The 144179-nt window shown below is 40.4% G+C and overlaps 2 protein-coding genes and 1 long non-coding RNA gene across 3 annotated transcripts; 2 read left to right on the plus strand and 1 right to left on the minus strand.

Moving 5' to 3' along the window:
* Positions 1-2476: 2476 nt before the first annotated feature.
* Positions 2477-32686, minus strand: oprd1a (opioid receptor, delta 1a). Its single transcript, XM_026156587.1, has 3 exons — positions 32186-32686; positions 13995-14350; positions 2477-7928 (listed from the first exon to the last, which is right to left on the minus strand). The coding sequence occupies exons 1-3, from the start codon at positions 32434-32436 to the stop codon at positions 7399-7401; spliced, it is 1137 nt and encodes a 378-aa protein (XP_026012372.1). The 5' UTR covers positions 32437-32686; the 3' UTR covers positions 2477-7398.
* Positions 32687-40095: 7409 nt separating this feature from the next.
* Positions 40096-41899, plus strand: LOC113014098 (uncharacterized). Its single transcript, XR_003270927.1, has 3 exons — positions 40096-40250; positions 40637-40757; positions 41062-41899. It is a non-coding gene; the product is annotated as an uncharacterized LOC113014098 (long non-coding RNA).
* A 48025-nt stretch (positions 41900-89924) lies between these two features.
* Positions 89925-93368, plus strand: LOC113015266 (uncharacterized). Its single transcript, XM_026157214.1, has 2 exons — positions 89925-92505; positions 93132-93368. Exon 1 carries the CDS (start codon positions 89925-89927, stop codon positions 92235-92237), a length of 2313 nt encoding a protein of 770 aa, XP_026012999.1. The 3' UTR covers positions 92238-92505; positions 93132-93368.
* The last annotated feature ends 50811 nt before the right edge of the window (positions 93369-144179 follow it).

The raw sequence follows: 144179 nt of genomic DNA on the forward strand, positions 1-144179 counted from the left end.
GCAGCAACAGATACAGAGACGGAGACTAGACAACACACAGGGAAGGCAGGGAAACACAAATACCCCAAGCAGAACATGAACTGGACATAGACATTTAATAAAACTCGAGGACTAGATTACCATTAAAAACCTACCAGCAGCACATAACCAAAACATAATTACAACAACACTGAAAAATCTGTTAAAAAATCTTTTAAGCAAGAACAAAGAACAAAAAAACTTCATACCCAGGAACCACGACAGTTTAAATATGCCTTAGTATTCAATCAATACATTTCCTGGGGATGAGATTCACTACAGCAAAAAAAAAAGACAAAAAAAAGACAAAAACAGAAAAGAAATAAGATACTCGGAGCGTCAGATTTGAAAGACAGACCAGGAATTTGTTGATTTTGTAGTGAATGAAGAAAAATAAATATAATAAAATATATAATGTGTTCTTCCAACATGAACCTGGCTTAAAAAGGATGGACACACCATGTCCAACCAGGCTCAACAGTCTGAGCACTCTGCCTTCTATTGTAGTTTTGGAAGCGCCATCAGGATAATAGGGTACTTTGAGGCAGCCTTTTTGAGATACAATAGGGATAGATCATTCAGGATTTTGGATGAGGGGAGAGGGCTTTGAAATTAAATTCTGGGGGGCAATATAGAGTAGCCAATATATTAAAGTTGTGATCTTTTTTTTCCCTCACTCTCATCTCGTTATACCACACCCATCAGTTTTACACTTTTTAGTGGAAAACTATGAATTCTTCACATATCTTTAGTCTTGTATAGCACCAATTTAAAACTCACTTTTACACTACATTGAGGGACAAGGTATGTGAGGTAGTGAATCTTTGATATCTCAAGTGAAAATTTCACAGTGTACACAGCCTTATATTAGCTTACAGAATTGCTACTACGCTGTTGACTTTGAGGTTTTATATTGATAAAATAAATATTACTGTTGGTAAAATGAGTCATTTATCACTCTTCCTAATTCAAAGGAAACTATTATACATCTCTAAACATAACCATTACAAATGTAAATGATGATCTAGTTGAGTTAGAGTGTATATTGTAGAGAAAAGATCCTTTATGTCCTCATGGACACACTTTTTAAAAAGGTCCCAGTTTATTATGTTATTATTTAAATAATAATTACTTATTTTAGCTGCCTAATATATTTCTCTCAAAACACAGTTACAGTGGTAATCATAAATAAACAGGATTGTTCATCAAGTTCAGGAGTCTTTATTCTGACAGTAGAATGGCAGAAGGCTATCCTGCATGTCAGAATACTCTTTTGAATACTTAGGTCAGGGATTTGAGCCGTCCCCTTGCTTGTTACAGCGGTCAGCCCTTGGCTAATCACCAGGGAGGTGTCGCTGTTGTTGTGGGTAATTGATGAGTGGCTGCTACAGAAGGAAAAAGTCATCATTAAATTGAAACTCTTCAGCTCTTTCACTAGAGTATTCTTTGGCTGAGGTGACTGTCAGTCTCCATGGCAACTGCAAGCTGCTGACATGTATTTGCAAAGTTGGGTGTTTAATTTCCTGCTGGCGGTGAGCAGCACACTCGGGGACTCAGAAGAGCCTTGGGTCACCTCTTGCGTGTTTATCCATGCACCCGTGGAAATGCACTTTGCCACGACTGACCAAAGAGAAGCACTCTTAGCTGTTAACCTCAATCATGTTCATGCAAGATGGATTGTTCCATTATGAAACAAATCAGTTTAAAGGAAATATTATGCCCTCTCTTTTCCTCATTACCAGGAAACCAAAACAAAAAACAAACAAACAAAAAAAACCCCAAAAGCTCACAAAGTTCACTGAAAGCTTTATTTTGTTTTCTTCACTTTTGCCTACAATTGAAGTTACGCTAGAAACACATTAGCTGCACGATAAATGTTTTAAACAACATTTGCACCAAAAAGCCAAGAAATATGTTAACACTGCAAAAGAAGCAGTATAGTGTTAAATATGATTAGCCTTGCATTTGATATTGCAGTCAGTGGTTATCAACAGATTAGCATATAACACAAATCTACATCTATTAAATTCACAAAGGCTGCTTTAATATTCTGTTTACAGTGTTAAGCTGTAGTGTATCAATGTCAAAAGTGTCAAAGTAGCTAACAATACTGATACAATGTAAATGACAGGCGTGCAAAAAATTTATAGAACCTGACAGAAGAGTAAGAAATGAATCAGATGAACTGTTCTGAACAATAAATCAGTAATAGCATTTACTAATATTTCACATCTTACAAGGCTCCCTATTGATTATCTTCTGTATCAGGAGTGAACTGCTAATGCATTTAATTATGAGTTATTATTAATCTCTGGCTCTCTTCCACAGCGCATCTTTTATCCTGTCTTCCTCTCATCTCCCTCTCCCTCATCCTGCTTCTGCCAGAGGTTTCTTCCTGGTAAAAGGGAGTTTTTCTTTCCCACTGTTGCCAAATGCTTGCTCAAACGACGTTGTTTATTGTTTGTACAATATAAAGTGCCTTTAGGCTACTGTTGTTGTGATTTGGTGAATTGAACTGATCATTGCAATTTAACCAGTTAAGCTGGAATTATTAAATTGCTCATGATAAATTACTATGACAACATAGATCGTACTACCGAAAGTCACAGAAATATCCGTGAAGCTTAAAAGCTTTAGATTGCTGCATAGCCGTGATCATCATAGTATATTTATGTATATATGTCTGTATCTCCTTAACACGGTGCCAATCTGAGCGAATCTTTGCATGGACTTTATCACACATACTGCGATCATTAACAGCAATATAATTTTACAAAAGACTGAAGATTAAATGGTGATTTAGATTGCATGTATTATGTTAATTTCATATTCCAACAGTGAAAGCACACTGCGTCACATTCTCAGTTTGCTTTAGTTTCATGTGTCACAACACTGTATGTAACTTAATGATTACTAAAATTTGTATTTGCAAGGGAATTTTGTTCGAGAATCAAACTTTAAAAAAAAAAATGTTGGAGATGTGGAAATATCCATATGTAATGGGCATTTCCACGCAGTTTCCGTATAATACCAAAGTAAACCAATGGATCAAAGACAGTGCACTGAACATAAAAGTCTGACAAGTCTGTTTTCTGTGGTTAAAGTTCTGAAAGTTGATTAATCAATGTAAAAATACTCTTAGTGTAGTCTTTTTTTGCTGAATTTAATCAGTAGCCCAGCAGGTTATATGAGAATAACTTAGAGGCAGGGATCGCTTACCCTTTTGTCATCTTTGAAATTACATCTTTGGCCACACAGCTTTTCTGTATTAAAATTTACATTTGGGAATACCAAATTCCACATACCAAAGAAGCTGTGTACCCAACCCTATTTCATCTAACACAGGACACACTTCTGTGTAATTCCTCTCTGGAGAATTTAGGCTTCCTTTTGACTATTAACAGGATATTGTTTCAGTGCCTTCCATTACAAAAAAGACTCATAATTTTCTGGAATCATAGCCCGGCACGACCTATCATGTTCAAGTTTTGGAGTCCTGAAGCTCCAGGAGGCGTGGTTTAGGACAGAAATGTTTCTTTTTGTGCCAAAATAAGGATTTAATGTTTCTGACTTAATCTTCCAAAAATAAAAGTAGTATTTATTCTGAAAGGCAACAAATAATAAATATTGCTTTGCACCTAAAATAGACTAAGTTGATTGGTTTACAGGGCTAATGGCAAAGAGATTAATGGGTTAGCAAACCGTGTGGAGCTTGAGGTCAGTGTTTTCTGTGTTACAATGTTCCTATTATTCACAGCATATTGCTAGTGTTATATAGCTATACGATTCCAGCTGTAGCAATATGGTTTATATTTGTAACTTCTTGTATATATGCAGCTAAAACCCCTGAATGAAACCCTGCTGTTCCTCTTATTTTGCACATATTCTTCTTGTTTGTTATTTATTCCTGTTGTGTCACTACTTATATGTCCTGCACAGTTGATGTGGAGCACCCACAGTGCCATTGTACATGTACAATGACAATTCTATTCTATTCAAGATACAAACTGTGTCGTATTGTCAGTTGGTGATGCAAAAACTCTACAAAGGTTTTTATCCTTGGCTCTAATCTGCTGCTGTTTTATTTGACTTTTACACTGCTGGAGTTGTAGCTACTAAAACACAGATTAGAACATTAAAAAGAGCTTTTGTTATAACTAAGATGACCTATTAAATCAACAAAAGTAAATACTGTGAACTAAACCAAAGTAATTTCCATGTCTACTTATAGTAGGCTATGGAACAGTAACATTTAATGTTCAGATGCATCGATTTTAAAGAGCTCTAATGTGCAGTTGTGACATTAGAAATTACCTGCAGTGTAAACATAATTAACAAATACGCTACTACTCTTGAGCTAAACCCCAATATTTTTAATAATTTTAATAATTTTCAGCTGCATTAGAACTTGAGTTATATTTGGACTTGGGTTGCATTGTGCTGTTATATTTTGTATACTAATTAAGGAGTTTTATCACCATTTTATCATCATTATTTAATAATGTCTCTTACTGGAGTAAGTTGGGACTTTGTGCAGAAAAACAGTCACATGTTCTGTGATGGCCCTTTCACATAGAAAGCGCCATGCACTGCAGTGACTGTTGGTTGAGCGAATGACCCCAAATTTGCTCAGTAGACACAGGTCTCTGCGAATACCACGTCATTTTTTGCGACTGTGTATGCTTATGTGTACTATATGCTCCCAGTCTCTGTCATTCCACAATTCTACTGGTATGCCCTTGACACGCCCCTTTTTATGAGAGTGTGCACAGACCCTGAAGGTTGGCTTATCAAAGAAAGTTGATAGCCGCTTTTGTGATAGCCGGTATTTTAAGCTTTTAAAGGTATTTTTTCAGGCCAGCTAAGACAAAAAAAGCCTGGCTCTATGCCTTCATGGTTTATCAAAGTGGTCAGATGTTCAGCTCAACTGCCTGAGCACCATCTCCCTGGTAAAGCTTTAAGCCTCCACATCCATTGAAGCAATATTAGATGACTAGAATGGACAAATAAAGATGGTGGTAGTATATTACTTATTTTTCAGGTTTGGACTCACACAGAGAAAATACAATTCCTTTTGTAGCTCTCTGTATCGAGCTATGGAAAGTATCTGAGTGTAAAAGAATGACAAAGCCTCATAAGCAGGGCTAATCCTGGTTGTACAGTGTAAATCATGCACATACATTTTACTTATTCATACCCTGAATTCACATGATTCATGCTTTGCTTTTTGTAGTAATTGCTAATTTAGTCAAAAAAGAAATTTACACACTCTTGTCATCCTTTGGGATAGCTACGTCTGTACATTCCAGCCAGATATCGTTTGATTTTGCAAAGATAACACCAGCTCAGATGTATTCTGCACACCTGACAGATTTGGCACTTAGAGCTAAGCAGAGCAGGTATATACACCACATTACACTTTATATCACACATTATCACTGTAAGAAAACATACACTACAAAAAGTATCAATATCCTGCTGCAAACAGATTTTTTGTTTGTATGTTTGTTTTTCTCTTCTGACCATATCTCTGTGGGGAAGTCCACAGCCAGTCCAAAGGGAAATTGCTGAATCTGTAAACGGAACACAAACTCATATCCAAACAAACTGTAAACACTTATTTTGCTTCTCTTTCTTTTTTGCTTTTTTTTCTTAAATATTTTAGAGCCACATAGATCAAAAGCAAGGTGATGAAATATCAAGAATTATCAAATGTCAATATAAGCAAAGCGTAAAGGAAAAATACAGAACCACAGACGTACCTTGTGGTCATTTTATCTGTGACTGAAGCCAAATGTGTTGTAATGTAAAAGCTAAACATTATGTACAAATTTACATTTTTGATTAATTTTCTACCATCTTTTCATTCACAGTCTGCTCCGATGTGTTTTTACTGCTACATTAACCTCATTTAGTCAACTATGCATTTCAGCACTCACCAGTGTGACCGTGACTGTCTCGGAAATATTTCCACATGAGAGCAAATTCATATAAACTCAGATTATTATCTCTAACACAACTCTTTGTGTATGCAAAGCTGAAATGATCATTACCTTCACACTGACGGAGTTTGATTCATGTCGAGTCCCGTCATAGCACATAAATCACCACGAATGATTTAGCTCTGGCTAATGCCATCTTACTTGTCTTAAATGTGCTACAGATATTCAGTGTAACAGTTTTCTAATTTAAAAATGATCAATAATCTTAATAACCCTTGGAGCAGTTAGTTTGACATCAGGATGGAAGTCTAGAAAATGAGATAAAGCCAGTCTCAGTCAGAACAATAGACCAATACAATGAGTGAGGTGTTGTGGCTGCCGACAGTGTTCTTCCACTGGCAGGTTTATCCTCCTTTAGTGATTCTGCTCAGAGGCTTTCTGTGCGCTTGACACCACTACAGAAAGTCAAGTAGGTAAGCAGAGAAGAAGCCCATGGAAATCCAAACACAAGTGGTTTGATGCTATTCTGTCTTTTTCTAAGCACAAACCCCATAGAGTGGGCTCCATTCTGATTCTACATCTGTAATGACAGACCTTTTTCAAATCCACTGAGTCCAAAATTGTCTTTCAGCACACACCACGTGTCTCTTTTTAAAACAAAGAAAAATACAAAAAAATACCCAAAGGGTGGTTGAATCACACGGAATACCAAACAAGAATTCCCTGCTTCTCCATGTAGAGAGTTGCTGCCATTGTGCAACAAACTACACTGTAATTCATCATCCAGCTGTCGGTGGGCAAGAGTTGTGTGATTCTCCTCTGTAAGGCTCACTTATTATGAGATGATGTTAAATGTACAAATGGAAAGAGTTAATCTCCAAAATTCTTACTTTTCAGTTTTTTAATCCACATCAGATGTCTCTGATGAAATGGCAAAGTCGGATTTGAAAAGGCCATTGTTTTAAACTTTTGGCTTTTTGTACATCAGTCATTCTCTGCTCGATTATAGTACCAAGATAAATGCCATATGAATGACATTTTTTGAGACAGACTCCTTCAGGGATTTCTTTGCCCTTTTTGCGTCATCAGAAAGTTCAGCTTTCGATCCCTAAATTATGAACTGTTTCACTATCTTGATAAAACATTTTAGGCCATCAATATCATTCTACTCTCAGTGCCTCTGTAAGGCATCACTTTGAGGGGGGACAGTAAGAACTTTAATAGAAAGTGGAACTTGTTTTCCATTACCTTTAATTATTCATTTGAATGTCTCGTTTGACAGCCAAATTAGAGAGAATAAAACAAGATTTGCCTATGTCAACTCTTCCTTTGAAAATATCTCTTAAAACTCTGTTGTGGAGATCTGGGTGACTTCTGATTGGAGATCTTGCTGGATCCTCCTTGAACGAGAGCAATGGGGGACCCGGTCCATGCCTAGTCATGCCGGCTTCTTTCCTGCTTCTGTTGGAGCACAGATGGACACTGGCTCCCTGGTGGTGTTGTGGCCTCTGGTCAGACTGTTTTGCTCCACACGGGTCCGACAGGGGAGGCAGAAATCCCTGAAGCATCGCTTGAAATTTTCATCCAAAAATGCATAGAGGACAGGATTGAGGCTACTGTTGGTATACCCCAAAGCGATGCACAGATGCCAGCTAGCTATCACAAAGGGATTCCTGCTGTCAATTTCTATCATGGTCTTCACAATGATGAATATGTGAATGGGGGTCCAGCAGATGATAAAGGCCGCCACCACCACCAGGACCATGCGGGTAATGCGGCGCATGTTGCGGTCTTTCTCCTTGGAGCCTGAGAGCAGACGAACACTCCTCAGACGCAGGATCATCAGACCATAGCATATGGTGATGACCATCACAGGCCCCACAAAAGCAAAGATGAAGACGCAGATCTTTGTCACCGTGTCCCAATACCAGTCAGGCTCAGGAAACTTTAACATGCAAGTGGTTTTACCTGAAAAAAAAAAAGAACAGTTACATTTTGATGGCGTTAGACAAAATAGGGCTGATGTTAATTAACATCTGTGAAAGATCAGAGCAAAAACCACAGGATTCAAATCCAAAAAACTGCAGTGAAGGCTGTGGTACAAGATCAAGAACCTTTCGTGTGTAGTGCAGACTTTTAAATTCAGACAGTCTGTCATGGAAGGTTTCATAATGTTGCACTCAACTGTTCACACAATAAGAGATAAAAAGTCCCCTAAAGTGCTGAAGAAGAGAGAATAAAGCAAAAGCTAATAACTTTTCAAAAGTTATAGAAGCAATTACACATGTAGTGACATGTAATTTACGTGTAACTTTAGGCACACACTTATAGAAAATAAGGTTAGGTAAACTTACAGCTGGATTTTACTTGTGCGGGCAACTCAAACTTTAATATCATCCCAGTACAGACCTGCATCACTGAATTTATACACACATTTTATGCATGTGCACCCAGTTATTTTTATAGTTTGTCTTTTCAACCATCACAATGAATACACTACTGTACAATCCCTTCACTCTTTATATTTTAATTTTTTTGAAAGATTAGTCACTACTTGCACATTTCACGTTTCCTTGCTGTTAGGCTGATCACTGCACTTTTGCATCCCCGGAGAGGGAACAGGACTGAACATATCGATCGACTGACTGATTGAGTTGAACTCTCTGTTCTCTCAGCCTCATGTTCACATTCTGCAGCATCTTCCTCTTTTTGTTCTTTTAACCCGTTTTTGTCTGAACAGAATAGAACATTGCACACACGAGGGAGACTGTGGCCAAAAACTCCTTATGTTTCTGCTCCACTGTTCAACAGTTTTTCAGTTTCTCCCTGGAGCAGGATGGAAAATAATCTGAAAGGGAGTTTAGTTGTAGTCTTGCAATCAGCGACCCTGCAAAGAGCCCCCATCTTTGAGAAATCTAATAAGTTATATCTGAAAACATTGACTGATAATAACATATTGTTTTTAGCTGTAAGAGGGTGGCAGACTTTCGCAATCTTTTCAAAGTTTTCTGGCATGGTAGTCTTCAGTTGATCTTTGTCAAGAGCAGTGTATAGAATAGGTTTTAAGTCAGGATCAACCAAATTTAAGCCTAGACTCAACTATTTCCAGTTTTATTCATTGGCATGCATGTCTGATTTGCAGCAACACTGAATCAAAATAAAAACAAAGGGGAATTTAAATTATATTAAATTATGAAAATCAATAAAGCTGTACCGTCAACACCTTCACGGTCAAGCAGTCTAATTATGTATTAACAAAGTGAAAAGAGGTCTTCAACAAAGCAAAGAAAGGTATTTCTTTGAAAATGAGAGCAATGCTCACGTTGCTAGGTTTTTTGTGAAGATTCAACTACTTTTAAATGATCTCGCCACTCGCGACGCTGACCATGGTAAACACAAACTGTACATCCAATGGCAGCGGTAGACATTTCCTCCTAATCAGAGACAAAATCTCCCAATCAACTCCTCACTGCTGTGTACGCTCAGCTGCTTGCAAAGCGTCTGCTCAATTTAAACCCTTTAAATGACACGAGACGCCGTCTTCAGCGTTAGAAGCTGTACAGGAATGTCCAAGTGAAACGAAGGCTTAAGCTGAAATGGCACAACTTTGTTACAGCTGGTGCATTTGTTACAATGTTTGTCTTTGTGCAGCACTAATAGCTATGTGTTGACTGTCTGCTGCGTGGTTTGAAGGATCAGCAGTGACTTTATATGACTTTAGCACACAACAAGGTGAGCCTTGAGCTGCTAACTCTGTAGCTACAGACTGTGAGAAACCCAATAACACATACAGGAGCCTAAATAAAACAAGATGTGGACCCAAGGATAAAGTCTGGATTTGCTGTAACTCTGTTTCACCCCTCTGAGTCTTTCACAGAAACATCAGCTAGGGTGCAGAGATACAGCAGTTTCTCCAAACTGTCTGATAAAAAGATCACCTCATTATCACTCTATTGCACATCATAGTGGGACATACCTCATAATGGCCAACAGCTATACTCTAACAATACAACTGATTAAGCTGTAATTTTATGTACTGATTTTCAGGCAGCTCGTTGCAAGACTGAGTGTTAGATGAGAGAGGAAGCGTCTCCTCCACCCACATTTTGTATTTACTTTATAGGGCTATAAAATGTGTTATGCTTCATCCCTAATTGTCCTTACTTTTTGGAACTGAGGACAATCTTTGGCAAAGCAGAGACTGATCTTCAGAGAATTCACAGACATTATCATATTGTCTATAAGCCATCAAGAGCGAACTGAACAAATACCAAATTAGCTTCAGACAGAAAAGAAAAATTCCAATTAATACTAGTATAATCAATTTAGCTGATTCTGTGGGAAAATAAACTGTTTTGGTGGTAATTATTAGATATTACAAAATCACAAGTTAGAATCATTGATGATATTTTCTATGCTTTTCTTGCTTTAGTTTGGGTTAGCAAGGTGCATATTTGGAGTAGCTCATTCACTCTATGTAAATGTAACTTCCTCATATGGAAAGTGGAAGTGTTTTATTTTTCAGTGCCAATTCTTAATGCTTGGTCAGGACCAGTGCTCTTCACTTTATATAAAATGGGCTCTGAACACCTCAGGAACACACTATTCGGTCTATAATTGATGAATCCTGCTTCAGGGCCCAAACTACTCTGCATTTAATAAGGCTGTTGTGTTTTTAACATGTTTTAATGATTTGTATCTTGTTCTATTTAATCTCAACAAGCCCCTAAAAACAGGCAGTGATCACTGTCGGCCTCTCTCGGTGTTTATTGTCACTGTTCATTTTAACGCTCAGTTTTTAAAATCTTACGATGTAACTACGGCCCAGCCCATGCAGCAGTATATTAATGACTAACCTCGTATTGTGGATGGATTATCTCAGTTGTTCTCCCACCCTCACGTTAACATTTATTGAGTGGAAAAAAGTTAGCATTCATCCTCCACCTTCACTGTTTATATTAAGCTAACATAGCTATGTCGCTAGCGATCACGTAGCACATCGTTATATATCAGCTAGCCAAACTAAAGTAACCCTACAAACGCCACTGCTGTTTACTTTCCTGTCTTCATTTATGTCGGAAGTGATAGCAGAGCTGTACGTCTTAATTTGTTTTAGAAATTTCTCAGTCAGGACGGGCTATATTATATTTAGATGGAAATTAGTGACCTAACTCCTTGCTAACTTCTAACTCCGTTAAGTTTAATAAATTCCGTTTTCATGGATGTCTGGATGCTAAACTTAATTGTTACATCTGGTAGAGCAGCCACAATGATTATTTTATTACAGATGAAAGAATTTAAACAGTTTTTAACTCTCAGTGATGCCGCAGTGATCGTTTGGCTTATGGACCTGCAGCGGAGTTTGGGCCCAGACACGGCTAATGACGTCACACTTAAAACACCTTAAACTACCTTAAACTTATCACTTCAATGCATCCTGTCAGACACAACTTCTCAGCTGTCACTGCTAAATGTCTGTTAGATTACTTTTTAAAATTTTAATTGCCTTGGGCAGCAGATATGTGATTTTTGGAACACACTGTGAAGTCTCTAGTAGGATTACACAACTGAGGATTACACACTTTGCTAAATAAAGGGCACACTACCTCCTATAGGGCTGCTCAATTAATCGAATTTTAATCACGATTACGATCTGGGCTTTCAACGATCATTAAAAATGACTGAGCCGATTATTAGCCCCTTCCTCATTTATCCGCGACACCTTAAAGGCCGGTCCGTGAAAATATTGTCGGGCATAAACTGGTCCGTGGCGCAAAAAAGGTTGGAGACCGCTGATTAAGAGGACCCGAGGGAAGCTCGGAAAGCTAAGCAGAAGTTATTTGGAGAGTGACTGCCGTTGGTTGAAAAGAGAGTTTAAAAAAAAAAAAAACTTCAGTGGTGTTGCACACTATTTTTATTATTTTTTTTAAAGTCATTGTTAACCCTTTAAAGCCGGTCAGAGCAGCACGCTCCGTTTTGCGTAACTATTTTTAAATCCCTGTAGAACCGGAACCGTGTAAGCTAGCGCAATAATTTGTTTTGCATATGAAACCGGAGGAGTTGTACTTACATCTGATGCCATCAGCTTGTCCTCGGTCACGGTTTCGTTCCACATATAGCTTTGCAAAAATTGCATAAAAAGCGCTTGCAGGAACAAAAACATAATATTCCAGAAACACGCTTTGCCGATCCATCAGCTGTTCGTAACACTTCCCACAGTGAAATGATGCACATGCTGTTTTCTTTGCAAATTTGCATCATAGGATTGTTTTTTGTTTTTCCTGCAGTATATAAAAATTGCTGTATCTCCAAAATAAAACTATGAAGACACTCAAAATAAATTTCCTGTGGTGGGAAACTATTTTTTGCAACTTTATTGTATTTAAAGTTTTGAGGGATAAGCCTCTTAAATTTCTCCAAGTAGAAATATATGTAAACAAAACAAAAGCTAGCATGTGTAAGCTCTTCAATTTCAATTTTTTTTGTAGTTTATTGCACTTTTTTGCAATTTATGTAATTACTATGCACTTAATGCATACATATTATTAAAATATGGGCTATAACAGTTGTATTGATGTATAGCAACTTGAAATGCTCCCACAAATGGCACTGATAGGTTTGTAGCATAAACCTATTCGCTGGAACGTTAAGGACAATCTGCTACGCAGCAAAAAGCAAGACTCAAGGCACCAAAGTTCTCTGGTTACTCATGCATGAGGGAGACCTGGCTGGAGCCAAGCGTCGTTCCACCACTTGACCACTGTCAGACTCTCAGCCAGGTTTCCCCACAGCACTCCTTTTATTGTGGTTACATGAATATGCATAGGGTCATTAACATATAACATCTTACATAGGTATACATGTGAACAAAGAATACTGTGTGTGTGTGTGTGTGTGTGTGTGTGTGTGTGTGTGTGTGTGTGTGTGTGCGCGCTGATCAAAGGGTCAAACATCCTTGGTCAGGAGGAGGGTAGACTAGACCCCCCCCGGTGAGGAAGTCCAGCAGTTCATCTAAACAGAAAAGCACTTAGACTAGAACAGACGTAGCTACGTTAATCCTACCATAAAACAATTAAAACAAGATGCGACCTCTTCCCGTGCTCCCAGGATGTAGGTGTGCATTCTAGTGTGGAATGCACACCAAGCCTCTGTAGCCTGTTAAAGATCACACAACTTATCACTACACAATTGATTATACACCTCTAAGCATCTATGGTTAAATATTTCTAAGCATAAATGACAATCAACAATACAAACTCTAACAGGCACTACAGCATGTAAAAAAAATAATATAAGCTCTGGTGGACTTGGTTCTATAGTAGGTCTTAAAGGGTTAAATAAACATCGTCAAATAATCGTGATCTCAATTTCAGTGAAAATAATCGTGATTATCATTTTTGCCATAATCGAGCAGCCCTAACCTCCTATACCGGCAACTATATTTCGGCAATAGTATTTCAGCGATACATAGTTGTTTTTTTTTCTACATTATGTTCCTTCAAAGATGTGCTAAAGGTTATCAGAGAAGGCTGTGACTTCATTACCAAATACATTTATTTGGAAAAATGAGTAATCCTCATGCAATCTTGTACTTACTTTGTGGCACCAAACAAAAGAAGACATCTGGAAAAGCAGTTCAAAAGGACCTACCCTCAACTACAGAATCTGTCTCCTGGAACATATTACCTTAGGTTTCATTAGACAGTTTTTGTATCAAGTAGTGTAGATGCTTCAGAGGCTCTTCTCCTTGCTCTTAGAATACACAATGGACAGTTCAGAGTATTGATTCAGAATCAGTTGCCGCTATTGTTGCATTTCCTTGTGTACAGTTTCATTTCCAACTAAAGGACCACAAGGTTTGCCTGATAGATGCAAATTATTCAAATGAATGCAGAATTACCTTTGTTCTCCACTACGACAACCAGCACTCAGTAACCATACATATTCAGCCTTATTTTTGAAACAATATAAATTAATTCAGAAATCATCTTAAAATATTACCAAGAGGTAAAGAACATGGACTTGCAGTCTTACCATTGTCTGCCACTTTGGTCACAGCCATGATCATGACAGGCACACCAATTGCCGAGGACAGGACCCAGATGAGTATGTTGATCAACTTGGCCTTGACAGGCGTCCGAAACTCCAGCGCCCTGACTGGGTGGCACACGGCGATGTAGCGATCTACACTCATCATTGTGAGGGTGAAGATACTTGTGAACATGTTGTAGTAGTCGATGGCAATAATGAGCTTGCAGAGGACATCCCCAAATGGCCAGGTGTTCATGAGGTATTTGGCGCTCTGGAAGGGCAGCGTGCTGGTGGCCAAGGCATCGGCAAGAGCTAGATTGAAGATGTAGATATTTGTGGCAGTGTTCATCTTGGTGTATCTGGTTGTGGTCACAAAGTAGACAGAAGGTGTAGTAAAAGTTAAAAAGAAACTGGTATTTTTTAACGATTTTTTCCCCAGTCAAAAACAGGTTATTTCAGATCATCTCACAGTTGCCTCCCTGGTCCAGTCTACTTGCAGCTGCTGTTGAACTGAAAATCATATAGTTATTTGGATATAATTTATTAGCTTGTTGGAGAGAGAAATAGTGTATGTAGAGAATAGATGACATAAAGGCCCATGAATTGAGATTTGAATAGAAAAAAATTGTCATTTGTGTTACTGGTGCATTTTTGTCCTTTCTTAATAATAATAATAATAATAATAATAATAATAATAATGTATACTTTATTCATCCTCGTGGGGAAATTACTTTCTCTGCATTTGACCCATTCACTCAGTGAAGCAGTGGGCAGCCACTAAGCAGGCGCCCGGGGAGCAGTGTGTAGGGACGGTACCTTGCTCAGGGGTACCTCAGGGTAGCTGTTCAGTGGATTTGAACATCCAAACTTCCGATCATGGGGCGACCATTCTACCAACTGAGCTTCATCAGGGAAAACGGATATTTCAATTATTCTGTTACCTACTTTAGATCCATTTTACCTCTAGTCATTTTCATAAAGTTATTATAGAAATAATTAGATATAATTCCATGTTGGAATTGATTACAAACAAAGGCTTAGTTTAATTTATGACTGCACTGCCTTGCTAATTTCCAGATTACCAAATCCCAAAAATAAACTACAAGTTAATTGCTTTTCTCCTCAGATCCAAAGTTAAAATACAGTGGGGCAAAAAAGTATTTAGTCAGCCACCAATTGTGCAAGTTCCCCCACCTAAAATGATGACAGAGGTCAGTAATTTGCACCAAATCAAATTCAAATCAAATTCAAATTTTATTTGTCACGTACACAGTCATACACAGTACGATATGTAGTGAAATGCTTGGACAACAGAGGTACACTTCAACTGTGAGAGACAGAATGTGAAAAAAAAATCCATGAATTCACATGGTAGGATTTGTAAAGAATTTATTCGTAAATCAGGGTGGACAATAAGTATTTGGTCACCTCAAACAAGGAAAATCTCTGGCTCTCACAGACCTGTAACGTCTCCTGTAAGAAGCTTTTCTGTCCCCCACTCGTTACCTGTATGAATGGCACCTGTTTGAACTCATCATCTGTATAAAAGACACCTGTCCACAGCCTCAAACAGTCAGACTCCAAACTCCGCCATGGCCAAGACCAAAGAGCTTTCGAAGGACACCAGGAAAAGTATTGTAGACCTGCACCAGACTGGGAAGAGTGAATCTACAATAGGCAAGCAGCTTGGTGTGAAAAAATCAACTGTGGGAGCAATCATCAGAAAATGGAAGACATACAAGACCACTGATCATCTCCCTCGATCTGGGGCTCCACGCAAGATCTCATCCCGTGGGGTCAAAATGATCATGAGAACGGTGAGCAAAGATCCCAGAACCACACGGGGGGACCTGGTGAATGACCTGCAGAGAGCTGGGACCAAAGTAACAAAGGTCACCATCAGTAACACACTACAACGGCAGGGAATCAAATCCCGCAGTGCCAGACGTGTTCCGCTGCTGAAGCCAGTGCATGTCCAGGCCCGTCTGAAGTTTGCCAGAGAGCACATGGATGATACAGCACAGGATTGGGAGAATGTCATGTGGTCAGATGAAACCAAAGTATAACTTTTTGGTATAAACTCAACTCGTCGTGTTTGGAGGAAGAAGAATACTGAGTTGCATCCCAAGAACACCATACCTACTGTGAAGCATGGGGGTGGAAACATCATGCTATGGGGCTGTTTTTCTGCCAAGGGGACAGGACGACTGATCCGTGTTAAGGACAGAATGAATGGGGCCATGTATTGTGAGATTTTGAGCCAAAACCTCCTTCCATCAGTGAGAACTTTGAAGATGAAACGAGGCTGGGTCTTCCAACATGACAATGATCCAAAACACACCGCCCGGGCAACAAAGGAGTGGCTCCGTAAGAAGCATTTGAAAGTCCTGGAGTGGCCTAGCCAGTCTCCAGACCTCAACCCCATAGAAAATCTGTGGCGGGAGTTGAAAGTCCGTGTTGCTCGGCGACAGCCCCAAAACATCACTGCTCTCGAGAAGATCTGCATGGAGGAATGGGCCAAAATACCAGCTACTGTGTGTGCAAACCTGGTAAAGACCTATAGTAAATGTTTGACCTCTGTTATTGCCAACAAAGGTTATGTTACAAAGTATTGAGTTGTATTTTTGTTATTGACCAAATACTTATTTTCCACCCTGATTTACGAATAAATTCTTTACAAATCCTACCATGTGAATTCATGGATTTTTCTTTCACATTCTGTCTCTCACAGTTGAAGTGTACCTCTGGTGCAAATTACTGACCTCTGTCATCATTTTAGGTGGGGGAACTTGCACAATCGGTGGCTGACTAAATACTTTTTTGCCCCACTGTAAGAACTGAAACCAAGGATTCAAAGCCAACACTAGAACAGCAACTCATTCAAACTCCATAAACCCAAAACAGTCACTGCAACTCAAACACAACAAGTAACAAGTGTCTGGAATATTAATGACATTTAATTAGGGGTCAAAACCTCATCATTAACAATAATTAAAGGCTAGGAGCGTAATTAATAATAATAATAATAATTAATAAGTTATTATTTCAGATCTCATAGAAACTCAAAGGTTTTGGGATTAAAATCCAGGACGGTGACAGTTTTATTAACCCAAATTCACACTGGCGTGCTCATAGTACAAAAGAGATTCAAGTCACATGCTTCATTTGTAGCTCATTTCCAGCATATTTTCTTTGTAGTCTATAATTTTAACAAGAAAAAAATGTTGCTTTCCCCCCCCCCATTTCTATCTTTAACTTTTTAACATTGGAGATATTGACATTTCATTTTATAGCAGAAAAAGATAACAATATTATTGTAAAGCCTAAACCATGCTCAAGCAGAACATCAGCTAGTGGAAGCCAACCTCATTTGTACCTGTCCATGATTCTATAGTGGAATCACTGTGGCTTTTTATTTGTGTTGATATGTAAAAAATGTAAAAATAAATGTATGAGAGGCTAAGCCATAAAAGGTTAACTAGAGACAATGCATCTCAGGACATGTTAAAGTCGTTTAAGTACTTTCTGCAGGGAGTAATTATTGTATTACTTTTTCAAAAGCTTATAGGTAATATGTAACAGATTACTTAATACAGATTACTTAATACACTGTTATTTCTGCATGAGGGGAACCCTCATGCAGAAATAATTGTGTAGGAAATGCAGATCAATAGTGCAAAATATACTGTAGATACATTTAATGTGGGTTTCACTATTTGCACTATTTACAAGCTCCTACAGCTTGTAAATAGACTGCAAACTGCTGTTGTGACCCATTGTAGAGCCAAAGCAGTAGATAGGTCATCATACTCTCAAATGTTTTAGTGAGTCTTTTTTCAAGCCACAACATGTAGTGAGAGCTCAATAAATTAGAGGGGTTTGTATCCAATAACTCAATCACAGTCGTTTATATTTTAAAATCTAATTCTATTGAATCAATAGATCTTTTTTCTGTGTCCTTTTAGATACACTAACAACCATGACTGAATCACTTTGATACAAAAAAAAATCTACTTTAATGCCGGCATTTCATTTTTTTTTTCATTAACTGGTTCTAGATTATTATGAGATAAATCATAATTAGGCCATGTCATTTTTTTAAGTTGTAGAACAGTTGCAGCGTGTCATATTAGGTCAGGCCTTAAGAGTTAAATCATCTTTGGGAGTTTTTCCACTACAAGTATATTAATGAAAGAACTCTGTAGTCTGATAGAAAAGATTTCTTAAAGTAATAAATTAGTCTAAAGCGAATGTCGGCTTAATCAGGAATTTATAATTACAAATGCTGTCAAAACGTCTCAACAGCTGCTCTATTATTCACTCTCAGCATCAGCTTTAGTCTCTAAATGACATCAATGTTTCATTTCAATCTGTTTCTTTTTTTCAGCTGAAGGTAAAACTGACACAGACCATTAACAAATTAGTAATTATTTATAAGAGCAACGGGCTTTATCATAATTCATAAAAGGAAAACTACTGGTGTAATTAATTAGAGGCTGCATTTAATTCTTGTGTTCCATGTCAAAGAAGCTGCTAGTTTTTTTGTTCCATGCAAGTGGCTATCTTATCTTTTACACCTCTTACTAATTATGGAGGGAAAATTGCCATCAAATATGAAATGTTAATCATTCAGGAGGCTATGCAGAGACTGAATAACTAGCAGTAGCACACAGAAGATTTTGCAGAAATTACCTACAGTAATTCAGTGCAGCAACACAGAAAAGTCAAACTTATGATAGAGTTAGTTTTGAATTTCAAAAGGACAATGGTGGAATGGAAAGGCCAGAAATATAATGCATCCAAATGACTTTGCACACATCAGAGACATATTGAACACTGTGGGAGTGCCTGAAAAAACAGTTAGCTGTGAGGTACCACCAGTTAGAGCTACAGCATTCTTCTTCCCTGAATGTCTAATCATTTTGAGATGCAAATGAGGAGACTTCACTCAGGCAAGTCTGCTGGACCAGACGGAGTGAGTCCCCTCGTCCTCAAGACCTGTGCCCCCCAGCTGTGTGGAGTCTTTCATAAACTGTTTATGCTGAGTCTGAGTCTGCAGAGGGTCCCGGTGATGTGGCAGACATCATGCCTCGTCCCTGTACCAAAGACGCCTCGTCCCAGTGGCCCCCAGGATTACAGGCCCGTGGCACTGACCTCCCACATCATGAAGACCCTGGAAAGGCTCATCCTGGACCAGCTGCGACCCATAGTAAGACCACATCTGGATCCCCTTCAGTTCGCTTATCAGCCTCGTCTCGGAACAGAGGACGCCATCATCTACCTGCTCAATCGTGTCTACACCCATCTGGACCAGCCGGCGAGCACTGTGAGGGTCATGTTTTTTGACTTTTCCAGTGCTTTCAACACCATCAGGCCGACCCTCCTGGGTGATAAGTTAGCAGCGATGCAGGTGGATGCTTCTCTGGTGTCCTGGATTGTTGATTACCTGACAGGAAGACCACAATATGTACGTCTCCCACAGTGTGTGTCTGACAAGGTGATTAGCAACACAGGGGCACCACAGGGGACTGTCCTCTCCCCCTTCCTCTTCACCCTCTACACCACAGACTTCAGCCACTGCACAGAGACCTGCCATCTTCAGAAGTTTTCTGATGACTCTGCGGTGGTTGGATGCATCAGCAGGGATGATGAGACAGAGTACCGGGCTGTGGTCGACTCCTTTGTCACGTGGTGTGAGCAGAATCATCTGCAGCTCAACGTGGCAAAGACCAAGGAACTGATCGTGGACTTCAGGAAGACCAGGAAACACTTGACCCCTGTTTCAATCCAGGGGGTCAGTGTTGACATTGTGGAGGACTATAAATACCTTGGAGTACACATTGACAATAAACTGGACTGGGCTAAAAACACCACAGCACTTTACAGGAAGGGCCAGAGTCGTCTCTATTTTTTGAGGCGACTGAGGTCCTTCAACATCTGCCAGAAAATGCTGAGGATTTTCTATGAGTCTGTGGTGGCCAGTGCGATCCTCTATGCTGTTGCATGCTGGGGGAGCAGGCTGAGGGTCGCAGATGCCAACAGACTTAATAAACTGATCCGTAAGGCCAGCAATGTTGTGGGGATGGAGCTGGACTCCCTCAAGGTGGTGTCGGAGAGGCGGATGCTGTCCAAGATAAAGACAATGTTGGATAACACCTCCCACCCACTCCATGACATGTTGGTCAGTCACAGGAGCTCGTTCAGTGAGAGACTGAGATTACCGAAAAGCACCACTGAACGACACAGGAAATCATTCCTGCCTGTGGCCATCTCCCTGTACAACGCATCCACTTAACACACTGTTTGCTGCTACAACTACACATGTTTCTTTTCCAAATATTTATTTATAAGTGACTTATGTATGTATGTATGTATATATATGTATATATTGTACTATTCTTAGTTAGCGTATTGTCTGTCTTAATTTTGGCAAACTTTTCTAAAATGATATAACTGCACCTTGTCATCTATTTTTTTTTCCTGCTGCACCAATTTAATTCTCCTTCCTCATTCCTGCCTTTACCATCCCTCTTTCTCTTTCTTTTTCTTTTTCTTTGGCCATGAAGAGTCAACCAAACACTTATCCGTAGACTTTGCCAATTGCTCTCAGAAGAACTGAAGAAGCTTCTCGGATGAGAAGTGATACATCTTCAAGGAACCTTAAAGAAGTACAGACGCTTGTACTTGGAACTTGTAGGGGATTCTCAGTGATATAACACCCACTCTGATATGACATAATAGTGGAAATAGTGGAAATGACACGGTAGTAGGATTGTTCAAATTTGAGTATATAAATCAGGTTTTGGCTGTAGACTATTTCGCTGACATTTTAGTCCCTCAAACCATGTAATACAACAAGCCTCATTCACTCGTTCATACAAGCAGCTCATCTATACTTAAGTGCTTTTTATCTAGCATTCACACACACATTCCTACTCCGATGGATGCGGTCAGAGAACAACTTGGGGTTAGTTGACCCAAGGATATTTGGCATGCAGACTAGAGCAACCAGGGATTGAAACACCTGGTCAGAACAACCTTCTGATTAAGAGATGCCCTGCTGTAGCTCCTGAGGTATAGCCACTGCCAAGCTGTGTCAGATCCATGCTAGTATGCACTAGCTTGGCTGGATTGTAAGAAATCAAAAAACAAAATGTCACGAAGAAGGGAAAAGCGCCTGCATGGAAGGCTCTGTTTTAGTATTATTGCTTTGGTCTGGACTGCACAGTATGCATGCTCTCAGCAGGCAACAAGCAAAAGACACATTGACATTCAACATAAATTTTACACCAGACACTGACAGGTTGTTATGCAGAAGTATTTTTCTGATAGGCACTAATACAAGTGGTCCTGAGGTTCAGTCACAGTCAGCTTTCAGCATATAAAGGTGACAGGCGGAAAATCTTGTTCCTGTAGTTTAATCACATTTTTGTTTGTTTGCTTGTTTTGGGTTAAAACCACGGGCATCATGCTAAGTGGCTGTCACAGCTATCCAATCATTTCCTCTTCAACAGTAATGAAACACAGAATGAAAAAAGAAGTCTCAGAACAGTGGGCTGCAGCGGGGGTCCCTGACCTTCACTTCTAAGCAAACGATGATGCACACTGAGAGTGTCTTAGTAATGCTATCCATCCTGTTTCCTGGGCTCTGAAGGTAATTTCTGCTTGTTCACCTTGTCAGCACACCAGTGATCCCAACAAGTGATCCCTTAGCTTACCTAGATCCCTTAATCAAATATTGACAGCTCAGAATTATATAAATCCCAACAAACCAGGAAGGATGTAGAAACACAGAGTCAGACACTGATAAAAATTAAAATATCTTTTTTTTTGGATCATGAAGAATCCATTGCACACAGCCTTATACTTTTAACCATTAAAGAAAGACATGTTATGAAATAATTATCATGATTTCTTGGGCTTCTAATTTCTTTTTTTCACTTTTTTAAGATCTTTATACCATTTTTGCCTGCATATATCATTTTTTTTCTCATGCTTAGAAATGTATGATGATGACATCCCTACAAGCATGTACCTGTACAGGTGCCTATACTATGACTCAGTTTCAACATACCCTGGATATATTTACTTAATCTGCCTTCATTTATCTTAATATCAGCAATCAGGCTAAGTGGCATATGAAGGTTGTAATTAAGTTGAAAAGTCAACCCAGGGATTCCCAATCTGGGTACAAGCGTATTCATATGAAATTGGTGGGACTGGCAGCATCTGAACAGTCACAAGCATGGGTAGGTCTGCTTGCAGCAGAGCGAGCGATTTCACGAAGGCACGGTGTGTTGCTATTTGATTTCTTTTAGCCTATTTCACAGATGCTGTTCAAGTAATTTTTTATTCAACAGCTTTGGCAATAATCAGGCCTTGGTGTGGGTAGTGAAATTGAGCTCAGCTTTAATAAAAGATGTGGTTAATCACATTTAATTCATGATTTAACAAGGTGGAAGGACAATTACTTTTTATTACTTTAGGGCCAAGTTGATTCGGATAGTTTTCTTTTTAAAAAAAAAAAATAAAACCCTTAAAAACTTTGTGTTTACTTTGTATTTACTACTTGTTTCTGCACTGTATTGTGATGCATAGAACACTAAAATTGTAGTTGTGGCCAGCTAACAGAAAAATAAGAAAAAAAGAAAATGAAGGAGTACAGTACTATTTTCTATATTCCTTACTGATGTACATCAGGGGATGACAAAGACTTACTAGCCAGTAAAAAACTGTGGAGCCTTGTACTATCTGTGTACTGATATCCTGGCAATCTTCCAGGGATGTTGACACTACAGGGAGTGCAGAATTATTAGGCAAATGAGTAGTTTGTCCACATCATCCTCTTCATGCATGTTGTCTTACTCCAAGCTATATAGGCTCGAAAGCCTACTACCAATTAAGCATATTAGGTGATGTGCATCGCTGTAATGAGAAGGGGTGTGGTCTAATGACATCAACACCCTATATAAGGTGTGCATAATTAATAGGCAATGTCCTTTCCTTTGGCAAAATGGGTCAAAAGAAGGACTTGACAGGCTCAGAAAAGTCAAAAATAGTGAGATATCTTGCAGAGGGATGCAGCAGTCTCAAAATTGCAAAGCTTCTGAAGCGTGATCATCGAACAATCAAGCGTTTCATTCAAAATAGTCAACAGGGTCGCAAGAAGCGTGTGGAAAAACCAAGGCGCAAAATAACTGCCCATGAACTGAGAAAAGTCAAGCGTGCAGCTGCCAAGATGCCACTTGCCACCAGTTTGGCCATATTTCAGAGCTGCAACATCACTGGAGTGCCCAAAAGCACAAGGTGTGCAATACTCAGAGACATGGCCAAGGTAAGAAAGGCTGAAAGACGACCACCACTGAACAAGACACACAAGCTGAAACGTCAAGACTGGGACAAGAAATATCTCAAGACTGGTTTTTCTAAGGTTTTATGGACTGATGAAATGAGAGTGAGTCTTGATGGGCCAGATGGATGGGCCCGTGGCTGGATTGGTAAAGGGCAGAGAGCTCCAGTCCGACTCAGACGCCAGCAAGGTGGAGGTGGAGTACTGGTTTGGGCTGGTATCATCAAAGATGAGCTTGTGGGGCCTTTTCAGGTTGAGGATGGAGTCAAGCTCAACTCCCAGTCCTACTGCTAGTTTGTGGAAGACACCTTCTTCAAGCAGTGGTACAGGAAGAAGTCTGCATCCTTCAAGAAAAACATGATTTTCATGCAGGACAATGCTCCATCACACGTGTCCAAGTACTCCACAGCGTGGCTGGCAAGAAAGGGTATAAAAGAAGAAAAACTAATGACATGGCCTCCTTGTTCACCTGATCTGAACCCCATTGAGAACCTGTGGTCCATCATCAAATGTGAGATTTACAAGGAGGGAAAACAGTACACCTCTCTGAACAGTGTCTGGGAGGCTGTGGTTGCTGCTGCACGCAATGTTGATGGTGAACAGATCAAAACACTGACAGAATCCATGGATGGCAGGCTTTTGAGTGTCCTTGCAAAGAAAGGTGGCTATATTGGTCGCTGATTTGTTTTTGTTTTGTTTTTGAATGTCAGAAATGTATATTTGTGAATGTGGAGATGTTATATTGGTTTCACTGGTAAAAATAAATAATTGTAATGGGTATATATTTGTTTTTTGTTAAGTTGCCTAATAATTATGCACAGTAATAGTCACCTGCACACACAGATATCCCCCTAAAATAGCTAAAACTAAAAACAAACTAAAAACTACTTCCAAAAACATTCAGCTTTGATATTAATGAGTTTTTTGGGTTCATTGAGAACATGGTTGTTGTTCAATAATACAATTATTCCTCAAAAATACAACTTGCCTAATAATTCTGCACTCCCTGTATTTTGTGGAGGACTGGTTGTTTAGTACATCCCATACCTCTTTAATTTGGAACAGAACCTGCTCCAGTGCTGGTTAGGCCTGCAGCATAAGTCACAATGGCAGTGCACCTTGGTACGATGTGAACCACCTTCACATCGTACCAAGGTACAACCTAAATCATATGAATGATGTCAACTGAAAGCACAACAGAACTAAGAAATTATAGTACCATAATTTCTTAGTTAATTTGCTTAAATTAAACTAAGAAATTATGCTTAAACTAAATGCCTGGGGCTCGGTCACTCAGGCACGGCTGGCTGCCGGCGGAGCTCACGGGCGCGTCACTGCAACTCCCCCTGGCTTCTGCTCCGCGGCTGCTGAGTGAGCCCTCATCTGGGACTCTCCTCAGCTCTTTCTGGGACAGTGGCGCGGCTGCCCCTCTGTTGGTCTTCCTTGGTCTCTTGTGTTCTGGGGGCCTCTGGATGTCTGGAGTTTTGATCTCCTCCATACCTGCTTCATGCCCTGGAGGACGGGGCTGATCCAGGTGATCGATATATGCATTTTTTCTTCTCTTTTTTTTTCTGCCCGTTCTGTTGGTTTTTGTCTTTTGCCCTTCTCCCCCGTCCCTCTTCTCAGCTGTTTCTTTCCCTCTTTCTTTCTCCCCTTCTTTCCCCCAGTCAAGTCTGTCCCGTATTCAGCAAGTGAAAATAAAATAAACAATAAAAGGTGAATCAAATGGACCATTATGGCAAGGCTGGGATGGTCAATTTGGTAAAGTAAATCAGTTGGGCATCTTTCTTTGCCTTTAGACAATAATTCTGATGGCAAAAGAGCCAAACGAGACAGGCAAAAAAAAATAAAAAAATTTGACATTCCAGGAAATGATGTTTGCTGTCTACTGAGTTCTACTCACTTTCCTGTGAGATTATTTAAAAAAAACACTAAAGGTTTATTTTAAATTTACCTACAGCGGAGTCTGTGAGATTTCTGAAAGCAAGTAAATTGCAACCCACAGATGTGGTTTTCATTATATCGGAGCGACAAGACCTATCAGAACCAAACCTTAACTCTCTGTCTGCACTTTTCTTCACCTCAGACAGGTGAGGCTTTACATACTGTGAGAGTTTTATAGTGAAAGGATCTGATACTCAGTAGCTGTCCAAAAGTTGAGATTTGAGCTCCATCACAGCTCAGACCTCAAACTTGGGACTAGTGCTGTCAGCGTTAATCTCGTTAAAATGACGAAACGCCATAAGCGCATTAACGCGGCAAATCTTTGTTAGCAAGGTAGCGTGCATGGGGCTGGATGGCGCTAACGTGTTAAAGAGCTAACCGCGCTAACGAGCTAGCCGCGCTAACACGTTGACCCCGTGCAGGCCCGCGCACGCCAACTCGCTAACGGAGATTTGTGTTAATGCAGTTATGTCATTTTAACGAGATTAACACTGGTAGCACTACTTGGGACATTTTTATTTTATTGTTATTAAAGCTTTAATTATTCATCTATATATTATTGTATCGTCATTTTGTCCAAGTACAAAAACATGAAATATGGCACCCAGTTGTATAGTAACAATCAAACCATATGTGCCGCAAGTTGCTGAGAAGATTATTATTAAAACACCAAGGGTTAAACATTATTTTATGAACAACACAAACTCTGGATTTGGGCTCATAATTATTAAAGAAGTAATAAAATGATTATGCTTGTATGTTCCTCATTAGGCACCCGTTCATGTCAGAGTGAATGAATAGTGGCATTGTAAAGCGCTTTGGGTGCCTTGAAAAGTGCTATATAAATCCAATCCATTATTATTATTATTCAATCTTATGGCCCAAAATAACTGCTCGTGTATTTATGCTTGGATAGATACAAATAATGAGTAATTGGTAATCCATTTATCTAACATACTAGTTAAGTTTATTATGATGCAAGAAAATATGGTCTATTACAGCTAAACATCTCTGCTTCTGTCTCATCTTTAAGGTTTTTAAAATTTTGTCCTTAAAGATAAATCTTGGAATTAAAAGCTTACTTTTTTTTTTTTTTACATAATTTCTATATGTAAAAGGGAAAAGGGACCATGTGTTTAAGGCAGCCATTACAAGACTGGTACACTGTTCTTTCAATGATCCTGGGTTTTACCTCAGGATTTTCTCTTTGGGACCTTTCATTTCTGTCTGCTCTGTTTCACATTTTAAGTTTGATCTAATACTATGCTTTGCCTTGGTTGCGCTCTCTTTCATATTTAGTATTTCAAGTTTTATCTGGCAGTGATAATGTGTGCTTTGTTCGCTGTTCTTACTATCATGATTACCTGGTTTATTTTCTTGACTTTCGTTGGCTTGTATTAGTTCCCTTATTTCAGTTATCAGCCCTTCCCTGTGTTCCCTGTTCCTTGTCAAGTCGTCATTGTCCCTGTTTGCGATTCCATAGTTTGGCATAGTTTGGTACTTCCTTTTTTATTTTATCTTCATCCTGTGTTTGCTTCTCGTGTCTAGTCTCCCTTGATTGTTGTCAGCTGTTTTCCCACCTGCTGCCCATCCTCTCGTTATCCTATGCATGTGTATATTGTTTCTGTCTCCCACTGTGCTTTGTTGAGTCATACTGTTTGGTCCTGCTGTGTATTCTCTTTTGGTTTGCTTTCAGTTTCCCTCTGTCATCTGGATTTGCTGGCTCACCTGAATAAGGGCTCATTTTCATTTATTCCAATCTGTTTTTCTAGTCTGCATTTTGGCTCCAAACTCCACACACATCATGACAATTATTAGCACAGGCTGGTGCGGCAATGCTGTGCTGATCCTCAGCTACTACCAATGGACCTAAAGTGTGCAAAGAAAATCTCCTCCACACTACTACATGACCATCAGCAGTTTGAAGTGCTTCTTGATACACTGAGCTACAGAGATTTAAGATTTGCATTTAGATAATTCCTTATCTTTCATCTCAGTGCAGCTTAAAGTTACAATACATTTTGTGACTACATCAGTCCTTTCAGTTTTGACACAAAAGTCAGCTTCGACTCTCCCCTGAAGGGTACACATGGACACAAACACAAGCGCACACTGACATCAATCCCTGCTGTGTGAGATGGAAGACAAGCCATGGGATGCAGTCGCCATGTTGACTCAGCCCAGGAAATGAACAGACTGACTGCCATCTCTCAGACACACACAGTCATGTTCCTACTGGCAACGAGCTACAATATTTCCAAGCAAATTTCAAACCCCAGTAATTAACTTTAAATTTTGTCATTACAAAATATTCCCATTACAGAACGTCCAAAACATAAATTGTAAATGTTTTCAAAACCTACTGTCTCAGTAGAGATTGAACAATAATCCACAAGAAGAAGCTCAGTAAGAGTCTATTTTCACACAAACTGAGCCCAGCTTCCATTACCTGCATATCGATCTGATTTCAAATTTAGCCCACTTGACAGTATATTGCATGAGCACTGAACTGGTTCTTATCTAAACAGTGCAGCAGCAAGAAGGTGGAAAACCTGTGGAAGATAAAAGGATCCTGCCCTGTGTAACTGAATGGACTATCGCTTGAAGCGTGTGTTTGCGTCTGCGTCATGCTCTCCATCAGAAAACAGGCTGTCAGGTCACGTCAGACCGGTGTGACATCCACAATGACGCTAGCATCCAGGGAGACTCTGCTATAAATGTGGAGCATGTTTGCGTGTGTGTGTTTCTATCGAAGGACCTAAGTGGAGGCACAAATTCAAAATTCATTATATTAAAAAAAAAATAGATGGATGCTTTCAAATGGGCTTTTGGTTTATTATTATCAAAGCTGACACGTGGCAGTAAATAAACTAGTTCTAGTTATTGATTTATTCATCCATGCATGCAGGTCACCCCTTGGCAAAACACCCCCAGTACTGTTTGCCATTCTGTTCAGCCTGCATCGATCTCACCCCATGTATGGCAGAAAATTCTCAAATATTTCATTGCAATACTGCTACAGAAGGAACAGAGGCTACTGTTTACTTATTCATAAGAGGTTCTCACAGCCCCTGACACAACCCCAAAGGAAGTTGTGTCTCTTTCTAGTCTGGGACCAGGGACTTTCAGGTATTATGCTGAAACGTCACACGAAATGCTGTAGTAACACTGTACTGCACCACCAAGTCACTTTAACAGTGATGACAATATAACTGTTGAACTTGGCTGTAACTTTCTGCATGGATCATGAAAACAATGCATTCCTCCGAAACAGTCACTGTGCCCATCTTCAATTATCACAGCATTGAGTGTAATGGACACACTGGTTCACCATGTGGATCTCACCCCTTGCATCTTCTTAACCGTGAAATAGACACGCATGCTTAAGTTGTATTACCAGTAGGGGGAGATAATGTAATTAAAGCCAACACTTGGCTAGTGACCAAGGAAGGTATAAAGTACATTGCAGACTCCTTCTATGCCAGAAACAATGAAGCTTCTTGGCTAATATGTATTTACATGTAAATGTGTTCGGAATGTCTCTTTAACCATATTCATGTTGTCTTGTAATAAAATATCGCCCTCTGCTGGTACTGCAACTTAAACCAGCATGTCCAATAAACACTGCTGTGATATTTGGTTGTTCCATCAGAGTTCATCACTATTAAATAAATAAATATCAATTAAGCTCTTTTTCATTTATCTGAGATGGCAAAAAGAAAATCATTATACAGTATTATAAATTAAAAGTGGAATTCTGAATTTATAGCTAGTATTATTAGTATTTTGAGGCGAAAACTTAGAATTTTTGAGAAAAGACAATAAAGTGACATTAACATTAACATGACATTAAAAACCTTTCATATAGTCGAACTGCCCTGCAACAAATTGTCCAGGAAGTATCCCACCTCTCACTCTGTGGTAGCTGGGATAGGCTCCAGCCCCCAGCAACCCTCAATTGGATAATCGGAAGAGGATGGATGGATGTTATCAAATTAGAGTTCCTCAAATGTTTACTTCAATTCTGCATTGTCCTGATTCCTGGGTCCACACCTTTGCAATTTTGGATATAAAAATACAGTTTTCAGCTATATAAACGCACTGGCCCTACATTCGGAAAATACAGCAAAATATATACAACACAAAATCTACTCCAATACACCTTCGATAATAATAAAACAGTACTGTCAGTTATAACAGTTTTTACTCTCTAAATCGCTCCATTACTGTTGTTCTATAAAACAGATGGGATTCAAGCCTAACATTATGGAGAAATCCTACTTTTTCTAAATTTCTGAATTTTTTAGGAAAATTCTCCTGTGGCTTAACATCCGGTTATTATTTGTAGTACAGGTGGCATTAAGGCAGTGTGTGCAGTTATTCTTAACACAGTCAGCAGTCTTAAATCAATCAGGATGTTAGCCTCTTACGAACAGAATTCCTGAAAGAAAAATTAAAGGACATAACTGCCATATTATTAATGCTGTATTTTTTTAATTAAAATGTTGGTTGAATTGCAGCCAATTTATGTCAAATGGAAATTATACAAAATGTATTTGTTCCACAAAACAATGAGGAAAAGCACGCATTGATTGTCTATCAAGTAGAAGTGCACAAAGATGATATTTTGACCAGGGACGATCAGGCTGCAATCTGCCCTCCAGTGGATGGACTTACACAAGGTCCCTTTACTGTTTTCTTCAAGATTGTTTAACCGTATTTTGTGGATCTTTTTTGGGGTTTTTTTTTTTTGAAAATGTAAGAAGAGTGAGATAAATTTAGAAGTCGTGGGTTCTTTACCCGAACATCGTGTTGATAAAAACAGTGCTTTAAAATGCAGCTTTAAAAAAGAAAAAAGGAAAATGTAATCTGTCAAATATTATAGTTCTGGAGACTCCCCTGCTTTTTTGCTATTCATGCCTCCAGTTTTTGCAAACACGAAGGCACTACAAAACAAATTCACCTAAAGCATTTTGTTATTTCATGTATTAATGAGCTCATAAATCCATAGTACAGCTATTACAGAATGCCAAACTTTTCATTTGAAGGCAACTCTAAGATTTTGTTAATAAGATCATTACTTTCAGAGCTTACAGATGTTCCACAGGAGATGATACATTCTCACTGGGTTACTGTGCTCGAGCTTCCCGTCTCATGGAGGTGTGGGTGCTGTCTGAAATATGTGACGTCATTGTAAAGTAAATCGCTTCACAGTGTGACTCACTGACTTTGCTGACTCCTCAGACATCCCCTTTTTGTCTCCCTCCTTCCTCCCTTGCTCCCCTTTGTGTTTAGGTGGCTTATTTTTCCCAATCTTTTCACGCCAACACCTGAATGGAAATACCTCAGAGCTCTGAGTATGGATCAGTTTTGATTGCCACAGCATACATTCCAGATTTTCTGTTATTTCTCTGTTTGGATTCCCCCTGCTGCTGTCTTCTACTGTTCCCTCCATAGGCTGAAATATGACCAGCAGCTAGGATATAGCTAGGATATAGATAGATATATAACTGCATTATTTTTTGCTGATCTTGTCACATTTTTACAGCTGCTTTACCCCAAAGCTGGTGCCTCCTAAATTAATTTTACCTGCTTCTTCAATTTTCCAGCCAAGAGTCGTGATTAATACTTTGGCTGATATTGGGGATAAAGAGAATATCTGAGATTAGGAGGTATAAATGAGGATAAGAAGCAAGCAATATAAGCTCTTTTTTCTTGTCTATTTATTTGTTTATATTTTTTCCTCATCATGCAGGTTAGGGCTGGGAGGCTTTTCAGGGAAATAAGTGCATACAGGGTTTATTTCTTTTTTTTTTTAGAGTCAGACCTTGGACTGACAATAATGCTGTCAACACCCACTAATGGAATGATAATAATAATAATAATAATAATAATAATAATAATAATAATATTATTATTATTATTATTATTATTATTATTATTATTATTATTATTCATTCGAATGAATGTGAGTGCGAATGGTTCTCTGTCCCTGTGTGTTGGCCCTGCGACAGACTGGCGACCTGTCCAGGGTGTACCCTGCCTCTCACCCTATGACAGCTGGGATAGGCTCCAGCGCCCTCCGGGACCCTGAAAAGGATAAGCGGAAGCGAATGGATGGATGGATGGATTATTATTATTATTATTATTATTATTACAATAATAATCTTAAAACTAGGGCATATAACCTACAGTTATATAAAGAGACCAAATGCTGTCTCCGTCGGTCCTTCTAGCTGCAGGATTTCCATTTCTACTCTGCTCCATCACACTCAGTGAAGAGGAGCGTGCAGCTGAAGGTCCACAGATCAGTTTGAGCTCATGAAGACTATTTGAGTAGCCCTCTCTCCCTGAGGCAAGGCTGAGTCAGTCATAACAACCATCTTTAGTATGAAACTGGTGCATGTTGTTGCTTCATGCAGAAATAATAAAAGACCAATCTCATGGTTTATGCAGGGAATCTTAAATCACTTGTTTGGCATGCGCATATTTCACCTACAAATGCAGGTGCAGTGCAAGTACACACTTGTGGCTCAACACAGACACAGACACTAAAAAAGTGCAGGAAAGGAGCAATCGATGGGTAATTAGCAAGCAACTTTCCGGTATATACATCACGTGTATCCTACAAGGGTCTGATTGGGATTTTTTTGTTAATTCGTGTGCATTTCCTCAGAAAACATAAATTTTATTTGTATTTAGAAAAGCTCTTGAGATAACTGAAGAAAACTTAAAGCAACACATTTGAATTGAATTGAATTTGATTTGAAATCAGCGCGTATTTGGGGCCTGAAACCCCCAAATGAAGCTTTGCATTAGGCATAAAGTGGGTTTTGTTGCTCTCATCAACAGCCACAAACTCATTAAAGTAACTGTGCTAATAAAGCATGATAGTGTTTACCTGACCACTCCGTACATGACAAGGACGTTGCCGAGAAGTCCCACCACGCAAATAACGGAGTAGAGCGCCGTGATGGATATGGCTATGATTATACCCCCGGCGCTCCTCGTCGGATTCTGCTGCTCGGTGTAGTTCTGCAGCCTGTCGCTCATTAAGTCGCTCTCATCAGCCGGGAGGGTGACATTGAAGGGGATGACGGAGTAAAGGTCGGACAGGGAGAGCTGAGCTCCGGGGACCGTGTAAGGCTCCATGCTGCAGTGCTGCCCACTCTGTCCTCGGTGATGAAAACTTAACCGCGCAAAACAGTGAGAAGAAAGGCAAAGATTTAAACTGACACAGGAGGAAAAAGAACTAGTCAGACTGGAGGGAAGAAGTGGAAAAGGCGAGCAGGAGAGTTTCCAAAAAACGTGCAGATTAGAGCCTCTGAGTAAGAGTTTTCTATCCAAACGGACGAAGAGTAAGTGCCCCCCCGGAAGCGGGCAGCTGCATCTGTGCGCTCTAGCTGTGTGTACACCTCTTATACTCTCGGAGACCCCCACCTCACAGCCCGGCAGCTCTCTAATACCCGTGCGTCGACGTCAAACCTGCTCATTTATATGAAATCACACTGGAATAAACGGGAATGCAAGGTTTGGGGTTTCCTTCTTTTAAACAGAAATAAAACCTTAAAGTTGCGCAGAAAAGGAAACAGATTCAATCAAATTCCACTTATCTCGAGTAAACTGGGAACAGGGCACGTTAATGATACTGAAACTGCCTTTTAACCGCACTTTCAGTAAAGCCATTATAGAAGACATAAACACACGCTAAAGTTAGCAAGGTTGATGTGTCCACCTACAGGTATGGCGTTATTTTTGTGCCACTATTTTGAGCGCACGTAAAAAAAAAAATTTGAGCGCACGTAAAAAAACAAAAATAACGCCATAAAAGCCAGGGTGGGAACTGTCCTTGTCCTGATGTTTGCTGCTCTGCTGAGGCAGCGGGAGGAATAAATTATGCCTTCGGAAACATGGTACAGATAAAAATTAGAGATCAACTTTCAAATTCCCTGCTTTTTACATTGTAAAATGATACTAAAATTAAAAAGAGGCATCCATCCATTCACTGGGCTAACCAAGTGACTCAAACCCAACATGAAGGTCCTGGGTTTGAATCCCTGCGCCTGTGTGAGTTCTCTTTGGCCAATCTGACTTCTACTTACAGTCCAGAGAGATGCGTGGGTTACATTAGTTGGTGATTCTAAATTGACTGCAGGTGTGAAAGGTTGCCTATTGGCCTTGTGATAGATGCGTGACCTGCCCCTGGTGTAACCTGCCTATTGCTCCCTGACAGCTGTGATTGGCTCTCGCCCTCCCACAAGGTTTTTTCTTAAACCTTGATTTATCCAGAACAACTCTTGAAATTGTCTGTAAATACACTAGTTGTATTTATGCATACCAGTTTAAGACAATTTAAAATAGGCTTGAATTTACTATGCAGTTGATTATGGTGGTGGTTATAGGTTTACTTTGTCATACTGTTTTAAATGTAAATTTACTGGGTTTCCTACTATGCGTCTTCATTTATAACCTCTGTTTAGCTGACACTTTTTTGTCAGTTGAAATGACAGTATGAATGTACGCCCATCTGTCATAGCTTATTTCTTTCATGAAACACCAAAGTAAAGGGGGCCAAATGCCCCTCTGTCAGAGTTGGTTGCCTGTCCAGTCCTTATGCACTGGCGCTGACCCTAGTTTGGCCACTGCAGAGTGGATTTTCAGTCCAAATTCTTCCAGGTGGTGAGATACTTTATGCCAAGAAAAAGATTTGCCCCGTTCAGGAGAGAACTGGCAAGAAATTCAAACTAGAGTGTTCTCAATTACATGACATGTAATGTCTTAGATACTCTAACAATTATCCTCCTACAACTACTTCTCATATTTTCAGATTCTAAGAAATTAAAATGCATCCCTCTGACTGAATCATTTTAAACGGGAATAAATAGTGACTTTAATATTTAGAAAAAAAAATTCTAATTTTGATCTTGAGTGCCGTGTGTCTGGTTGGCAAACTGGAACCAAATGCAGAACCAAGAGACACTCAGAGAAATGTTTACAGTCTTTATTGATTTTGTTACTATGGAGCAAAGGTAAACACTGGGAATGTCAGGAGAAAGCCCTCCAGGTCCAGAAAAGGCAGGAAATACACACGACAAAGAGAAGAGTGTTTGAGCCAGTACAAAGAGCTTTTGGTGACAGAGATTAGTGTGGAGGTATGAACGCGCAGAGCTTACTTGCATTTCTATGAATGGTCCTCAGAGGGGTGAAGTGACAGCAGGGCTGCCTGTAACTCCTGACTTAGTGTTTCTGTCTGGCCGTTGGACTGAGGGTGGTATCATGAGCTGAAGCTTGCCTTGGTCTCCCAAAGCCATACAGAAAGTTTTCCAAACTTGTAAGACCACAATTGGACACAATATCTACAGCTGGAATGTCAGACTCATCTTACATTATGGGGCGATCGTGGCTCAAGAGTTGGGAGTTCGCCTTGTAATTGGAAGGTTGCCGGTTCGAGCCCCGGCTTGGACAGTCTCGGTCGTTGTGTCCTTGGGCAAGACACGTCACCCGTTGCCTACTGGTGGTGGTCAGAGGGCTCGGTGGCGCCAGTGTCTGGCAGCCTCGCCTCTGTCAGTGCGCCCCAGGGTGGCTGTGGCTACAATGTAGCTTGCCATCACCAGTGTGTGAATGGGTGGATGACTGGATATGTAAAGCGCTTTGGGGTCCTTAGGGACTAGTAAAGCACTATATAAATACAGGCCATTTACATCGCAGGCCACACACAATCCATTTAGCCTCTTTTCCACTAGTACCTGCTCAACTTGGCTCAGCTTTTTAGGGTTTTCCATAGAGATGGACCGATCCAATATTATGTATTGGTATCGGTCCAATACTGATCTAAATTACTGGATCGGATATCGGAGAGAAATAAAAAATGTAATCCAATCCAAAGTATCACAGAATCACCTCACAAAACGTGCTACTTGGCGAAACTCAGCTCGGCACATCGGAGCAGTATGTGTCACGTGATAGAGCGGCTGTTGTCTGCGAGACCTGTCGGCGGTCTGTTGGAGCATTTGGAGCCTCGCTGCATGCTTCCTAACCGCGGCATTTCATCTCGGCAAAAACTATCCCAGAGAAGTAAAGCAAGTGTGTAAGTTCATCCCTGAATGTTTGCATAGTATTTCCACGTTAAGCTTAACAACTGATATATTGAGCCACAGCTGGACTGGCCATCGGAGTTCCATATTGAGGTGGAAAGGAAGCGATTTGTCCTGTACTTCAGCTAGAATTAAAAAATAGACACAAAGCTGGCGTTATTCTGTCTTTGCTGCGCAGCTGCATCTACTTCTCTTATTCTCTCCCCCTTCCTCTCCTGTTATTACTTCAAACATGAAACTGATCAATGATCAGCTGATTGGCTTTTCTGTCGCAAGTCCCGTCTTTCTTGTTTGTTTATCGCTCACTTTGCGCTAGAAAGAGGAGACCAGCGGATAAACAACAGCAGCACGTTTAAGCATGATCAGCTGTTGTTAGAATGTATTTAATATTACTTTCTAGTATCAGCTGAGGTTTGCTGGAGGCATAGCTGTAAAAGCTGCTGGTCATGATATCCGTTTGGATATGTGGTGAGAGGGAAACATGAAGATGGAACCAGGAGATGTTCTTACTAAACGTCCTTACTAGAGCTGAGCAGGTGATGGATAAACAGGTTTACCTTTTAGGTGACATTAATGAGTTGAAGGGAAGTTATGAACTGTTTCTGAGAGACAAATAACACCAGGATCCTTTTTTATGTAGCTGACAGCTGGTAACTGTGCAGGGGTGGGTCTAGCAAAGTTTTGTCAGGGGCCAGGTAGGCAATTAACAGGGAGAGGGGGGCACAAAGAAATATTTTTCTTTGTTATGCCATTTAAAAACTTTGAATAAATAATTATCTGAATCTTACAACAACAAAAGTGGTCATCTGATTAAATGTATAGAAATCCATAGTACCTTTTTCCTTTGGGAAGGTACCATCTGTGCAGTCTGCAATTCTGTTGAAGAAAGATGTTGAATCTATTTAATTAGTGTAGAAAAATAATTGATTTCTGTGCATTTGTTTTACATTTGCATGGTTCCCTAATATTTTTGCTGGGAGTTGGCAACCCTATTAGTTAGGTAGGTAAGTACACGGCTGGCCTGGGAACGCCTCGGTGTTCCCCTGGATAAGCTGGAGGAGGTGGCTGGGGAGAGGGAGGTCTGGGCCTCTTTGCTAAGGCTGCTGCACCCGCGACCCGGTCTCGGATGAAGATGGATGAATGGATGGACAGTGTTATATGTTTAAAAGTAACCTAGTCAGTTTTGAAGCTCTAAAGAATGTAGCATCATAGGCAGTGTAGTCCGTGCTGCAGGGAGAATGGACTGCCATACACGTTATGGCTCTGTGAGCGAGGGAGGGAGAAAAAGGAAAAGTACGAGTTGTCATCGAGCAAAAACGGGAGCTGGAAGCATGTAAATATAATAATAACCACTGCAGCCAAGAAGAGTGCCTGACGAGCCCAGTTGTAAGTAAGCTATTAAGACTCGACTGTACACCGTGTTCGTGTTTTCCTCCAAAAACAATAAGTTCCGTTGGAGCAGTCTTTCAAGGCCTCTCTTTGTCTCTCGCAAGCAAAGTTGACCCACACAACAAAGTAAAGCTATTTTTTGGCTACGAGCCTGACACAGAACCCACCGTATTAGTCAGAGGTCCCTTTACTACGGTTCGGAGCCGCGGACCTTCAGTAACAGTAATAAATCACACAGCAATAGTACATTCACATAGTTGTAAACAGCATGATAATATATTAAGTAATCCAAAGTATTCAGAATATGTTACTCTCATTGAGTAACGTAACGGAATACGTTACAGAATACATTTTGGGGCATGTATTCTGTAATCTGTAATGGAATACATTTTAAAACTAACCTTCCCAACACTGATTATATGGCACATAAAAGTGAGTAGAACTCCCAATACAACTGTGCAACAGCCAACATGTGCAGTGGGACATATTGATCATTTTTGATGTTCATTAAAAAAACCCATGATGGATGCACAGGAGTGTAGTTATTGATTCAAAAATAAATGACTGTTGGATTGTATTAGATGGATCTAGGATTCAAGCAGAACTGAAAATGCCATTTAACTTGGAATTAAAAGCTTCCCTGTTGGGTACTCATGTTCCACTTACATTCAGCATTACCCACCAAAAACACTGTGTTTATTGACCTTTTGTCAAACCAAGATCGATGTATCCTGGAGAGATAGTCTGAAAATGTGCAATTATCTCCGCTGTTAAACTATGTTGTCTATCGCCCTCCTTCAGTCTTGATGAATGCTGGCATAAACCCATTAGATCTGATTGAGCTATGTTTCATCATGCTAACATGCAAAGGTAGAATACAATACTGTAGGTATATGTACAAGTCTGTTTACATCTTTATTCATGTATCTGGCAGTAAGTGAGCTGGTAAATTGAATAACAAATCCAAATGAGCTACATCATGCAATTATAGTTGTGTTATTGATGTCTCCAGGCAAGAAGTTAAGATATTTTGAAATACTCCAGCAAAATGAATCTGTGAATCCAGTTTCATTTATGCCTTCTAAAGGAACACAGCAAAATCTCCAGTGTTAAATTAACACTAGAGAGTGTCTATATGGGTCCACACCTCTGAGTGTTAAATACAACACTGTTGAGTGTTAAATTAACACTTTTGACAGTGTTATATGTTTAAAAGTAACCTAGTCAGTTTTGAAGATTAACAAAGACTAACACTGAGCAGTGCTGATTTTCTAACACTGGAATATTTCTAACATTTTGAGTTATTTTCCAGTGTTAAACAATCAGCACTGCTCAGTGTTAGTCTTTGTTAATCTTCAAAACTGACTAGGTTACTTTTAAACATACACAGCAAAAATGCCAGTGTTGATTTTTCAGTGTTAGTAGATTTCAACAGAGTTCCGAGTTAGTTCAACACTTAATCGAGTTAAAATAACACATCGGGAGTTGATTCCTGAAAAGTGTAAGTGTAGATTTTAGTCGTTACTGCATTTTAACACTGTGGGTGTTAAATTAGACCACACCTTCATTTCCTGTGGAGCTTCGCAATCCAGAATCTTCGGTCGCCATTTTTTCTTGCTGATGCGGTAAGTTTTATTCGGTTAAATATTAAGTTTTAGATTGATGTTAGAACAAGTAACATGATAACTAGTAAAAGAAATAATATTTATATCAAAATACATCATCTTTAAGTGTCATATTTGAATTTTAACGGTTTTTGTTAAGCTGGGCTACTGCTAGCTAGAACTCTGCAAAGTACCAGTTTCTTTCCTAATATTCATTTAGCATAATCTGGCTATTGGCAGACTGTAATGAATATTACATGTTAATATATTTCACAGTTTTTATTAAATGCCTTTTATTTATTTTCGAATTAAACTGCCAAAGCCTTAGGGTCAGTGGTCTCAAACTCGCGGCCCAGAGGCCACTCGTGGCCCAAAGGCCACTTGCGGCCCACGTCAGTTGAGGTGAAGAAGTATAATGCAATTTGGCCCTTAAAGTGACTTTTTTTTGTCATTAGCCAAAAATGATTTAATATAAAGGCAATGAGGGCAGAGTGTTACCGGCCCTCATGGGTAGTGTAGTCCGTGCTGCGGGGAGAACGTGTGGAACTGCCCCTCCCGTTGTGTGTTTGAGCGCGAGAGAGGGAGAAAGTAAGAGCTGTTACCAATGAGAAATGGAAGAAGAGAGCATGTAAATATAATAATAACCACTGCCGCCAAAATGAGTGCCTGGTTGTAAGAAAGCTGTTAAGATTCGACTGTACACTGTGTTCGCTGACAGTAAAGCTACAAGCCCGACAACCCAGCGTATTGGCCAGAGGTGTCATTACCACGGTTCAGAGCCGCGGACCTGGCCGAGGTAACAAGAGAGTACAAACATGTGGAGGGATTGGCTTTGTTAGTTCAGTGAGAGTCAAAAACTAATGTGTACACTTATTTCTGCATTTTTATTTTGTTAAATATGAATAAAATTACAGCAGAAGTGCTGCAAAGTGTCTGACCAGAAAGAGAGGACCATTGTGTTAATTTGGTAGTTCAATTAAAGGCATCGGTTAGTTAAAGAGGGAGAGGGGGGGATGCGTTCATATTTGCAGTTTTGTCTTGTTATACAATATTTGAAATTTAAAAACGAACAAACCAAACGCTACATTGTCAGGAATATTTGTGGGGAGGGTTTTTATCGCTTAAAATATATAAAAAATAATAAAATAGAAATATGGTTCCTACTAACCCCTGTGATAGTTGAGAGAATACTGTATTGCAGTCATGTTACACAGCTTGTACTACTTAAAAAATGGACCAAGGATGTTTTTCTTAACAAAATTTATTTTAACTCAGTCTAAAGGGACTAGACATGCTAGATATTTTGCAAAGAAATGGTGTTATATGCTGGACCTTATTTTACTCTTGGCAGGTGGTGATATGCTGGTTCCCGAGAAGAGATGAACTAATCAAAGTCAGCTTTTCAAGACAGCCCCAAGACTCTTCGCAACTTGTGTTCAAATGTGAGGCCGTTGTCAGGTGATAAATGCAAGGAAGAGGCACTCAACTGACATGAAACATGTCAAAGACAACATGAAGGTGACATTTCAACATAGGCAAAAAGTGGTTCAAGAACCTGCCATAGCTTCTACTGTCCTGGACCTTTTCCCAAGATTTCTGGATACACCTGGCTTGGTAAGGCATAAAATAATTTAATGACTGCTTTGTGGTTCCTTTGTTTGTTTTCTTGTTAATGTGTTGTTTCTGTTGTTACACTTTGTGTTTAAGATTTACCAAGACTTCACAATGCTGTTTTTTGGGGAGGAAGTGTCTGGTAAGTTCCTTGCAAAGTGGCCAACATTCTTCAAGCCAAGGATCATCAAAGATTGCAAAAATCTGTCCCAGAGTACAGAATTGGATGAGCTGCTCATTTCTGCACAGCGTTACTCTAACGAGGCTGGTAAGTGTAAGTTGGAAATGGTAGATTTTGCATGCCTTTACAGCATTTGCTTAATTCCCACAACACAATATATCACTCATTTCTGTATGGTATGAAAACAAGCTTACAAACATGTTAAACCTGAAATGACATTTAATGTAGTTTGAACACAAAAAAAGTTACATAATCTTACTATTGTTATGACTCGATTGTTATGACTCACTTGGTGGCCAGAAGATTTTAAGTCTCTAGAAATGAATTTTTATACCAAGGCGCTGGAAAACTGCCTTATTAGAAAAATTATCAGGTGTCTAAAATGTCATCATGGTATTACATAACGTGGAAAAATGACTGCTGTGGTCCTTTAAATGACAGTAATTGTGATGATCTTAATTTCTATTCTGTAGTTTGGGACTGCGAGGCGGCTGCCCTCTTTTGCTGCTTCACTTCACTCCATCATCTAAGGGAAGGACGTCTTCAAAGATTAGCACATCAGATGCTGCTCACCACCTAATGAAATTCATCAAGGTATGCTTTTTAGAATTGTATATTTCTCTTTTGATGAGAACAGATGCAAATTATCAACGGCTGATATTTTAAGATGGCAAGGTGATCCAACCTGCAGCAGATGTATCTATCCCAGACAAGCTTGGTGTTGCAGGACTGACATGTCATTGTTTCTATTAAAACTAAATGTACACATTGAAACAAAAATAATTGTGCGCGCGGAGTGAAACATTTTAATATTGTCATAATTTCAAACAGCAATGCCTCAACATCAGATTATCAATTTTGTTTAATGTGAATCACTTGGTTTCTTTCTCTCCCTCAGGTGGGAGGTAGCACAGAGGCTTTTCTTAAGGCTGGCCCCACTCAGCCATTCGTCCTGTGGGTTGGAGAAAGAAAGAACATCATCCAAAGTTTCTACCCAAAGTTTCTACATTGTCCTAGATCAAAAGGTCATTCCCTGTGTGACACAGATGGGAGATGCAGGTTTTGACAAGGCAAAACTTTTCAAGGCACATTTTTTAATTTGCCGTGTCCTTTGATAAGGCATTGGACAACTTCTACACATTCATCCAGACCATCAAGTGTATGGCATTGATGTTGGCAGCGTGAAGGACAGTCCTCGGGTCAATGAAACAAGAGGAAGTCTTCACTGTACGGTTTAAAGATATCCACTATTCAGCACTTTGACTGGAAATGTTCATCTGTTACATTTGCAAGATACACCACACAAGTTGCTCAGTGTTATTTAGACATTTGAAGTTCCAGCATGGTTTGTACCCAGGAAAGTTTTTACGTTTGACCTGTGGAGAGCCTGGATGTTCATTTATCTTTCACACGTACTCTGGTTACAAGCGGCACTTATTCCGAGCACATGGAGACTGCGTTCACTCTGAGGTCATCAACAATTTTGAGCCTGTACCTAACGATGGAACCTCTGTTTCACAGCCTGTAAATGTGGCTCATCCCATGACAATAACTACACCGGTTCCAGTTGAAAAAAGGCAAATACTGAACATGTGCAGCTCTGTTATTGCTCAAGTACAATCATCAGGAGTTCCTGAAAGTACTGTACAGTGTTTAGTTGGTTCATTGGAGGAACTGGTTAATGACATCCATGCACATGCAAAACAATCTGTTGTCGACTGTTCGTCAACTGATACATCAAGAGAAACCTTAGAAAAAGTTGAGGATTGCTTTGATCAGCTTGAAAATCCATTTTCATGTCTTAACACAGAATCTAAAAGGATAAGATATTTTGAGCAAAAATGGAAAATAGTTGAACCCATAGAGCATGTTCTTGGTGTGCGTTTTGATGTACGCAAAGATAGAACAACAGGGACATACAGGCAAGTTCCTGTCAATGATAAATTCATGTACGTTCCTATCATGGGATCCCTTTCATCTATGTTTCGAAACAGTGAACTTTGTAGCAGTTTCCAGAAAAAAAAACTAAACATGGAGGGATTGTACAGAGATTTAAATGACGGCTCCTACTTCAAAAATCACAGTTTATTCTCACAACAAGAACATGCTCTCCAGATCCAGCTCTACTATGACGATTTTGAAACTGCTAATCCTTTAGGCTCAAAAAAGGGGGTGCACAAACTTGGTTGTATTTATTTTGTTTTGAGAAATTTGCCACCAGAGTTAAATTCTGTGGTGATGAACATTCATCTTGTAGCCCTTTTTCATTCAGAAGACTTAAAAAAATATGGGTTTGATCCTATCCTAAAGCCACTTGTTGATGATCTAAAGATTTTAGAGACTGAAGGAATGCAAGTGCCCTTTTCAGCCACACCTGTGAGAGGTTCGCTTTTTCAGATTACAGGTGACAACTTGGCTTTACATAGCATTTTTGGTTTTGTTGAATCATTTAGTGCAAACTATTGTTGTAGATTTTGTTTAACTGATAAGACAGAGTTGCAGTCAGTTTTTAGTGAAGATCATGTAGGCTTAACACTGCGTTCCAAAGAACTTCATTACAAACACTGTGGTGCCATTCAACAAAATCCTGCTTTGGCCTCAACATTTGGTGTAAAAAGAAATTGTTTACTCAATTCACTTCGGCTGTTCCATATTTCAGACAACTATGCTGTAGACATAATGCATGATCTACTAGAGGGAGTGGTGCAGTATGAGTTAAAGCTTGTGTTTCAGTACTTGATTAAGACCTCTTTGATATCCTTGAATTCATTGTCACAGAGAATTATAAGCTTTAACTACGGATATGCACAGAGAAGGAACAGGCCAGGTGGGCTAAAACTGGATGACAACAGCAAAGATCTTGGGCTTAATGCTGTGCAGTCATGGTGTCTTTTGCGGAATAGCCCATTGATTTTTGGAGATATCGTTTGCAGAAATGATGGACATTGGAACTTGCTACTTTTGTTAGTTCAAATTGTGAACATTGTTTTTTCACCCATTATAACTCATGGCATGACTTGCTATTTGAAACATCTGATTGCCGATCATCACAAGGCTTTCAAATCTCTCTTTCCAGAACGGAATTTGATTCCAAAGCACCACCTAATGATCCATTACCCACGCTGCATTAGAAAAATTGGGCCACTCATACATATGTGGTGCATGAGATTTGAAGCAAAGCACAAGTTCTTCAAAAGATCTGTAAAGAACTTTAAAAATATCACAAAAACACTAGTAAAAAAACATCAGAATCAATTAGCCTTTCATTTTGAAAATTTTTATTTTAAAAGATTACAGTTCGGCCCCATTAATGAAGTCTTGGCCAGCAGCTTAAAAGGCAGTGAAGCACTGAATAAAATGTTTGATGTTTCTTCTATTGTTTCTACAACTTCCTGGGTCAAAAGTTATGGTACAGAATATCAAGTTGGGATGTATGTTTGTTCTGGTGTTGAAAATGAGATGCCTTTGTTCAGTAAGATTGTCAGTATAATTGTTAGCGATTTCAATACTTATCTTCTAACTTGTAAGGTCTCAACAGTATATTTCAATGATCACTTAAATGCATTTGTTATTGAGGATGGATTAGATGTCTTTGCACTGATCTCTGTAGATGATCTGGTGTACTATAGACCTTATGATAGGCAATTTTCAAATGGCACTGATGACAAAATGTACATTGTCCCATACTGTAATTTTGTATGACTTGTTTACTTGTGGTGTATCTGAATACAAAGTATTTTGGAACGTTAATGTCTTGTATTTCTTTGTAATGGGTGGATGTTGGGGGTTAATTGTAGCAGTAGAGATATCAGAGATTAATGGGAGTTTATTGTAATCTGGTGGTATTAATGATTTGACTGACACTAGTGTTAGTGTTAGAAAATTAACACTATTCAGAGTTGAATTTTTTAACACCAGGGCTAGTGTAAAGTACCACCAACACTATTCGGTGTTAATTTTTAACACTTAACACCAGTGTAGAATATTTTTGACACTGGTCAGTGTTACTCAGTGTTAATTTTTAACTCTGTGCAGTGTTAAAATAACACTAGCTCGTTGTTAAAAATATAACACTTTGAAAAGTGTTAATTTAACACTCAAAAGAGTGGACACATATAGACACTTTTCTAGTGTTAAATTTAACACTCACAGTGTCAATTTAACACTGGCGATTTTGCTGTGTATAACACTGTCCATCCATCCATCCATCCATCTTCATCCGCTTTATCCGAGACCGGGTCGCGGGGGCAGCAGCCTAAGCAAAGAGGCCCAGACCTCCCTCTCCCCAGCCACCTCCTCCAGCTTATCCAAGGGAACACCGAAGCGTTCCCAGGCCAGCCGAGAGATATAATCTCTCCAGCGTGTCCTGGGTCTGCCCCGGGGCCTCCTCCCGGTGGGACATGCCTGGAACACCTCACCCAGGAGGTGCCCAGGGGGCATCCTTGTCAGATGCCCGAACCACCTCAGCTGGCTCCTTTCGATGTGGAGCAGCAGCTGCTCTACTCTGAGCCCCTCCCGGATGGCCGAACTTCTCACCCTATCTCTAAGGGAGAGGCCAGCCACCCTTCGGAGGAAGCTCATTTCTGCCGCTTGTAACCGCGATCTCGTTCTTTCGGTCACTACCCACAGCTCGTGGCCATAGGTGAGGGTAGGGACGTAGATCGACCGGTAAATTGAGAGCTTCGCTTTTACACTCTGCTCCCTCTTCACCACGATGGACCGGTGCAGCGTCCGCATTACTGCAGCTGCAGCCCCAATCCATCTGTCGATCTCCGGCTCCCTTCTCCCATCACTCGCGAACAAGACCCCGAGATACTTGAACTCCTCCACTGTCAAAAGTGTTAATTTAACACTCAACAGTGTTGTATTTAACACTCAGAGGTGTGGACCCATATAGACACTCTCTAGTGTTAATTTAACACTGGAGATTTTGCTGTGTACTCTATATCTGGTTAAGTATAAGAGCCTTTTGTTTAGATGGACTGCTAGACTCCTGGCACCAGCTTTGGGGGGTCTTCACAGGGGACGGGGCGATCGTGGCTCAAGAGTTGAGAGTTTGCCTTGTAATCGGAAGGTTGCCGGTTCGAGCCCCGGCTCGGACAGTGTCAGTCGTTGTGTCCTTGGGCACGACACTTCACCCATTGCCTACTGGTGGTGGTCAGAGGGCCCGGTGGCGCCAGTGTCCGGCAGCCTCGCCTCTGTCAGTGCGCCTCAGGGTGGCTGTGGCTACAATGTAGCTTGCCATCACCAGTGTATGAATGTGTGTGTGAATGGGTGGATGACTGGATATGTAAAGCGCTTTGGGGTCCTTAGGGACTAGTAAAGCGCTATATAAATACAGGCCATTTACCATTCACAGGTTCACGTTCTGACACACACACACACACAGATACTTACACAACGCACAGGCAAGGTACTCTTTGTTTGTATGTAGACGTCATATGTTAATGAACCTATGTATATTCATGTAACCTCAATAAAAGATCAGTGTTACGGGGGAGCGGATGAGGGCGAGTGGGGTCAAGCGAAGGAACGGCGCTTGTCGTGGTTCTCTCCCTCATATATGGTTAACACAAAGAACTTTGCCTACTTGGTGTTCAATGCTTTTGCTGTGTAGTTGAATTGTCTTGAACGTTCCAGCGAATAGGTTTAAGCTACAAACCTATCACATGTTATACTCAGTTAGAGTAGAAAAGCAGTATATAATAAGTGGTCCATATACCATTTAGTTATGGAAGTCATGTTGCCAGGAAACGGGACGTGAAATTGCTGTCAGAAGAGCATGAAAGTGCTCAGACAGCAGCTACCTACTTTTGTAAGATGATTGGCTACTGATCACTGAGTAGTTAAAGCAGAGCAGAACTTGCAAGACTTGAACACAACATACAGAAAAACACTGAATATGATACACTACCTTGATTATTAATTGTGCTGCTGCTGTTCATAACTGCAGAACTCAGAGTGCAAAGTTTAGATCAATTTTACAAGGGAAAAGTGCGGCATATACCATGTCTATTACCTATAGTTTCCTTCACAGCAAATCCAGCATGTCCAAATTAACACTGTCGGATTTGATTTCAACACTATTAAAGTGTCTATATGGGTCCACACCAGAGAGTGTTAATTTAACTCTTTTTGGAGAGTTGGTACGTTAACTCTGATTTAGTGTTAAACACCAAATCTGTCTGGAGTTGATAATTTAACACATTGTGTTAAGAGTTTATATATTAACTCTCAAAGAGTATTTTAGTTTAACTACGTAAGAGTTATCTTCTAATTCATTCTAAAAAGTGGGAATTTTACTGTTCTGAACTTCTAGAAATTTCTTTTGGAAATAAACATTTACTAAAAAGATGCAATGGTTTTTGAAAAACATTTATTCTGAACTGTGCACCACAATTTTAAAACATTTTCTGAAAGATGTAACAGTATACATGTTCTCACTTTCATTAGAATTTTGTTTATCAAAAGGTCTGACATGGTAAATGCAAATAACAGCGTTCTCATCACTTATTTCTTCAATACAATATGCATGTCCTTCATTCATCCCTTTGTGGAACTTCAACGCACTTCTGCTCTCCCCCATATTCCATCTTCACAAGCATATCCTGTGCGGAGATTGAATAAAAATTAGTTGACACTAATTAATGGCACAAATAATCCAGTAAACAATTGCAGCACAGAAAAAAAAAAAAAGGAATCCTCTTTGAGCCATTACTTGTGTTAAGTATTTTCCCAAAAGACAAAGACACAGGCAACAGGTAATACTGAACTAAATGTAAAACCTCAACCTTTTTCATTTTTACCTAAACCGTGTGCGCAAAACTCTGGAGGGATCTATGCTAACGTAGAATCCAGTCAGGACGTCAGCTACTGCTGTTTGCTCGTTTTTTTTGTTTTTTTTATGGGCGATCATTTTCAGGCTTCAAGTAGCACCATTATACCAACATTTCACATTCTAGACATTGTTTTAGGTGTATTTGACCAAAAATGTGACTGAAAATTCACATGCAAGCTTTTTTTCAAGGCTGTGGTATTTGCCGGCAAACAATACCTTTCAGCTAGCTAAAACAGAATATTATGCTATCACCGAGCAACATGGCTAATGCCTTTCACACAGCTTTGTCTCAACTCCAAAGAGCCACAGAAGTAAAAGCTCATAATAATAATTGAAACAATCTTTGAAAAAATGACTTACCAAGCATGGCAAACAACTCAAATATGTAGAGCAAAATGTTCTGAAACGGCTTCACTTCAGCTTCGATTGGAGCCTATGGTGCTGGGGGCGGAGTCTGTGAATTTACTCTATTAGTGTCATAGCCCCTCTAGGAGTTCAGAGTTAAGAGGTCAAGAGTTAATGTTTCCATTGTAACACCTCCAGATTTGACAGAGAAACACTCATTTTTAACACTCGATTTGAACTACTATCATTTTACACCTCAGAGTTACATTAAAAGAATGTGACTCTGCTTAGAGTAAAATTAACTCTACTTTTGCAAGAAGACTATTAACACCAAAACATTTAACACTTTTGAATTTGCTGTGTGTTTATAAAAAAATTTTTATTGATTACAAAATACGCTATATCGGATTCATATCGGTATCGGCAGATATCCAAATTTATGATATCGGAATCGGTATCGGACATTAAAAAGTGGTATCGTGCCATCTCTAGTTTTCCATTTAGTAGTAGTACCTGGTACTTAGTAGATTTTTTAGCTCCTGTTTGGCCAGGGTTCTCGTGACTCATCGAGTTAGTCATGAAATCAACTCATTCGCATAAATCACATCCAACACGTTTGAAACCCGACAATGGGGAAAATGACTACTCACAAACCAACACCATGGTTCTGGATTCTGACAAAAAGCCCTAGACTGAGCAGTGGGTACACGATTGCCATGACGTACTCCATTGTTGTGTTATATTTGTGTCACATGCAAATGATGTCACAGACTTTCAGATGCATTGCTATAAAGATCCCATCGACACTGAGGTGGTATCTGAATTGTAATGGAAAATGATTGAAACCGAGTAGAGCAGAGTTGAGCCAAATAGGTACAAGTGGAAAAGAGACATTTGATCTTTTGTGGGCCGGACCAAGAAAACTCCCTTTTCTGTGACATTTCTTTGTCTGTGCAGAAAATTAACTGGACATTTAATCAATGAAATATCTTAATATAAGAAAAAAAATATCACAATTTCAATAGTGTGTCTCAGTTTTGCTACGTCATACAGAAATGAATGTCTAGTAAATATAATCTGTCAGCATGACTGAAGAAGCTAACAAGTTTCTTACAACATAGTGCCTGAAACGAAGCAGACGTATTGGTTACGGTGAAGGGCATGACTAGATATTCGAAGTTTTCCGGAGGCATGTTAAACACAGTTTTCCATTCGTTACCCTCATGGATGTGGATGAGGGGAAATGCATTACATTATGGAGGTCTATTTTAGTGAAAATAATTCCAACTGCGAAAGAGTCTTTGATATATTTTTCCATGTCCACCCTCTTAGGACAAGAGAAGTTAAATATTTTTTTGGTGGGTAGTGGAGCACCTAGGAGAAGGTCAATAGTCAATCGTATGAACAGTGTCTTGGGAATGAGAGTGGTTTGCCTTTATTGAAAACTTGTTGTATATCTGTATTGTTGTATTCCTGGGAAAATTAATGTGAGACCAGGAATGTAGGCTCAGAGCTAGCTGGGGAGGTAGGCTTTGTGGATTTGAAACAGTTCGACAAACAAATTGGTCTCTTGGGCACAATTAAAGGGCGGTGAAAGGTTTTCTTAAATTCCTCAATAAGCAAATCATAAGAGCAGGTGGAGATTGGAGTACATTGGAAAAAGGTGTCTGCCTAAGCTAGGGCCTTAAGTCATAGATAACCTACGACATAGGAAAGTTTAGCTGCTTCAGTAAAACTGAGGTTTTTGAAGGTGAGGCAGGTGCTTATGTACCTGCAGGAGCCTCAGTGGGGGTGGGGGGTAGGGGGGGGGGGGGGGAGTTGGAACCAGGGAACCTGAGGAGGAAGTGGAAAATACCTCAGCATGAATTGCTTCAATTAATTCAATAAGCCAACCAAAGTGCTGGTTAGTGATTACATGTTAAGCTCTCCGGAAATGTGTAGCCACAGACTGATCTTTAATTATGGCCGCTTGTTTAGAGATGGCAATCTTAATTGGATATGCTTAGAATGCAAATACATCCTTGGCCAGATACATAGATCTGGAAAGAAAAGTGGGGAGAAAGAGAAGGGCAAAGACACAGCAAGTCAGAGGGACGCTGGTCAGACTTGAACTTGAACCATGCCTCTGCATTCCAGCCATCTGACATATGGCTGCCTGCTCACCCACTGAGCTCAATTGAAGCCTGCCATTTACTTCTTTTATACATGCACATCTTTTACAACTTTGTACCATACTAAATTTAAACACTAAGACTAAAAGCTTTATTTGTGGGAAATTGTCATTGAGTATTTTAGTTTTTGACTAGGCTTAATCAGTGAGTAGGATGGACGTTAAATGTACACTGATCATTGGGTGATGTTCATCTACCACTAAAAGTTTCTGTTTAACATGATGTTGCCATAACATAGGACATGGTAAGATGGAAGTTTTGAAGTTTTGAAATTCTTAACTCTACGTTTCAAAGAAATCGAAAAATGCGAAAAATGTGTTCAACATCTGCATTAATCTTCTCCTCAGTTTAATGTCGCATCTCCGAATGAAAATAATCTTTGTCCTGGCTGCCTAGATCTCTAATGCACACATCTATAAGATCGATCAGCTAGAAGTTCAGAAACACAGCAATTGCAGTGTGATCTTCTAGGAGAACTGGGGTTCATTGATCATGGATAGTTTCCAGTTGCTCATCTGATTGCTCTGTTACCTCTACTGGGAACAGAAATGCTTAGATCCTACCTGTTCTGGAATACACAGTAGATAGGTCATTAGATGCTTCAGATCAAGCTTTCATCTTAACCCCTGTATCCTGTCACACTGTGTTCTTCACTTTCCCAATCAATCTCTACTATAACCACAGAGATCATGAGTTAGCCTCCTTTGACAGCCTTTTCAGAACAGAATACATGTATAATGGTCATCACTTTCTCCTCCTCTGCAGACAGCCCCTGCTTTACCAAAGATTGAAACTGTCTATATCTCCAGTAAGCCTTTGTATCATTTACCTAGTATTGAGTTTTGCTATCTGTAGTACACTTTCCATTTGTTGAACAGAGCACAGCCCTTTGCAGTGACACCGTCTCAATTTTTAATTACCTTCAACAGAAAATAACTTTCCAACACAGATTCATTACCTTCTGTGCACATGCATTTCTTCTTCATGTCAGAAAATCTGTCTTCACCCCGTCGAAATAATTAAGCAGACACTGTGACACAGAATATCAGAATTTTTATCTCCACTTTTTCGTAATATCATACAGTCTCTGAACTGAACAGTCATTTGCTAAAACACCCAGACAGGATTGTTAAAATGGCCGGAAAAAAAACACTCTATTCACTCCATTTGGAACTGACCTACGGACTCTGGATGGATCCTAAAACAATAAGCTTAAAGCTCAATTTCACATTTAGACCAACATTATTATGTTGATGCAGAAACAACACCAACACAGGGGCATCAAAAGAAAACTCTACAAACAGCTAAGCAACAATCATATCAGCTCCTGTTAATGATTTGTCGCTTACAATTTTACGTTTAGCAATTATCTTCATAGTTGTCTTGAGTGCTATTACATCCAGTTTTTGATGAGCAAGAAAGTGAAGGCCAGTATAAACACAAATTACAACATTCTTCAAGCAGAAAGTTTAAAAGATAGATGAAGCTCACAGGTCTAAAAAGCGAAGGCGACATAGAAGGACCTTTAACCATTTCTTTTTTTAATTGCCCTCAGTGCCTTTGACCTGAGAAGTGAGTAATCAGTTTCCTCCAGCGTGTGTTTGCTCCACATCCAAGTCATCTTCATTGTTATTATGCTAATCCAGTTGATGGATGCTGGTCTTCCAGGTGTTGTTCAATAAATTAGATTCATACAACAGAGTGATGTTGCAGTTTAGCTAACACCTTTGGGTGTTGCCAATAACAGTATTTTTCTGAGGTTACGCAGAACTTTTGCAACTTTATACTTAGGGGAACATGCAGATATTTAAATATTAAAAAAAACAATATTTAAAAGAAAGAACAAGTGCAGCAGGCACTTTGAGTCCATGTCAGAGCTCAGTATATCACTTTCCCTTTTGCTCTTGAAACAGAGAGACATTGTGTTATACAGACTCAACAGCCTGCAGGCAGGTTCACTAAAAAAAAGGTAAACATTTCAAGTTACACCTTCATGCCAGGATAGCTCACATGCCTTGTGGCATTTAGTGTTTTTTGTTCTTTCGTTTTTTCATTTCCTTTTTAACTTCTAAATTCTTGCCAGGTTGAGTTTGAGAGAAAACAGCTGAAGTATCCATTACAGACTGGTCTCAAATTTAGGACTGAGAGGAATATTTTTGGATGTGATTTTATAAAATCATGTTGCCAATAAATACATGCACAGTAAGACTGTATTCTTACTGTGCAAGTAAAAATATGTTGGAAAAAATACAAACGTATAAAGGTTTTTGGCATGAGGCACCAGCACGAGGATGTGAATCAGCAACCACTTGCAAAACTGAAAACAACTTAAATGTAAGTCAAAACATATGGGAGAAAGAGGGGGATGGGTGGTGGTTAAGGAGGTAGAGCAGATCATCTACTAACTGAAAGTTGGTGTTTTGATCCCTGGCTGCTCCTGTCTATAAAGTATCCGCGAGCAAGATACTTCACGCCGAGATAAGTACTGTTCAGACTTAAGAGACAAAGTGCTTGTGTGAATGGGTGTGTGAGCCATGTTGTTAGATTTGTATTGTTGATTGTCATTTATACTTAGAAATATTTACTCATATATGGTTAGAGTTTTATAATCAATGTCATGTTGGTAGAGGTTTGATCCTTAGTAGTCTCTGGAGACTCTGTGTGCCTCCCAGAGCACTTTGGCATGCATACAGAACTTAAGGTCAGAGGAGAGGTTATATCTGCTCTTACTGATTTATGGTATAGGAGGACACCTACTCTATATCTGGTTAAGTATAAGAGCCTTTTGTTTAGATGGACTGCTAGACTCCTGGCACCAGCTTTGGGGGGGCTTCACAGGTTCACGTTCTGACACACACACACACACACACACACACACACAGAGATACTTACACAACGCACAGGCAAGGTACTCTTTGTTTGTATGTAGACGTCATATGTTAATGAACCTATGTATATTCATGTAACCTCAATAAAAGATCAGTGTTACGGGGGAGCGGATGAGGGCGAGTGGGGTCAAGCGAAGGAACGGCGCTTGTCGTGGTTCTCTCCCTCATATATGGTTTACACAAAGAACTTTGCCTACTTGGTGTTCAATGCTTTTGCTGTGTAGTTGAATTGTCTTGAACGTTCCAGCGAATAGGTTTAAGCTACAAACCTATCACATGTTATACTCAGTTAGAGTAGAAAAGCAGTATATAATAAGTGGTCCATATACCATTTAGTTATGGAAGTCATGTTGCCAGGAAACGGGACGTGAAATTGCTGTCAGAAGAGCATGAAAGTGCTCAGACAGCAGCTACCTACTTTTGTAAGATGATTGGCTACTGATCGCTGAGTAGTTAAAGCAGAGCAGAACTTGCAAGACTTGAACACAACATACAGAAAAACACTGAATATGATACACTACCTTGATTATTAATTGTGCTGCTGCTGTTCATAACTGCAGAACTCAGAGTGCAAAGTTTAGATCAATTTTACAAGGGAAAAGTGCGGCATATACCATGTCTATTACCTATAGTTTCCTTCCTTTAGAAGGCATAAATGAAACTGGATTCACAGATTCATTTTGCTGGAGTATTTCAAAATATCTTAACTTCTTGCCTGGAGACATCAATAACACAACTATAATTGCATGATGTAGCTCATTTGGATTTGTTATTCAATTTACCAGCTCACTTACTGCCAGATACATGAATAAAGATGTAAACAGACTTGTACACATACCTACAGTATTGTATTCTACCTTTGCATGTTAGCATGATGAAACATAGCTCAATCAGATCTAATGGGTTTATGCCAGCATTCATCAAGACTGAAGGAGGGCGATAGACAACATAGTTTAACAGCGGAGATAATTGCACATTTTCAGACTATCTCTCCAGGATACATCGATCTTGGTTTGACAAAAGGTCAATAAACACAGTGTTTTTGGTGGGTAATGCTGAATGTAAGTGGAACATGAGTACCCAACAGGGAAGCTTTTAATTCCAAGTTAAATGGCATTTTCAGTTCTGCTTGAATCCTAGATCCATCTAATACAATCCAACAGTCATTTATTTTTGAATCAATAACTACACTCCTGTGCATCCATCATGGGTTTTTTTAATGAACATCAAAAATGATCAATATGTCCCACTGCACATGTTGGCTGTTGCACAGTTGTATTGGGAGTTCTACTCACTTTTATGTGCCATATAATCAGTGTTGGGAAGGTTAGTTTTAAAATGTATTCCATTACAGATTACAGAATACATGCCCCAAAATGTAGTCTGTAACGTATTCCGTTACGTTACTCAATGAGAGTAACATATTCTGAATACTTTGGATTACTTAATATATTATCATGCTGTTTACAACTATGTGAATGTACTATTGCTGTGATTTATTACTGTTACTGACCGCGGCTCCGAACCGTAGTAAAGGGACCTCTGGCTAATACGTCGGGTTCTGTGTCAGGCTCGTAGCCAAAAAATAGCTTTACTTTGTTGTGTGGGTCAACTTTGCTTGCGAGAGACAAAGAGAGGCGTTGAAAGACTGCTCCAACAGAACTTATTGTTTTCAGAGGAAAACATGAACACGGTGTACAGTCGAGTCTTAATAGCTTACTTACAACTGGGCTTGTCAGGCACTCTTCTTGGCTGCAGTGGTTATTATTATATTTACATGCTTCCAGCTCCCGTTTTTGCTCGATGACAGCTCGTACTTTTCCTTTTTCTCCCTCCTCGCGCTCACAGACACATAACGTGTATGGCAGTCCATTCTCCCTGCAGCACGGACTACACTGCCTATGATGCTACATTCTTTAGAGCTATACTTGTAGCATTCTGCCTATTAGCTTAGCACAACAACAACAAAAAGGCGCTCTCTCACCCAGGAAACACGCAGAGAGAGAGCGTCACCCTGTAACCATGGCAACCGTAACGCTGCCGCCTGGAACAAAAGAACGTAGCTGTCAAACAAAACCCAAACAGTCCTGATCCGCCACAATATGAAACAGGGAAGTACCGCCGTGTAATCCATTTATTTCAACAAAGTAACTGTATTCTAAATACCACCTTTTTAAACGGTAACTGTAACGGAATACAGTTACTCATATTTTGTATTTTAAATACGTAACGGTGGTATATGTATTCCGTTACTCCCCAACACTGCATATAATAAAAATGTATAAAAAGGAAAAAAAATTTGACTTACACTGACAAATAGCTAGAGGTCTGTTTTCAGACTCAGGCTCAATGACAAATGGGAACTTTCAGGTTACATTTGCGCTAGGTTATCACTACCTTTTAATTCTCAAAACAAATAATACACATTAGCCTACTCCACACTGTGCCTAACAAAATCGGGGTGTAGGATTTAGAATTAGGATTGAGATTTTGAATTCCCTCTTATTATTTATTAAAACATATTTTGCAGTAGAAACTTTAACCTTTCATAATGAGTGTTACAATTCATGTTAGTTTTGGGTGTTATTAAAGTTAAATTAAGCTTTCAGTTTCATTTGTCTCCGTTGGTAAATTGGAAAAAATGAATAAGGGGCTGCACTGCTAGTTTTGCTTTTTCTCATTTAATAGGTTACGAATGTGCCATTTTGAAAAAGCCACTAGAAATCATTTCATATTTCTCCTCAGTATCTCTGAGTATTCCTTTCAAATAAATATGACTTTTTATGAGGAAAACATTTTGAGCCACATAATTAAAGGAAAGCTGTGCTGATTGTTCTACACCATATGAAAAAAGTAGTTTCTATTATTGGGATGTTTGGGACAAAGACTAAAGTGATCTTAGAAGAAGTGCCTGGAATTTAACCGAACTCTGTGGGTGAGTTTTACAAACAGTTCAAGGGGTGACATCTTTTTTGGCCTGGGCCTCATCTCTTCAGCAGGTTTGAGGTTAGAGACTAGATTAGCAGCTAGTAGAATAAAAACACCAGAATCACGAGCTGATCATTTTGTGGTTGAGTTGCATTGTTGCAAATATAATTACGAGATCTGAATAGAAAGAGGAATGCTATCCGGCCCGCTGTAATTTTCCCTTCTCTCTTCCATCAAGGCCGGTCCATTTAATGTATATTCATATTTCCTCTTGAAACTCTGCTCAGGGTTATTGTGCTTCTCGGAGGGATTTTAAATGCACAGCATGGACTTATTAGTGCAGTCTCACATTATGGAACCAATTCCTAGCTTTTATATAACTTTGTTATAAATATATAGAGAAAACTGTCTTGAAGGTGGAACCTTTTCACATATAGCTATAAATAATGAATGCTGGCTTAGTGTTGATTCAGAGGTGCTACTTAGATTGAAGTGCAGTTGTCTGACAGAGTAAAGAAGGTGACAAAGTATTTGAAGTTCCTGGTATGGTTTAATATGGTCAGTTTAAAGAAATATATTTAGTTAGCAGTTGGTTATCTAAAATTAGTACATGGGTTGTTTATGAACAAAAATTGTTGCCACAGGAAAACAAGGAACAGAGCAGCAGTCATTTGGAAGTTAGCCATTTACATACACACAAATAAAGAACCAAAAAAAAAAAAAAAACAATTGTAAAGGAAACTTTTGTAGACAAATTTCTAAATGATTGAATTGAACGGCTCATAAACCAAAGCGCTACCTCATCTGTCAGAAGCAGTGGTGCTTCTATTATGGCTTGTGCTGCCAGAAAGCTGGCCCTTTGTTGATAGTTTCAGTACTGATGGAAGTAACAGAAGTAATCCAGTAGTAAACTCAAATTCATCCAAATGCATTAAAGCACACCGGACAGCAATTTATCATTCAGCAGGACAGCAATCCTATTGCCAAAGCAACCAAAGAACATTTCAGGTTGAAGTAGTGAAACTATCGACCTGCTGAATCAAAGACAAAAGGAGCCTGCTAAGAGCTGATGCTGTTTGTAGTTCAGTACTATTTCAGTTCAATTCAACTCAATAAAACTTTATTGATCCTGAAGGTTGACCCCGAAGGTAAATTGGGTATTTGTACTCTTAACCAGGTGATATTTAATAGGCTGGAAAGTTAAAGATTAAATGTCCCAATTTCTGTTGGGGTCACATTTGATCCTTTGATAAACTTATCTGACTGTTTCATTTTTTATTTGTTTATCAATGAGTGGACAGTTTTGTGTTATTCAGAAATAATGTGAGAATACTGAACAGTAAGTCCAAGGTAAAGAAGTTTTCAGTACATTTGTACAGTTTACAGAATGAACTTTGTAGGATTGGTGCAGGGCAGGTCTAAGATCTCTTGGTCAATGGTTGGTTTGTGAAGCAGTTATTAAAGTGAAATTAAGGTAATAATGCTCTTTAACACCATCTAACATGCTTTATAGTAGGAGCAGGCTTGATAGTTCATATAACATCTGCTTATATATCCTAGAGTGTAGCTGGTGAAATCCAGATTCAACAGTAAACCTCAGAGTAAAAAAGTCAACTGTTTACGCAAAGAAAAAAACCTAATTGATCTCACAGTACAAACTAAACTATTTCTTATCTTATTATATAAGTATTTTTAAAAATATATATATCAGGTTCTACCTTTTAGAATACAACTCTTGAACTTTGAATGGTATATTTTAAAGCAGTAATTTAATATGAAAAATGAGTTCAAAACTCAACTCCACAATACTGTAGTGCTTAAAATCATCAAAGACTTGCGTCAGACGTTTTACTTGTTTCATGCTTATTTTATTGTGTTGCTTAGGAAAACTCCACTGAGGTCCCTTTCTGTAAATCATAGCTAAGACCAGTTATACACAGTTATATACACCAGTTATATACAAATCAAGCATATTTTTTCATCAGTTTCTTTTTCATATTGCATATCTCTCACAGAGATTGGCACTCTAATGTTGGATACATGTACATTTATTTCAAATTCAAGTGCAGAAGAATGGAAAATCCAAACGTGTGCAACTTTTTTTTTTCTGTTTTCTTGTCTCTGTAGAAAGTACATGGAGTTTTTTAAGACCCTGATCTTTGATTCTCTTACTGCTGTCGAACTTACATCCATGTTGTAAATGGTGATGTGTTGCGCCTTGTAATCCACAGTGCCATCCGACATAGAGCTGGGAGCTTTTCTGGAAGCCTCTTAATCAGTGGCACAGCAGATGGAGTGGTGGGGAGGGAAATGTCGAGATGCATTAGCTTCAGCCTTCTTTCCTTTCACACTCCTGAAAAATAGACGTTAGCGAGGTGGATCTGTTATGGAGCTGGGTTTTGGCCATAACATATGGTCAGTGCTTCTGGTCTCACATTTTTAAGCTAGGGCTTTCCAATTGGGCAGTTATGATTTGATGTAAATACAATTGTGGAAACTGAGTAGTTACAACTCAGCAATATTTTTCAGCATTTTACAAAATCAGTGGCAATGTTTTTAGTTTGGTCAGGAAACTTGACTCTACAGAGAAACTACTGTCTTCCTTTTGCTTCATTGCTCTGCTTCTCTGGGGTTCAGAGGGGTCAAAGTCTATTTTGTTGTTATTACTTTACTTTAGTCTGGCTGTATAGGACTTTTTGCAGGATACATCTCTTCCTTTGCCTTCACAGTTTGTTCCTCTGTGCTATTTCTGGGTCAGTCATTACATGTCTTACTTAATGTAAAAGGCTAATCAGAGGCTAGATGGCCATTAGAGTAACACTGGAGGTGTTAAAAGTGGCAGAGGAAATCACATCATCTACTTGCAACATCATTAAGCAACATATTTCACCAGACTGCAGCTGGCACGATGGCTGTCCCGCTGATCTTAGTTTTAATGTCAAAGCATTGTGCTGGTTGTGCTTGCTTGGTTAGACGGACACATGGTCATTTGGCAGCACCACTTTACTGATGATTGTGGTGTCAAGACAGCATCTGCTCTCAAAACTGTTTGGCTTCAAAAGTGACAGACATATTAAAGGCCTGTTGTTAGTTTTTTACTATGCCTCCATGGGCGGTCATAGACCTAAAATGGTGAAAATAGAGTGAATTAGAGTGGTGGTTTTACTTATCCTTTAGAAATCCAAGATAATTTTTTTTTAAGTTTAGTTGTTTAGCTCAAGGAAACGTATAAATGGAAATCACTAGCAGCTTCATATTAGGGTGGGCGATATAAACGATATACGATAGAAATGATATAAATTTGGCCAACGAGAGAGATTTTGACTATATCGCTCTATCGCTATAGCGCATGTTGATGATGTCATCAAGCTGCGCCTGTTTTGGTCAAAAGCATCGCAGCGGCTAAAACCATTATCATCTGCAAATTATGGCGGGTGACAGTCATAGCAAAGAGATGAAGCACTTTTGAAATATGGGGAAAGCCAAAAACTGCGCTTCCTCCACTTCCGTAACATTAATTGATTCATTAATGTTGAATTCTCTCGCAGCTGTTCTATTCCTATGTTGTTGCAGTATATTAATAACTAACTTCGTATTGTGGATGAATAATCTCAGTTGTTCTCCTGACTGAAGTTTGGCCCGTGTATAGCATCCTGCTATGCGATTGAATTTGTCCCTAACCATCAGAATCCCTCACATTAACTTTTATTGAGTGGAAAAAAAGTTGGCGTTCATCCTCCAGCTTCACTGTGCTAATGTTATGCTAACATAGCTGTGTCACTAGCAATCACGTAGCACAACATTGTATACCAGGTAGTCCAACTTCAGTAACCCTGCAAACACCACTGCTGTTTAGTTTTCTGTCTTCATTTATGTTGGAAGTGGTAGCAGAGCTGTACGTTTGAATTAGTTTCAAAAATCTCTCAGTCAGAACATGGTATGAAATGTTTAGGTGTAAACTAGCGAGCTAACTTCCTGTTAACTTCTAACTCGGTTAAATTAAATAAATTCTATTTTCATGGATGCATGGATGTAAAAATCCATGCATCCATGAAAACAGAATTTATTTAATTGTTACACCTGATAAAGCAGCAACGCTGATGATTTAATTACAGATGAAAGAATTTAGACCGTTTTTAACTCTTAGTGTTTGTTTGACTTTGGGACCTAAAGGGACGGAGTTTTGGACCCAGATTACTCCGCGAAGCTCCTCACTACAGCAGCCGTAATGCTCTGACAATCAATCAAGCAGTGCAGCTTACCAAAGTTGTACTAAAACATTTTTTAACAGATTTCTGCACGCCAAAATCAGTTCGAGGTCAGTAAGCACAACCAGAATTCATACATAAGGCACACTCTCGATTTTTGAGAAAATTAAAGGATTTTAAGTGTGCCTTATAGTGTGGAAAATACGTTATACAGAAGAAAATAATATATCGTGATATATATCGTTACCGCACATGCTTCAAATTATATCGCGATATGAATTTTAGGCCATATTGCCCAGCCCTACTTCATATACAATTTTATCTTCATTAAAATCCACATTTAAGTGACAGATCTAGAACATGTTCCTTCTCCAATATTAAAGCAAGTCTCTATAATCAGTGGTTTAAATTAACAGAGTGTTATGATGTCTTTTAGGTTATAGTTTTCTAACGTCAGAACTCCGTCAAGGTCAGAACTCCGTCAAGGTCAGTCCTAAGCCCAATTGCAAAAGGAAGAGGTCGCCCTCCCTAAGTGACCAGAACCCGGAGACCGTGGAAAACAGACATGAAACCAATATGCCGAATGCGATGGTTTGGCCATGTGTGTTGAATGGACACGAGCCAACTACCACACCAACTCCTCTGGCGTAAACAACCTACCCAGTGGAGAATCCAATGAATGGCACTGAACCGAACATGGCTAAAACAGGTCTAAGATGACATCAGAAATTGCAGAATAAATCTCGACGAGGCCAGGACAATCACCAGTGATCGTCATGCATGGAAACCATTTGCGAATGAAAATTTGACCACCATAGGCACCCACAACGCCGTATGGGCTTAGGAGTCAATCCAGGCCTAACTCCAGCTAGGGATCAAGGAGACAAGAAGGAGAGTTTTCTAGCAAACAGCTGTTTTGGGAAGCAGCTGCTTGTATGTCTAGAACTTTAGAACTTTAAGTCCTAAGGAACCTTTGCCCTGTTGTTTTCACACTGGAGGGTTTATTCCAACTACAGGGGAATCACACTCCTCAGCCTCCCTGGGAAAGTCTATGCCAGAGTGCTGGAGAAGAGATTTCATCCGTTTGTCGTACCTCGGATACAGGAGGAACGATGGGTTTTTTAGTCCTGGTCGTGGAACACTGGATCAGCTCTTTATCCTCTCAGGGATACTTGAGGGTGCATGGGAGTTTGCCCAACCAGTCTAGATGTGTTTTGTAGATTGTGAGAAAGCATTTGACCGTGCCCCTTGGGGGGTCCTGTGGGGGATGCTCCAGGAGTATGGGGTGTCTGGCCCATTCCTACGGGCCATTCAGTCCTTATACAACCGTTGCAAGAGCTTGGTCCGCATAGCTGGCAAAAAGTCAGACTTGTTCCTGATGGGTGCTGGACTCCATCAGGGCTGTCCTTTGTCACCGATTCTGTTCATAATTTTTATGGACAGAATTTCTAGGCGTAGCCTAGTGGCGGAAGATTTCATTTGGGTGGTCTCAGGATCTCATCTCTGCTTTTTGTAGATGATGTGGTTCTGTTGGCTTCATCGGGTGATGGCCTCCAGCTCGCCTTGAAACAGTTCGCAGCCGAGTGTGAAGCGGTGGGAATGAGAATCAGCACCTCCAAATCTGAGGCCATGGTCCTCAGCCAGAAAAGGGTGGCATGCCCACTCCGGGTCAGGGACGAGTTCCTGCCCCAAGTGGAGGAGTTTAAGTATTTTGGGGTCTTGTTCACGAGTGGCGGGAGAAGGGAGCAGGAGATCGACAGATGGATTGGTGCAGCGGCCGCAGCAATGTGGCCCTGGGGCAGACCCAGGACACGCTGAAGAGATTATATCTCTCAGCTGGCCTGGGAACACCTTGGTGTTCCCCCGGACAAGCTGGAGGAGGTGGTTGGGAGAGGGAGGTCTGGGCTTCTCTGCTTGGGCTGCTGCTCCCTCGACCCGGCCCCGGATAAGCGGAAGAAAATGGATGCATGGAACCTTTGCCCTATTATTTTCAGCCACCTACAGCAGTGTCTTCCATCGGAAGTTAGGGACGTCTAATTCCATATGCAGCATAGATGTTCCTGTACACTATCTGAGCCATTTGGTTGCAGATTCAGCTTATATATTACTTCCTACTACTATGGGCTAAATAGTCTCTTGTTTGTCAGCACCTGTCATACCTTTTGGAGGTATTTAGCTCTTTCTAACTTTCTTGTTTGGCTTAACAAAATCTGGGTCAGGTCTTTGAGAACTAGGACATACTTATGAGTAGTTGGTTACTGAAACAAGACATACATGGTCAAGACTGAGAATATGGGCTAGATGGAATTTTATGGTTTTAAATAGAAGACCTCTATTGAACAAGAAGAACTTGGTAACTCAGTGCTATAATATCACTAGAAGAAAGCTACTAATAATGCTGAAGATCTAGAGACTACAGCACAATGTTAGCAGTAGTGAATAATATGGTTATTATGAGCTGATCCCGTGCAAGACGGCAGTGTAACTGAACTAGACGGCCAACCACCTGCAATAACAAATGTTACTGAGCTGGAGATGAAGATTGTGGCCAGATTCAGGTGAGCCACATGATTCCCCTGGCTCACTGACAAAGCCTCATCAAAGCAGATGCTTGCAGATGTGAACATAGCTCTACTCACCATTAACCATTATAACCAAAACCATTCATTCATTCTGGTGATTTGCTGTTGTATGACCACCTTTGTAATGTTGATCGGTTCTTATTATTCGAGGTTGCTGTGGCCTCCTAGAATGGTTAACACGAGACACAACAATCCTGATCATGAAAGATTCATAATGGTGGCAAAGAGCAGGAAGGTGATTTGGAATGAAGATGTGGAAGCCAGAATAGCAGACCTAGAGGACAGCTACAACTACCTATCTCACAGGCCAATATCTTCATGGTGAAAACCTTAGAAAGCCAGCTAGAGCCAATTACCTCTGAAGACTGATGCTTTAAAGAAATCAATGATTTAAAAAGGTAATACCCCTTCTTACTTCCCAGTGTATTTCTTCACATTGCTAGACATACTGTAGATGCCGTTCATATATCATAATATCATACATTTTCCCTCAGAACTCTGTTGATTGATCATATGTGAATTTTGAAAGCTAACAATTTTACATACTCTACCTTTTTAGAATATTTAAAGCAAGGGCGTAGATCTGGTTTTGACATTGGTGGGGATGGATGATTCAACCACCGAACCCTGCCCTGTTTCTTTTTTTTTTCTTTTTTGTCTTTGCTTCTTGATGAAAAAAAGGAGAAATATACTTGCCTACATATGCTATTCTACATACTTTTAAACCATTTAAAATTACAATTCATAGTTTTATATGTGAATTATATAATGTTAAATTACTATTAAACAAATGACTGAATAAGTATTTTAGACTTTAGTTTAAAATATTCAGCCATATTCCATATAAATCAGGTATCATACAAAAATAAAAAATAGCTTCAAATACAGTCATGACAATAAAAGAATATGACTTTAAGGACTTAACAACATTACTTCAGTTATATCTTCTTGATGCATGCTCAATCATCCAGGTAATTAATTGTCTTCCACCCCTAGTGTGTGTTCTTATGCTAACTGGCTTATGTCTAAAAATGAGTGATGAGATGGGGCAGCTTTCAAACAGAAGAGAAGTCAAAGAATAATGTTGTTCTTTTCCAATCATCTGTCTCCTCTTTTCCAGTGGCGAAGCTCCCAATTGTGTGTTAAAGAGGTAAATTGAAGGACAGAACAGCAATCTATAACTAAAACTCTCAAGTATGCTGTGCACCGTTTATGTTTTAGTTCAATCAACATTCAATCAGCAGTAGAGATAGGTGTGATCGATGGTGCGGCTTTAAGAGAGGTATGATGGCTTGCAGCTCTAAGTGTAGCTGGAGCCTTAATTGTTGTTTATTATTCTTTATCATTTTGGACTGGTATTTCCACCATACTTACTTGTACTTTGAATTTATCCCTAAGGAAAGGTTGGAAAATAATAAAACAATGCTTTTCATCCTTTTTCAACCTTGTGTCAAATAGATTTTTGATTTTTTGATCCTTGAATAGCAACTCTTGCCTTTCTGCCCATGTTAACTGGAAAGAAGAATCTCTACTCACCAAATTTCTGAGTTAACAGAAGCGAATGGTATTTCATTCTGTTTTATTGCTCTGTGCCTGTCCAACTACTCCAATGAAATAATCAGTCAGCAGCAACACCAAAATATTTGTGTTCTTGAAAGTGATATAATTGTGGGTAACCGGGGTCGCTGCGAGGCTTGTTTTTTATTGCAAACTCAAGAAAACATTTCTGTTGTTGATACACCTAAAGGCATTATAAAGCTTTGATTTATGTGTGGTAACATATTACCCAGTTGGTAGAAGAGATGGAGGAAAAACACAAAGCCCTGCGAGAAAGCTTTTGTGTGGGATGAGAATTGATTGAGAAAAAGCATCAATGATATGCAAGTCTAATCTTTGTTGGTTGAGATTAAGCATAATCAAACCTAATAACCTTTCCTAAAAAGCCCCTTCAACATTAACAAGAGGAATTATAGTCTTTAAATCCCTTTGTTTCCGCATTTGTTTTCTTTAAAATTGAGAGAGGGAAGGAGAAAAAAAAAGAAGGAAAACTGAGGGAGTGGCTGAACGCTTTAGTCCACTGTGGTTATATCAGTAGCTGTATATTTATCTATTTTGAAATTTTTAGTCCCTGAAGGAAATCTGGTCGAACACAGATGCTTCGACCAGATGCCAGCTGGAGAAATGTGCACCGAGTTCTCCTATTAGATTACTATCCATTTAAAAAAAAAGCAACACCTTTCAAAAGAAGCCAGCTGTTACTCGTGCATGCAAATAAAAAATAAAGGACGCCTCCTGTGCTCTACCCTGCAAGGATTCAGCTACAAAGTTTTGGACTCTAGTGTGGGATCTCAGCCACTGTTAGTTCCACCACTCAAATAGTCTGATGTTTTGTACGTGATCAGGGTGAAGCATTCTTTCATTGTAGTCCAAAGCAAACACCAAATCAAATTGACCAGACAACGGGGTAGGAGTGTGTCAAAAAGTGAAACGTTTTGTATGCTGCTCCCATTCAGTAGACATTCAAGTTTCTCATTTCTTTGAAATGTAGTTTACATGAGGGTATTTTTTTTTTTGCTAATTGTGGTCTCTGTATGCTCCTCTTTTCTATTTTCTCTTAAACCACACCCTTGAACTGGTCGAGGCAGATGGATGACTTTGCCTGCAAACTGCCTTTCATTTCTTCCAGAGAGGAAAAGGGAGTTCTTACCTAAAATAAAGACAAAGTATTTCTGAAACTCTACCTTTTTTTGCCATTCTCCGTCACTCTCTACTGCGCCAAGGAACAAAGCAAGCACACATGTAACAAACTGAGAGCTGCCTGCAATTCCTCAATATTTTCTTTCAGTTTAAATAAAAAAAACCTCTGTAAAATGCTTAAATGTCCTTAAAGTGCCACAGTGTCTCTGTGGTAGTTTGTTTCAACTTCTCTCTCTTGCTTGGTGTTTCATTCTTATAAATTGGAAATCCAGCTCCAGTTCTTACTGAAACCATTATGTGTTTAAGTGTACGGGAACAAAGGGTCATCCAAGCTTTGGCAGTGTGCTCTACCCTCAAGCCACTGATTTGGCTTGCCTGGATGCAGTCTGTCTCATCCCCCACCTATGGGACAGCAGAAGACACAGAGACAGTCTTGGAACAGACTTCAAGCGCTGCAGGTGGTGGGGTAACCCAGGGCAAATCTTGCCTGTCTAGCTGGCATCTGTCTCGACAAACACATTATTTGCCTGCTGGCTGCTCAATACAGAACCACTGTGAAGTGAGGAAAAAAATTAACTACTGAAGAGTTTGTAACCAGGGCAACAACAGAAAGTCAAAATCATTCACCAAAACAGAAAAAACCCACAAAGTGATGATCGACTCTGCTCGACTTCCCCAACAGCAATAAAGTTGTGCTCACTTTTTACAGAGAACAGCTTCTTTAAGTCCCCTGTCAGGTTTAATTGTATAATTAAGTCAATAGGCTGGTGAGCTTGGTCCCTATGAATGTGATTTAAAGATATGATTAAAGTTTGTTGAATAGAAAAAAAGAAAATATTTCCCACCTCTTTAAAACTTTTTTTGTTTCGCTTCACATTTGTGATCAAAACATTTATCTTTGGGCAACATAGCTCATAATTAACTCTCACAAGTTAATAGTTGTGGAAAGCCTCATCAAATTCAAATTCAAATTTTATTTGTCACATACACAGTCATACACAGTCATACACAGTACGGTATGCAGTGAAATGCTTAGACAACTGCTCGTGACCTAAAATAAAAGACTATGAATAGGATAGGAAATAAATATGAAAATTAAAATAAAGGGTCAATTTAACTAGGAAAGAATAAAATAAAATGTAAAAATTAAAGTTAAAAATAAAATAACTGTACAACAAAATACACAATATAGAAAATATATAAGAATATATGAAGAAATATAGAACAATAAGACCAGCTGTACAAGTAATAAATGGTAATGAAAGAAATGTAATGTCCAGGGTTGTGCAATCCACATATTTAAGTGCAGTGCAAATATGCTTAAAAGTGATTTATTTAAGTGACTTGCGATAGAATTTTTGATTTGATGACCACGCAGTGTAGTTGTGCAGTGGCGACTAGTGTAAACAAATGTCCAGAATGTCCAGTCTGTGTGTAAAAACCATATGTGTGGGTCAGTACTATGTGGTGGTGTGATTGAGAGACCGTATCGCCTGCGGGAAGAAGCTCCTCCTCAGGCTCTCTGTGTTGGTCTTCAGGGAGCGGAATCGCTTTCCTGACCTCAACAGAGAGAACGGTCCATTGTTGGGATGGCTGAGGTCCTTCACGATCTTCCTGGCCTTGGTCCAGCACCGCCTGCTGTAGATTGAGTGCAGGTCAGGGAGCTCGGAGCGGATGGTGCGCTCAGCTGACCGCACAACCCTCTGTAGAGCTCGTCTGTCCTGCATGGTGCTGTTCCCGAACCAGGTTAAGATGTTTCCCGTCAGGATGCTCTCTGTGGTGCAGGAGTAAAAGTTCCTGAGCACCTTGGAGGGCAGTTGGAAGTCTCTCAAGCGTCTGAGGTGGTAGAGACGCTGACGGGCCTTTTTCACCACGGTGTTGATGTGACAGGACCATGACAGGTCCTGCGTGATGTGAACTCCGAGGTATTTGAAGCTGTCCACTCTCTCCACTGGGCACTCGTTGATGACGGGGGTCTGGTAGTTCCCCTCCTGCTTAGTGCTGAAGCCCACTATCAGCTCCTTTGTCTTACTGACGTTTAGAAGGAGGTTGTTCCTCTGGCACCAGTTCTCCAGATTCCTAATCTCCTTCAGGTAGGCCGTCTCGTTGTTATCAGAGATCAGGCCCACCACGACGGTGTCGTCAGCAAACTTGATGATGGTGGTGGAGCTGGTAGTGGCCACACAGTCATATGTGTACAAAGAGTACAGCAGGGGGCTCAGAACACACCCTGGGGGGCTCCAGTGCTGTGGAGGCTGAGACATGTCCGCCCATCCTTACTGCCTGTGGTCTGCCAGTTAGGAAGTTGGAGATCCACTGACACATAGATGAGCTGAGTCCCAGGTGCTCCAGTTTGGTTGGTAGTGTGGAGGGAATTATGGTATTAAATGCAGAGCTGTAGTCTATGAAGAGCATTTTAACATAATTCCCCCTTCTAGTGTCCAAGTGAGTGAGTGATGTGTGGAGGAGATGAGAGATGGCATCGTCTGTGGAACGATTTGGATGGTAAGCGAACTGTAGTGGGTCCAGTGTGTCTGGTAGTGAAGAAATGATGAAGTCTCTGACCAGGCGTTCAAAGCACTTCATCACTACTGAGGTGAGGGCTACAGGTCATTGAGAGAAGCAGGGTGGGGTTTCTTCGGGACAGGAACAATGATGGACTCTTTGAAGCATGTGGGGATCACCGACTGAGATAAAGAGATGTTGAATATCTCAGTGAACACAGGAGCTAGCTGGTATGCGCAGACTCTGAGGATCACTGGATTTTGATTGACATCTCTCGTAATAAAGACAGTTTTGCTGATTCATGCAGTACAGGATTAAAAGCTTTAACGATTAGTAAGCTTGTGTGGCCGAAAAGAATTGTATGACATGACAGAAAATTACCATTGTTCCAGAGTACTGCACAAAAAAAAACAATCATAGAAACTGCTGCAATAAATTAAATCAATTAAAAAAGAAAATAATTCAAAGAGAGTTATGAAACCATCTGAAACAATTAAGAAAAAGAAATCAAAACAATAATGAAAAATAAAGCAATTTAGCCCACATTGTATACTGCGGGTATAAGGAAGTCTATAAAAGACACACTAGTAATTTAACTGAAAAGCTAATGAGAAGTTTGTTTTCAGCTCATGTCAAAAAACTTTTAGTAAAGCTGATGCTTATCTGCAGGCGGGAGAAATGCTTTGGAGTTGCATCTTAGAAAGTCTGGTTGGCTTTGAAATCTAGTCTGGAACTTGGAACTATTAGAATCTGCTGGTAAACTGACCAATAGGCAAGCACATTAAGTAAACAGAGGACACAGATGATCGTCCAAGGAAAATTTTCCAGGAAAATAAAAAACAGTTAGTGAGGCATGTACAAACATAAATGGAAATATAGTTTATAAGGCATAAACAAAGATTGTATAGTCACATTTATTCTTTAACACAGTCTGAACTCTCTTAGTCAACCTTTCATATAGTTTCTTTGTTCACCCCCTGTGCCTTTTGCTTGCATTTTTTGTGGACTCTAAGTTTGTAATTGGTCACTTCTTAGGTCTTCTACTCTTTGAGTATTTTCAGTGTGTTTTGATCTACCTTGTTGTTAAAGGCATATTTTCTTTGCTCTACTCACCTGGCTCCTATGTGCTGATTGTAGATTTAATTACCTGAGAATCTGGAAAGTGAAAACATTCATTACATTTTGAGGTTGATCATATTAGTCACTGAATTTCCCATACATGTGGATATCTGAAATTTTTATTAGCTGTGTTGCTCCTAGTCAAGGTTATTATCGTTAACGAAAACTAACGAAATAACGAAAACTAGAAGTGAAAAAACATTTTCGTTAACGGAAATAAAATAAAAACAAAAAAGGAAAACTAACTAAAACTGTAATCAGTGTTCACAAAATGAACTAAAATTAACTGAATTTATAGCAAAAATGTGTTTAGTTTTCATAGATGTGTGTGTGTCATACAATAGTCAAGGGTGAAAATGAAGTTTAGTTTCCAGATTTTTTTCTTGCTGTCTCATTATGCCAGCAGGTGGCAGTACGTTAGTCGAGTCGTCTTTGTTGCTGCTCCGTCCACGCGCAGAATCATGTCAGGAAAAGTCGGGAGAAAGCGCCAGAGTCCAATTTGGGATTACTTTGAATATGACTGTGTTTTGGATAAAGCAAGTGTCTTGTAGTGGAAAGAGACAAATTATGAGGGACATTTCTAAAGGGGAAAAAAATCCCACAAACCTTAAAGTGCACTTGAAAAGCTCACACAAGAAGGCTAACCTAGCTTACCTTGAGAAGGTAAGGGAGCGCACTCAAACCTCATCCCCAGAAAACAGAAGCTAACCCCAGGCAAGGCAGCGTGATGCATCCCGAGACAACAGGACGGGGATATCTACATAACTGTGTGAGTCAGTTGCCTTCAAAAGGTTTATCAATTCACATGAACCAAAATTATGAACACCCGGTGCTGCAAGAGTTAATAGTCTCATTGGGGCCAAGATATACATTTTATAGTTGCCTGGTATCAATGGTTGTTCATCTGCCTTTATTTATTTATTTATTTAAAGAACCCATAGGTGGGAATGTGAGTTGTCTGTCTCTGCGTGTTAGCCCTGCGACAGACAGGCGACCTGTCTAGGGTGCAGGGTATGGTAGCTGCAATAGCAACATACCCAAGGATAAGCAGAAGAGCATGACTGATATGATGAAACTGGGATTTTGTTAGACTTAATTATTGCAAACACAACTAAAACTATAACTGAAACTAATCAAAACTAAACTGAAACTAAGGATTTTCAAAAAATAAAAACTAAACTAAACAAGCAAACAATTGGTAAAAACTAATTAAAACTGATATAAAATTGAAAATCTGAAGTCAAAACTAAATAAAAATAAAAAACTAATGAAAATTGCAAAACTATTAAAATCCTGCTCCTAGTTAAAGGTTTTTCACAGAACTTGTTATTTTCTATGCTGAGGCCTCTTGACTAAGATTTTGCTGGGATATAAATAAAAACAGATTTTCAAATTGAAGCTGTCCACATGTCCCCAGCCATCTGTGGCTCCATATTCTGATTTTTAATTTTACTTCTATCCTGTTTGTGCCTATCAATGTGCAATATTAAGCAGGGTTTCTGTACTTTGTTTATTTTTAGTTTGTGAATATATATTCCTTCAGAATATTTCCCTTCATTATAAATTTCAAAGGGTGGATGTGATGGTATGGCTGTCTTTTTAAGTTGAGGAAATAAAATGTGTATGTTTTATGAAAGTTGTAAGCACAGAGAAAAATGGGTGGGGCTGTGCATTGTGTGACATATGTATGAAGAGAAAAACCTGAGTCTGACAATGATGTGTCTAATAATGTGCAAGTTATTAATGTTATTTAAAAGAATACTAATATTCTTGCTGTGGTTATATATTTAAGTTATGAACTTTAGCTGACGTTAGTTATTATTCTAGGGTTATCGTGAAAGCAGTACAGTAACAAATACTTAAAAAGGTTTCAGAGTATATAGGACCCCTTTGGTTCATGAATTATTTTCAGTGGGTCATAAATCACACTGTCTGGCTAGATAAACAAATGTATGTGGATATCATCTGCATGGCAACAGAAGGGCATGAGCATTTTATAGTTCCTGTGGAACTGCCTGACTTTAAGACTCCTAATCTACAAACTGGAATTTATGAGATAGATACGATTCAAAGCAGTGCTAGGTATTTTATTAAATACCTAAGGTGTATTCTAGGCTCAGGTTAAATATTGTTATCAACTGTATTGAATGCTGCAGTAAGATCTAGCAGAACAAGCATAGAGACAAGTCTGCCATCTGAGGCTATAAAAATATTAATAAGGTGAATTCAGCTGAAGGAATGTGGCTGTATCCCCCCTCAAAACCCCCCCCCCCCAAACATCTGAGTTATTTACATGAAGGCAAAAATCAGATCAATTAAAGAGTGAAGTGGTATTTTTTAGATGTCTCCTCTTTGCATTTGAATTTCAAATCATTCCATGCAGATGAATCATACTGTCAGCAATTCACTTTGTAATATGTTCCAATAAAAATGTGTACCCTGCAGTAGTCTTTTTTTCATTAATCTTTGCATTTACGCTAAAAATCAGATTGTTGTTAAATATTGAATGCATGAGCATATAGGCTGTCATCCCAGTGGCCAATCAGCCCACCTTAGGGTGCAATGTGTTTTGGGTGGCAAGGACGAGGACATGGAATGTCAATTCTCTGGTGGAGAAGGAGCCTGAATAGTGCATGAGGTTGAGGGATATCTATTAGATATTGTTTATAGTTTGGTGCCTGGAACCAGTTTCCATGAGAGGAGCTGGACACTGTTTCACTATGGACTTGCCCTTGATCAGTGTTGGGAAGGTTACTTTTAAAATGTATTCCACTACAGATTACAGAATGCATGCCCTAAAATGTATTTTGTAACGTATTCCGTTACGTTACTCAATGAGAGTAACGTATTCTGAATACTTTGGATTACTTAATATGTTATCAAGCTTTTTACAACAACATGAATGCACTATTGCTGTGTGATTTATTACTATTACTGAAGGCTACTCGCCATACCAACTCAGTCTCCCTAAGAAGATCTATGCCAAGGTACTGGTGAGGAGAGTCGAATCAGAGGAAAAAAACAGTTTTCCTGGTTGTGAAATCCTGGAATCTCTTTATCTTCTTGACGATATTTGAATGTGTGTGCCAGTTTGCCCAATCAGTCTATACATGTTTTCGTAGACTTAGAAAAGGCATTCAACCACATGCTTTGGAGCATCCTGCAGACTGTGCTTTAGGAGTATGGGGTATGTGGCTTGTTGTTATAAAGCATTTAGTCCCTATACAAGAATATGGTTAAGTTGGACTCGTTCCCAGTGGATGTTGGTTTCTGACAGGGCTGCCTTGCGTCACTGATTCTTTTCATATTTTTTATGGACAGAATTTTTAGGCTGAGCCAAGTGACAGGAGGCTTCCTCAGAATCCCCTCTCTGTTTTTTACGAATGATGTGGTTCTGTTGGCGTCATCAGGTTGCACTACAGCTTGCACTGAAGCGCCTCACACCTGAGTGTGAAGTGCTGGGAATGAAAATTAGCATCTCCAATTCTGAAGCCATGATTATCAGAAGGAAAGGAGTGTTGTGTTCACTTCAGGTCAGGAACAAGCAGTTGTACCGAGTGGAAGGGTTCAGTTTTGTTGGGGTATGGTTCATGAGTGAGGGGGCTGGAGATCAATACACTGTACTGTTGTTTACTGTTCTGGTAAAGAAAAAGCTGACTAATCAATTTACTGGTCAATCTATGTCCTTACCTTATCAATACTCAAGCTCTTGGTAATGAACAAAAGAATGAGGGTGTGGATACAAGTGGCTCTACAGAGTGGCTGGCCTCTCCCTTAGAGATGCTGTAGGGTGAAGAGTTCAGTCATTTGAGAGGTTCTCAGACTAGAGCTGCTACTCCACCACATTGAAAGGAGTCACCTGAGTTGGTTCTGACATCTGACTATGATATCTGTTCGGTGTAGTGGGCATTTCCCATTGTTAGGGTAGTCCCAGGTCACCCTGGAGAGACAGAGGTGACTGGAGAGAGGGAGGTTTGGACCTAGTTGGTGCTTAGTTGGATCTAGTTAGATAGCAGCAAAAATTGAATGGACGGATGTTTTATAGCATCACATATGTTACTATGTGCATGGAACTCTCCCTGCAATTGGATCATACCTCTGTCTTTGATACTGCAGCCTTTTTTTGCCTGTCCCATTTGGTTCTTTAGCCGTCAGAATTGTTGTCTGAAGGCAAACAAGGATACCCGATTGATTTACTTTACCAAGTGGATCGTCACGGCCTTGCCGTATTGGTCCATTTGATCTGCCTTTGTTGTTATTATTTATTTTATTTTTTATTTTCAGTTGTTACAGGACAGGCATGGCTGGGGATAGGAAAGGGAGAAAGAAAGATGAAGGAAAAGAAAAACAGAGGGGAAGAGGGACAGTGGGAAAGGGCACTTAAAAAGAGAAAGAGAGACTGGAAAAAACTAGCAACATAGCAACAAAAAAGAGAGCAACATAATAAACACAACACCATCCCATTAATCTTGCTAAGTGTAAACAGCAGTAAATACTAAATATTGAATGTTGTGGTGCAGCACGCAGGACCGACAGCGCACAATGTGCTTTGAGGTAGCAGCCAAGAAAGGTGTAGTTTATGTCTATGGACAGTGAACACCGTACGCCCCGGAAGAGGCCTGACCGAGCAACAGGCGCCAGGCCCTGCCAAGTAGCCACCAGGAGTGAGCTGGTACATACCTGAGCACCCAGCCCCGGACACCAAGAACCCTAGACGCACCGACCCCTGAGGGCATCAGCCACCAGCAGGGAGTGTGGTGAGGGGAGATAGGCCTCCATACTTTGGAGGGCCTGGGCGTTCCCAGAGAGGTGGAGTCTAAGACCCGACCTGACATACAGACACAGACAAACAGGCACACACAGACACAAACATGCATTCCCACCCTCATGCACACATATACAAATACTCAGCAGTCACCCAACGTAAAGATAGACACAAATGGACATTGTACACACAATCACACTCCCCAAACAAACTCTATACCCTGGGTCCAGGTACCCTTGCCCCCAGAGGGGGAAACGGCAACTAGACCCAGGAGATGTCACCCTTTCCCCCGGGGTGGAGGCAAGCAGACCGCCCTGGCTCCGCAGCAGCAGGGAGGCCCCGCATCCCAGATCCCAATCGGATGGCCAACACCTCCTCCCAGCCCCCCCGCCCCAATGGCCAGCAGAGAATGGGGGTGTGTGAAGACCCCATACCTCCCTCCTCCTGCTCATGTGTAGTGTTGCTGCGTGTTGTTCTAAAGTGCATTTAAAACACAGGAGGGCGTGGTGCTGCAGCCAGAGAACAGCCCCGTGGGCTTGCACAGATACCAGATTTCTAATAATGGTATCTCACACATATTCTGCTAATGAGACATCGCTGTTTACCTGTTATATCTTCTTTTTATGAAAATGCCAAAATGTGAAAAAAATATGTGTTTTAAGTACAGAAACTGCTCCACCAATTGGACATTAATTTGCTTTCCTAAGATTTCCTTTCAATGCCAGACTTCAACCTTAAACGTGAGATCTCTGTTTTGCATGTAAAAAGGAAATTTGAGTGCAGAATTTCTCTGTTCATTTTCTAAAGAACTAGATATGACATGTGATAATTTTACTGCAGGAATGTCTTAAAGACATAAAGACCTGGATGGCCGTTAACTTTCTGCTTCTTAATTCAGATAAAACTGAGGTTATTGTACTCAGCCCTGAAAATCTTAGAAATATGGTATCTAACCAGGCTCTTACCCTGGATGGCATTACCTTGGCCTCCAGTAACGCTGTGAGGAACCTTGGAGTCATTCTTGACCAGGATATGTCCTTCAACGCACATATTTAACGAATATGTAAGACTGTGTTCTTCCATTTGCGCAACATCTCTAAAATTAGAAATATCCTGTCTCAGAGTGACGCTGAAAAACTAGTTCATGCATTTATTACTTCCAGGCTGGACTGCTGTAATTCATTATTATCAGGATGTCCTAAAAACTCACTGAAAAGCCTTCAGCTAATCCAAAATGCTGCAGTAAGAGTCCTGACAGGGACTAGAAAGAGAGAGCATATTTCTCCTGTTTTGGCTTCCCTTCATTGGCTTCCTGTTAAATCCAGAATTGAATTCAAAATCCTGCTCCTCACATACAAGGTCTTAAATAATCAGGCCCCATCTTATCTTAATGACCTTGTAGTACCATATCACCCTATTAGAGCACTTCGCTCTCGCTCTGCAGGCTTACTTGTTGTTCCTAGAGTATTTAAAAGTAGAATGGGAGGGAGAGCCTTCAGTTTTCAGGCCCCTCTTCTGTGGAACCAGCTTCCAGTTTGGATTCGGGAGACAGACACTATCTCTACTTTTAAGATTAGGCTTAAAACTTTCCTTTTTGCTAAAGCATATAGTTAGGGCTGGACCAGGTGACCCTGAATCCTCCCTTAGTTATGCTGCAATAGACGTAGGCTGCCGGGGGATTCCCATGATGCATTGAGTTTTTCCTTTCCAGTCACCTTTCTCACTCAGTATGTGTTAATAGACCTCTCTGCATTGAATCATATCCAGGGCTGGACTGGGACAAAAAGATCGGCCCGGGCATTTTGACTAGAGACCAGCCCACCAAAAATGTGACGTCATTCAGGGGTAAAACCGCAAAGGATTCTGGGAACTTGTGGCAAGAGGTACTAGCGCATGCAGGCTTTCAATTGAACTCAGTTACACAGCGATAAAAAGAAACACAAAAAATGGCAAGAAGCTGTTGTATTATTAATTGCAATAGCCGGTGTTGTGCCAAAAAGTGATTGTCTGCCAAAAACTGATTGCTCATTTTTAAATTGCTATAAGTAACTTGTTGGGCTATAATATGTGAAACATATGTCAAATGCATCCCTCATGGATGACATAAAGTCATCTCTCCATCTCCATCTCTCTCTCCTGCTCTTTTATTTCTCTCTCTTGCTCCATCTCTCTCTGCTGCTCTTCTGTCTCCTCTGTCACAGACTTCTCCACTTTTGATGATAAATCAGCCTGGTGCAACATGTAAGGATTGGAACAATTTGTTAAGATTTTGAGGAGTTTGAGAAACTAACCTTAAGCATAAAATAAAATTTACTATCAGTAACTTCATAGCACCCGCCCAGCAGTATATAAACTCCGTCATGCTAGCTAGTACGCAGTACCAGTTATTCTAAGCGACTGTAAAAAGTCAACATAACGAAAACAAACTACAACTGAACTTGGTTTATATCTGACACAGACAGACAGCAGGTCATAACTTCTTACCTGAAGTTCAGTTCCTCTGCCACTATGACCTCTGCCTCGGGTCTCTCCTCCTCTTGCCTCCCCTTTCCCTTATCCACCTGCTGGCCTCCACCACTTGCTGATGTTGCTAAATCTGTGGAAGCTATGCCATAGCTACCGCCAAACAAACAATTCAGTTATTTTTACACATTTGGCAGCGTCTGCCTGAAGGGCTTGTTTCTTTTTGGCCCTAATTTTTTCTGCACCTCCTTTCCTTTTTTTGTTCTCCATTTTCTTTAGTTCGTTTATAAGATTGCTAAACAAGGGGGAGGGTGCATCCGACCTCCTCGACTGTAGTTGGTCCAGCCCAGAGTCAATCATGACCAATTGGCCAATGCAACACCTTTCATTATTTATACCCTTCCACAAAAAAAAAAAAAAAAAAAAATCGATCGGCCCATAAAAAAAAAAAAATCGCCAGTGGCCCACTGCCGATGGCCAGTCCAGCTATGATCATATCTGTTATTAACCTCCCTCTCTCTTCCACAGCATGTCTTCCTTCTCTCACCCCAACCAGTCACAGCAAATGACCCCGCCCCTCCCTGAGCCTGGTTCTGCCAGAGGTTTCTTCCTGTTAAAAGGGAGTTTTTCCTTCCCACTGTCGCCAAAGTGGTTGCTCATAGGGGGTCATATGATTGTTGGATTTTTCTCTGTATCTATGAAGCGCCTTGAGGTGACTTTTGTTGTGATTTGGCGCTATATAAATAAAACTGAATTGAATTAAATTGAATAATTGAATGAGTCTATGTGGTACAATAACCAGCCAGCTCTCATTGTTAAATAATTCCCTAGGAGTCATTGTTAATTAATTTGTTTACCACTGCTAAGGTTTCCATTTCAGGAGATGCTGAACTTGATGGCGAATGGATATTCAATGTGACATAAATTTTTTGCCAGTATTTACTGAGTATATACACTATATTTCAGTGCTAGAATAAATAGTAATTATTTATTATTTATTATTTATTTAGTAGTACTCTGGGTCTCAGCCCAGAGTACAAAAAGGAATAATGTTATTGTTATCGTTTGTGTGACATCCCTGTGGGACACACACACACACACCTAGTGCCTGGCGTATCCACCAGTCACCTGTATGGTGGCAGCCTATGTCACCTGTGGCCCAAAGACTGATGCTTGTAGACCACATAACATATCTCAGCAACTCATAAAAAGCATGTCTGCTTTTATTTTTCAGTGGTTACAGCACCAAGCTATGGTTTTGAAAAATATGCACACAGGAGTTTTCAGATCTCATAAGCTCTCTTTTCCCCAGCCTGCTCAAAATTTTCATTGTCCAGTTCATTAGCTTCATCAGCTTCTTCACTATACCGTTCAGTAAACATTGTGAGTCTCCAAAAAATTGTGCAGTACACAGCAGGCATTGACATTAGCAGCTGGAAGGGGTAATATGTGCCTCATTTTGTTTAAGGAGGTACCTCCATCATCCTTTGAGGCATCCAAAGCTAATTCTACAGTTATCCAAGCCCAACTCAGCCACTGATTAAAGTTGAGCTGTGTAACTGTTACTCTTCTGGATTCTGGAAATGGCTTCATAAGCCAGGGGTGTTATGGGTAGTCCAAGTCAACCAGAATGACCAGTGTCACATCTATTCAAATTTTTTATTTCATGGGGTTAGCATTGGGGTTAACATACTGTTATCTGGCCTCATTATAACTGCAAAATGTATGAAGATGCACTTTGCCTAGTTGGCTAACATTTATTTCCCAAAACTTCATATAATTGTCTACTACACCTTTCGAATGTAATAGTGTGCTTCTGCCTTAATGTTAATGTGTGTACCATCAATAGCAGCAGTGGCTGGGATCAAGGATATATCTTCCATGCTGTCGAGTAAGTCAGCACACAGCACCTTTTTCCAATATTAAACCTTTACACTCACACACTAGACGGGACCAATAAGCAGCCTGAATGTTCTCCCATGGTTTATAGTGGCACGGTTTGGTTTGCTTGGAGGTTGCTACAAGTTAACAAAGTCATTCACTGATTTGTACTTAAATGAACAAACGACAGGTGTGAAAACGTACCTAACTCTTGGAATAGTTTGCCAGCTATTACATACTTTATTCTCTGGCCAGCCTTTTCTAACAACTGGTAGGTTTCTTTTTGTCCAACACTTCTTCTGACCAGAGATAATAGATCCAATGCATGGGCTTGTTCTTCCACAATAATTCCTCTTGTCCCTCTTCTTCTTTAATTGTTTGAAGTATTCTCATAGCAGTTCATCACAGGGAGCCATTTTTCTGATGTATAAACTGATGCTCGGTCATCCTAGTTCACATCTCTAAGACTCCCCTTTCTCCCTCTTCTTATAACTTCTAAACTATCAGGGGGTTGGACTATGGTTGAAACACAAGATGCATTAAGATGAGTTTTCATGTCTGGACCTCAGTGGGATCAATCTGTGGCCACCTTACTATTCCAGCTGAGCATCTGATGACTGGTATAGCATACATGTTGATACCTTGGGTATTATTCTTCTCACTGAGTTGGCTTCTGGCATCTCAGCACCTGTCATACTATTTGGAGGGATTTGGCTATAGCTGACTTCCTTCCATCCTGGTTCCCACTGGTCCACAGGTACTTGTACTATTCTACCTTTAGGTAACTTAATCTATTTAGTCCTGGTAACTTTTTTTGTGCTTTACCACCATGTGGCCATATTTATCCAGTCCAGATGAAATTGCAGTGTCCTCATTATAAATCCTGGTTAAATGGATTAGTTAGTTGTGGTATAAAGATTCAAGGTGGCCAGTTTGTGATCTTGTATTCAATTCAATTTTATTTATATAGTGCCAAAGCACAACAGCAGTTGTCTCAAGACGCTGCTGCAACTCGTTGGGGTGAGAAAAGGAAGAAACGATGAAAGACATGCTGTGGAAGAGAGACAGAGATTAATAACAGATATGATTCAGTGCAGAGAGGTCTATTAACGCATAGTGAGTAAGAAAGGTGGCTGGAAAGGAAAAACTCAATGCATCATGGGAATCCCCCGGCAGCCTAGGTCTATTGCAGCATAACTAAGGGAGGATTCAGGGTCACCTGGTCCAGCCCTAACTATATGCTTTAGCAAAAAGGAAAGTTTTAAGCCTAATCTTAAAAGTAGAGATACACTGTTCCAAAAAATAGTAATGTCAAAGTATTTTACTGTGTAGTTTACAGTTGTGTACTGTTTTTCTAGAACATCATTACATTTACATAAGTAGACTGTGATCTGACACGTCAAATGTAAAATAACATAACATCACTGTAAATGTAATAAAACACAATTTACTTGTTTGTTAAATATATTTTGTTGTACATATGCATATTTAGATTGTAAAAATACATCCAGGAATGTCTCCCATCATGCCTTGGGACATGTGCTGCTGTTTAGATGTTCTTGTTCTATTGTTTATGGTTACGTTACTTTTAACTGTTATCTTGAATGTTGTGTTTACGCCGTGGTGCAGAGTCACTGACAGTTGTTGTTTTGTAGAGAGAGTGCTGTACCATGAGTGACTTCTGTTGTGCTGTTGTTGAACCTTGAGGCACATTGTAGCACGGTAAGTGTTTTAATAAGGAGCTCCTCCTATCAGCTTGGGTTAAATAACAAGCTCAATCTCTCTCTGTGAGCTTCTTTGTTAAGATTTCTCTGCATGCCACAATGTAAAACATTGCACGGACACACTGTGCTAATTATATATTTTGAAAAAGAAATGTAGAGGTAGGAATTGCAATTAATATAAATAACATGACGCTAAGCATCGGCCAATGAATGTGAACTAACAACAAGGTCGCGGGTAACGCTGCGACCGTAGGAAAAAAAAAACCCTAATATGAAGGTATTTTACTGTGCATTTTACAGTAATGTTCTGTTCTTCTAGAATATCATTAAAGTTACTTAAATAGACTTTGACTTCACATTTTGAATGTAAATTAACGTTAAATCACTGTAATGTAATACAACATAATTATCATGATTATTAAATGTATCTGTCTGTACATATGCATATTTAGATTGTTAAAATACATTCACAAATGTATCATGATCTCACAAATATCTGTCCGTTATTTGAAAGATCGAATTCAAATGTAATGCTATGGAAAAGTATATAACGTGATCCATATAAGCTTGTGTTACATCACATAAGTATTATTATCGCTGCTAGTTAGATCGTTCGTGGCTCAAGAGTTGGCAGTTCGCCTTGTGAGCAGAAGATTGCCGGTTCGCGCCCCGGCTCGGACACTCTCCGTCGTTGTGTCCGTGGTCAGGACTCTTCACCTACCGCCTACTAGTGATGGCCAGAGGGGCCGATGGTGCGACATGGCAGCCTTGCCTCTGTCAGGCTGTCCCAGGACATGCAATCAATTATTATTCAAACCAACTGTTAACTGTATATTTCTGTACATTTACGTATTATGATTCATATTTCCACATTCATTGACCTTGTTTATAGGTAATTTCATTGTTTGATCGCGTAAAAATGTTCCTAATTTAATGTCTAAAAGCACTTGGAAAAGGCAGAATCCCATGTCAAATTAGCGCAACAAACTCCATTTTCATTACTGAAAATAACCGTATTTTTATGGGACAGTTATTTTCTGTTATTTCACGGTCGTATTTTGGCGCCCCAGCTGCCGGAAGATTACCGTTGTTTTACGATGTTTTTTGTAACAGTGTAGTGTCTGTCTCCCGAATCCAAACTGGAAGCTGGTTCCACAGAAGAGGGGCCTGAAAACTGAACCCTTCTACTTTTAAATACTTCTGTAATTATTAAATAAATACATGTTTTGGTTATTGATGCTTTTCAAAATATTTATCTTTGTTTTATATCTTTGTGTGCAAATTCTCAAAATCTTGTCATATTTCCTCAAACAGAAGTGTGACGTATTTTTACTCACACCTATCAGTGCAGTAGTAGTGTTAGTGGCGGTCCTAGCCTGTTTGGCGCCCTGGGTGAACACTCCCTCTGGCGCCTCCCCCCCCCCCCCCCCCCCCCCACACACACACACACAAAACATATTAAGGATTGTACATTAACATAAAACTGTTGTACACACACACACACACACACATATATGAAGAGAGAGAGTATGCATAGTATGCAAATGGCTACCAAACAGCCATCATAATTTATCATGCAATGAGAACAGGACAAATCAACAACTGACAATGACTAATTAATATTAAAATCTGTAGCATAATGTATTGTTTGGAGTTTAGTCTGTTACTGATGCTATTTTTACCATTTCTTCTTGGAGCAACTGTAACGCACATAATTTCCTTAGGCATTAATAAAGTATTCTGATTCCGATTGTTTCAGGATGATCTGCCATTATCCAATGACACATCTGCTTACCTGTATCTTTTGCTCGTTTCTCCTCCTCTTCTTTTCTCTTTTTTCTAAACTGAGCACCTGATGGCTTTGAACTTTTCTTGTCCATCTTACCCTTACTCCCAGCAAATGGGCGACAGAAAACCGGTCGGTGCTTATGCCATTCCCAATATGCGCTGGCTGACGTCGGGGCAGCATGAGCACGAGCAATTTTCTTTTTTTTTACCGATGCCCGCGATGCCGCCCCCCACCATGATGCCGCCCCGGGCAACAGTCCGTGTCACCCATATCTGAAACCGCTACTGAGTAGTGTAGTAAGGTGCAGACCTTTTCGATATAATTTTGATGTCTTCTGGTGCTTGAAAAGGATTTGTTGATGTCCCATTTTGAAAAAAACAGAAACAAAACTTAATTGAAAGCAATATGTTAAAACAATACTGATATAACACATTACTGAAAACACACTGATTGTTTAACAACACTACTGTGAAAAAAAAAAAAACCCACAAAAAATTTCCAAAGCCAGTGTCACAGGGTATTCATTTCATTTCACTAAAAACAGTCAGTAGTGTGTGTGGAGACTACTGAACATATCTCTGTAAGCTAGATTCTAAGTAAATTGATTTCACGGAATAATCATTGTCACTGAATCAGTAGCCTTGAGCTGTGGGAAACCTAACTTGGGACAGAGAGTACCAGTGTCAGCTCAGCTGTGATTCACACACATGTTCCATCCTCATTAAAAGCTGGCCCTGGGTCATATCTTCAAAGCTGGATTTATTTTATTTTAATTATTCATTTATTTTTGGACTACTTTCGAGTGACAGAAATGAAATTTTAGCATCACGAATCAAGGGAACTGGTAGTAGTTGTGTGCAATACTGCAGATTTTGCAGATTTTGGTATTGCTCTGATACCAAATACATATAAAACCATTATTGCCGATACCAATACCAGTACTGCTACTTTTAACCTATAAAGGCAGCTTATGTAGGGGAGAGCAGTTTATCATGATTTATGACATGAATTATCGTAAGTTTGCAAATTTTGAACACATTTTAATGACCACTAAATTACTGTGTTTCTACAATGAGTTTAATGAGTTAATGAATAAAAACAATAAAAACACACCTTTCAGCTTTTCATGCATTTTGAAATTGAGTTTTTTGGAGACCTGAAGTGTAAATGTTCCTGTCTCTAAAGCACAACTTATATTGTTTAAATAAAATTCATGTTTCTATCCATATTATCACAATGGTTGTTTAAAGGAAATTTTGTCATTTCACAAAAAAAGGTTGTTTCACCTAATCCAGTGGGCTACATACTGAACATAGAGGATAGAAACAAAGTATCGATCCTATCACACTAGTAACGATCCAATACCAATACCAGCATTGTTACTGATACTATCGAAAACTGGATTGATCTGGTAGATGGAAAAAAATCTATCACCCAATATTTGTTTGTTTCTATTTTTCCCCACACAAATTAATAATTTTAACAGCACATACTTTTTTCAGTACATTCCCCTGAGCAAAATCTCAAAGTCAACTGATATATTGATCAACAACTAATAAATTAAATAAATAAAATGTACTTAATGATCAAAATTAAATGCAAAGTTGAAGGTTGACCCATCATATGCAGCACTTGTTTCTGCCAAGGTCAATATAAAAGACAGACGTAGCTTTTGGTGAGGAAAATGAGGCAAGTGACTTAACTTGCATTTTATCTGAAGACCGCTAGATGGCAATAGCTGTGGATGCAGAGAGACTGCCAGCCGGATGTAACTCTTTGGGAAAAATGCTATCTTGGTTTTGTGACTATATAAACACATTCCTGATGAGTTTATGGGCTCACTCACTATTTCTGAGGTCATACTGAATAATTTTTTATTTTGTAAATCATGGTCATGGCTTGCCAATGACAAAATGTTAGCAGTTAGCAATTTACAGTTGAACCTGCACCTCCTCATCATAATCAGGTCCCCACCAACTGTGCAAACACTTATTTCATCCTCTCTGAATGGTTAGCAAATGATAAGGAGTGTTATGCAATTGCCATTGAACTTATTATATTATAAACTTAAGTACATTTAAATTCTAGTGAAGTTAACAAGTGATTACTGAAGAACAGCAAGAGAGTTATTTTTTATCAACCTTTTGTGGAACACAATATAAGCCCTAGGAGTTTTGTTGGCTGTGATGGATAGTGGAAGTTTGGTTGTAGACTTAGCTCAGTCAGTGAATCCTAAATCTGCTTCTCATTATTCAACAAATGGCCAATTTGAAAACAGTAAACAAGGGAACAGGTTTTCATAAATGACACGAGAAATTTAATGCAGTTTTTAATGACAATTTCAATTTTTAAGGGAAAAAAGTTCAATCTAACAGTTTGTTCTGTCACCCTTGACAGCAACCACTGCTGTCAGACATTTGGGATAATTTGCAATGACTAATTCACATCAATGTAGAGGAACTCAGGTTCACTCTTTTTTTGCTCCCTACAATTATAACTAAAAACATGACTGTCATGGACAATATGTCACGTGGTTCGAAGGGGAACCCCTCTAAAATGGGAAGGGCAGTAGGGGTGTGTTGTGCCAAGATAGGTATCCCTGACAAAATTTGTTTCCCTTGCGTCGGGAGCAGTCGCTGAGCAGGGAGAACGGATGCAGTTTACTCCGCCTCCATTATGCCCAAGTACACATAGAAGTAGTGATGTTTTAGTTTTCTGAAAAAGTGAAAAATGAGTGTTGTTAAATTATCGTTACATTTGTCATAAGGCAGAAAAAATAAATGTATTAGACTTGAAGCTTGAGATTAATATTTTACAAACCTAATCATAGCTACTATATACTACCCGAACAAAGATCAAGGTCCAAGATCTAAGAGTTTGTGTGCTTTATAATACTAAACTAACATTTCTGTGATTAAATTAAACTCCCTTTGAAGATTTTATGCTAACTTTGAACTCTCCAACTGCATTGCAGAGGAGTGCATGACACATCATATATCAGGTGACTAGCAGAAGCTCTGAAAAACATGATTTTAACAGTAATAAAAGACACAACCCAGGTGAGAGCAGTTAGAATTTCCTCAACATCTTCTCTGTTATAACTATGTCAGTGCTCACTTTTCTACTTCAGATTAATTTAATTTAAGTTGCTGATCATAAGGCAACAGCTCAAAACAAGTCTCTGTACACAAGCAAAACCTGTTCCAAATTCATTATCCATTCATGATGGGATTCATTTTTTAAAGCCCATGTCTCATATCCTCACCGCTGTGGCAACATGAAATAAGCAGTGATTATTTTGTGTCTTACAGTGATTAAAAAAAAAAAAATCAGCACAGCCACACAAATCTCCTGATCATCAGAATATGCAATTTTCTCTCCTCTGAGTCTAAATCCACTATTAGTTTTTCTGTCTGTGGTGCATAAATGTTCCAAAGCAAAGATGAAGGTCCTCGGGAGATTGTTGACTTCCCCTTCAGAATGAGAATCTCAGAATGAAAGCCTCCAACTTCGAAAGACATATTTTCTGTAGTTTGAGTAAACATCTGATAAAACTAAAATTTCTATGTGTCATTTTCAGAATAATAAAATGTTTTATAATTGATATAGCCTAGAATGAGTGATTAGAGTCCACCACCTTTAAGTCCTTTACCAGGTATGTCAGTAGCACACAGGGCCAATCCTGCCCACTAGTTACTTTGAAAAATGTGAAGATTTCAAACTAGAAGATACAGATACACTGATCTATACAGAAGATCAGTGTTATAGTCTTCTTACTGACAAACACATATCCCATGGATGGGATCTCATACGCCAAAGTAAGGAAGAAAATGTGTTGATTTTTTTTATTGTTGGTTTAATAAAAGGTTAGAATTTTCTACTTGTTTTTTCACACAGTAATAACAGACATTTAAAATAAGTAGATCTGTCTTCAGCCTCATTTGGCCAATGCAACTCTTTGGGAAGCTGGTGGACCTTTGTGTGGGGAGACCCACTTCTAACTTTATCTTTGTATTTTCTCAGACAGATAACAGAGAAGGGAGGCTGGCAAACAAAATCATCACTCAGTGTATAAAAGGCCCCAAAGTTCATATAATAGTTTTACTGGTGTTTATAAGTTTATACAAGTTCATGTAATGTTCCATCTTCTGTCAGTTTGGGCCAGCCCACCTTCTAGTGACATCATCCGGTTAGTAAGGTGGGCAGTTTAATGGCGGCTGAGCAGTGTTGGTCCGGAGGGGGTGCACTGATTCCTGGGGCATGTTAGGTGTGCGTAAATGACAAGTAAGTAGTGACCTGTGTCGTATTTTGCCTTTGTTGTGTCAGTACTGTAGTATGTTACCATTTAGGAGCTAATGTAGTCCATAGTTGGAGCGGTAGGCCACGCATGCAACGCGTGAGTTCACCCTCATTTCATATGCTAACTTATGTTGTTAGCTTGGCCCCGGTTTAGCTTGTTGACGCATGTACGGTCGCTCGTATGTCCATAATGTCATTCCTGTGTTATCAGACCTTCTCTATATGTTGTATGTGATGCTTGTGATTGTTTACTTTGAAGTAGCGGAGTTTGTAGCGAACAATTAGGTACGTGGATTAATAAAATAGCAAACGTAGTATAACCGGAAGTATGGCGTCCCGCTTGCCCTTCACAATAAGAGCATTATAGCGGAATATAATGGGGGACGCTTTTATTTTGTATAACTACCGGAAGTAGTTCACATGTACTGACGGTTGCTTAACCTCGCACTAATGCTATTTAGTTGCATAGTGTGAGCAGTTTGAAGTGTATTATATTTTTCTGATCTTTATATTTGATTATGCTAACTATGTTGTATTATGTTTATATTTGAGTATTTGACTTTTCCATTCTCTTTATTTATTGTTATTTCCCTTGTTTATTTCCTTTGTAGGAAACCACACACACACACACACCCAGACACACACTTATGTACACCCGCTGTGTTACAGCCCCAGAAATTAAGCGGTGACAATAAAGTGCCTCAAACGGAACCTCAAGCTCTCTCCTTCTTTCGTGCTCTGGGCAATTTGGCCTCAAGTGGTGTTCTGGCCGACACACCGGGGTGACCGTAGTGCTCAAAGACTGAATCAGTGCCACAGCCGTGCCTATCTTTGATATCTCCACGACATTAATTGGTCCTTCGAGCCGGATGCACTAGGTTCGCCTCAGAGATGGAACCAGGCCCAGAGTACGAGGCTCGTGGCGCACGCCCCAAACGACATGCTCGCCCACCTGTGCACTACGCAGATTATGAGGTGGAGTACCCAGGCTACATTAGCCATGCATATAGAGAGCATGTAGAGCTCAGACACCAAGAGGACAAGGCCAGGATGACCTCCCTCGCTTCCCCCTTTAGCTGCAACCTAGCCAGCCCTCAGTGGAGGCGGGATGCTATTCTCCATGAGACGGCCTCGCGCTATGGAGCTCAGAGCCAACAGCACATTCAGGAGAATCAGCTAGCCCCCCAGCTGTATCCGGAGAGATGGCATGGGGAACAAGCCTATGATCACTCTACTCCTCTACCCTTCGTGCTCCCCTATACACATCCAAATAAGGAAGTAAGTGCAGAGTTAGAGGATATCCGTCAGGAGCGCCACCTCATCCAGCAGAGCCAGCAACGTATGTCATCAGATCTGGTCGAACTCAAGGCACTGCGGGCAGAAACGAGACAGTTAGTGGAAGCTGTCCAGAGCATGCAGGGCCCATCTTCTCTCCAAACCAGTAAGTCAATGCAGTCACCGCTACCGGGTGATGCACCAGAGATTGAGGAGGATGATGACTGGCCTGCCCCACCACCGTGGCCAGATCCAATTGAGGAAGCGCCACTGCCTAGTGACCCACCAGTGTTGAACCCCCATCGCCAAGATGCATGTATGTTTCCAGCCATTAAGACAGAGGCAATGGCAATCCCACCTGCTAATATGGTCGTGGACCACCCAGGACAGAGTCTGTCATCAGATCCTCCACCAGCTCTCAGGTTTCCAGATAAAGCCTCCCATAATCCACCTCCCTGGTTCAAGCCGGTTCATCTCCCACCTCGCCCAGGCAGTTTCCCACTGGGTGGGTCCAAGCATCCGCGCGCCGCCTATGGGGACAGTAAGACTGAGCATGGCTGTAATCCAGCATCCCCTGAGCAGCAGTTCAATCTGTCCTCTCCACAGCCACTGCCGGACAGACCGAATCCGGGCAGGACTCCTATCACCTCAGAGACAGTTTACCGTGGTCCCCGCCCAACAATCCCCAACTTCTCCAGTCGAGACCCTAGTGAGTTTGCTAGGCTTAAGATGGCATTGGGGAATCTTCTACCTGAGGACACGACTGAGCTGTTCAAGTATCAAGTGTTGGTTGATCACCTGCACTTAGAGGAGGCCAGATTAATAGCCGATGCTTACCTCAACTCTGCCACACCCTTCACTGATACGATGGAGGCCCTCAATGACAAATTCGGCCAACCACATCAGATAGTGCTGAGGCGTATTGCTGCGATGATGGACTCACCTGACATCAGACGTGGAGACGTCTCGGCATTTGAGAGATTTGCCCTCCAGATACAGTCACTGGTGGGGATGTTAAGGACACTAGGCCCAGAAGGAGAAGTGGAACTACACTGTGGTTCACATGTTTCTCGTCTGCTTAGTAAACTACCCCCCGAGCAGAGAGCGGAGTTCCGCCGCTGCATGTTCCAACAAGGTGTGAGGATGCATACCTTGGCAGATCTCGCAGGGTGGCTTAAGTATGAGTCCTGGTGCCAAGACTCTGAAGGGCAGCTAGCAGTGAAAGGGACAAAGGAGAAACAGTGGCCCAGGCCTGAGGTGCGCCAGGGTAAGAGATCCATCACAGTCCTTCATGGTGCAAAGGAGGTAATGACGAACCCACAGGCTTTGAGGCCAGGTGGTGTGGCCAGCAAGAACAAGCCATACTGTCCATTCTGTAACACGGAAGAGCACTATCTCAGTCAGTGCACAATGGTATCCAAGTTGACAAAGGACCAGCTAACAGAGTGGATAAAGAGTAACAAGAGGTGCTGGCGCTGCGCACGGTCACACCAGGCAGCCCAGTGCAATCTGAGGAAGACTTGCAGCCTCTGCCAAGGGAAGCACCTGCAGGTACTGCATGATGTCAATGTTAGAACACCTAAAGGGTCGCTAACAACAGCGGTGGTGAGCGGTGACTCGAAGGCAGCAACCGACGTCCTGTATCTAGACAGAACCACTGAAGGCTGCAAAGTCCTTCTAAAGATTGTCAAAGTCTGCATTCATTATGGCAAGCGAACAATCAGCACTTATGCTGTACTGGATGACGGGTCAGAGAGGACAATGCTTCTGCCGGAGGCTGCCGAGAAGTTAGGCATGCAAGGGATCGCAGAGGACGTCCCACTGCGCACGATTAGGCAGGACGTGCAGACTCTCAGAGGTGAGTCAGTGTCGTTCTCTGTTTCTTCTCCATCAAGGCCCAGGACCAGGTTCAAGATTGCTGGGGCCTTCACTGCTGCACGCATCGGACTTGCAGGCCACACTTATCCCATGGAGCAACTCAGGGAAAGGTACAAGCACCTGATTGGTCTTCCGATCCACACCTTGTTAAATGTGAAACCTTTGCTACTCATTGGCAGTGACCATCCCCATCTGGTTACCCCCGTTGAACCAGTCAGGCTGGGACCTCCAGGAGGGCCTGCTGCTATTCGTACCAGGCTAGGTTGGGCGCTACAAGGGCCAGCAAGTATAGTTGGCCAGCTTACCCAACCGCAGCAGTGCTTGCTGACTTCTGTTGCACCTCAGGTCAGTGAGTTAATGAAACATGTGGAGAAACTGTGGCAGGTCGACATCGTTCCATTCCGAAACGAGAAGCTTGTTACTCGTTCAAGGCAAGACCAAGAGGCCATATGCATTCTGGAGACCAGAACTGTCCGAATAGAGGTTGAAGGCATACGTCGCTATGCCACCCCACTGCTTCGCCGGAAGGGGATGCCTCTACTGCAGGCAACTAAAGACGCCGTCATGCCAAGTCTACGGGGTGTAGAGAGAAGGCTGGCCAAAGACCCAGAACGAGCTGAGGCCTACAAAGTGGAGATGGAGAAGTTTTTCAAGGCTGGCTCCATCATTAAGTGTGGCTCTGGGACACCTGTGACAGAAGGTCAGGAGGCGTGGTACATCCCTCATCACATGGTGAGCCATAATGGCAAGAACCGATTGGTTTTCAACTGCTCATTTCAGTACAGAGGACAGAACTTGAACGACTACCTGCTGCCTGGGCCCACCTTAGGTGCGTCGCTTCTGGGAGTCCTATTGCGCTTCAGAGAGCATGCAGTTGCAGTGAGTGGGGACATTAAAGGCATGTTCCACCAGGTTCATCTCTTACCAGAAGATCGTGCCCTGCTCAGATTCGTCTGGCGAGACATCAGCGACGAGAGCCCTCCAGCAGTCTACGAGTGGCGGGTGCTCCCGTTCGGAACCACGTGTAGCCCCTGCTGTGCCACATTTGCCCTGCAGCGTCATGTCATGGATAACAGCCAGCCAGATGATGACACGAGACTCTCGGTCGAAAGGTGTTTTTATGTGGACAACTGCCTTCAGAGTTTCCCCACCGTGGAAGAGGCAAGGAAACTTGTCGACAGGTTACGGGCCATCCTAGCCTCAGCAGGTTCGACCTACGTCAGTGGGCCAGCAATGAACGTGACGTCATCAGTCACTTACCACAAGAGAGCTGCTCCGCTAGTGTGGAACTATGGCTGGCCCAGAACAAGGTAGATACCCCAGAATCTACCCTGGGATTGAGCTGGCTATTCCACACAGATGTCCTAGGCTACAAGCATCGTCAAGTTCCATATGCAGTCCCCACGATGCGCAATATCTACAAGGTCTTGGCCAGCCAGTACGACCCCCTAGGGTTCATCTTACCCTACACAACCAGAGCGAAGGTAATCATCCGCCATCTTTGGGACAAGCAAAGGGGTTGGGATGACCCACACCTACCTCAGGAGCTTATGCAGCAGTGGACAGCCTGGGAGGAAGAGCTGCAATTTCTACCTGAAATTACTCTTCCCCGACCATATGTGCCTAAGGAAGTGGACCCCTTCAGCTGTCAGAGAGAGGTGCACATATTTTGTGATGCCTCTGAAGAAGCTTATGGCTCAGTAGCTTACCTCCGGACCACTGGCAGAAATGGTGAAGTGCATCTGTCATTCTTGGTGGCCCGTTCCAGGGTTGCCCCTAAGCGGTTCCACTCCATGCCCCGATTGGAGCTCTGTGCTGCACTCACTGGGGCACAGCTCTCACAAGTGCTGGAAAGGGAGCTCACCCTTAGAATCGACCAGACGGTCCTATGGTCCGATTCTACAACAGTGCTGACATGGCTGAGGTCTGAATCCTGCCGATTTAAGGTCTTCGTGGGCACTCGTGTAGCCGAGATACAAGAGCTGACAGACAGGCACTCCTGGAGATACGTCGACTCTGGAAGGAATCCAGCCGACGATGTGACACGTGGGAAGAAGTTGAAGGAGCTCACTGTACCAAATAGATGGAGCCAAGGACCATCCTTTCTCCTGCGCAGTCCAGACTCCTGGCCAGAGGATCTCACGGTTGACCAAGCAGGAGATGCCTCGGAGCTGCGCAAAGCTGTGTTCTGTGGGACCACAGCAACTACTCCGTCAGGTCAGCCAACTTCAGATTTGAGCCGCTACAAAACCTGGAGTGAGATGTTAGAGGTTACAGCGCGGGAGCTACATGGGGCGGCCCAACCAGATGGTCATCCCACTGTTGAGGACTATCGCAAGGCGGAGAGGCTGATCCTACAGAGGGCCCAGATGGATAGTTTCCTGGAGGAGTACAACCTGTTGAAAGTCGGTAAGCCAGTTCCCAGGAGCAGTCGTCTTCTCTCTCTGTCACCCGAAGTGGATGAGACCAGACAGCTCATTTGTGTTGGAGGACGACTTCGTCGATCTGAAGATTTGGCTCTGGAGACACTCCATCCGATTATCTTAGACCCAAGCCACCCAGTGACCAAACTCCTGATCCAAGACTTTGATCGCCGCCTCCATCATCCTGGCCCGGAGCGGGTGTTCGCAGAACTTCGGCGCTCCTACTGGATTCTGCGAGGGCGTGAAGCTGTCCGGCGCTACCAACACCTCTGTGCTGATTGTCAAAGGTGGAGAGCTAGACCTACAGTGCCAAGGATGGCAGACCTGCCAGCAGCCCGGCTACGTCTATATAAACCGGCTTTCTACTCTACGGGAATGGACTGCTTCGGGCCGTTTGAGGTCAAGGTTGGTCGGCGTATTGAGAAGAGATGGGGAATCATATTCAAGTGCCTCACCACCAGGGCAGTCCACTTGGATGTTCTTAACACCATTGATGCAGATGCATTCCTGATGGCTCTTCGGCGATTTGTCGCCCGTAGAGGAACACCTGCCGAGTTGTTTTCAGACCAGGGGACCAACTTCAGGGGAGGTGAGAGGGAGCTGCGTGAGACCTTTCTGAAGATGGCCCCGGAACTACAACAGCTTCTAGCACCCCAGAGGATCAGCTTCCGCTTTAATCCTCCAGGTGCCCCACACTTTGGGGGAGCATGGGAAAGGGAGATCCGGTCGGTTAAGTATGCCCTCTATGCCACCGTTGGTGCTCAGTCAGTTCCAGAAGAAGTGCTTCGCACTGTACTCACCGAAGTGGAAGGGATACTCAATAGTAAGCCCCTGGGGTATGTGTCTTCCGATGCCAGAGATGCAGATCCGGTGACTCCTAATGTTCTTCTGATGGGGCGGCCGGATGGATCGCTACCTCAGGTAGTATACCCAGAGAGTGAGCTCCTCAGTCGCCGTCGCTGGAAGCACTCCCAGGTTTTGGCTGACCATTTCTGGTCACGTTTCATTCGTCAGTACATTCCCAGTCTGCAGACTCGCCAGAAGTGGCAAACAACGGCAGCTGATTTGGCTGAGGACTCTGTGGTGATGATCGCTGATCCACAGCTTCCCAGGGCTCTCTGGCCGGTGGGGAGGGTGATTAAAACTCATCCTAGCCCTGATGGACACATCAGGTCAGCTGACGTGAAGGTGAAGGAGAGAGTCTACACTCGGCCAGTTGCCAGACTGGTTGTCCTCCCTGCGCTGCCCTCTGGAGAAGATGAGGACAGCTCTGCGTCGAACTCACCACAACCCTAGAACTTTGTTGCCTTATTGATGAGCAAATGTCTTACATACATTTGGGGGCGGCTGTATAAAAGGCCCCAAAGTTCATATAATAGTTTTACTGGTGTTTATAAGTTTATATAAGTTCATGTAATGTTCCATCTTCTGTCAGTTTGGGCCAGCCCACCTTCTAGTGACATCATCCGGTTAGTAAGGTGGGCAGTTTAATGGCGGCTGAGCAGTGTTGGTCCGGAGGGGGTGCACTGATTCCTGGGGCATGTTAGGTGTGCGTAAATGACAAGTAAGTAGTAACCTGTGTCGTATTTTGCCTTTGTTGTGTCAGTACTGTAGTATGTTACCATTTAGGAGCTAATGTAGTCCATAGTTGGAGCGGTAGGCCACGCATGCAACGCGTGAGTTCACCCTCATTTCATATGCTAACTTATGTTGTTAGCTTGGCCCCGGTTTAGCTTGTTGACGCATGTACGGTCGCTCGTATGTCCATAATGTCATTCCTGTGTTATCAGACCTTCTCTATATGTTGTATGTGATGCTTGTGATTGTTTACTTTGAAGTAGCGGAGTTTGTAGCGAACAATTAGGTACGTGGATTAATAAAATAGCAAACGTAGTATAACCGGAAGTATGGCGTCCCGCTTGCCCTTCACAATAAGAGCATTATAGCGGAATATAATGGGGGACGCTTTTATTTTGTATAACTACCGGAAGTAGTTCACATGTACTGACGGTTGCTTAACCTCGCACTAATGCTATTTAGTTGCATAGTGTGAGCAGTTTGAAGTGTATTATATTTTTCTGATCTTTATATTTGATTATGCTAACTATGTTGTATTATGTTTATATTTGAGTATTTGACTTTTCCATTCTCTTTATTTATTGTTATTTCCCTTGTTTATTTCCTTTGTAGGAAACCACACACACACACACACCCAGACACACACTTATGTACACCCGCTGTGTTACAGCCCCAGAAATTAAGCGGTGACAATAAAGTGCCTCAAACGGAACCTCAAGCTCTCTCCTTCTTTCGTGCTCTGGGCAATTTGGCCTCAAGTGGTGTTCTGGCCGACACACCGGGGTGACCGTAGTGCTCAAAGACTGAATCAGTGCCACAGCCGTGCCTATCTTTGATATCTCCACTACACTCAGGCTGAGAAGCAATCTTTTTGAGTCATCAGAACAGCAGAGAAAGCCATCACCTGTGCCATCCTTTCCATATGCTACACACAGAGAGCACCTCTCACTCACTGTTTAGGTGAAAGAACTTAGGATGTTTGGTCCATTACAAGCAGGACAGCATCAGCTCGATAAGCACACTTTTACATTTTGAATCCAGCAACTGCCCGATTTATTCCTTAAGGACATTAGGCCTTAAAGGAAATACCCATCCCTCACCTCCTTACAAATCTTCCAAACTTAAGTCTAATTTAAGACTTTATCTAAGAGGTTAAAAAGAAATGATAAGCAGTGGCTCTTTCTAGGCCTAAAAATGTGAGTAAATTGTTGCTATAGTTGGTGCTAGATTTTACTGAAGTACTGTGATTGTGCACTCCCTTGTTGTCTTCATGTCTTGGTGTTACTCACTTGTCTTTTGGGTTATTACCTGTTTGAGTTTGATGTTTTTCACATGAGTTTTCACTCTGATTACTTTCACCCGTCCCTCGTTCCTTACCTGTTTATTATACATAATCAATCACCAGTGTATATAGTCATGTGCAAAAAGTATTAGTCATCAGCCATTTCTTTGGGTTTTGCTCAGAAAAGGGGAAATAGGTACAGCAACGTGCTGAAACATGAAACATATGAAACAATTGTACATTTCTATTGAGCTTGAAAGTTAATTTGGTATGACCACCTTTATTCTTCAACACAGCCTGAACTCTCTTTGGCATGCTTTCTTGTAATTTCTTGAGTAATCTCTCTCTTTTTGAATTTTGGCTGCCTTTTATTCTGTTCCTTGTCAAGATGATGACACATTGCCTCAATAAAGTTAAGGCTCTGGGGGGATAAATCTGATAGTGTTAAACTATGGATGTTTTCCATTAAGGTAAGCTTTTACTGGATTAGTAATATGTCATGCTGAAAAGCAGAGCAAGCATCTGCATCTGATGGTATTGTATGGTGGATCAAAATCTTGTGGTATTTTGTAGTATACAGATATATACTGCAGACATATAGATAGTCCTGACTTTTGACGTTGTTTCTTTCAGTTCTGATGTCTGTGCTTGCATCGAGCTCAAACACCCAAAATGAATGAAGTTTATTACATTCTTAAAAGCATCTGGTTATAGGTTGTTTATACAGCGCCCCTTTTCTCTGATCACTAATAAGACTTTGTGTTTTACCTTTTAAAAAGCTTGGTTTTTGAACAAATGCTGTATATTTGTTTATGGGTGTCCATGCCATGTTTCCATTTTTTGAAATCTCAGACACTGGGTTGACCTGCAGAAGCAAAAATAAATCTAAAACCATTTAAAAGGTGTCAATTTGGCATGTTCAAGCACACTAATTCCCCCAATCAAGCATTTTTAGTTATCTTAGTCCACTCAGATCTTTACATTTGTGATGACAGATTAGAAAATTATTCTGATTACTTTTGTTTTTTTGTCTTAAGAAATAAGCTACAACAGAGATGACATATATTCATTCACTTATCTCATACATCCTACTCTGTATTTCCAAATCATCCGCTTTCTCATGCTTACAAACTTGAGTGACATTAATTTAATATGCGGACTCCACCCCTTTCTAGCTATAATAGCTTCAAATGTTCTGGGAAGTCTTAGAAAGAAGCTTTAGGAGTGTGTTTATGGGAATTTTTGACTGTTCTTCCAGAAGTGCATTTGTGTGCACCAAAAGAGTTAAGTGATAGATAGATAATTAAAATCCATTAAAAGGCCATTATTTAATAAAAACTTTGTTTTATAAACGTGTACTAGATCTTTTTCAGTCATTTTACATACTTATCATGTAGACACACTGAGATGTGCTAATGAAATTGCACTTCTTTATCTTATATTAAGATATATGAAAGATTAAACGCCGTGGGTCTCACCGCCCACTATGTGTTAGTGCAATGCGGCACAAGCTCTGGCAACGGTTGTACAGACACTGGATAGCTCGCAGTAACAAGCCAGATACCCCATACTCTTCGGCTCCACAGAATCCAATCCAAAGTTCGACTAACAGATAGACTCTCCTCTCCAGTACTCTGGCACAGACCTTCCTTGGGAGGCTCAGAAGCCTAAAGCTCCCCCTACAGCTGGACACATTATTCAGTCACACTGGTTGAAGAGGGAAATCCTCATCCCAGTCATTAAATCCGTAGCCTGAGAGTCCTTAGCTTCCACACAATATACAGATGTGTGTCAACCATGATAGACCCCCAACATTCAAAGCCTTGAGAAACTCAGGGGTAAATCGTATCCACCCCCTGAGTCCTGTCACTAAGGAGCTGATGAACTACATCGGTGGCCTCGTTGCCAGTACTGGGTGAATCATCCCTTTTATACCCGGACTCTGTTACAGAAGCTGTGACAGTGGGACAAACCTGAGTTTTTACCTTGGCTACTGCTAGAGCTGCACTCCCCACTCCCTTTGGCTTGCTGGTATATGTCAGCTGCCTTAAGAGTCAAAAGTTCTATAGGACTTCTTCTTAAGCTTGACAGCTCCCTTTTTCTTCAAATCGCTTAGAAACACGCTATTTAACATCACTATAGTCCTGGTTAAGATCAGGATAACAAAATACAATGCAAAATGCACAATGGAAAATATAGAGCTAGTGGTCTAGCTGTAAATATTACTAGATAGACAGTGAAAAATTACTCTTATACATTCTACACTACAATAAAATCAATGGCTATTACATTTAATTGTTAAAATCTATTCAGCTCCCCAAGGGAAATAATCCTGTCTGAATGGGCTTAATTTTTGACATTTCTGACTGAGCCATAGCAAAGCATCCACAGTCACGATAGGTGCTTGTTTTGCATCAGCAATTTCTTGCACTTGAGTGATACTGAAAGCATTTGAGGCAAGAGGAATGTGCTGTAACCACTTTACTGATGCTCTGGCAATAAATCTGTAATGTTTCACTTTCAGATGATTTATGCTAATGTTCTGGTAATTTACATTCACGGGTATGTTGTCCTCAGTAATGTGTTTGCACTAGTTTAATGTCTTTCTGTTAATGACAATGGAATACTCAGATTTGTGTAGTTTTTCAAAGTGAGCAGCTGTCACATTCTCCTGTGTTCTTGTCTGTACAAAATGTCTTGCATTTTCTTTGCCTGAGGTTAAGAACAGTGCTGTGCAATACTGCAAATTTAGTGATCAATCTGATACCATGTAAATACAGGGCCAGTATTGCTTACTGTTAACCTGTAAAGGCAGCTTAAATAGGCAAGAGCACATTGCCATGATTTATGAGATGAATCATCATCAATTTGAAAATTCTGAACACATTTTAATGTCCACTGAATCACTTTTATTTACTTTGCACAATACTTTAACACAACAAAACAGACCGTACAGCTTTTGATGTATTTTGGAGACCTAGTGTCTGTCTCTAAAGCACTTTGGTTCAGCTTATTTTGCTTAAATGTGCTGTATCCTCTAAATAAAATAGACATGACAACCAGCACAAAAAGGTCAAACGTCTTTCATAATGCATATTTGAGATATATTGCACATAGACACACATATATAAGTATAGTTTTTAATTTCCCCCAAAAAATAAAGTTAACATCAATTTATCTGGGCCACATACTAGAAACAAAGTATCAATCCTATCGTGCTATCATGCTCCTACATACATATTGTATGTAAAGAGGCTTCTCTGGCCATTGGACCTGGAAGAGTGCTGTTGCTCCTCAAAGTGCTCAATGCGCAGACTTCTTGAATGACTACTGAACAAAATATAAGGTATAATTTGCTCAATGATCAACTTGTGCATGATAATGCAAATAATTATTTATATTAATATTTAATAAGTAATAATTATAAGTTCGGTTTTGTGGTTCTGTATGAGAAAATGAAAGACTGACTTTTAAATTCACATGTGACAAAAAACCTGAGTCACCTCCGTTGTATCCATTCATCCACTGCACAATATTTCCTACAAAGATTAGCTTTTTGTTTTTGTCTTTTTACTCCTACTTAGTGTTACCTGCCTTCACAGTTTTTAGCAGAAAGCCTTCACCTCCCACTGTTTTGCTTAGAGAAAACATTTGCTGGTCGACTATGATCCCCAACGCAACTTAATTCTTGAAACCTGTTTAGCGAGAGCATGAGTATATATCTGTCACACCCCTTCACTGTGCATGAACATAAACCTGTCCATGATAAGTGTTCTTCCTGAGCCTGTGTGGGTTTCTTTTTTCTTTTTTTTTTTACTTCCACAAACACCCCAAAGTATGTTAGATTAATTATTGATTCCCAAGTTATTCACTGATAGTAAGTAAATAAATTGCTTAAACATTATAGAACTATATAACTTTATGGTTAAATGTAGCTTGTAGTCTAAAGTGTTTTGAGTGATCAGTAAGACCAGAATCACGCTATATAAATGCCAGTAAGGTTAAAAACAGGGTGCAAGTACAATGGAGTCCCATCTCGCCTTCTTTTAAAAGGCAGGTAATTCAAATGCAACATTTGAAACAGTTTGACAAATGCCATCAAACGAACACAATATTTCTGTGTCAATCTTTTTTGTTAGATAAAAGCTCTGTATTTCCCAGGGGCCCAAAAGCACTGATGTGAAAACGTATGTCTGCAGAAATATGTAAGAAAGAGAGAGAGATGATCTTCAATGTTCAGTGAGTGACATTTATTAAAATGAAAATAAAAGCTTATTGCTAGTTTTCTGTTAATTAGATAAAAGGATCTAAAGTGTACATGATGTGGTTCTGAACTTGATTATTCTTTGAGCTGTGGCTCAGGTGTCAGTGAGAGTTGTCTACCAGTTGGAAGGTCAGTGTTTTGATCTCGGCTCCTCCAGTCCACATGTTTAAACCCTGGTTTAAATATTATCGTCTCTATTGTGAAGTCATATTTAGATGGTTACGACCAGACTGTTCACTTTCCTTTTCAGTTGATTGTATGATTTTTACATCCATATAATAATAACAACACTATTTCATTTCAGTGCCTGTTCCACTGCGTTGTTAGCCTTGTACGGTCCATGCTTGGCTCTGACTGATTAGAATTACTGAGGTGAAATACATCATATTACACCTCAGATTCACACTGACAAGTGAATCTATTTTCAAACCACAATTAAACACGGCTTCTCTGGCAGGAACTGACAAAAACATGCTGATTGACAGACAGCTCATGACAGTAACATGACAGTTTGTTAACTAACCCTTTACATTATAGTGTTTGGATGCAGTTAGAAGACAAAAAGAGTCCAATGCATGGCCAAGCAAACCGATGGTCAAAGCACAGGCTTCTCAGATACTTGGAGTTTCTCTGTAGGTTAAAATGGCCCTGTTTTTCTCTGATTTATTGCCAGAATTAGCTTTCAGAAAGTCAGTCATCGCAAAGCTGGAAATGTAACATGAGCAATGGGATGTAGATTCCAATCAAGACATCCACAAAAGCCACATGCCACATCCAAAGATGAGGACATCATCTCAATTTAAAGCTAATATACTCTGGGTGCCTTCAAATTGTAGTGGGACATTGCAAAAAGAATATTAACCAGTAGTAGTTTTTGCTGCTCCTGCAGTTTATAGTTCACCAAGCATTATTTAGAAAGGGGTTGAGAAAACAAGCACATGTAAGACTGCATTATTCAAAGCTCTATGCACCAGATTTTCTTTTTCTAAAGGTCTTACTAAGTTCATGGTCACAGTCATGTCAAATAGACTGCACACATACTCAACACATAGTATTTTGGATCATTTGGTAATAATTGTAATGGTAGTTTTATACATTGTGTCAGTGAAGTGTAAATTGCAGGCTTTCACCCAGCCTGCCTCGTGGACACACTACTCTTCTGACTATGATGTGTGTACCGGGGGTCAGAAGCTTGATTACAGGCTGTCACTTTCATGAAATATTACTTCACTGACACAAAGCATTAGCCTTGTTCAAGACCTGCAACTCATTTAAAATGAATGACACATTGTTTACATTGTTACTGCTGCCCTCTGGCAACAGTCATTCCCTTCCAAAATTGGAGTGAAGTCCCCCAAGTGAGCTCAGGCAGGCATCTCTGGTTCATACACACTTAGATGACTCACTTTCCTCCCAGATTATGCCAAACACATCCTCTAAATTAGGCAGTTTATTAAAGCTTCATAATTTCCTGTCTCTGTCTCTGCCTCTGACATGTCAGTACCACTGTTGCCTTGCTTTACTACCCGATGCTTCAACACCTTTACCACATCTAGCATCCACCTGTAGACTCTGGGAGGATATTTACTTATCACTCCCTACACGTGCTACTGAGCCCTAACATCAAACTCCAACTGTATTAAAATCTTTTCATGTCTGATTGAACTGTTGCAAACTTCTAAAAACGATCACGTGTCCATTACAATTTAGAAAAGGGTCATTCCATGGAATAAAGAATTTAATTCAATTTCAATTCAATTTTATTTATACAAGTGGTGGCACGGTGGTTAGCACTGTTGCCGCACAGCAAGAAGGTCCTGAGTTCAATTCCACCATCAGGCCGGGGCCTTTCTGTGTGGAGTTTGCATGTTCTCCCCGTGTTTGCGTGGGTTCCCTCCGGGTACTCCGGCTTCCTCCCACGGTCCAAAGACATGCAGCTTGTGGGGATAGGTTAATTGGATAATCCAAATTGTCACTAGGTGTGAATGTGAGTGCGAATGGTTGTCTGTCCCTGTGTGTTGGCCCTGCGACAGACTGGCGACCTGTCCAGGGTGTACCCCGCCTCTCGCCCTATGGCAGCTGATACAGTCACAATTTGATGCTGAATGGGAAAAAACAATTCCTGAGAGGAAATTATCCCCTCCCAGTTGCATATTGGGGAGATAATGAACCATAGTGTTTTGTTTTCCACTCAATATGACAGATAATATTAAAGCTATGGAGTGAGCTATCCATAGCATGAAAATATAATATACCCACTACTCAAAATTCTCTAAACACTTACGGTAGATTTGGGCCAGCTGTGTACTAAAGAAAAGGCCTTCCAGCACAATGTGACTCATCAGAAATCAGGGAACAGTTCTTAAGCCTCAGATCCAGTAAAAGCTCTCTGCAGTACTCCTGCATGTTATGGGCAGCAGGCTTCCTGATAATATGGCTGTACTCTCCCTATTTATTCCCAGAAGGCTAACTGGGCTGGGTATCTTGTTTTAGCAAAACAACACTGTTCGCCTGTAGAGTAAATGAACAGTTGGTGTTTTTCTGGATTGAAAATGATAGTTGTTTGGATACGGGCTTAGGAGAGCAAAAGTACAATAGCTATTTATTACAGAAATGAAAAAACAACAATTTAGGAGCAGAGGTGTGTGGAAAAAATAATCCTACAGAAAAATGGGGAGCACTGCCAGGAAAAAAGTAAAGTGGATGAAAGAAATTTGGTGTGTTTTATTGGACAGATTTAAAATGAATGAATAAATAAATAAATAAATAAATAAATAAATAAATAAATAAATAAATAAAATAAAATCAATAAATCATCCCTGTGGGGAGACAGCACAACAGCTCAATCATGCTAGTGTCATTGACTAGTTTTTTGTAATTACTTTGGTCTATAATGCTTTTTTTTTTTTTTTTACTACTACTGCTACTACTACTTCATTACTTTAATTATTACTACTGACAACTACAGATCCATGATGGGAATCCTCCACACCACCACAGGGGGTGGAGTTTAGATTTCAGGGGTGTACTACAAAGCAAGATTAGCAAGCAGTGTTGATGTTAGAGTCTTCTGTTAGTTTTCTGTGTCACAAAAGTGGTTCTCTCTAAATATCGTGCTAACTTATGCTGCATAACCTGGTCAAGAGGAAGCTTCAGTTTCAAATCATCTGGAAGAAGCTTTACTCAGTCCTTTGATTGCAGCATGTTTTAAGATAACAATTTTCCAATGTACCAATCTTCTAATGTTCATTTTTAGTGACCCCGTGTAAATATTAGCCTCAGTTTCTTGTTCTTAGTTCTTCTGCTGCAGGTTGTGTTTTTTCCCCTGAGCTCTTCTCAATCAAAGGGAACTGCTGGATTTTCTTCTCTCTTTTTTGGATCATTCTCTCTAAATTCTGTTGAAGGTTGTGCAGGAAATTAGATGCAGATGAGCAGCTTCTGAAATTCTCAGACCAGACTGTAAGGCACCAACAACCATTCCATTGTCATATCACAAATCACCTTTCTTCCCCATTTTAATCCTCATCAGCAGGTTTTCAGGTTGCTACCATGCGATTGGCTTATTAGGTATTCTGTTAAGAATTAATTGGACAGCTGTAACTAATAAAGCAACCGGCGAGGCTGATTAGGGATAAGACATGGGGAAGGAAGACACAATCACTTTGGTTTTATCTATAAAGGACAGTAAAGTATTATAAACTAGGGTCCTGATTACTATAAGGGCAATGTTAGAAAAAACAGAAGAAAAAAACTGAGCAATTGGTGTCCATTAAATTAATTCTTCTTTGTTTTTTGCGTCTTCAGAAAAATGTACAGATCACAGAGTAAACAGAGGGGAACCATCCTCTGAGGGAAGGTTGGCAGGTGTCAAAAAAGATGGTGATGTGGTAAACATGAGATATTTTCATGTTAGAGTGATTGGCAGCTGTAAGACCTTATTGAACTGTTTACTGAGTCTGAGCCAGTGAAGAATATATTCTCACAAGAGCAAACCCAGCACAGTTCCCAAGCTACACTACCGTGCACAGGGCAGCTGAACAGTACTTTGTTGTTTAGTTCCTTCTTGTTCAGCCTCTTTGTGATTAGGCAGCATCTGTCAGTTCACCAGGAACTGTTTGATTGTGAATAGTTAGGTCTTACCAACCTGCTTCTGTTTATCTGGTCATTCTGTGTCGCACATTTCATTTCAACCACATATTTACTGTGACAGTGAAAATGCACTCTCAGCACCCGACTGTGGGACATTTGACTCCACTCCATTTCCACGGCTGTGCAAAGACAGATTCATAAATATTCATTTATTAATTTACCTAAAATGACAAGCTGGACAACTTGGGGATTCTTACTGTATGTTCTATATATGTTGTTGCAATGATTCATTTCTTTTGGAATTTACCACAGACTTATCTACTTAATTATTTATAGTTTTGTTTTATAAAACTAGCTGTTTTTTGCTTTTTATACTGTAAGTCATGCTGTTTGAAAAAAAGAGATGCCAAGATGACAAAAATACAGCTTTTCTTCAACAAGATCTATCCAGATTTAGAGAACAGATTTAGAGAGAACTGCAGCAAGGTTTCTGTAGGTCAGCATAGGTTTACAGATCAGAAAAAAAAACTTTATTCTCAGTCTGCTTTCAGTAGCATGCAACAGATGTCTCAGTTGGCTGTAATCTTCAACTTTATGCTCTGGGTCAAGGGTTCATTCCTCCTCGTTCATCTCATGGCTTCTTTTCAATTCTTGCAAGACACAAAAGTTTGCTGCCACCTGGTCTTCTCATCACCCTGGTCTGGTTTACAGACCACCTGTGGTGGAGGCTGTAACCTGAAGGGACCAATAGACTTTACAGTCAAAAACATCAATTTGTCTGACCTGATGACTATTCTGTGATTGCTTCCCTTTCATTTTTTTTTTCATTTTTTTTTAATTTAAGAATCTCTTAAGGCGATGTCTAAATATATGCTAACCACCAAAATGTCTTGATTCAGTCAAAGCAGTTCAGTAAGGAAAGATCATTAAAAGGACTTGAACATGATTATTGATTTGAGGTATTTGGCAATTAGAATCCGATGGACTATCACAGCAGAATGGATTCCCAGGGGTGATAGGGATTAGTGCAGGAAACCCTGAGTCTAGATGCTGGTGGTGGAGATGGAAGCTTGCATGGAGTCTTAATGATGGGGAGGAGGTGGGGTGCATGAAGGCGTCCGCAAGGAACAATGACAGATGTGCAGTGAGAAGTTAAAGTACATGGCGTGAAGGCTGATTGGCTTGAAGAAGGCCAGGCATAGAGATGATTGGACTAGACCAGTGATGTCCCAATCAGCTAGACAACGTAGGAAAGTGGCAGTGATGAAAAGCTTAGATTAGCTGCCAACACCTGGGAAGCAGACAGACAATTTACGCATAAGCTTAATTTCTATAAGGAGAGATCATTAGAAGGAGTTGAACATGATTTAATGATGTACAGAATTCCATTTGAGGTACAGCACTGTAACCGGAAGGTCGCCGGTTCGATCCCTGGGCTCTCTGTCCTGGTCATTGTGTCCTTGGGCAAGACACTTTACCCTACTTGCCAGCTGGTGTTGGCCAGAGGGGCCGATGGCGCGATATGGCAGCCTCGCTTCTGTCAGTCTGCCCCAGGGCAGCTGTGGCTACAACTGTAGTTTGCCTCCACCAGTGTGTGAGAGTGAATGAATAGTGGTATTGTAAAGCGCTTTGGGTGCCTTGATAAGCGCTATATAAATCCAATCCATTATTATTATTATTATTTCGTGGTTAGACTCTGATGGTTCATCACAGCAGAGCAGAATCCCAGCAGCGATCGGGATTAGGGCAGGAATTCAAAGAAAAGAAAAACAATCTTACCAGGGCAGGAAGATCTTACCTACAGGGTATGGAACACAATAACATTAGTAGTACTCCAAGGCACAGGGTGATGCATAACATGCATAAAAGCATCACAATGAATGAGAAATTAAGAAAAAGGTCTGGATAGCAAAGGGCTAGAGCAAAGCAGGATAGAGATTGAGCCTGCAACGAGGCTCAAGGGCCATAGGAGGCCAAGACGGTGCAGAGACACTGAGATAATATATGAGGATAGACTGAAGTTGAGAGAGAAATAGATGCTTTGATAGGCTCAACCTGATGTACAGCAGGAGAGATAGGCGAGCCTGTATTAAGGTTCAAGGCCACCAAAGGCCAGGTCAGTGCTGGAAGAGACAGGGTAAGAAGAGCCTCCGTTAAGGCTCAGGGCTGCTGTTGGCCGACAGAGAGCAGAGAGCCTGGGAAAAGATGAAAGGCTTTACTAAGGCTCAGGACAGCTGAGATTCTTCAATTCTTGGGTACACATTAAAGACACATGGGGGTGCAGGGAGAGAGAAATTTGCATGCTATTAACTTGCAGATGGAATTTAAGGCTTGCAGATGTAAAAACAGAAACAAGCTCCTGTAATTGTGAAATTGCACAGCGCTGAGGCTTTCTCTGGATTAGCACCGCCAGCAGCAAGAATTTGCCTAGAACAGAATGGTTGTAGCCAGATGAAATGCAATGCAGGTTGAGCAAATTTGCTAAACACTAGCACTTCCAGAAGGGCGACAATGATAGGATAGTAGATTAAGCTGCGAACAATTGAAATAATTGAAAGAACAACTAAAAGCACATGAATGCACGAAGGCATCAGCAAATAAGAATTACAGATGTGCAGTGAGATTTAAAGTAAGCCAAACCTAGTACACAGACATCTGGGGAGTAAATGTTCAGGATGTGTGTAAAGGACGCACTGCTTCGCCTCAAAGGTGGAGAGGAAAACCCAGCCAGACCGCTTATCCACCTGACCCAACACCTTGACATTTTGTAATCAAAGTAAACATCTGTCACGCTAATCTGAAAGACAAACCTCTTAATGAACATTTAAAGAGAAGAAAACAAAATGAATATATACAAAATAAAATACTATTCTCCTAAAGTAAATATTCCATGGAGAATGAGCTGCCTTTCTGTCTTGGATGGCTTCTTGTCATCAGAAGTCTTTCTTTCAATAATTTCAACTTAAAGAATCATGAAAAACAGTGAAAATAAAGTGTTCTGTATTCAAATATATAGATTTAATTGATGTAATAATGTTCTGTAAGTTTTCAATATTTAGTAGTGACTGCAGGGCAGACTTGACTGAGCAAGTTACATTTGTGTTGAGGACTGTTGTTGACTGTAGAGATGATTGAAATATAGAGGTAGCAGCTGTTTGGGGATGCGTGGTAGTGAGAAAAAGCAAGCACAGTGGGCGAATGATGAAGTGGGCAGTGCTGAAGAGAAACTGCTGGGATGAAATTCATACAGATGCACCACCTGATGTGCTTCCATCACTCCCAGAATTGTTGGGTTATGGGTACACTTTGTGTATTTTATTTAATTTCTTTAACTGTAGCTACTACTGAATGCAAATTTATTTTATATATTTTGGGACTAGGGACGTTTTTTCATCTTGTTACTTGTTTGACATTCAATTTCGTGGAAAATGGAAGTGGAAATTAAAATGACAGTTGATGCTGAACATCAACTGTCGTTTTAAAATTCAGCAGAGACATTTTATCTGTGCCCTTGACTGAACAGAGGACAATGAAGACAACCTTGCCTAAAACATTGGCACCATCTGGACATTGTCATTGTCAGACAAGCATGCCTTAGGTTTGTGATCTTTATCCACACATACCACAGTGAAAATTGACAACACATTAGTGTGTTGTAACTTAATCCTGCAAGGCAAGATGCTCCACCGCATAAACAAGAGAAGTTCTGCATCCAAGATGTAGTATCTACAGGAAGTTGAAGAATTTGCTCAGTACCTCATGGAAGCTATGTCTAAAAACCTACAGCACATCCTAAAATTAAATAATAAAAATCAGAGACAATTAGGTGTTATTGTCAATTTCAGAGGGTTTAGTCAGTATATAGGTTTATGCAGCAATTAAACACATTATAATCTGAGTTATCTGAGTAGGGCACCAATGCCCCTATTTATAGTTCATTATCTGTCACCACACATTATAACATGAAGAATGGTTTTACTGTAGTTACAGTACAGTACACATTTGCATTATGATTATGATCTCCACAGTTTCAACTTTACATGTTTCATGATATAAAGTGAATTCATGCCAGCTGCTTACATTGTAAAAACATTATGTGAAACATACAGTACATAAAAAACCTCCATATTCAACATTCAAAAAACAATTCATTTCAGATCAATTACAATTTATTTATGTTGTGTCAAATCATAAACAGAGCAAGTCTTTTACTAATTGTAAGGTTGTTGGTTCGATCCCTGGCTGCTCCAATCTGCATGCCGAATATCATTAAGCAAGATACTAACCCAGATTTGCTTGTATCAATCTGCTTGTATAAATAGGCGTGAATGGGTGAATAAGGCATGTTGTATAAAGCGCTCTGAGTGCTTAGGTAGCGTAGCAAGAACAGACCATTTAGCTAAGCTTCGGTTTTTAGCTAACATGCTTACATGCTAACTTTGTGCATACTCTGGATGGGAAACAGGAATACATATGCTCATCTGTGCAAACAGCTGCAGCAGTGAAAAGTGCATTTCCTACTTTCAGAGTACCGGAAGCAGAATGGGTTGCCATATCTGTTTCTTACTGACAGCTCCAGAACTGAGTATGAACATTACACAAGTATAGCTAGATCAGCGGTCCCCAATCCCCGGGCCTCGGACCGGTACCGATCCGTGAGTCGTTTGGTACCGGGCCGCGAAAGTTGAGGTTCAGGTGTGAAATGTATGGTTTTCAGGGTTTTTATCAGTTTTCAGCGTTATTTTGTTATCATTTTTATCGTTAACTCGGTTTTCCTGGATCTTTTTATGTGTGTTATGAATAAATCTTCTTTTTTTCGATTTTGTTGTATTTATCCGCGACACCTTAAAGGCCGGTCCGTGAAAATATTGTCGGGCATAAACCGGTCCGTGGCGCAAAAAAGGTTGGAGACCGCTGAGCTAGATGACTGCGAGAAGCAAGTTACTATAGTTGACAAAAAGTGCAGTGCATTTTATTTGTGAACTTGACACTTAACTGATTTAACAAAAAGCTCAACAGCTGTCATTCTCAGCTATGGAGGACCAAAGACAGCTCTTGGGGTCGCGGCAGAAGTCTTGGAATGATGCAGATGGACAAAGTTAAAGTACAGTAAGCTTATCCTCATTATCTGAACTGCTTTCTGAAGTGCTTTCATGAAATAGCTATTTTAGTGGTCTTTTGGGTTCTTGTTTTTTTTAAACAGCTTTCAGAACAGGACCTAGAAACTTAAGGAATTATGCTACTACATTTTCTCTTCTGTTCCTCCACATTGGCTTTCTGCAAACTCATCTCTTTGCCTGAGAGATGTCTCATGTTCGTTCATTGCTTTCAAGAGTATCACATCATTTTCTTCAAGCCTACTTACAACAATCACCTCATTGCATAACTTTTTGGAGAGAAATAAACCATGTCTGAAGTCAAAATAATACAGCACACTTTTACCTGACCTTCACTAACAGCACACTCAAGAAATACAAAAGTAATGCAATCCATCAAAGAGCAATTGCCTAGGAAAGCCTAACTATTAGTGAAGATGTCAACTCTTATTTTGTTCCATTTAATACTATAATGTGAGCATGTCTGTACATTCTACAGCAGGGGTGGGCAACTCCTCGAGGGCCGTTGTCCCTGCAGGTTTTAGACGTGTCCTTGAACCAACACTGCTGATTTAAATGGCTAAATTAGCTCCTTAACGTGTCCTGAAGTTCTCCAGAGGCCTAGTAACAAACTAATCATGTGATTCAGGTGTGTTGACCCAAGGTGAGATCTAAAACCTGTAGAACATCAGCCCTCAAGGCCTGAAATTGCCCACCCCTGTTCTACAGGGTGGGCCATTTATATGGATACACCGTAATAAAATGGGAAGGTTTTCAGTTTCAGTTTTCAGTTTTATTTGTCATATGCAAGTTAGCACAGGGTCAACATTGCAATGAAATGTGTTTGACGAGCAGCAGTCACTCAGCAGCATGGTACAGTAGGAGAAAATAAAATAAAATAATAAAAAAATAGAAAAATAGTAAGGAGCAAAATATTAGAGAGACATGGTAAAAGAGAAAAGATGACTAAATATATGTATCTATAAATATAAATATATGTACACTAGTGATTAAATAAAAAAATCTTGAAAAGAAATATGACGGGAGGGCAGATGGGATATTGCACAGGAATGAGCAGCAGAAAATTACAGTATTGCACTTTTAAATATAAATATCAATGACAATAAAGTGGAGTGACCAGTGCAGATTAAACAGAGTACTTGTGAAGCTGCAGGGTAGCTTCTGAGTGCTGTGTTGTGTGTGCTTAAGTGTTGTGGTTGAGGTGTCATATGGCTTGGTGGTAAAAACTGTTTTTAAGTCTTGTAGTCCGAGCAGACAACTCCTGTAACGTCTGCCAGATGGTAACAAGGAGAACAGCTGATGTGCTGGGTGGCTGTGGTCCTTGATGATGCTGTGTGCTTTACGGAGGCATCGCTGGAGATAAATGTCCTGAATGGCAGGAAGCCTCGTGCCAGTGATGTGCTCTGCTGCCTTCACCACCCTCTGTAGTGATTTACGGCTGCTGGCAGAGCAGCTTCCATACCAAACTGTGATGCAGCTCGTCAGCAAGCTCTCAATTGCACACCTGTAAAAATTTGAGGTGATGTTGGCGTTCATGCTAAACTTCCTCAGCCTCCTCAGGAAGTAAAGCCGTTGGCGAGCTTTCCTGATAGCAGTGTCTGTGTGAAGGGTCCAGGAGAATTCCTCAGTGATGTTGACTTAAAAGGAATTTGAAGCTGCTGACCCTTTCGACCTTGACACCGTTGATGTGGATGGGCTGGTGTTCTCTGACTGGTCGTTTCCGGTAGTCCACTATCATCTCTCTAGTTTTGCTGATGTTGAGAGTCAGGTTATTTTCCAGGCACCACTCGTACAGTGCCATCACCTCCTCTCTATAGGCCGTCTCATCATTGTCTGTGATGAGGCCTATGATGGTTATGTCATCTGCAAACTTGATGATGATGTTGGACTCGTGTTTAGCAACACAGTCGTGTGTGAACAGGGAATATAGGAGGGGCTAAGCACACAACCCTGTGGTGTACCTGTGTTTAGGATCAGTGGTGAGGAGGTGTGCTTACCAACTCTCACCACCTGGGGCCTGTTTGTGAGGAAGTTTAGAATCCATCTGCAGATCGGTGTTCCCAGCCCAAGGTCGACGAGCTTCGTGGCAAGTTTCGAGGGGATGATGGTGTTAAATGCCAAGCTGTAGTCAATGAAGAGCATCCTTGCATATGTATTCCCTTTCTCCAGGTGAGTGAGGGTGGTGTGCATTGCCAGGGCGATGGCATCCTCTGTGGCTCTGTTTGTCTGATAGGCAAACTGAAGAGGGTCCAGTGTGTCAGGGAGGGAGGAGCAGATGTGACCTTTGACCAGCCGCTCCAGGCACTTCATGATGACGGATGTCAGTGCAACACGACGGTAGTCATTCAGACAGGAGACCACTGATTTTTTGGGAACGGGGATGGTGGATGCTTTGAGGGGCGTGGGGACCACTGACTGCCTCAGGGAGAGGTTGAAGATGTTGGTAAACACCTCTGCCAGCTGGTTGGCACACACTCTGAGAAGCCGGCCTGGGATGCCGTCTGGTCCTGGAGCTTTGTGAGCTTTGTGGAGCTTTGTGTGAATGGTTTGTGTGAATGGTTGGTGATATTAAAGTCCTGTTTGTGGCACATTAGTATATGTGAGGGGGCAAACTCCTCAAGATGGGTGGTGACCATGGTGGCCATTTAGAAGTCGGCCATCTTGGATACAACTTTTGTTTTTTCAGTAGGAAGAGGGCCATGTGACACATCAAACTTATTGGTAATGTCACAAGAAAAACAATGGTGTGCTTGGTTTCATTGTGACTTTATTCTTTCATGAGTTATTTACAAGTTTCTGACCACTTATAAAATGTGTTCAATGTGCTGCCCATTGTGTTGGATTGTCAATGCCACCCTCTTCTCCCACTCTTCACACACTGATAGCAACACCGCAGGAGAAATGTCAGCACAGACATCCAGTATCCATAGTTTTAGGTGCTGCACATCTCGTATCTTCACACAATAGACAATTGCCTTCAGATGACCCCAAAGATAAAAGTCTAAAGGGGTCAGATCGGGAGACCTTGGGGGCCATTCAACTGGCCCACGACGACCAATCTACTTTCCAGGAAACTGTTCATCTAGGAATGCTCGGAACTGGCACCCATAATGTGGTGGTGCACCATCTGGCTGGAAAAACCCAGGGAACGTGCCAGTTTCAGTGCAGAAAGAGGGAAACACATCATCATGTAGCAATTTCAAATATCCAGTGGCCTTGAGGTTTCCATGGATGAAGAATGGACCCACTATCGTTGTACCCCATATATCACACCAAACCATCACTTTTGTTGTTCCAACAGTCTTGGAGGGATCCATCCAATGTGGGTTAGTGTCAGACCAATAGCGGTGGTTTTGTTTGCTAACTTCACCATTCACATAAAAGTTTGCCTCATCACTGAACAAAATCTTCTGCGTGAACTGAGGGTCCTGTTCCAATTTTTGTTTTGCCCATTCTGCAAATTCTGTGCGCCAATCTGGGTCATCCTCGTTGAGATGCTGCAGTAGCTGGAGTTTGTAAGGGTTCCATTTGTGAGTAGCTAATATCCGCCGAAGGGATGTTTGACTAATGCCACTCTCCAGTGACATGCGGCGAGTGCTACGCTGTGGGCTCTTGCTGAATGAAGCTAGGACAGCCACTGATGTTTCTTCATTAGTGACAGTTTTCTTGCGTCCACATTTTGGCAAATCCAACACTGAACCAGTTTCACAAACCTTATCAAGCAGTTTGCTATCTGTAGCATGAGAGATGGGTGGTCTCGTAGGGTGTCTTGCATTGAAATCTGCTGCAATGACCCGGTTACTGCCTTCACTGGATATCAACACAATTTCGATCCGCTCCTCACGTGTTAACCTCTTCGACATGCCAATGGCTGTGAACAAAGAGAAACTTGTAAATAACTCATGGAAGAATAAAGTTACGTTGAAACAAAGCACACCATTGTTTTTCTTGTGACATTACCAATAAGTTTGATGTGTCACATGGCCCTCTTCCTATTGAAAAAACAAAAGTTGTATCCAAGATGGCTGACTTCTAAATGGCCACCATGGTCACCACCCATCTTGAGGAGTTTGCCCCCTCACATATACTACTGTGCCACAAACAGGACTTTAATATCACCAACCATTCCCATGTTATTACGGCGTATCCTTATAAATGGCCCACCCTGTAGAAGACAAAGCATGTTGTTATATCCCTTCATTAGACCATCCAACTGTGATCATATTTTGTCATATAAACATACAAAAGGAATCACAGAAACTGTGCTGAAATATTGAATGACAAAGTATGACAAGTACAAATACACACAGTATATCAGTGTCACAGTAAACAGCCCACTAACCAAACTGGAAATAGATTATATGCAATCTAGGTTCCTCTCAGAGTCCCGTGACACCCAAACTTATTTTTAAGCTTTTGAATTAGCAATGGAAAGATAAAGTGATGTATAAACAGGAATACACTTAAAACCCAGATGTTCCAGTTTTCCATCAACACTTGAACACAGCTTTCATTTGTCCATCTATGCAAATCTGACCTTTAAATGTGATGTAACTACACATAGTTTATATTTAACATATGTAACACATATATTTGCATGACTAAAAATGATATAAAAATTAGACACTTTTGTAAATGTTAGCTTTAATTTGGAGAACATGTGACTCAGATTTGCCACCATTTAGAGTCCAATTTCTCTCCATCAGTCCTGGCAATGCGCAATGTTTGAGCTGTTGTTTTGAAGCACCTGTCAGAATGAGCAAAGTGAGATCTGCAATTGTAATTTCAATGATGCTTGAGAGATAAACATTTCTGAGAAAAAGAAAGGAAATTGGCTCTCATCTGTGATACCAACCTTTGCCCAGTGCAGCTTCACAGAAATCTTAAGCTGAACATTTTGAACAATCTAAATTCCCTTCTGAAAGAGACTGTCCATATGTTCACCTTTTTTTTTTTTTAAATTTCCTGCATTGAGACTCCCAAGACACACAGTGTTCTCTGCGAGGGACACATCCATTCATCAGATGGTTTGTTTTAATCCTGTAATGCCTCCAACTAGGGTATTTTTTAGGCACAGGTATAAACAGCATACATTTTTGGAGTCTAACTTACTAACTTGCTTCTTACACAAATTCACTTATTCCTTTTTATTTATCTTCTTACCTAGAAACATATAAAATAGATTTGTGATGGCGGCGGGACCTCTATGACTGAAAACTGAACTTTCTGCAATCTTATCCAAGTATTTTTTGTGCCTAAACCTGAGCAAATAGGTTTTTTTTGTTTTGTTTGTTTTTTACCCTTTGTTGTTGTAAGCAGGAGATAAAACTTTTCAAATCCTAAAGAGGAAGTTTCAGATGAAGTTATGACTGAATTATGAAAGTATAGTTGATGGGTTTATTTATCTGGCAACAATGAAGTCTTTAGACAGAATGACCACCTTGCAAATGTTTTCACATCACTGAACAGGCTGTCAGGTTAGCTGACACAAGCACAAGGTTACGAATAAATGTTTCTGATTTTCAGAATGGTTTTTAACCCAAATCTGCTTTCTCAGTGTTCTCAAAAATCCTGAAATAGTTTTTATTCACATACAGAAACAAAAACTATGGATGGTAAGGAAAGTCATGGCAGTAAACATCCATCTGCAAAGACAGAATAATCACTGCCGCAAATAATGTTTATTCTAGTGAATTAAAAATTATAAAAACGTGATGCACCACTGAGAAAGCTGAAAGCAACAAACACATATTTCATATTTCAAGACCATGTAAGTGCTGAAACGTAAAAAGAAATGTTCAAACTAAAAACCTATTTGCAGTTGGTTTTTGTACTTTCATCTTTTATCATTATTTCACTTTTTTCACATTGATAAACATGCTGAGGAACTTGTTGCATTAAAATACTCTGCAGTTTAGTGCAAGAAAAAAAAGATTGTTTACTATACAGTAATGAATTTAAATACCAACTTTATACTGTGTAGTATACTGTCAGTTTATGGAAATCAGCCAAAACAACTCATCTGTTTACATCTTTTTGAATTCACTTTTGTGCATCCACAAAGAGCAGTAAACCTCAGAGCAGTAGCATCAGCACAGTGCAGCTGATCACAACCTGTACACAAAGAAAATCTGCTGGAGCCCTCTATAGAAACTATTGTGAGTTGTGATTCTTACCCCCACAACAGATGTTGATAGGTACTTTATTGATCCCAGGGGAAATTCCAGAAACTTGTACAGGGTGGCCATTTATATGGATACACCATAATAAAATGGGAATGGTTGGTGATATTAAAGTCCTGTTTGTGGCACATTCGTATATGTGAGGGGGCAAACTCCAAGAGAAACTTGTACATAACTCATGAAAGAATAAAGTTACGTTGACACCAAGCACACCATTGTTTTTCTTGTGACATTACCAATAAGTTTTAATGTGTCACATGGCCCTCTTCCTATTGAAAAAAACAAGAGTTGTATCCAAGATGGCCGACTTCTAAATGGCCACCATGGTCACCACCCATCTTGAGGAGTTTGCCCCCTCACATATACTAATGTGCCACAAACAGGACTTTAATATCACCAGCCATTCCCATTTTATTACGGTGTATCCATATTAATGGACCACCCTGTACATTTTAAGGTTCCTCACCTGTTGAATATCACTTTAATCCTTGACTGTTTGATTTTTCTGTTTAGGTATGAAGGCAAAGTCACCCTCTACAATGTAGACAAAAAGGAATATTCTCCTGCTTGTCTACATAACCCACACAGGCACAATTTACAGCTGACAGCTGTTGTCAGCTATCAAGATGTGTAGTGGAAAAGCTAGCAGCAAAAATGCAATTAAAGATGACATAACAGCCCATTCTCACTCCTGAGGCGTAACATGTCGACGTTTTGTCACGTCCCGCGGCGTTCCTGAGGAACGCGAAAGGAGACCTTCGGCGTTCTTATGGTACGCGGCGGGTTATGGCTGGAATCCAGTGCAATGACGCTCCCGCGGTAATAGACGTTCCAACCCTGTATTCCAGCCCTAAACCTAACCTTATCCCTAGCCCTGACCATAACCTGACCTTAACCAGGTGTCATGATCCTGGGTCTTTTGACCCAGCGTTTTAAGTTTCAGTTTATTTTGTTCATTAGGTTATCTAAGTTCATTTGGTTATTAGACTCCTTGTGTTTTCTTCCCCTGCATTTAAGTTTCCCCTCACCCTTCGTGTTTCATGTTATCAAGTTTGCATTATCATGTCTGTCTCATGTTTCCTGTTTTATTTTGAAGGAGTCGTGTGTTCTTTGTTCATTGTATTTAGTTTCACTTCCCTTGTCCTGTCATTAGGCTCATGTCAGTCAGCTGTTCCTCCATGTGTTCCCACTTCCCCTAATCACCTCCTGTGTATTTAAGTCCTCTGTTTTCAGTGTGTGATTGTCAGGTCGTCTGTTGTCATGCCATGCTTCCTATGCCATGCCATGCTTCCGAGTTTCTTGTCTAGGTTTTTCTTATTGTTTGTTTAGATTCCCCAGTTTAGGTTTGTGTTTTGCTTCAGTTTGCCTTGCCCTTTGTTTGTACCTTTTCTACCAGCCATATTAAACGGCTCGCCTTTTATTAACATTTCAAGTTCTGTTCCCTGTTCCTTGGAGTCTGCGTTTTGGGTCTTTTTGTCAACCCCTACAGTCTGCCCTCGCCAGACTGTGACACCAGGACTTTAATGATGTTAAATAGCGTGTTTCTAAGCGATTTGAAGAAAAAGAGCAAACGTGTAGATTCAGTCCAGACGGTTCTCATATTTCCTCTTTTTTCCGAGGTCGTCATTTAGGAATGTGGTGGGTAGCCGAAAACGTAATATGGTGACGATTTGTCACCTAGCGTAAAATGTTACGCTTTGGGAGTGAGAACGTGTTGAACATAAAGGTATCTCCACAGATGGCAGTAGATGAGCTGTGTATCCATAGGCATCCACTGATAGCAAAGGGTAAAAGTGCTGGAGCTTTTACTTAAAATTAACCATGAAACTTAATTTTATCATAAAAAACTTGTATTGCCAACATACTAGCATGCTATTTACACTTTCAGTTTATGGTTAGGTTATGTGTGTGTTATATATTGTTAGTGGAAAATGATTCTATGTTTCTTTACCTTCTTTTAAATGTACAAAGATGCCTTTTCTCTGCCCTTTGTCTATGGTTAGATTAGTTTAGAATTATCCTTTTAGACTTTCCCAGCGAAGACATATTGTTTTGGGACATATTGTTTTAGATTGTTTTATCTCTCACAGCTTTCTCCCAGCTCTCTGCTGACGAGACTAGCGCCACATATGGAGTTGTTTATTTTATCTGTTTAATATTTTCTTATCCTGTTCTCACTGTCTTTCCTATAAAAAGTGCCAAGCCTCTGTTCACGGTGTGAGTTGTTTTTAACAGCTTACCCGTGTGCACGTTAAAGCATCAAAAGTAATTCTGTCTCATTGTGTCTTTATTTCTCCTGGGTCTTTTGCAGAGTTTTCCCCCAACATTTCTTGGTCCTTCGGAGCCAGAGCGCCTCCATCGTGTCCCATCTCCGTGACCAGTCCACGTTGTTCGCCTGTCGACAGCTCACACACCAGGTGTGTGATAAAAGACCAAGAGCGTTTAAATTCGGGTCTTGGCCAATGTCTTAGAAAGCGACCCACGGTGGTGGGGCCCGATCGAGGTGGACCAGACCCGGCGACACTGACCAGGTAGATACAGACACACTGACACAATCTTGCGTAAAAGCGCATTTTAAATTCAGGGAATTTAAAATAGCGGAAGTAGCTCGTCGACTGGTAGCTCTGGGAGCTCGTCGACTGGTAGCTCTGGGAGCTCGTCGACTGGTAGCTTTGGAGTTCTGGGTAGCTCCCCCAGCTGGGTCTAGACTGGGTCTAGGGAGTAAGTAGCTCTGGGAGCTCCCCTTATCATAAGGGTTCCGGTCGCGCGCGTCGAAGCTGTGAGTGAGTGTGTGTGTGTGTATTGTTTTAATTAACGGAGCAAGCTGAATTTTCACGGTCCAATAAGAGACTGAGCTGCTCCTACTGTGTTTTTCTTTTACTGCTGTTCACTGACGTGCTGGTGAGTTGAGAGAACGGTCGAGTTCCGTCTCGTAAAGTTCACACCGCTTTCGGAAGTAGTCCGAAAGTCAAAGGGCGTGTGAGCAACCACTCTCGTCTCTAATACCAGCGAAGGTGATAGCAGCTGTATCGTGTATATATTACTTAAACAAAAATAAGTAAATACATAAATAAGATGGGTAATCAAGCAAGTGAAATTGAAACTCACTCCTGCTGACGAGCAGTGGTGAGAAAAGAAAAGTCCAGACGCCGGACAAAACAATGTCTGTAAATTGAGAGATTTAAGAAAACAAAATATAAACAGTCAGAAGAACAGAACTCAACTGCCAGTTTAGTAAAACCAGAAGACGAGACACTGTTCAGTGCCCACAATCCTTTTAGTAAACCGACACTCATTCCTGCAGCCGCATCTGCAGCAACACCCATATCAGGAAGAACATAATAATCCCTTATTAAGTGAAAACTAGAGATCACAGTAGTTTGAGGTAGTTTAAAAGGGTTGAAAACAGACCCCACTGAGTAGATATAAATATAAAAAGTACGAAATAAAGATGAACAAAGGGAAAATTACAGTAGAAATTATCTTTAGAGTATTTGAAATTAATAATAGCAAGGATAACAACCTGTAAAGTGATATTAACAATGAAACACAGTTGGCATGATGACCATGCCCACAATGTATAAAATGGATATAAAGCAAATAATTCACATGAAAATATTTTAATAACATAAATAAAGTATATTAAGGCTGTGTCACTGTTCAGCCAAGGACAGTGTGTGAAAAGGTAACTGTCTCCACCTTGGGAAAAGGATGATACTGCAGGTCATCTGAAGCCCTTGATGGATACAAAATAAAATATAAATAATATAATAGAACTGCCTGGTCCGCCATGCAACAGAGAGAACAAATGTGACCGCAGATTGGATGAATTCTAAATTATCTGTTTGCTGAATAAGATGATCCTAACTAACAAATTGGCTCAGTAGTAGTATAGTGGTACACACTGATAAAATATTATAATATGCTATTGCTGTTATATAAGACAAAGAGGATAATATTAACAATGACATAATATTAATATGAAGAGGCACCTAAATCGGTTATGATGTGAGGTGGATAACTGTTAAGCAGTAGTCTGCATCAAGCTTAAGGTTTGCTGAAACTCAGTGTAATGACATGTGAGATGAAGACAATACAGAGAATAACTAAACTAATGAAATGCATAGAGGCACTTGACCAGCTTGAAACCTATCATCCTAGAATAACACATTGCTGAGATATAGAGCACACCTATAATAACAACCAATAAGCAAAACCCTGTAGACAACAGCTAAAACTACAGGATTGAGAAGCTGAATTAAATATGTATACACTGCTCAGCTGATGAGCATGTTCCACATTTTCTTTTTCTTTTTTGTTTCTTTTAGAGCAGAAGCTGCTGTAACACACCCAAAGAAAGACTCTAGGTCTGACCAATCGTCTCAGTCGTGGGCAAAAAGATGTCAGTCAATAAAATTCTAAAAGATAATTTATTGACGAAAAATATATCAAGAGATAAAAGATAAAACAGTCCAGTGTCCCACTTATGAATTGTATAAAAACACACAGTCCCAAGGCCAGAGCCAGCTATGCCACACGGCCAAGTTACACTCCACATGTTGCCTTTAACAGGGTTAGAAGTTGTCCTTGGAGACCCACCACCCTGCAAGCATATAGTCAGTGGTCACTCAAGCCTCTGCAACTCTGCTGCCTTTAGGCTGTGGCATATAATAGGCCCTGGACTGCACAGAAAGACAAAACGACACACTTAATATAAAATTCATAGCGCAAAACCCATCCATCCCAAACATATCTGATTTCATCACATTACATACCTGCACAGAGAGACAAAACGACACAGCAGTGTTTGTAGTGTGGGCTATAAGTAGACCAGTGTATCAGTGCAATCAAGTACACTTGCCTCTAATTAGTCCAACGCCATTCCAGCCATTGGCTCACCAAAAATGTGACACACACAAAACCACTCACAACCCAGTGCAACTTGACACAATAATATGGAGCTGAATTAACAGGCACATTAGTCTACCATGTTACAAGCTCCATGCTATTAAAAGCCAACATATGCAGACTTCTGCCTTGTTCGGGTGGCAGCATTTTTCTTTTTTCTTTTGTGTCCTGACACGTTTATGTCTTTGTTTTTTGTTTGATTATTTTGTTGGTTTTGGAAACAAATTTAAACGAACTTGTGACAATACTTGAGAGTCACAGTGACACATAGTGATTAGGCATATGATTGAAAAATGCCTAGGTTTAGAGCTGTGAGCTATGCAAAGTTAAATATATATATTTATATATATAAATGGGAAACATTTCAAAGTTTGAAATGTGTGAGATCCATGATTTGTTTGAAAAACTAGAAATTATTTAAAACTGCCTTAAGTGAAAATGTAGTGTTGCATCTATTCTCCCAAACCAAGACAAAAAAAGAAGAAGCATTCTGTAACTTAAAAATAAGGCTGACGTGTTGACAATAGACTAAAACACTAATTCGCAGGTGGCTATCAGGAACAGAGAGGCGAGCAAAGTCACAAACACCAAGGCTGCAGACAGCCACGCAGAAACAGCAGATAACATAGAGACAACGCCTGCTAGAACCGTGGACAGGAAGGTCACTTCACACGAGATTGTAGGAGGAGGCCACAGAGAAATAATGCAAAACAGTTTTGGGGCAGCCACTTAAGAACTTATTTGACCTTACAGCACAGGCCGAAATTGTGTAGGTTACGCAGTAACCACAGATAGTAAAATAATAGAAGCAAAACCACTTTCTTCTTCATATTCTGCACAGAGCGCTGAGCTGATAGCTGTGATTCGCGCATGTGAAATACACAAAGATAAACAAATAAACATTTATACAGACAGCCAGTATGTTTTCTCTGCTGTGCATCATTTTGCAAAAAATTTGGCAAAACAGAGGAATGATTAGACCAACCGGAAAACCGGTTCAGCATGCCAGCCTGCTACAACGCCTACTGACTGTAATACATTTACCACAACAACTCGCATTGTGTAAATGTGCAGCACACAAAACTGATGGCTCTTTCATAACTACAGGCAATAACTTTGCTGACAGAGCAGCAGAACAGGCGGCGCAAACGACAAACATCACATTGATGGCAGTAGACACACATCAGATTCCACTGGATGTGTTGAAAAATGAACAACAAGCAGCAAGCACAGCCGAGCAGGCAAAATGGCTAAAACATGGTGCAGTTCTGACAAACAACTTAATGATGCGTTATGGCAAGCCAGTGTTGCCAAAATCCCTCCACAAAACGGCCGCATTTGTCAACGGGGGGACTGACCAGTATTGTCAACTCTCATTTCTACACTGTAAATTCTACACTGTAAATTTTGAAACATCAGCAAAACAATTTGTCAGAACGTGCATGACGTGTCAAAACAATCCACATGGACTTTATTGAGCTAAATGAATGCCAAGGGTAAAAATACGCCCTAGTGGTTATAGATGTATTCTCAAAGTGGCCAGAAATCTACCCAGTGAAAAAGGCAGATACAATTTCAGTAGCAAAATGTATGTCTAAGTTGTAGGAAAATAAAGAGATGATTGTAAATAACGAAGAATGTAATGATGTCTATCAAGTGTCTTGCAGATTACAGCCCGGTGTCCGGGTTCTGATCAAGGTGCTCCAAAGGAAAAACTGGAGCGCACCCAGGTGGGAGGGACCACATCAGGTTCTCCTCACCACGCCCACCGCTTGCAAAATTGCGGAACGACCATCCTGGATCCATCAGAGTCACTGCAGGCGAGTAAGTGAAGCCATCTAAACTCAGTCGACACAGGCTCGCCCAATTGTTGTGATCTCGCCCGGTGGAGGGAACAGCCTTTCTGGCCGGGGGGTCTACTCACGACAGGAGGGTGTGTCCTGTTGTCATGAGGTGGTGGCTCCTAATAACTGCAGCGGCCCTGACCCTGGCCGGGCTCCTCATCTTTGCTTCCGTGAGGGACAACAACTCACGCTATATGAAGAAAAGGCAGACACTGTATGACAAAGGAAAGTACACCAAGTTTCCCCATGGCTACGCCACTAACTTCTGGTGGCAGTTTATGAACACTACAGCTCACTTGAATAATAAAACTGACTGCTATGCATGTACCCATATGCCCCTATCCTCACAGACGTCTGGCCTGTGGCCATACAGCATACCTGAAGATCGCAGTTGGTGCCTGTTGGGCCTGGCAACACACCCAGGCTACAGTACTCTTTGGTCCAAGGCCAACTACAGCATCCCAGCAAAAGCAACCTGGAGGTCATCATCACCCACAAATGTGAACTGTTCCGGACAGACCTACCTACTGACCTGGCCCCAAGTCTCAGACCCACTGCCTGATGTAATTCTACTGAACAAACTGAACGCAGCACAACTGCCAGTATGTGTGATGAATAATGGATCGCGGGCAGTGGGGGAGCTGCCTACTCACCTATGTAAATACATATACACTTTCTGCCCACCGAGGAATGAGAGGAAGTGTATGGCCTGTTCAACCAACACAACCTGTGCCAGTAACGCGACGCTGATGAGCCTCAACTGTCGCTCCGACTACAGCTACCGAATGCCACTACAAACAAAGACTCAGTACCAGACAGGATGTGCACGGACGGCACCCAGCAGTAGAGGAACCAGAGTTTTGGCTGACTGGTACTTCCTATGTGGCAATAAGGCTTATCTGTCACTCCCTGAAGGTTGGGGGGGGTCTGTGCGCCCTGGTGCAACTATCGGATCACGTCTTCTTCATGCAAAGTGTTGCACATCACCCAAGCAGCCGACAGAGACGTGAAGTGGACATCGCCGCACCCAATTCTTTCGGCATTACAGTGGACACTGGAGTGCCGGGAGAGTTTCGCATCTGAGGAGGAGTGAAATTCTTACAGAGCTTGATCCCCGGCATTGGAGTTGCCGAGGTGCGGGATCACGTGGAAATCAACCGATATGCTCTGCTACGACACATCAACTTAACTAAGACCCTGGGAACGGCCTTAGCAGGAGAACAGAAGGCCATCAGAACGATGGTGGTGCAGAACAGACTGACACTAGACCTGCTAACAGCATCACAAGGAGGAGTTTGCACGTTTATCCCTGATGGATACGAAGCTGGAGGAGACATTTATGAAGCTTTGCAGAATTTGACCGTTCTGCAAAAATATGTCACTGACCACACACCTGGAGCAGCTACAGCACAAGGCTGGCTGGACTGGCTGGACTGGCTGTTCGGCGGTTCATGGCTGGCTGCTGTAGCAAAGCCGTTTGTCCTTGTAGGTTTCATCATGGTAGCACTGCTCATATTAGTGTTGTGTGTGGTGCCATGTCTAAGAGTAATGATTTCAAAGATGATAACAACTACAATGACTGCTTATGTTGCCGTGCCTCAAGAAGAACAGCATCCCGTCGCAATTCTGTTAGAGGAACTTGTAATAGCTGCTAATAAATGACGTGGTGATTAAAAAGGACTTGTCAAGTGATCATGCACTGATTAACACATTAGTAGTTTATACAGGTACAACATAAGGTTTTCTTATTCTTTTATCCTTTTATTTTTTGTAGTTTTAGTTTTATTGTTTTCTCTTGATTATTCCTGTTGTTATTTCATTTACTATGCTTTTCTTTGTTCTTTTATTATCTTTTTATTTGTTTTATTCTTTAGACCACATGATTTACATTTCTGCTATGTTGACATTTTGAACATTAAAAAATTGCTAAAGATACTTAATAAATAACCTTCACAGACAATTGTTGTATACATTTAAAATAAGTTAAAACAGGAGGGAATGTTAGTGGAAAATGATTCTATGTTTCTTTACCTTCTTTTAAATGTACAAAGATGCCTTTTCTCTGCCCTTTGTCTATGGTTAGATTAGTTTAGAATTATCCTTTTAGACTTTCCCAGCGAAGACATATTGTTTTGGGACATATTGTTTTAGATTGTTTTATCTCTCACAGCTTTCTCCCAGCTCTCTGCTGACGAGACTAGCGCCACATATGGAGTTGTTTATTTTATCTGTTTATTATTTTCTTATCCTGTTCTCACTGTCTTTCCTATAAAAAGTGCCAAGCCTCTGTTCACGGTGTGAGTTGTTTTTAACAGCTTACCCGTGTGCACGTTAAAGCATCAAAAGTAATTCTGTCTCATTGTGTCTTTATTTCTCCTGGGTCTTTTGCAGAGTTTTCCCCCAACATATATATTAATACAGGCACATTGAGAAATTCAATTTCTGTCCACAGATAATTTAATAAGTTCTTTCTACCATCCACACAGGTGGTAAGTACACAGGTACTAAAATCATAATCAGTATAATGTGTATTTTCCAACTGAATCAATCACTCTGCATCTGTACACAAACACTGCATAAGATACGTATTAAACACACCACCAGTTTTTTAAGTACATATATTTTTAAAGGTGCTATTGACATGAAATTCTTACCAGATGTTGGTAACGACCTATCTGATCCACATATGCAAAGAAATCAATAATAATGTGTAATAAAGAGAAATGAAATGGGGGGGGGAAAGGCATGGAAAGTCAAGACAGCAATGCCACAACACACACTATGTATACAGCACTGGCACACTTTATATAATTCAAGGAAGGATGAATGGCAAAAATGGAAAAAATCTGCAGCTAGAATGACCCAGCCAATCACCTGACCTGAATCCAATGAACATCTATGGAAGAACTAAAACTCACGCCGACGGGACCTTCAGGATTTGAAAAGTTTTTGTGTGGAAGAATGGGCAAAAATCACATCTGAGCAATGCATGCGACTAGTTTCTCCATAAGCGAGCGTCTTGAAGCTGTCATCATCAACAAACGCTTTTGTATGAAGTATTAAATGCATTTCAGTAAGTGTGTTCAATACTTATTCCCTGTGTTAAGTTCTCATTATTACACATAATTTCTGGACATTTATGGTTTTGATTTCTTTGCATGTGTTGTTACCAACATCTGGTGAGAATTTCATGTCAATAGCACCTTTATAAATACAAAAATATACTTAATTAGGCAATTGGTGTCATGTTCAATACTTATTTTACCCGCTGTATCACTTACAGCTAATTTTTCAGTAATTTTTCCTCCTCGTCTCACGTATCCTATCAGATTCTTGTGTCTTGGTGAGACCATTTTGTGTCACTTGCCAGTTAATTTCTAAATTTTAAAAAAGTGTAAATATTAGCTATAAAAGATTATGTAAGTGTGATGCTTGTTTAATTTGTTGTTTAGTTTTACAGATTTTATATACTTTTTTCTTTAAAAAAAAAAGTAATGAAGAATAGGGAATAATTATCCATCTTTGTTTTTCTGCTTTGCAATTAAAGTGCTTTTGACAGTCATCCTTGAAGTTACTTCATAATTAAGCATAGACATGCCTGGACTGGTAATCTGGCCTTTGCATGGTGCACTAATGGCTCAACATTTATATTATTTTCTTTGTCGATATAAGGACTGGCAGAATTTACCAAATCAAATTTCTTAATGCAACCAGCCCCTCCCCTACCTTCCTGTGCACTATTGCACCTTATAGCGCACAGTTAGTGTGCAGAAAATGATTGATAAAGATGAATAAACAAAAGAGAAAAGCTGGAGCTGAAAAGCTAAGAGAGAGAAAAAAGAAACTAGAAATCAATGCAGTAAAATGTTTCAAATTAACTAACAAGTTAGCAGCTGCACCGTCAACAGTCGTACCAACAACACCAAGGAGCCAGCGTTTGCAGTCACAGGAGTTACTGTTGGTAGCATTAGTCGTGAAGCAGTGCAGGAGCAGTACCACCAACAGAGTGAGGAATAGATGGAGGAGGGTGTAATTACTGTGGCAAGAAAATAGAAGGAGGCATATAATTAGGAAGCGAGAGATTCAAATAAAATGAATGGCTACCTTGACCATGCGCTAACAACCTGATTAAAAAGAAAAATTGCTTCAATATCAATTTCCAAACATGTCAAGGACGATTTTTTTAACCAAGTCCAGATCTGTGCATAGATGAATGTAAGACAAGTAATTTACTACCTAATTTCAGTCAGCCCAGTTGAGCTTAGAGTCTAACCTTTAAGAAGAGAGGCATTTCCTCAGGTGTATTTATTAATTTAAAAGGCCTTAAGCAACTTAACTTGAACTTCTTGAACTTAATTTTGTCCAATTTTTTGTGAATTTAACTGGATTTGATTATCAGAAAAAACGGTCACTGCTGTCACAGCATTTCCTTCAGAGTGCTCGTCTGGTTGTCTTTTGTGCTGCCTGTATCAGAGTCTGTGTGTAGCACTAAAGGTTCCATTGTGCCAGATAAATCTTGGAAACCTGCAAAAAAAATAAGGGGGAAAAAGGCATGAAATTAAACTCCAGTTTGTTGCTGATGTTACATTCCAGTATTTCAAGAATATTTCCCATCACCCATCTGTCTGCACAGACCTTCTGGTTAAGTTCTGTTTGATCATGACAGATGAGTCATGGATGCCATCATTATTTTATGGTAGTCTATGCATGAGTGCATTTTTAGTTGCATAAGTCCGATGTAGCAATCTTTTACCACCACTTGGCTTTATACAAGTTCAAAGAGACTCTCTATAAAATGTGGAAAACCCATTAGCTTACTGGCAAAAAAGAAACAAAAAAATCACAGTATTCACTCCAGCTGAATTCAAACTGTCAGCACTGCCAAAGCTACAGGCTGCGAATCCCTTGGTACCATTGCACGTTGCTACTTTATATTCATACTTTACATCTAACTGTAGAGGGAAAAGGAGACTGAATCATTTATCACAGTTTAACTTATGTGCCAAAATACAGACAGATAAATATAGTTTGTTGGCTCCAAATACAACCACAGCTTGTTCTTACAAAATCCAATTAACAACTGGAAGCATTAGGGGGGCGTATTTTGAGGAGAATCCCATAACATGGCAGGCACAGCTTGAAACACAAGTATGTATTCCAATTTTAAAAAATATCAGGCTGTATTTCATTTCTCTTTGTTAAATTGGTGCCACAAAAGCTCTACTTAGGGACCTTCTTGACTCCTGGGGCAATTAAACCTTTTCAAGATCCCTCACACACTTCTATTATGACCAGTGCTGCCATCCAAACCACACTGGTCCTAGATTTGCCGTTCCTGCAAAGTCACACCTTACACCCTTGACAACTACTGCAGTCCTTTAAAAGAAACCTTAACTGGTGGCTGTGTCTCAGGAGATAGAGTATGTTGTCTACTACTGAACTCTGAAGGTTCCTGGCTGTTCCAGAGATTTCCAAAGTATCCTTGGTTAAGATACTGAACCCCAAATTGCTCCCAATGTGTTCACTGGATTGTAGACGTATGAATGTTAGACTGAAAGCTCTTATGTAAAAAGCATGTGTGAATGGTAATATCTCCTGCGTCTAGGTGCGGGTTCCTCCTCTGGGTGTGAGGGTACCTGGACCTGGGGTATAAAGCATGTTTGGGGAGTGTGATTGTGTGTACAGTGTCCATTTGTGTCTGTCTCCACAGTGGGTGAGTGCCGAGTATTTGTATATGTGTGCATGAGGGTGGGAATGCATGTTTGTGTTTGTGTGTGCCTGTTGTTGTGTGTGTCTGTGTCTATATGTCAGGTCGGGTCTTAGACTCCACCTCTCTGGGAACATCTCAGGCCCTCCAAGGTATGGAGGCCTATCACCACACTCCCTGCTGGTGACTCAGAGGTTGGTGCGCTGGTGGTTCTTGGTGTCCAGGGCTGGGCGCTCAGGTATGTACTGGCTTACTCCCAGTGGCTGCTTGACAGAGCCGGATACCCATGGCCCTCTTCCGGGGGGAGGGGCCTCTGGCCTCTGGACCTGGGCTTGGTCCACTCTGGCGCAGCTGGGTGCCAGCAGAGCCCACAGGCACGTCGCTGCAGCCCCCTCTGGCTTCTGCTCTTTGGCTGCTGAGTGACTCCTCGTCTGGGGCTCTCCTCAGCTCTTCCCAGGAAGGTTGCACGATTGCCCCTCCTTTGGTCTTCCTTCGGCTCTCGCACTCTGGGGGCTTCTGGATGTCTGGGGCCTGGATCTCCTCCATGCCTGCTTCATATAAGGGACGGGGCTATGCCCCCCACACCCTCTAGTGGATAACTACATGGAGAAACCTACTGAATATAAGCACGCTCACACACACAGGTGTGCACACAAAGACAAGTGTACAAAGACACAAACTACAACTGTCTTGGGTGCTACCTCAAAGCACATTGTGTGCTGTCTGTCTTGCGTGCTTCACAATAACATTCAATATTTAGGATTTACTGTTATTTACATGGCCCTGCGACAGACTGGCAACCTGTCCAGGGCGTACCCCGCCTCTCGCCCTATGACAGCTGGCATAGGCTCCAGCGCCCCCTGCGACCCTGAAAAGGATAAGCGGAAGCGAATGGATAGATGGATGCTATTTACACTTAGCTAGATTATCCTGATGCTTTTGTGTTTATTATGTTGCTCTCTTTTTTGCTTGTTTTCTCTTTTTTTTCTTTTTTTCTTCTCTCAACAGGTGATGTTTTAAGTGCCCTTTCTCACTGTCCCTCTTCCCTTCTGTTTGTTCTTGGCCTTCAGACAATAATTCTGATGGCTAAGGAACCAAACAGGACAGGCAAAAAAAAAATGCATGTGTGAATGGGTAAATGAGGCTTGTGATATAAAGTACTTTGAGTGCTTGACCAGAAAAGTGTTATATGAGAATCAGTCCATTTACCATCTTATGTTATTTTTTATGTGCTTGTCTTACTATAAATTCCCTACTAAAATACACTGTTAGATATACATGACACATTTAAAAACTCCTAAATATGTATGTATGGATATTATGACTATTATATGACCATTTGAATTTGGAGATTACATAAACTGGTAATGCTGCAGCTATTGTTATTTTTAATGAAGAACAGAAAAAAATGTTACATTTTTGGTTCAAATTTCCTGTCAATGAAAATAAGGGAAATTATATCATTTCATCCCCAATTATAAGAAAGGCAAAGCTTACCGTTTACTCTTTGTTGATTAGCAAAGTGTGTCTTTCTTTCATAGCCTTTCTTTATCTCCATGTTGACTGCCAAATTCATTATCTGACTTTAAACACAAGTCAGATACTCCAGTCACCTGTGCAGTAGTACAGCTATTAAGAAAAGGTCACAAATGCTTATAGTTATATTCTTTTAGTTATATATTCTTTTTTATTTTGGATATTTGTCACAGATACATGTTTCAGATCATCCAACTCGTATTTCTACATAATTTAAATCATGAGTTATTAGTTATATTTTGTATTTACTCTGGTTAATATGCAACAAAAAAAGAAATCATGAGGAGGCAAATACCTTATCACATTGTTTTTCTTCCCTGCAAAAATGTGATTGTTATTTCTTGCTTTGAAAGACATAGACTGAACCATAGTGTTCACTGGTGGAGTAACAGTCCTGTTTCAGTCGGGTTTTCTGGGTTCCTTTGACAATAAGAGTTGACATGTTTCAACAGAATTTCAGGTAACTAAAAAAAAGAAGAAATATAATGACGAAGCATGCAAGTTTACTCCTCGCTGCTGCTGCCAGGCTTAAATCTTCCCTCTCATTAGATGGAATAACTCGGTTCACTTGGCACCAAAGTATCAGGATTTGTCTCATCTAAGAAAAGACATCACATCTCACAGTGATATCAGTCTCAACCTGGGCTTTGAGTCACTTTTTGTTTAATAGAGAAACAAGTTTGGACATTTTGTTTTTAAGGCAGCAAGCAAGCTGAACTTCGGGACAAACAAAAGATATGAAATACTGGTGCTTCACGTTTTTTATTTTTAATCAAATCATACAGACTGGTGATCTCTCCGTGGCATACCCTGCCGCTCACCCTATGGCAGGATAGACTTCTGAAATGAATAAGTGGATGAAGATGAATAGAAGCTGTAAGCTGTTAGATGAACTCTTAAAACATACATATTTTGTACATCTGCTTTCTAAAGAAGAATAAAAGTGTTGTTGTTTTTTGTTTGTTTGCTCTTTTCTATAGGAAAGCCAACTTATCCTTTCTCTCTCAAATTCTGATTTCCTGTGTAAAGACCAGTGTGAAGGGAAGCTTTGCTAACTACAAAATTTTAGACTTAGATACTTAGTTAACATTTGAAACATTTTGCCAAAAACAACTTGAAAGCTGAATAAAGTACAATAATGTAAATTTCTCCTTTGTTCCACTGGCAATATTTATAACTCGTGTAACTCATTCTCATTTTTCTTTCTCCAGAGCAGACCTTTAAAAAATGGAAATAATTTAAATAACATATGTAGTATAATGCTATATATAATCTAAATGTATATTTTTATATTGATATTCTTCTGCATTTCAGACTCTGGAACAATCCTTATAGTTATCGGTTGAAAAGAACCTGACATCTGCCCTTGGGAAGTCCATGCCGTGATAGACCTGAGACAGATAAGGTTCTTCTACAGATTACTCAAACATAGACAAGAAACGTCTGGAGGGTGTGATCATGCATTATAAATCTAACAATGGTTTATGTATGAGTCTGGTTGAGATAAATGTATGGGCAAAAATCTGTGCCATCAGAAACTGAATTTGAATAAGTTAAATTTGAATTTGAATTGCTCAGATTTAATCTGAATTGTAACTTGAATAAATGCTTTTGAAAACTGAATTTGAATTAGTCTAATTTGAAATTGAATTTATGGTTTGAAAATGATCATCACTAAATTGAAATTGAATTTTATATTTTGAAAATGAATTCATTTGCTTTGAAACTGCATTTTATCCTTTGAAAATTCAGCTCTCGAATAATTTTTGGAACTTACATCCGGTTCTGGTTCAAGCGCAGATTAATAGAATTACGTTTTACTAGCGGACCGAAAGTGTTACTGACGGGAATCTACAGCGTCTTGAGCTGAATTAAGACTTCAGAAGTCATTCGTCATGTCGAATGACCAGCGGATAAACTCTCAGGTTGGTAATAAATGTATTACATGAATAAGAAGAAGCGTCATGTTAACAAATGATAGCCGTAAGGTAACTTTTATGCTAATTGTAGCTGCTAGCTAAAAACGCTAATTTAGTGTAGTTTGCCCGGAATTCAGCTTTGACAAACAAATATGATCGACTGTTTCTAGTAGAATTCCAAAGTTGTCATCTTGGACCCTCTCAGAGTACCCCCTCTGTATGCTTGCAGAGACCCCTACAGTAGGGAAAGATGCAAAACGGTGCCCAAACCTTTGTATTTTAGCTTTATTTATGTCTTACACAGCATCCCAACTCTTTAGCTAACTTAATAACTTTAGCTAAAGTGAATAGTTAGTCTAATTCATTAGTGCAGCATTACTGGATCATCTCTGTTTGAAGTGATATAATATCATATAATATCATTTTCAAACCATAAATTTAATTTCAAATTAGACTAATTCAAATTCAGTTTTCAAAAGCATTTATTCAATTTACAATTCAGATTCAATCTGAGCAATTCAAATTCAAATTTAACTTATTCAAATTCAGTTTCTGATGGCACAGATTTCTGCCCATACAAATGTCTCGTTGATGTGTTGATGTGAATTAGAGTTTGAGTAAGAGCAAGTGCCTGTAAAGAAGGGGCTTCGGTTTTATTTATTTGAATTTTTATTTCTGTGTTAAAAAAACATTTATAACTCTAAGTAAAGTTTAAAACGTTGGAAAAAGATTGCTTTCAGTGCTGAACAGTGAAATCAGATTCAAGTCTTTCCAACAACAATCACTTGCGTGTGCCAAAGCTGTAACTTCTGGATCAATCAGCCCGGATGAAATTAAACAGGAGGCAGGAGGCGTGCTGGGTGCACACCTGCTGACAGTCCCCTACATTAGAAGAGGAGAGACATGTCGGTTCCTGGGAAATTTACATTCTCTGCAAGCTCTTGATTACAGAACATTCTGAAGAAATTGAAAAAAGTAAGCACAGATAGAAAAACAAAACACAATCTTACATATTAAACCATTGTAAAACTACTAAAATGAACACTTGCACATGTGGTCGCATAAAGACAGGAACAGAAAACTGTGTGCTTATTAACATTCCCCTAAACAAGCGCTACTGTGAGTGAGTGAAGCCTTTGTAATGAAATATGTAAATAACAAGTAGAGCAATATGAAATGTATGTGTGTGTGTGTGTGTGTGTGTGTGTGTATTACTTATATATATATCACAAATAAATAAAAACAAGAATATCAAGGCATCTCAAAGTCAAAGTAAACTTTATTGTCATCTCTGCTATATACGGTACAATATATAGAGAGACGGGATGACAAGGCTCCAGTTCCATTTAGTGCAAAAGTACAACAATAAGAGTAAGAAATAAATGTACACTTTAAGACTAAGGTAAAGGGAGTAAACATACACTTTGAGGTAAAAGGGGTTAATAACAGTCTAAAAATTTACAATTTACAATAGAGTCGGTTAATGGTTTGTGTGGGTGTGTGGAGGGGAGTGGGGGAGCTGGTAGTGAGTTCAGGAGTCTGATGGCTTGCAGGAAAAAGCTATCTCGCAGTCTGGAAGATCAGGCCCCGATGCCGCGATAGCGTCTGCCGGATGGGAGGAGGGAGAAAAGTCCACGTATATATAAAACTAAGAATATTCTTAACTAAAAGTGAGAGATCAAAACTCAAAACACTGAGTCAAAGATCCAAGACCATGACAATGAGGGTTTAGTCCTGCCACAGTTTAGAGTGAGTCAGTTTCCTTATCTCTGGAATGTGAGTTAATCCAAATCTGATTGCAAAACCTGCCAGACAGCACAGGATATAAAAACAAAAAAAAAATTCCCCATTCAAAAATGTCTCCTCTATATATTGGCTCACAAGTTCAGAGTTGCATTTTTTAACAATGCAATTTATTGTCAGAAATAGAAGATATGATTATCCAACTTAGAGAGAGATGTCGAAGGGTAAACAGTGAATATATTCAAGGTCTTTCAGTGTTATCTGATGTACTGTACTAAATGTGATAAATACAAGAATAACTTCACACTTGATAATGTTGCAGTGGTTATGAGTCCATCCAAAATGACACGGCAGTCTGAATGTGCAGTGGAACTACTGCTTAGGAAAGGTGGCATGATTTTGCCATTTGTGTGTTGCACCTTTAACTACAGGCAGCTCACAGTTAGGATCCAGACCAGAGAATGACATCATTCAGTGTAGGCGTGAATGCACCAAAAATTATTGTAAATTAATCTTGATTTCATAAATTAAATAGACTGATGACCCTAGTGTGTGGTGTGTGTGAGGACAGGGAAGGGTCAGCTTTATTTCAGATTTGAGAGATAAACTTTACATTTCATATATAAGTTCATATATAAGTCTAGAGCCTCTGAGGATTATCTAAGTATTTATAACATTACACAAAGCAAAAGTCTCCATCACAGTGTTCATGAAATGCTGGGTTTATCCATCTTCTAGGGCGGGCCTACGTTGGAGTTCTGAATATTTCCCTGTGAGGGTAATAGTGGTGAAGATCCCGAGGTCCTCCTTGATCCCTGTGATGAGCTTTAGTCTTCCTGATGTTTCTTGCCTCTCTCAGTGGTCAAGAGAACATCTGGCACAAGACTGCTGTGATGAAAGAAAGGGAAGAAGTTTCTCCAAACATCTGGACCAAGAAAACCCAGTTTGGTCCAATTATCAGAGGAAGTGTTTACGTCCTAACTGCGTCAAAAGACTAACAAACATCCATCCTAAATGAATGCAACTTAATCGGTGTGTGTGTGTGTGTGTGTGTGTGTGTGTGTGTGTGTGTGTGTGTGTGTGTGTGTGTGTGTGTGTTCCTTTGAATCCTTCATGCACATCCATCAATATTTTTCTGAAGTGCCTCAGCCTGTGAAGACCAAGCTGTCTTTGAAAATGTAAACAGATATTTTATCCATCTGTGTAAAGATATCAACTCAAGAAAAGTTCCAAGCATTTTATAAACAATTGTAATCTCTTGGCTCTGCTTGCATGCCTGAAACCCTCCATCTATCCATCTTCTTCTGCTTATCTGGGGCAGGGTCGCGGGGGCAGCAGCCTAAGCAGAGAAGCCCAGACCTCCCTCTCCCCAGCCACCTCCTCCAGCTTGTCCAGGGGAACACCAAGGCGTTCCCAGGCCAGTCGAGAGATATCTCTCTCCAGCGTGTCCTGGGTCTGCTCTGGGGCCTGCTCCGAGTGGGACATGTGCGAAACACCTCAACCAGCATGTAGCCTTATCAGATGCCTGAACCACCTCAACTGGCTCCTTTCGATGGGGAGGAGCAGCAGCTCTACTCTGAGCCCCTCCTAGATAGCTGAACTTCTTACCATATCTCTAAGTGGGAGGCCAGCCACCCTTCGGAGGAAGCCCATTTCTCCCACTTGTATCCACAATCGTGTTCTTTCTATCACTACACACAGTTCGTGACCATAGGTGATGGCAGGGACGTAGATCGACCGGTACATTGAGAGCTTCGCTTTTACACGCAGCTCTCTCTTAACCACGACAGACCGGTACAGTCCGCATCACTGCAGCCGCAGCACCAATCCGTCTGTGTCGATCTCCCGCTCCCTTCTCACTTGTGGACCTGAGGCCATGTCCACACTAGAGATGGCACGATACCACTTTTTTATGTCCGATACCGATACCGATATCATAAATTTGGATATCTGCCGATACCGATATGAATCCCATATAGTGTTTTTTAATCAACAAAACTTGTTTTTTTAATATCTTGCTGCATTTTGTATAAGTTCATACTCAAGTTTAAAACAACAACTACACTAAAGCTAATCTGTTAAACCTGTATGCAAAAAAAATGTTTCATAGTTCAGCAATACTGATCAATCTAATAAACTTAAACCTACACCATCCTCCCTATTCTGGTATTTTAAAGAGTACTTAGCGTAAATATTAAGCAACCTAACTAATAGGGTTCCAACTCCCAGCAACAAAAATAAATAAATAAAAAATGGGGAACCACCCCTCACGCTCCACCTCATGATGCTTAATCGACGTAATCAACCTTAATTTGATGCAGTGTGAAAAAATGCACAGAAATCAATTATTTTTCAAGAAATATTAAATAGATTCAACATCTTTCTTCAACAAAATTGCAGACTGCACAGATGGTACCTTCCCAAAGGAAAAAGTACTATAGCTTACTAGGGTATATATATTAGACTTAATAGTTACTATATACAGTAATTGACTTCTATTCATTTTACATCAAATTAAAACTTTGGGTGTCAGATAATTATTTATTAAAAGCTAGACATTTTAAATGAGAATAAGAAAGAAAAGTATGTCTTTGTGCCCCCTTTTCCCTGTTAATGCCCTATCGGCCCCCCTGGCTAAACTTTGCTAGATCCGCCCCTGCACAGTTACCAGCCGTCAGCTACGTAGAAAAAGATCCTGGTGTAGAAAGTAATATAAAATAAATTCTAACAACAGCTGATCAAGCTTAAACGTGCTGCTGTTGTTCAGCCGCTGGTTTCCTCTTTCTGGTGCAAAGTGGGCCAAAATTAAAGAAGAGAGACGGAGTCGCGACAGAAAAGCCGATCAGCTGATAATTAAGCAGTTTCATGATTGAAGTAGCAGCAGGAGAGGCAGTTGCTTGTTAAGCTTAACGCAGGAATGCTTTACATTCAGAGATGGACTTACACACTTGCTTTACTTCTCTCGGGATAACTTTGTCGGAGATGAAATGCCGGGTTGCTAGCGAAGCTCCAAATGCTATCCAGACCACCGACAGGTCCCGCATGCCACAGCCGCTCTATCACGTGATGCATACTGCTCCGACGTGCTAACGTTCCGAGGCGAGTTACGGCGTGTTGCAAGTTTTGTGAGGTGCTTTCGTGATATTTAATGGATCAATTACATTTTTTATTTTTCTCCGATATCCGATCCAGTAATTTAGGTCAGTATCGGACCGATACCGATACGTAATATCGGATCGGTCCATCTCTAGTCCACACTAATACGTTTGAAAGCGTATCTTTTTTTCTCTGTTTTGGCCTTCCATCCACACTGAGATGGCATTTTTGGTCAAGAAAAACGGCGCCTTTTTAAAAACGCCCTTCAAAGCGTTTACATTTGAAAACGCCGTTTTCACATCGCAGTGTGGACAGCAAACCCGGAGCCTTTTCGAAAACAATGACAAATTTTAGTTGACAGCCCTATTAAAGATTAATATCAGTTTGTATATGCTCCAGATAGCTTTTCTTCAAATTCTTTAATTCTCACTCGCTTTTGCAACTTTGGACTTTTGTGTTACTTGCAGCAACAACCACCTCATCATCAGTCCATTTAAAAAACTTGGTGCTTTTCCTTGACATTTTGCCACAGCGTTTCAAAGAGCCGGAAAGTAAATAAACGGCAGACAGAAATGAGGCAGGTAAAACCGTCTTGCATTTCACGCATGTGCAATACAGGAACGTAAGCGTTTTCGGCCGTTTCAATGTGGACGCACAACTCTGTGAAAACAATTGAAAACAATAGTGTGGACGCGGAGCGTTTTCAGACATATACACCGTTTTCGTATTTATCCAGGCTAGTGTGGACGTAGCCTGAGATACTTAAACTCCTCCACTTGGGGCAGGAACTTGTCCCTAATCCGGAGTGGGCACTCCACCCTTTTCCGTCTGAGGACCATGGCCTCAGATTTGTAGGTGTTGATTCTCATTCCCACCGCTTCACACTCGGCTGCGAATCATTCCAGTGTGAGCTAGAGGCCTCACATGAAGAAGCCAGCAACATCCAGAGCCTTCAGGAACTCAGGACGGACCTCATCCAACCCAGGGCCTCTGCCACCAAGGAGTCATTTAACTGCCTCAGTGACCTTGCCCCCGGAGATAGGCAACTTGTCCCCCACGTCCCCAGACTCTGCTTCCTTTAGGTCCTCGAAGTATTCCTTCCACCGCACGACAATTTTCTCAGTCTAAGTCAGCAGCCCTCTACCTGCACTATACACAGTGCTTTCAATTCATGAGCCAATTAAGTTTGCCAGAACCTCTTCAAGGCAGTTCAAAAGTCTTTTTCCATGGCCTCTCTGAACTCCTCCCACACTCAAGTTTTTTTGTTCAGCTACTGCCCAAGCCTTGGCCTGTCGGTACCTATCAGATGTTTCTGAAGACCCACAGGCTCACCTCTGGTGTTCACTATTTGGTTCGGGGATTACCACCACTACATGTACCAACCACCTTCGGCCACAGCTCATGGTGGAGATGGAGGTGCTGAATATGGTCCAATCAGACTCAGTGTCCCCAGTCTCCCTCAGAATGCTGTTGAAGCTCTGCCAGATGTTTGCGTTGAGAATCTCCTGAACTGGGGCCTATGCCAGGCATTCCCAGTGCACCCTCACTATACGTTTAGGTGAGCCAGGTCTGTCCAGCATCCTCCCCCGCCACCTGGTCCAACTCACTACCAGGTGGTGATCAGTTGACAGCTCAGCGCCTCAGTTTACCCAAGTGGTAAACTGGCAAACTGTGGTTTACACAGACGTCCAACAACAAAACACTGCTCGGGTTCAGATCTGGGAGGCCGTTCCTCCCAATCACGCCCCTCCAGGTCTCACTGTCATTGCCCACATGAACGTTGAAGTCTCCCAGTAGGACAACAGAGTCCCTAGACGGAGCACCCTCAAGCACCCCGCCCAGGGATGCTAACCTACAGGCTACAGTCCCACAGACCAACACAAATCCCTATCCTAATGAGGACACATATGTTATATTCCCTCCTGTGGTGTCAGTACACTAATTAGGGCTTATACAGAGTCAGACTGATGCACACCGTAGTTTGTTTACATTTTGACTTCTTCTCTTTATTTAACATAACACAGAAGTTACACATACACATAACTGGGCGTGGTGCCCCCTATAGCTTGTATAGCACACCATATATCTTGGTTCATACATAACAACATATATGATATTTCCCTTAGTATTTAGGGATGAACAGAAAGCTTACAGTGCTGAGCAGTGATGAAAACCACCACAAAGTGACTTTAAAATGATCGGCACAGTGATTCTTCTTTAGAAACATGAACAGGTAGGACATTTAACATAGCTCTCTTAAATAATTTACTGTAGAAATGTTTAATATGAAATAGTTTTACTGTAAAAACACTGTAAAAATCATTGCATCACCTGATTTTTAGAGTATTGTCCATAACAATAACAATATCATCACTACAATGATTTAGTGAGTAATTCTTAATGAATTCATAACCCTGTTTAATCATTATTCCAGCATTCAAAAAAAAAAAAAAGCTCAGTGAAATGAACATTGTCCTCCCTGCTTTTCTTACTCACTATAAGATTAACAGCAAAGATACAGCCAGTGCCTTATTGATCTATGCAGTTGCTCAGTTGTTTCCTTTCCTCACCTAATTACGAAATATCTGTTGTTACATGTATTACAAATGTTTGATCGTGTTAATGGGGGGTCTGCAGGACAACTTAACACCTCTGTCCACCAACTGCTCTGTTTCTGCTGTGGTGATTCTCACTTCTTGTCTCCTACTCTGACGCAAAAGCTTGTGTAGTAATAGCATGCTTCACAGTTTCAAACCAGGGATTTATTTCCTGCAGTAACTGGCATAGTACTAACAAGCAGTGAGTGGGGAAATATTGTTGACTGCTGAAAATAAATAAATATATAATGTGTTTATAATGCATTAGTATGCTTACCTCTGTGAGGGGATCATATGCAAATGTACAGCATTCATGCACTTTTTTTCCTGAATATTATCATCAAATTTTGAAAACAGCACTTCAATTCAGTTACTCCTATTTTTTCATATCTTTAAAAAGGACATGCTTTCATTACTAATGAAAGGTTGGTTGTTGGCTCTTCATATTGTGAATTATTTTGGTGTATTTGTTTTTTTCTCTTCAGATTCAGTTACCTGTCTGCATATTCGATTTGGAATTTGCATCCTATCTTTGCTGTCTCATAAACTTTAATATGAGTCCCTTTCAAAACTGTTACATTATTCATACCTTTTGTAGACAGAGACAAGGACTCCTATTTCCCAACAGGCACTGACCTTTTCAGCAAGAATGAGCAAGAAGGCTTCAGAGTGGGCCTCTCAAATTAGGCAGAGCAAATCCCGTCTTACTGAAAGCTAACTTTCGGGGCCATTGAAGATGTTAATTATTTTGGCATTTAACTCCTCTCTCCTCTCACCCCCTTCCTTCCCTTGCAGTTTTTATTCTCTTTGTGCTTGCTCACCTCATGACACCTCCTTTCTTTGTCAGGTGACTATTTTTTCTGGAACTCATACAAAGCTTAAATTTGAATATGGTGTTTTCTATTGCAATTGTCTCGAGAGCGAATTGTCAGTTGTATGAATTTATTTAAATTATTGCTGCCATCACTTTGCTGACTTTGTAACTTCAGCTGACTCATCAGTGCCTGAGGGGTTGAAAAAAAAAGCCATGGAATTATCATTGCTGGTCTCTTATCTTTTATCTGCCACTTATGCTCATGGGTGTCCAGTTAGTAAGACTTTAGCACAAAGCTAAATGTTAATTAACAGATTAACTGTGGAGTCCTGACATGAGGTTTAAGTTTATTTCTGTTACACTGGCTCCAAAAATCCACACGAATTTCTATAAAATAGTTCCTTCCAGGTTTCTGAAATTAAATCACTTTCAGTTTTATAGTTCTCATCAATCAAACCCACCTTGGTGACCCTGCATGATAAACAAGGACAACATGGATTGGTGTTTCACTTTAATCCTCTCACATCTGCAAGGAAAGTAAGCGTTTATTTAAAGCCGGTGACCTTACTTCTAATGAGGCAAGTACTTGTAGAGATAAACTTGGACTAAAGTAACCAAATTTACATTTTTCTTCATTCATAAGGGGCGTGCAAATAGCAGAGTAGGAGTGATGAACTACACAATTTAATCATAATACTGAACCCACTGAGACATGTGGCAGTCTCTGTTCCTTCAAACAAAAAGCTCTTTATCAGAGTTTGGATTATGTGGTAGCAAACCATCCAACCTATTCCACAGCAACTCTTTTTAACTTTCCTAAACATATCCACGGCATCAGTCACAGATCTGGACCTCTCAGCAGTGTTGGTGCCTTGTTGAACATGGAATAGCCCTGCAAATAATATTGCCTCCCATGAGGTCCAAAAAATTTGTGCTTCAGCTTTAGCGAGTGAATTCAACACTATTGATACACTGTGATACCCAACATGAATTAGAAGTATTTGTGTTTTGCTAGCATTAGCTGAAAATGTACCCCAAAACCCACTTGTCCAAAGATTTTTGGGCATCAAAAGACCAACATGATACCTAATGACCGTCGATAAAGTCAGAATGCCCATCTTAGATCTACCTAATGACCCACCCTTAACAAAACAAAAATTAATAAGTGTTGTTTGAGTTTGAGGAGTGCCTTTGTAAATACGTTAAGGAGACAGTTTCCAAAATGTTCAGCTGACTTAACAATGGTGGTCATTCTAGTGACTCACTGGCATAATAAAAAGATTTAAGCTTTTTAAATCTTAAGCAAATGATAATCTGTTTGAAGTAAATAAGAACGTTTGGCTAAACAGATGCCGAATGCTCTACTAATGCTCAATAACTCTTTTGGTTAGGTGTATCCCACAGTGGTCTGGGTTTGAGCCTGACTACTATCGAAAGAAGGCAAAATGCTAATGTTGCATCACATTTTCCATTAATCACTGTATTTAATTAACTGTTGCTGTTTATTTTAGCTTTAAAGTGAAAACTTACTGTGTGAGTACCTGGCAGTTCTGTTGCCACAGTTATCTAGTGTGTGTTTGTGTGTTTGAATGACTGAAGCAGAAACATTCTAAAGGTTTCCTAAGTACAGCTAAGCCTTAAAAGCACTATTACACTAATTACCACCACTGCAATACAATGGCATAGCACAATTATACAAGCCCTGAACTGTGAAATGATTCCAAATTAGATATCATGCAGCACATTCTCAACTTTACACTGTTATTACCCTTATGAGTGACAATTTTCCACTCTTTGCATTTTTCACACAATGCGCAATAAATGGAGAAAGTAGGCATAAAAAAAGTATGTGTGAAAGTATCAGATTGATTATCTGTGGTCTGAAGCCCTAAACTGTCACCTTTTTTTAAATTATCAGTCTACAAACGTGTCTGTGCTCAACAAAGGTGGTCTGTAGGGTACCTGCATAGTTTATATGAGTTTTCTACTCCAGGAATCTCAGAGCTCAGGAGTGTTTGCAATAGAAGCCTAACAAGCGCAGTCTCTAAAAAATAAATAAGAAAATGATGCAAACAAAGAACTGAACCTGTAGCTGGAGCAATTAGTTCATTTCTTTTATATAACTGTGAAATTGTGATTAGTAGGTTCTGGGAAGATAAGATAAGATAAGATAAGATAAGATAACCTTTATTAGTCCCACACGTGGGAAATTTGTTTTGTCACAGCAGGAAGTGGACAGTGCAAAAGTTATGAGGCAAAAATTAGAATACAATAAGAATAAATACAGTACACAACTGTACAGAATAGAATAAAATAAAATACTATATACAGTAGAATAAAATAAAATAAATATACAATAAGATAAAAATAGAATACAAATACCAATACTATATACAACTGAGTAAAAATACAACGATGACAGAAAGGATTATTGCACTTAGTATTATTGCATATGTATGGATGTGTGTGCTTGATCAGTTAAAGTCTTTATTATGGAGTCTGACAGCAGTGGGGAGGAAAGACCTGCGAAATCTCTCCGTCCCACACCGTGGGTGCCGCAGTCTCCCACTGAAGGAGCTGCTCAGTGCTGTCACAGTCTGCTGCATGGGGTGGGAGATGTTGTCCATCAGGGATGACAGCTTAGCCGCCGTTCTCCTGTCACTCACCACCTCCACTGGGTCCAGAGGGCATCCTAGAACAGAGCTGGCCCTTCGGATCACCCATTGTCCATTATCAGAAAAAAAAATCAAAAACCTTACATGATTTCAGTTTTGGTGATCTCCCATTAACCTCCTAGAACCGGGCATCCAAATATGTGGACATCACATTTTGGGTTGTCTAGAGCAAAATACAAGGGCCTGATTTCCACTTATGAGGACATTATACTGCCACTGTTCTATCAAAATTTAAAACGAATGTCCTCATATGTGGATATAATTTTTCTCAGAAACAAAAATCAGGTAGAAAAAAATCTGGTAATTCTTTGTTTTTACATTCATCAGGTCCCAATCAGCCCAAATAGCAAAGAGAAATTAAAAATGCATGCCATGAAAGAGTTCAGGTCTTAGGAGGTTAAGGCTCATCTTCTTGTGCATGTCCAGAAGTTTGAATGCATTTCAGAGAAACTGGAGAAGATCCTTTTAGACTGCACGTCATATCATCATTTACTGCCCAAATAAGGTCCTCAGTATATACAAGTGAGAAACAATTATTACTTTCTTCACATTACAGCATCAACTTTATTGGCCAAATATGTGCACACATACAAGGAATTATGCTTGATTCTTATTTTGTGCTGAATGTAAACAGAATAGACAGAAAGTATAAACTGTAACAATATGATACAGCAAATAACAACAGGTATAATATATTTAAATGTGCAATGGTGCAATCATACTGTGGACATGTGATGCAAAAAGTTTTAAAGGGGGTGAATTAAGGTTATGTTTTCCCCTAGCAAAAAGTCACATGGCAGTTTCCTGCTTTGCACTGCACTGCACTGCAGTGCTAGTCTTCAGTGTTTTTAAATATATGTGATATTGTTCCAAATGTATAATTCTGCACTTTAGGCCCAAATTTTTGTCCTCTAGAAGGTTTGAAAATAAGGGCTCTGTATCTGCACAGGGTCCAATTAATCCATGTCAGTGCACTGAGGCCAAGATTTTACTAAGAGCCCCTGTTGACCTTTTTGCTCCTCTCATCTCCTCACCTTAATAAGTAATTAGTTTGTGAAATTTCGATTAAGATAATACAAGAAATCTTATTCAGAAAATTACACCAAGTACAAAATAACATGAAAAAATAGAGGTATTAAAACGAGATTACCCTTAAGGTCACAACATAACGTGATATTAGTTGTGTGATACTAGTTCATATGTGTTTAAGTGTGTGACAATCTTACAATCAGATTGCAATACACACAGATGACCACACAACAATCTTTTTCAGTCATGTAGCTATAAATATACAAATAATTCTGTTCTACTCAGCGTGCCTTTTCCCTTAACTTTGCATCCACCTTCATCCTTAACCTCCCATGGCTTTTAAAGGAATTCTTCCCTCTTTGCCAAAAGGTTTCAAGCTGTGAGTGGGAGATTTTAAAAGCCCAGATATAGTCACTCAGAGCTATTTCTTAAGACGTGCGTATGTGTGTATGTGTGTGTGTGTGTGTGTGTATGTGTGTGTGTGTGTGTGTGGGGGGGGCATGTTCATTTTGGTATTTCAAACACAACAGGAGGTCACTATAGCTGATCTGATTTGACCAACTTAGCAGCATAGTGAACAGCTGTGGCAGCAGAGACAGGTCTGACTGTGAAAATTAACTCATGGAGGCATTCCTACTAAATTATATGCTAAAAATGTGTAATCTATGTGATGAGTTTTTACAGAGTTGGACAAATATATTCAGCATGATAAACTATCATGGTTCCTGTTAGCTTGTTGCCTGATCAAATTCAAGCTCTGGGTGCTGGGCTGAGGTTGGAATTGGACATCACTCTGGGTTCTTGGCTAGCTTAGCGTTGGCATGCTGTCTGTGCAGATAGTTGCAAGGAACCAAAGTTACGTTAGCGATACAGTGCAGTTGTTTCTGTCCTGGATGTATTTTGCACATAACCATCAGGGTGTTGTCTTTTTGTGAAGGAAAAATAAAAATACATTCATATCACTGTGACAAAAAGATCATGTTTGTTTTTTTTGTTTTTTTTGCTACCCTCCTAGCTTGCTAATAACTGAAGAACTTTTGTAATGCAAGTAACAACATGATTGTAACTAGATTGCATTTGCTGAATTTAGTATTGTAGTGTGTTATATTGTTGCGTTGTGATAAATCACTTAACAAATTTCTCTTTATGTAACTCTAGAATTTGAAACCTTGAAAACACCACATTTAAGGTGTCCTTTCAGTTTTGAATATACCCATCTTATTTATTACAGTTATCACAATAATATCACATTGATATACTACAAAAATATTTAAAGCAACAGGTAGCAATATCATATAAAATGTTATACATAATCAGCAGCAACTAAAATATAAAAAATACAATTCCAGGCTTATACACTCAACAAAAATATAAACGCAACACCTTTGTTACTGCTCCCATTCCCCATGGGATGGACGTAGAGACCTAAAATTCATTCCAGATACACAATATAACCATCCCTTCCAAACAGTGGTCACAAATCAGTCCAAATGTGTGGTAGTGGGCACATCTGCCATATTGAGATAATCCATCCCACCTCACAGGTGTGCCACATCAGGATGCTGATCTGACATCATGAGTAGTGCACAGGTGTACCTCAGACTGCCCACAACAAAAGGCCACCCTGGAATGTGCAGTTTTTTGCGCTATTGGGGGTCTGGGGACCCAGAACCGGTCAGTATCTGGTGTGACCACCATTTGCCTCATGCAGTGCAACACATCGTCGCATGGAGTCTATCAGATTGTCAATTGTGGCCTGTGGAATGTTGGTCCACTCCACTTCAATGGCTGTGCGAGGTTGTTGGATATTCGTGGGAACTGGTACACGCTGTCGTATACACCAGGTCAAGACCCCGATGAGGACGACGGGCATGCAGTTGAGCGTCCCTGAGACGGTTTCTGACAGTTTGTGCAGAAATTGTTTGGTTGTGCAAACCAATTGTTCCAGCAGCTGTCTGGGTGGCTGGTCTCAGACGATCTTGGAGGTGAACCTGCTGGATGTGGAGGTCCTGGGCTGGTGTGGTTACACGAGGTCTGCGGTTGTGAGGCCGGTTGGATGTGCTGCCATATTCTCTGAAACGCCTGTGGAGACGGCTTATGGTTGAGAAATGAACATTCAATGCACGGGCGACAGATCTGGTTGACAACTGCAGACAAATTAATTCTTATGTAGCCAATTTGTTTTCTGTTCATGCCACATTTTCCTGTTGCTGTCTGACCACTGTTTGCTACTGCTGCAACTTCTGAAAGAAATTATGGTGTCACGCCATTGAATGATGTTCAATCAGCTTTTTTCCTTTACTATAGAGCAAATAGTGTTGTAATAGTAATTTTACAATGTATGTTGAAGGGATATTACTTCCCTCTGTTGGTGTGTCTGTGCATTACACTCAATAAAAGGTGTTTGTTAAAAACATCAGGTTATGGGCCCAGAGGTCGCCAAGGGAAGCTGCTAACACGTTTTCTTTTGGGAGTCATAAACAGAATTGTGGGATTCACAATGGAAGATAGACTGTTTATTGACAAGCTGAGCGGACCGGAGAATTGGGCAACGTGGAAATTTCAACTGGAGCACCTGTTGAAGGCAAAAGGACTGTGGGGTATGGTAAAGGAGACGGAGCAGTTAGCTGCGGATGCTAATGCCCAAGCACGAGCTGAATTTGAACGGAAGAAAGAAAAGGCATTTTCAGTGCTGGTACTGAATGTAAGTACACCCCAATTGTACTTGATAACAAACTGTAAGACCCCCAAAGAAGCATGGGAGATGCTAAAAGCACAGTTTGAAAGAGATACTGTTGCTAACAAGCTATTTCTGAAGAAGAAGTACTTCTGGTGTGAAATGAAGGAAGGAGAACATC

Source organism: Astatotilapia calliptera, chromosome 22, assembly GCF_900246225.1.
Source record: "Astatotilapia calliptera chromosome 22, fAstCal1.2, whole genome shotgun sequence".
In the NCBI taxonomy this organism is placed as follows: Eukaryota; Metazoa; Chordata; class Actinopteri; order Cichliformes; family Cichlidae; genus Astatotilapia; species Astatotilapia calliptera.

Excerpts from the sequence above, each read along its gene's own strand:
- oprd1a (XM_026156587.1), bottom strand. The coding sequence starts at position 32,436 with ATGGAGCCTTACACGGTCCCCGGAGCTCAGCTCTCCCTGTCCGACCTT. Across the intron at positions 14,351-32,185 it reads GTCATGTACGGAGTGGTCAG|ATACACCAAGATGAACACTG; the intron begins GTAAACACTATC and ends GACCACAACCAG. Across the intron at positions 7,929-13,994 it reads GACCAAAGTGGCAGACAATG|GTAAAACCACTTGCATGTTA; the intron begins GTAAGACTGCAA and ends TTTTTTTTTCAG.
- LOC113015266 (XM_026157214.1), top strand. The coding sequence starts at position 89,925 with ATGCGCAATATCTACAAGGTCTTGGCCAGCCAGTACGACCCCCTAGGG.